The sequence below is a fragment of the Diuraphis noxia genome, unplaced genomic scaffold (assembly GCF_037042655.1).
Source record: "Diuraphis noxia isolate RWA-SAM2 unplaced genomic scaffold, SU_Dnox_SAM2 contig0001, whole genome shotgun sequence".
NCBI lineage: Eukaryota > Metazoa > Arthropoda > Insecta > Hemiptera > Aphididae > Diuraphis > Diuraphis noxia.
The window spans coordinates 78630554-78753281 of record NW_028301711.1 but is presented as its reverse complement, the minus strand read 5'-3'; the positions used below and the strand labels follow the sequence as shown (position 1 = coordinate 78753281).

Below are 122728 nucleotides of genomic sequence, written 5' to 3'. Positions count from 1 at the left end.
AGTATGACTATGTCATCGAACATAGGGCCGGCTCACGGATGCCACGTGTTGATTCCTTGAGTCGGTATCCGGTGTGTATGGCAATTCAGAGCGATTTTTTGGCGCGTTTGAGAGTGGCTCAACTACAGAAGATGGCAGCGGACAACCAGACATTCACTGCAATTGGAAGACTGATATACAAACTTTGCATTGGGCAGAATTGATTGGTGATTCCCTGCAGGATGCAGGGCGAGGTTATACGTGATGCGCACAACGTTGTTCACTTCGAGGCGATGAAGACTGTGACTCTAATACAACATGACTACTCCACAGCGCCGGCGGAAGGGCAGGGCAGAAGGGGCAGCTGCACAGGGCCCCGCGCCTAAAATGGCATGTAATAATTTGTAATACTATAAATTTGTTTTTAATATTAAAAATACAAGTCCCATCTGTAGTGGTGCCTCGTGGGTTTTTAATGAAGTGCATATCAAAAAAAAAATGTAACCAATATATTATATTACGAATAATTTTATGTATATTTAATTATAATTTCGATAGAAATCAGAAATGCGATTGTTGTTTTAAATTTACGATGATGATTGATGAATATTATCAGCTTATATAATAATACGTGTGAGAGTAAAATTAAATTATAAGACTGACTAACAACGGCAACGGCGACGTCTAAAATAATTCGCTGAAAACAATGTAATTTATTATGTGTACATCAATTCCAATAATTCAATTATAACCCGAGTTACGTGTTTTTCTTTCCGAAAATACGTATAGTTTATCGTATTATTATTCATTTATAGTTGAAGAATGACTGTGTACTCCTTATCTTGTTATGGGTGTCCGCATGACCACGAAGACACAATCGGAGTGCACTTTCTGTCGTCATTTAATTTTTTTTTCATTTTAGAGTATTAGACAACTTATATTGGACTGTCTAGTTGTGCGATAACGAATCAATCCTCGACGTACTCTTGTTACGATTATATATGTATTTAACACTGTTTATCGGAAATCGCTCACAACTAGGTTTGTAAAATATATTATTTCTGAATAATTAAAATTATCGGTATCTGTGTTTCATTTCATGGCTGGAATTTGCCACGACGCAACGTGTGTCTATAACTATAAACTAATAGCTATTAATGTGACTTAAGTAGTTAAGTTTATACTGTTTACCAATCAGTCACCAGTCCAGCAACTGTAATTATATTGGTAAGTTTTGAATATTTTTTTATTTTTATAATTAAATATTTTTCTTCTAAACCAAAATGTCCGGCCGTGATCGTGATAAATTTCGAAAATATATTAGTGGAAGTGAAAAAAGAAAAAAGAAACAACAGAGAGAAGAGTTACAGAAAAAAGAACGTGGCACTTTCGATAAATATGTTATTCGATCAAACGAAGTTATTGAAGTAGCAAATGCCGTAATTTCCACATTAGATGATATAAATCATATAAATATAGAAAATAATTTAATTGAAAATGAATTAAACTTTGAATCCGATAATATGGATACAGATAAAATTTTTAATGTTGATAAAAATACGTCTGAAAAATCTATGTATAATACTCATACTGATTTAGAGAAACAAATTACTAAGGACGTTAGCTCCATACTTGACTTTAATGAGCCGGCAACGTGGCCAGAATATATAAATAACGACTTAAGAGCTGATTTTGTAAAACATAGAACTATTAAAATAACCAATTACAACTTTCCGTATAATGATGATAAACCATATCCAAGAAGCTTCACAAAACAATATTATATTCATAGTATGGCGAATGGGGAAGTTGTAGACCGCCAGTGGCTTATGTACTCAAAAATAAAAGATCGAGTGTTCTGTTTTTGTTGCGTACTATTTAGTCAAGGAAATTCAGAAAGTAATTTAGTTAATATCAAGAAAGGTGTAAACGATTGGAAGCATTTGTCGCAAAAGCTTTTACAACATGAACTTTCTAAACCCCACTATTTATCTTTAAAGCAATGGTATGATTTAAAAATAGGTTTAAAGTCATTGGCTACTATAGATCAACAACATTTAGCTCAAATTGAAAAAGAAAAAAACCATTGGAGAGCTATGCTTCAACGAATTTTATGCATAATTCAGTACTTGAGTAAGCACAATGATGGATTTCGTGGGAAATCCGATGTTTTATTTACAAAAAATAATAGTAAATTCTTAGGTTTGGTTGAAATGTTATCCAAATTTGATTCGGTTACAATGGAACATATACGACGCATTAAAAATGTAGAGACGCATACTCACTACTTGGGACATGATATTCAAGATGAGCTAATCAACTTGATGGCAAATGAGGTTAAAAAAAAAATCATAAATGAAATTCAACAATGTAAATATTATTCTATAATAATGGATTGTACTCCTCACACCAGCCGCCAAGAGCAACTATCTATAATGATACGCACAGTAAATATGTACGAAAATGATGAATTTTGTGTACCTAAAATAAAAGAATACTTTTTAGATTTTATAATTGTTGAATCGACTATTGGACTAAGTCTTGCCAATGTTGTTTTGGGAAAACTGAACGAATATGGTATACAAATATCTAACTGTAGAGGTCAAAGTTATGATAATGGGACAAATATGACTGGGCAGTATTAGGGTGTTCAATCACGTATTCTTCAACTTAATTCTAGAGCTTTTTTCATGCCTTGTGCATCACACAATTTAAACTTATTACTTCGCGATATCGCAAAAAGTTCAGCTAAAGCTATTACATTTTTTGGAACAATTGAAAGAATATACACAATTTTTTCCGCATCTACTTCTAGATGGGCTATTTTAAATAAGCATTGTCAAATTATGACTGTGAAGAAATGGTCCGAAACTCGCTGGGAGAGCCGTCTTGAAAGCGTTAAGGTGATTCGATATCAAATGCCTGAAATTTTAAATGCATTTGAAGAAATATCAAATACATCGTCAGACTCTTTAATAAGAAGTGAATGTAAATCTTTAGAAAATGAAATCGGTAGTTACGAGTTTATTTTAAGTATTATTATTTGGTATGATATCTTAGTAGAAGTTAATACAATAAGCAAAAGTCTTCAGAGCCCGAACATGGATTTAGATATTTCAGCTAGTATGTTAAGTGGGCTACTATTGTTTTTAAATAACTATAGAAATACTGGTTTTAAATCTGCAAAAACAACTGCTAAAGATTTGGCAGAGGCTATAGGAGTTTCTACTGATTTAAAAAAAACCCGTATACGAACCAAAAAATATTTTCATATGAAGCTCAAGATGAACCATCTAAAAATGAAGAAACTATTTTTTACCAAGATTATTTTTTAACTATTGTTGATCAAGCTATCGTTTCCATGAATATGAGATTTTCACAGCTTGAATCGTTTAATAATAACTTTGGTTTTTTATATCGGATTAACAAAATAAAATTCATGGAAAAAGATGAGTTAAGAAAATGTTGCCATGATTTACAAAATGTTTTAACTGATGGCGAATTAAAAGATATTGATGGTTATGAACTTTATGAAGAATTACTTATTTTTTCTACTATGATTTCTGAAGAAACTACAGATTTTCAAGCTCTTACAGTACTAAAAAAATGTTGCGGTTCTTTTCCAAATATTTCGATTGCACTCAGAATAATACTATCAATTCCAGTAACATCTGCTGGTGCGGAAAGGAGTTTTTCCAAATTGAAAATAATTAAAAACTACTTAAGGAGTACTTTATCACAGTGTAAACTTACAAGCTTGGCTACTCTATCGATTGAACAAGAAATTTGTGACTATTTATTATTATGTAATTTATATTATTTACAAGATTTGTTATGAAATGTTTATACAAAATGTGTGACTAAGAAACCAGTTAGGTATCAAGAAATCTGCTTAATTAGTCCAGTGCCACAATGACACATTACAGGGCTGATGTACAAATCTTAATTTGTGGCCTTTTTTTTTTTTTTCAAAAAAATTTAGTAACTGGCGCTTATTTTATGGATATAGTTTTGTAAATATATGATTTTAACTGTCTTAAAATGTTTTGTAGACGTCTTACTACTCTTAGATTTTCATATTATTATACAGAAAAGTTGTATACAAAAATATGCCATTTACAGAACTTTAGAATACCTGTAGACAGTTTTACTTTAACAGATTTTTTTAAATCAAATTTTTAGTAAAATAATTTTAAAAGTTGCATAATTTTATTAATTTTATGGATAAAGCACATGAATCATAACTGTCAGTAAGAGATATAGACAAAATAATTATATTGTTGGTACCTAAAATTTTAATTTAGCAACAAAATATAAAAGAATTATTATTTTAATATTTTTTTTTAAATTTTTCTTTATTTGTACAATAAATCATATAAATAAAGAAATATAATATCTACTCCTTTAAGCCTAAGCTTGTGATGGAGTAGAGAGTTAACAGATGTAATAATAATAGTAATTTAAAATACAACTTTAGAATAAAACAAGAATATTTGTATAGGTACATCCTTTCGCAAAAAGAAAAACATTTCTCAATAAGTATATAAAATAAAATAAAATATGAAATAAGAATAAAAATCATTCACATTAGACTAACAAATTAAAGTTTACAATACAATACCGAACAATAATATATAGGAGAAACAAAACGACATCATAAAATATATAAGAATAAGAGAGAAACGTGGCAAGATTCAAATTATTCGTTATTAAAAAACTCTTGGTGAATATTAATACAATAAATAAATGATTGAAACAGATTAAAATAAAATAAAATAAAATCATAATGACTGGAATCACTGAAATGGCGGACTCTTATTTAAGGAGTAATTAATTCTGCAAATAGCCATTTATAGACGACTTTTTTCTCATTAACTCGACCTTCATGAATATTTTTTTTTGTATAGTGTCGGCATCTGATTAAAATAAGTAGAACCTAAATAGTCAACAAAAGATTGACCAAAGGATTTTTTCGTATATTTAACTGGCAAATTATAAGCTATATGTTCTCTTAAGTGTCTGTTATTATTATTGAAATTCATTAATTTTTTAATTGTAAATAAAATTGCAAACTACTTGTATAGGTATCTTATTGGTAGAACACCTAATTTCATGTAATTCACTTTTGTAGAACCTACTAAAGATTTTCTATTTAGTATTATTCTTAGTATATTATTTTGATTTGTTTGAAGAATTTTAACAACATTTTCTTTTACACCTCCTCACACCAAAAGGCCATATTGACAGATGGACGGATAAAACGCAAAATAAATGGTACGTAAAGTTTCTACTGCAGGTAAGATATCTTTTAGTAAAATAAATTTGTGTAATGAGTATCGCAGTTTCCCTACTAAATTATGGATATGGAAGTTCCATCTCAAATTATTGTCGAAGATAATACCCAGATAGCGAATTTTTGAAACTTGATTAATTTGCTTACAATTTTGCATATTGCATATCAATTGATTTTGGCAATTGTGAATTATTAGAGGAAACTCGCCATAGGTAGTCTTATTTATTGATAGCTCCATGTACGTAGTTTTGTCTGAATTCATAGTTAAGCCCAGTTCACTTGTGCATTTGTATGTTAATTGTAGACCTTTCGTTGCTTTGGAGTAAACCCCATCCCAGCATTTATCCGAAAATAATAGACAAGTATCATCTGCGTAGGTTACTATTTTGCCATCAATGTTTAAATCACAAACTGAATTTTTGTATAATATGAACAAGATGGGACCCAAAACACTACCCTGTGGGACACCATATTCTATATAACCTGAGTTGCTTATTACATCATTTAATTTCACAATTTGCTGTCTATTAGAGAGGTAGCTCTTAAACCAGAGGAGACTTTTATTATTTATTCCAAAATTTGGTAGAATTTTTAATAGAATATCATGTTGGATAGTATCGAAGGCTTTTGCTAAGTCAATGGAAACAGCAATTGTTTTTAAACCTTTATCCAGAGAGTCATATAAAAATTGAGTGGCATTATATAAGGCATTTTCAGTGCTTAGGCCTGGTCGAAATCCGTATTGGTTTTTAGATAATAAGTTATTTTTCTCAAGGTAAGAGATCAGCCTTGCTTTAATTATTTTCTCAAATATTTTGGAGAAGTTGGTCAACATTGATATAGGTCTATAATTACCTATGGTTTTACGATCGCCACCCTTGAATAGAGGCTTAATAACTGCAATTTTAAACATATCCGGGAAACTACTATTTTCTATACTCAAATTAAAAATATAGACTAGTGGAGTAATAATTAATTCAGAAATACTTTTAAGAATTTTAACTGTTACCTTATCATAACCAGTAGCAGTGTCATCTTTAAAATTTTGAATAATTATTCTTAATTCTGATACATCAATTTTTTCTAGAAAAATCTTTTCAAAAGAACATAGTATATTATCATTGGATTTATTTAAAACCAGATTTTGAGTTTTTTTGAATTTTTTCGCCAGATTTTTTCCAACGTTTGAAAAATAATTACTAAACATATTAGACACTTCTTTAGGATTATAATCTATATTAAATATTATGTCGTTCGATTGCTACCCGTAATCTCATTGATCAGTTTCCATGTTAATTTCGGATTATACGACACTTTTCTAAATTTTTCTTCATAAAATTTAATTTTGGCAAGCCTCAACAGTTTTGTAAATGTATTTTTATATTTTTTATAGTATGACGCAAGATTGACATTGTTTGGGTTTTTTTTGCACTTCATTGAGATGTATTGTTTGTGACGTACTGAGCATAATAGACCTTTGGACATCCATTCCTTCAATCTTTTATTTTTAGAGTTTATATTCTTAGTTGTTAAGGATTCTTTTATGGCATTCGTAATTATATTTTGAAAATCTGTAGTACATAAATCAACCGAGTTAGATTCGTATATCTTAGTCCATTTTTCATTATACAAAATTTTTTTAAGTTTATCATAGTTTATAACATCGATAGTATTAATAATATTTTTATTTTTCACAGGTATAGGAATTGTAACTACAATTAAACAATGGTCAGTTATATCAGTTAGTAGAACACCCGCATTAATATTACCGTGTGAAATATTATTGTCTTTAATGACACAAAATGAATTTAATATAAATAGCTAAAAAAACACAAAAATTAAATTGTTTTTTAGATTTTGAGCGGAACGATAAATGTATTCATTTGATAATGACGTGTTTTTTATTTAGTATTTTTTTTTCTTAGCTTTTTCGGTCACAAAGTGAATCTATTTAGTGCATTGGGGTGATCAAATTTTGAAATTCTTAGTACTTTTCAAAAGCACCTTTAAAAATAAAAAAATAAAACATGAAAGAAAAACGGGAATTTTTGCGCAAAATTTTCGAGGATATTGATTTTAGATATTAGTATAAATCTAAAACAAATTACCGTAGATACTTGAAATTTTCACTGAATGTTAAACGGCATTGCATATACTTGATATAATTTACGAAATATTTCAAATATTTTTAAGTTAATTATAAACATCTGAAATGTCCAATCTTTTTAGTATTTAAAAAAAAAAATGATAATACATTTTATTTATAAGGTAAAAAAACTTCAACATTTAATCCAAGTCTTCTAATATATTGTCACAATGGTAATTAAATAATATTAAAAATACATTGTCATCATTTTTTCAATAAGTATAGAAAGTTCAAATTTTGACAAATTACGTAAAAATCACGAAAATTTGCAATTTTTTTAAGTTAAAAATTCATAAAAATATTTTTTTTTAAATCTAAGATTTGAAAATTCAATACAAGATTCTTTATGAGTTTCTCTAATTTTATCAAAAAAAAAATTTCTACCGGAAAGTCAAATTAAATTTTCATGAGCATTTGAATATTCACTCAATTTCTCTTGTACCGAAATTCTTATTTTATTGTTATTCAAATACAAATAACTGTAGAAACTTGAAATTTACACAATATTTTTATTTATTTATTTTCAAAATATTTCATCAATTTTAAGTTATTTATAGTCATTTGAAATTTTCCGTTTTATTTAGTTTTTGGTTCTATAAATGTCAATAAAATTTTATTCATTTCGTCAAAAAACTTGAAAATTTAATACAAGTTTCCCCTAAGTTGATATGATAGCATTTGGAAAATATTTAAAATTCATATTTATTTTTTTATAACTGTTCAAAGATAAAATTTTAACCAAATGTATTTAATTGAAAATTTACAAATTATTTAACTGTTAAAAATATATAACGCGTTTAATATTTATAGCTTAAGATTGAAAATTTAAAATAAGGTTCCACGTAAGTAGTTAATTCTGTAACAAAAAAATCTAAAAATATACACAAAGTTTTTTTATAGTTATTTTAACTTTTAAGTTCCAATTTGGATGAAATTACATATTAAATAACCAAGAAGAATAACAATTTTCGCTATATCGTTGTAATTTAAAAATATTATTCGTTGGTACTTGAAATTTCTAGAGTAAACTTTATATTCTAATTTTAATAATTAATGTCATTAATGACTTATATTAATACTTTATAATAAATTGTATATACCTTCTATGAACGACTGAGTGAGTTGTGTACATTATAATGAATCAGAGATTTGATTAACTTGGAATTTATTTTACAGTTATCAACATTTTTTTTTTTTTAATAATAACAATATTATTACTAATATAGTACAACATATTCTAGACTGACAAACCGTTTCCTCTCAGAATCGTTTTTCGTATACAACGATAATATATCATTGAATTCAAATTAATACCATCCATTATAGTAGCCCACTTGTAACCTACTGTACAGCAGTGCGACATCCACTTACCCGCTTTTTTATTCTTCAGCTTACTTCAATTTTCCTCAGCCACATCTTTACCATTAAATTTAACACATCAATTTGGGGGCCGATGTGCAAGCACATCTTACACACCAGGTCGTTATAGCACTGAATTAGTCTCTCTATTTAAATGTTTAAATAGTTATAAAAAATAATTAATAGGTACTATTGTGATATTTAAATATTATGTTACCTATGAAGTTGATATTATTATTTAATTTATATATATATATTTATTTATTTATGCTGGAGTACAACTAATTATTAACTATTATTTTATTTATTCTTATGTAATTTTATATTGTTTGCAAGATTTGTTATAAAATGTTTATACAAAACCATGTTTGATTAATTTAGATGTTTTAAACACTTGCTTAAAACAAAATTATTAAAATATCTCAACTCTGAAAATAACATCTATTAACAAAAATAATGTACACGGGCGATTAGTTTTTGATGTCTACGACAACGCATATGAACATATATTTATATCATTACAACAACAACGACGACAGTAGTTCGGGTTGCGGAATGGTGTCGATGACCGGGAATGGTAATTCATATCTCTTCGCCGGCCTCGCCGTCGCCCTCGGTGGAGTCCATGCCCACCTCCTCGTAATCCTTCTCAAGCGCCGCCAGGTCCTCCCTGGCCTCGGAAAACTCTCCCTCCTCCATGCCCTCGCCAACGTACCAGTGGACGAACGCCCGTTTCGCGTACATGAGATCGAACTTATGGTCGAGCCGGGCCCATGCCTCGGCGATTGCTGTGGTGTTGGATAACATGCAAACGGCCCGCTGGACCTTGGCCAGGTCACCGCCCGGCACCACGGTAGGCGGCTGGTAGTTGATACCCACTTTGAACCCAGTTGGGCACCAGTCGACGAACACGATGGTCCGCTTGGTCTTGATGGTGGCGATCGCGGCATTCACGTCCTTGGGCACCACGTCGCCGCGGTACAGCATGCAACACGCCATGTACTTGCCGTGCCGGGGGTCGCACTTGACCATCTGGTTTGCCGGTTCGAAGCACGCGTTGGTTATCTCGGCCACGGACAGCTGTTCGTGGTATGCCTTCTCGGCCGATATGACCGGCGCGTATGTGGCCAGAGGGAAGTGTATGCGCGGGTACGGTACCAAGTTTGTCTGGAACTCGGTCAGGTCGACGTTCAGCGCGCCGTCGAATCTCAGCGACGCCGTGATAGACGACACGATTTGCCCGATCAGCCGGTTGAGATTCGTGTACGTGGGCCTCTCGATGTCCAAGTTCCGCCGGCATATGTCGTAGATTGCCTCATTGTCCACCATAAACGCACAGTCAGAATGTTCTAGCGTAGTGTGCGTGGTCAGTACCGAGTTGTACGGTTCCACAACGGCCGTCGATACCTATAATATAATATTGTGATATAAAAAAAATATAATATGTGGTCGATATTCGATTCATAAATACAAATTATTCGTCTCTAATAATACTATATTTATACTCGTTGATTTATTGTTGTATCATCGGAGAAAAAATATATAATTATATTTGTTTAAAAACGGCGAGAAAAAAATAATAATACATTTTTTTTTAACCAAAACTTACTTGTGCTACCTATAATAATACGATATTATCGAGGTCTATATTAGTTTGTTAGTGCTCACTTGGGGTGCGGGGTAAATGGCAAATTCCAATTTGCTCTTCTTTCCGTAATCGGTGCTGAGCCGTTCCATGAGCAATGACGCGAAGCCGGAACCGGTGCCGCCGCCGAACGAGTGGAATATCAAAAACCCTTGAAGCCCGGTACACTGATCGGCCAACTTCCTGATCCGGTCCAGCACTAGGTCGACGATCTCTTTGCCGATTGTATAATGGCCGCGGGCATAGTTGTTGGCCGCGTCTTCCTTACCGGTGATCAGTTGCTCCGGGTGGAATAGCTGCCTGTACGTTCCGGTTCTCACTTCGTCTGTGTAAACGTATAATAATATCATACACCACTCGAAAAATCGAAATAACAACTCTAAATAAATTGTTTTTGACACATTGCATTTATTGAATTTATGTTAGTTACCTAGTTAACTAATATTAACTTATCGTTAATTAAATTTGTCGTGATTAATTTTATTGTTGTAAATATTTATTATCAAATTTCGGTTTCCGACTAATATTAATTATTTTAATGCTAACAGTTAAAAAATAATACGAAAAAAACACAACACAATATAATATATAATAATAATGATAATTATAATTATATAATATATTATTTTATAATCTAGTTGTTATAGTAAGAATATTATAATTCCTATCTATTCGTACTATACCTAACGACGAGCTATAAACTATCAAACGTTAACTTGCTTAGAATAGTTAAAAGGTGAAAAAAAAAAAAATAAAAACCAGTCACTAATGCGAAAGTATCCCCCTCCTCTTTTTAAATAAAAATCGTAAACGGAAATAATTTTAGCGAAAAAATATGCACTTACCAACGACGGTCGGTTCGAGATCAATGAACACGGCCCGGGGTACGTGTTTTCCCGCGCCGGTTTCGCTGAAAAAGGTATTAAAGCTATCGTCTCCGCTGCCCACAGACTTGTCGGACGGCATCTGTCCGTCCGGTTGGATACCATGTTCCAGACAGTACAATTCCCAGCACGCGTTGCCGATTTGAACTCCAGCTTGTCCTACGTGTACGGATATACATTCACGCTGAAAAAAAAAATATGAAATTACATTTTTCATGAGCACCTATCATTCATGATACCACGCGATTTGTTTCGTTTTCAATAGTACTCGGGTAAAGTATTAGTGTCGCGAAAACAAAACGAATTTTACGTTGATTATTATTAGTAAGCGATGTAATTATTGTAATAAATAATAATAATATTTTAGCTGATTCCGTAAACCCAGGCAGCCGACAGCTTTGCGTTACAGTCGTCGCGCCGCCGTCTACCTATTACATTTAATAAATGGTACATCTACCAGTTAATACCGATATAAATATATAATATATTACACCTAACTGTTTTACCATTTTACGATGTTATGTACATATTAATTGATTAAATTAAGATGATATTGTGTTGTACTTACCATTATTGAAATAAACTTTATAATAAATTCAATTTAACAACGAAACGACTAAATGAATAATACAGAAACGTTCGCGAGATTAATTAAAACACTTAATACGAAACAAATACGGTTGTCAAGGAAATATACAACGGTTTTTAAAAGCATACTATAGACTGATTATTAACAGCCAATAGCGTTATACGGAGTTAATTTATATTTTTAATAATTTAAAACACATGCCGTTGTATCGAGAGAATATGACATTTTAAATACCTACGACTTGAATGTAAAATTGTTGAATCCTAATGATATAAACATAAATTTAACATACATTTTGACAAATATTGAAGTGTTGAGAAATACTAATAATTAATTTGATTGAAATAAAATACAACAACGTTAATTAATCTTGAAAATATCTTATGACCTTTTAAGATATTTTCAATACAAATTGTTTTTCCGTGAAGCGTAAAAAATAATACACTAAATAATATTTATTATTTAAAATCTTAAGTAAAATAATTAATCGTGATATTTAAAAATAATCTAATTGAAGATTTACTTGATCGATTTATTTAATTTAAATAAAGCACGGAATTTTCTTTAGTATAAACTATTTATAAATGTATCTTAATGATAAAATTGTTTAATGCTTAAACAATGACATTAATTAATGACCTGGTTATAACTTAAATTGAATATTGTGAGAAACTTTATAATTTTAAACACGAGCATTATTTATTATTGCGAAACAAATATTAACTGATATAAATTCAGATTTTGAGTGAAACTATTGATTTATATTTTTATTCTACTTTATAGTAAAATAATTTAAATTATAAGGAGAAAAAAAAATATTTGATATGTTTGAATAATTATTTGTATTAGTTGACCATGCTCATAAAATAAATTTAAGAGAAAATTAAAATTATTTAAACTGATTGTACAATATGTAACAGTGTAAAACCAACTATATTTAAAAAATAAATTTCCAAATTCGATCATACCTTAATTTGTTTCAGATGGAAAACTATTAATTATTGTGATTAACATATTATCGAGAAAAAAAAAATAAAATTGAATGAATTAAAATACATGCTATCTAACAATAAAAATAAAAATTATATAATTGTCTTTTACAAAAATGTATATTAATAAATAGATAATTAAAAACATAGTTATTAAGCTTTTTATTTATTTATTCAATCGGTAAAAATATTAATAGTAGTAGTATAAAAGGGGCTGTATTAGTTAAATATATAAAATTATAAACATAAAATGAAGTCAAGCAGATTTTGTTTCTCCAGAAATGTAAATAATTAATTAATAAATATTATGAGTGAAAGCATTTTTTATTGTACTTAATATTAAACGTGTTATATTCAATTTATTGTGTTATTTGTTATAATGAGTACATTTATTTATTTAATACATTATGAATGTTATATTTAAATTAGTAATTAGATGAAATGAATAGAAGTGTAATTATAAAAACAAATTCACAACTAGGAAACAAAAATTCATAAAAATAATTAGTGACAGTTATAATAACAATTATAATATGGTTTGAATAAAAACGTATTATTATGGTAGAATGAAAAAATTACTCACCATTTTGTTTGATTTTGTAATAAAATAGATACGAAAAGAAAATGTATAATGGAAATCAAAACGTAACAATTAGTACGAAAAAAAATATATAACGAAATTATTAATGTTTAGAATGCGTGTGTTGACGTTACAACGGTCGTAAAAATAATGAATTTAGATCCCAACCATCGGCGGTCGCTAGGTGCCCGTTGTTGCGAGAAAATTCTTTTGTGTTCTATAGCGACACGTCACACTCATCGATGGATACGACAGATTTTAGTATTGCAATATTTTCAAGGAATATATATATTGACTACGTTTGCTCATTGCATTAATATTTAATTCGAACGACCAATAGTTGGTGTTTTCAATTTCCCTGACTGGGCGCGCGTGTTTACGGATGTTACTAGCGTCTGACATAGTTTTGCGTTGGGGGGGGGGGGCTAATAGTTTGCTATATATAGGAGAAACTTAACTAAAATCTCTATCATAACTTAAGTTAAGTACTTATCTATGTATGACGATGTGGTATAAACATTTATTATTTAATTTTTAATTTTTTTTTATAAAACATTTTGGACTTTTGTGCAAATTTCTAACCTAATTGCCTCTACTATTTAGTATATCTACCTATTATCGCCGTCCCAAAACAAATGTCAGTTATAAAAATTATAATCACTTCAATCACACTGTTAAAATTGTTTTTATTTATTTCTATTGAAAAAAGTGCAGTATACTATTTACAGTAATGTAAGAACTATACAATACTGAAATAATTCATTTTGTTAATAAAATACTAACAGTCCGATACTTTTTTGCAATTGTATTCTTTTATTAGTTATTACTTATTGTTATTACCTATAATTTACAAAAATAGTTTATTAAATCACTATCATCTTGTCCTAAGATTGATTATTTCAGTACCTAGCTATATAATATTTATTATTATTACGACGATATTTTTGATGAGTTATTAATTATTAGTTAATACCTGTTAAATATTATTTTGTCATAACTATCAACTTACTATCATTGTTCTACCTATATCATAAATTTAAACTTTGCCTTATTTTAAATAGAAAATGTTTCATAACAAGACTGAAGGTTTTCATTTATACTATACTGTTCAGAGTGATGAATATGTATTTTAATTTTAAATTTATTATACCTATGTCATCTGTACATTTGCTTTAAAAAATTTGGGTAGGTACCTAATATAAAAAATGTTTCAGTCTTGAACATTTAATGCAATTTTATGTAGAGAATCGAATTTAGTTGGTACTATTGAGAGTTAAAATTTTACTAAAAGCAAAAAGCTGTGAAATTAAATACAAGATCCCACGTAAGTTATTTTTTCAAAAATTTTAAAGTGTCTAAAATACCTGCATAAATACACACTATTAACTATATTATAATAATTTAAACTGTCGAATACGTTGTCTGTAACTGTACATTTTAATGGGTTTTTTATCCATTATTATTTTATCTAACACTCCTTTATTACCATCTAAATCACAAAATTTCACGAATATTATTTTGTAATTTATATCTTTATTATATTTTTTAGATAATTTTTGAGCTATCATAGTTACTCTTGAAGCTAATAACAAAAAGAAAGAAAAAAGTACCCAATATTTTTATGGCTATTTCTTGTTCAAATTTTTATGAAATTGAATATTTTGGCACAGTCTTTATACTAAATATGTTATGTCGATACAATTTATATTTTCATTAAAACATTTTCCGAACAGATTAGTATAATACGATCGCGGATCGAGTAAAACAACCCGAGTAGGTAGGTACAGTCAATTCCGATTATTTTACATTACATATTATACGAAGTGTAGATAGGTACCTGCCTATATTATAATCTGAAACTACGATCTTATTTAAATATCATTTAGTACACTGCACGACAATATCACTTTTTTTATACTAATACATTTGTACAATTGTACATATTTAAATCAGTGACCTACCTGGACAATGTATATTCAATACGAGGTGATTATATAATTATGTACTTAGCTATGATAATTTATATATCCGTCATATTATAAATATTGTGTAAATAAGTGTGATACAGCAAAATACGGGTTTTGAATAATGTGAAAAATGTCGCTATTATCGAAATGACAGTTTATAAGTGGACTGTCGCGGTCTCTCTGTTGCAAAATAATGTATATCGATTCAAAATAAAAATTAACATATAATAATCTATTTATAGAAAGATTGAAGAGCAAGTTGAATAAATCAATTATTATGCGGGTAAACGGTAAACAGCTGAACATGGCAAGAGTTAGGCCGGGGCTATATAAACGTATACCGTAATGGCCGTGGCTATTCCGCCGCGTTTCGAACGCGGCGTATTCCGCGGCGTTTTCCGTCGAATTCAAAATGCATTGGTTTATATCGGAGTAGCTATACACGACGGATGTAATACGCCGCGTTTTCATCCGCGGCGGAAAACGCCGGTCGGCTTGCGTTTTGGCGGACGAACGCCGAAGTAATAAAAACGCAAACTCCTAATTTTACATTGTTTTATATTAGGATGGGCTATACTGGTGACGGAAAACGCTGCGTTTACACCATAATTTTATGAATACAATAATTTGACGAGGATATTCAATATTTTATCTATTTAATTTAACTACCTACTCATATATAATAAATAGATTGTATATTTTATATATAGGTAGGTATTATATTATATTAATTTTAATATATGTAAAGAAAAATGTTAAATTATTTCATATTTGATATGTAGTATCAAAATATCTAAGTAAATATTTTAATTAGTTTAATTAGTAATTGATGTTTATAATTTGTGTTGGTTACCTAATTTTAATTTATGGAAGTATTAAGAACAGTTTTGTAAAGAACAATCGTAGAAAAGTTCAATAGGTGGTGTTGTAATTAAAGAAATTATAGAAATAATTATTGGTAGAAATTATTGGTATATCAAAGTGCATTGAAGCTTCCTCCTATTTCCCCCCTGACAATAACTTGAAAATTGAGTGATGCTAGTTGCGAGGACACTAGGAAGAGCATTTGTAACTTAAAACAACTTTGTGTATAAAATGGCCTATGTTAAAAACAAAAAAATACTAATTTACCTATGTAAACCCCAATGAAAGTATGGGACAGTACAATATTGTCCATCATATAAATTATAAGTTATAGGTACTCAAATATAAGCCATAAACATGAAACCAGCTAATAATAAGACAAAATTAAATAATTTCTGTTTTATTTTTAAACTAATATTATATTATATAATATGATGGGATATTAAAACTATTTATATAAATTATTTTAATATATTGTGCATTATTTTTCATACCACCGTGCTGGTTAGCTGTGTGACTCGAGCCGTACTTTCGAGCTGTAGGTAGTCTTGTTTTGAAAATGTATAATAAAATTAAAAGCTACCAAAGTATTTAAATAGAATTATTATTTTAAAATAACTATTGGAAAAATATAAACGTGTGATCATATTATTTTCTTTATTTGAGTGTTCGACACTGTGACGTTGACATCTACGGACTCGTGGTCAACTAATCATTTATTATAATTAATAAGTAGGTATATCACATTTTGTGCACCAGTATTATACCTTTACTAAGGTAAGTAAAATTATTAATTTTTTAATTGTGTTTAAAATAATAAAATGTATTATAAATTATTTGTATACATTATTTAACTTAATTTTCTACATTACAGAAAAATATGTCATTTGATACTGATTTTTTCATTATATCTATTGAACAAAAAATAAGTATTTGGAACACATCATGTATGGAGTACAGAAACCGTGATTTAAAGTTAAAAGATTGGGAAGATATTGGAAAAACTATGAATCTTAATTTTAATGATTTCACTGCGAAACAAAAGGATGACTACAGTGAGTATCTACATTATAATAATAACAATAGTATTTATAACCAAAATTTATTTAATAATACGCATTTGTGTGATCATAATATAACATAATAGAAAAAAATTATTATTATAATGTTCCACCTTAATTTAATCACGTAATGCTACTTATTGTAACATGATAATAGTATTATTATTAAATATTAATGTACCTAATACATAAAAATATATTTATTATTTAGTAAGAAATTATTAAATTTTAAAATACTGCCACTCCAACAAGCCTTCTGGGCTATTAAAATATTTAGCATAATATTCTCTGACGTCTTTAGCGTTTGTACCTGATGATCCTCGAAATACAGTGTCTATTGAATCCAATTCACAACAAAGTGTTTCTTCATAATTAATACCATCACGTCTTCTCACAAAATTATGCAAAACACAAGCACCTTTAACTATTATTTCTGCAAAATCAGGTTCAACTAGTAAAGGGGTATGAAACACCCTCCATTTATTGGATAGTATCCCAAATGCGCATTCCACAAAACGCCTAGCTCTTGACAGTCGCAAATTAAAAACTTTTTTCTGGACATCCAAGTTTTTTTTAGGATACGGCCTCAATAGATTTTGGTGTAGACCAAACGCTTCATCACCAACAATTACGAAGGGTTGTTCTTGACCGTGGTCGTCGTTTGGTAGCTTCTTAACTCCGGGTACATTTAATTTATTGTCGTATAATTGTTGTCCTAGGGGAGATCTTTTAAATATATTACTATCTCCTTCTCGACCATATGCACCTACATCCACTGTCAGAAAACAATAATTAGAATCAACCAACGCCATAAGTACGATAGAAAAGAACTTTTTATAGTTAAAAAAGTCTGTTCCACTATGTTGTGGACTTATTATACGAATATGCTTTCCGTCCACTGCTCCTAAGCAGTTTGGAAAGTTCGCATTCTTATAAAAACCTTCCGCAGTATTCAACCATATTTCATTTGTTGGTACAGGCATCTCTAAGGGTTGTAACTTTGTCCACAGTACCAATAAAGTTTCCTTTATTATCACACGAATAGTGCTTTTTCCAACAAAGAAATCCAAATGTAATTGATTGAAAGTAGCTCCAGTTGATAAGTACCTGGTAAAAATAATAAGATTTACTTAACTTAAAATTTAAAAAAAAAAAGGTGGGCAAGTGGATGTCGCTCTGCTGTACAGTAGGTTACAAGTGGGTCACTGTATAATGGATGGTATTAAATTTGAATTCAATGATATAATATCATTGTATAAGAAAAACGATTCTGAGCGGAGACGGTATGTCAGTCTAGGTTTAAGACATATTATATACTTATCTATGGTATTAAAAAAATAATTCACCTATAATAAATTCCAAATACATCAACAACAAACCGTGACACTATCACAGATATATAATAGTTTACTTTAGAAGTTTCAAGTACCCAAAAATAATATTGTACAATCACAACAAAATAACTAAAAAGAATATTCTAGGTTTTTTAATTTGTAATTCGTCCAAATTTGAACTTAAAATGACTATAAAAATAAACTGTGTTTATGTATTTTTTAGATTTTTTCTTAACATAATTATCTACTTACGTGGAACCTTGTTTTAAATTTTCAATCCTAAGCTATAAAAGTTGAACATTTTATAAATGATTAACTACAAAATAATTATTAAATTTTAAATTTGATAAATGTTGTCCAAATTTGAACTTTAAATGCTTATAAAAAAAAAATTGTGCCTATGTATTTTTAATATTTTTCAACTGCTATTGTAACAATATGTATAGCAGGAGCCTTGCATTAATTTTTCACGCTTTTTTAACCAACAAATAAAATTTTATTGATATTTATAGAAAAAAAAACTAAAAAAATTGAAAACTGACAATGTCCGTAAACAGTTCAAAAAGGGTCGAATTATTTTCAAAATTGTATCGTGTATAGAAACTGCAAATATAAACAACCAGTTAAAATTTCATGCATCTACGATCATTTGTTTCAGAGTTACACCAAAAACCAAAATCGATTTTGATAAAAATCAATTTTGCGTAAAAATTCCCGTTTTTCCTTAATTTTTCTTTTGTTTTTCACGTCGCTTTTGAAAACTACTGAGAAATTTTTACTTTTGACCCCCCAAAGTACCAACTAGATTCACTTTCCTATCAGAAAAGTTACTGTTGAAGAAAATCGAAGCATTTTTACTGTCCTAAAAGGTGATGACAGACACAAAAAAAAATAAAAAAAAACACACATCATTGTAAAATCAATACATTCATCGCTTCGCTCAGAATCTAAAACTCATAAATGCCTAGCCTCGAGTATTAATTTATTAACAAATTTAGGATTCTGAGTGGAGCGATGAATGTATTGATATTACAATAATGTGTTTTTTTATTTTTTTTGTGCCTGTCATTACATTTTAGGACAGTAAAAATGCTTAGATTTTTTTCACCAGTATCTTTTCTGATAGGAAAGTGAATCTAATTGGTACTTAGGGAGGTCAAATATTTCTCATTAGTTTTCAAAAGCGACCGGAAAAACAAAAGAAAAATTAAGGAAAAACGGGAATTTTGACGCAAAATCTGTTTTCGAGAAAATCGATTTTGGTTTTTGGTGCAACTCTTAAACAAATAATCGTAGATGCATGAAATTTTAACTGGTTGTTTATATTTTCAGTTTATATACACGATACAATTTTGAAAATAATTCGACCCTTTTTGAACTGTTTACGGACATTGTCAGTTTTCGATTTTTTTAGTTTTTTTTTCTATAAATATCAATAAAATTTTATTTGTTGGTTAAAAAAGCTTGAAAATTTGATAGAAGGCTCCTAGTATATTGTTTCAAAGGCATATGAAAAAAATTAAAAATCGTTAGTCACAGTTTTTATTTATAAGCATTTAAAGTTCAAATATTGACAAAATACGGAAAAATCACGAAAATTAGCAAATTATTTTGTGTTGAAAATTCGTAAAAATTTTTCTTTTAAAATCTAAGATTTTAAAATGTAATACAAGATTCCTTATAAGATAACTACCTTTATCAAAAAAAAAATGTCCATAAGAAAGTCAAATTAAGTTTTTTTTTATAAGCATTTAAAGTTAAAATATTGACAAATTACGTAAAAATGTCGAATATTTTCAAATTATTTTGAGTAAGAAATGTATAAAAACTTTTATTTTCAAATCTAAGAATATGCTTGCAATTTTAATTGAAATTCATATTTTTTTAGTTAAAGAACTTCAGAAGAAATGGAAGAGTTTACGCGATGCTTTCAGAAAAGAACACACCAAGTATGATAGATCTGGTTCTCAAGCATCAAAAAAACCGAAATATTGTTATTACGATGCTTTGTCATTTTTAACACCGACATTTACAGTTCGACAGTAAGTTTAGCCTACTTTGGTTACAAAATAACAATATATACCTACATTAGCTACTTTTTATATAGAATTAATTTTTAGGCTATATACTATACATACATGATAAAATGTTCTAAATGCTTTGACTTAATTTGAACTTTCTATAGACATGAGAATTTTTCGGAATTTTTTTTAAGTGGTTGAAGTCACAATTTTTACAATTTTCGTCAAAATTCCTAAAATTTGCAAATTATATTTTTTAGTAACAAATTTTTTTTTTTTTTATATATCTAGGAGCTGAAAATTTAATAGTAGAATCTTCATATGACATGCTAAAAACTAAAAATCAAAAAAAAAAAAATGTTTTTTTACAACTTTTTTTATACACATTTGAACTTTAAATTTTTGTAAAAATTAAATATATTATAATATATTTTACCTATAGGTATTTTATAATACACAATGACATTTTCAAAATGTTTAGATTAATTTTAACTTTTAAACTAATGCCCAAATACTATCGATACCACCCAACCTAACCCACTTCCTCAGTCCTCACTTTTTTTATTTCAGAACATCAGGTAATATTTCACTATTTTCACTCGAAAATACTATGAATATGGAAGATGAAAATCCAACAGAAGATTCACCAGACATTGACGCTGATCCTTCTTGTGATTTAACTGCACAAATCGATACACCCACCATGAACACGCCTTTGCCAACATCCATCTACGTTGTATTATTATTTTATTAAAATGTCAAAGCGTAGTGCCGATTTTATGCAACATTTTCTTTAAAAAAAAAAATGTGTCATTGAAGACGACCCAGAATGAAATGGTAGACGACCCAGCTCCCATTTCGTCAAATCAACCAATGAAACATTTAGACATTGATCCAACATTCCAACATCAAATAAAACAAAGGTACTGTAGAAAATATAATTATAGATATTGGGATTGTATTAAGTTCAAAATCAACAATTGATGATTTTACTAAAAGACAGTTACTTGAAAATCATTGGAAACCACCAATATTTTACAATTTTCCTTATTCAAGTCACACAAAAAATGGAATTCTTCGTAAACGATTTTTGAAACAAGAACATGTAAATAAATATTTCTGGCTAGTTTTTTCGCCTTCAGAAGTGGATTATTTTGTATTTATTGTTCTATTTTTCATAATAAAACTGGTCATGGATTTAATAACCTTACTCCATTAGTCATTAATAGTTGAGCCTTTAAAGAAATTCGCTAAGTTATTAGGAAAGGATGGTTACCTCGAAACGCATGATAATAATTTGTACCATAACAGTTGTGCACTGAAAGGAAAACAATTTTTAAAATCGTATAATAAGCCAGAGCTAGAAGTAGTAAACCAAATAAATTCAGAGCGCCTAAAACAAGTTAAAGAAAATAGATCTAGACTAAAACCTATAATTGAAAGTTTGATTTTTCTCGGGCGGCAAAATATTGTTTTACGTAGTCATCACGATGATGGAAGCGTTAAATTGATCTATCTGATAACCCATTAGAGAACGAAGGAAATTTTAGAGAGCTTCTAAAGTTTAATTTATTATCTGGAGATATCGCATTAGAAAACCATTTAAAAAATGCTGAAGCAACAGCTACTTATATAAGTAAAACGACTCAAAATACTCTTATTTCGATAATTGGAAATATAGTTTAAATAAATATATTAAACAAAGTAAATAAACAAAATATTTTAGCATAATTTTCGATAAAACAACTGATATATCTAAAACTTTACAACTGTTTATAGTTTTACGATACGTGTACGACAAAACTATAAATGAAGACTTTATTAGATTTATAGACTGTCATAAAATAACTACGATCAATCTAGTATCAATACTGAAACAAAAATGACCGGAGAAATAATAAGAAAAACTGTAATACATATTCTAGAAAATTTAGCTTTACCTATGAATAATTATGTAGAAATAACTATAGATGGGTGTTCTGTGATGCAATCTAAAAAATGCGGTGCAATTAAATTATTACAATCTCAAATGAAATTTGCTATAAAATGTTCATGTTATAGTCATGCTCTAAATGTATCAATAATGAAAGGTTGTAAACAAACATTTGTTAGAAATGCATTTGGAATTATTAAAGAAGTAGTAAGTTTTTTCAATACTTCAGCAAAAAAAAAATGTTGTTTTAAAAAATATTTTAAATAGTTCATTAAAATCTTTATGTGAAACTAGTTGGCTTGAAAAACATGATTCCATTATGCAGTTTTCTTCGAATTTGGTTTTAATTAATGAAGCATTAGATAAAATATCTGAATGGAACAATCTTGAAACGTCCTCAAAAGTGTCTATTCTAATAAAATCATTGTAAAGTGTGGAATTTATTTTAACATTAAAAGACGCTCTCAATAAGCGATAAACCACTATGCCATAACGAAAATCTAAAACCGTCGTATCTCTCTCTCGTGACGACCGTTGACCATGAATCATTGTTCGCCACTATATTGTTCCGTAATTTCTAATTTACTCAAACAATTCTACTCCGATTTTTATCATTCAAAAATATGTTTCTCGTTAAAAGTGATCTACAACCAAATCAAGCGTAACGTCATCCAACCGAAGCAGTTCCGGCTACTAGCTCTGGTAACTTTAACAAAATTAATTAGGTACCTCTATTTAATTGTAATCGTTATCTACGGCGGACGCACTCGGTCCCGTTAATCGACGTTCGATTGTGCAACGCTCTCAATAAGCGATAAGCCACCATGCCATCACAAAAATCTAAAACCGTCGTCTCACCATTTATACACTAAAGCACCTATACAGAGCTTGCCAAATAGATCGCCTAATCAATCTTCAAATTCTGATCCCAACGATGGCTGGATCACCTCCACTTCAGAAAAACGCACAATTACTTCTCCATCTACCCCAACCTCAAGACCGCAAGCAACAAAAAAAGTATTTGTTACTCAAAATCGATTTTCCTTATTTTCGCATACGATCGACGCATCCGAAAATAATCCAGAACCCAAAAAAATGTAGCAAGAACCTGAGCACTTAGAAAACTATTCCGCACCTTCCAAACCCCCACCACCACCTATTTTTATTCGCGTGGTTACTGATTACAAGGCTGCTGTGACAACATTAAGCAACTTATGAATGGTGAACCTTTCGTATGTAAAAGTTCTATAAATGGCATAAAACTCTCTACAAGCTCACCAGATTCGTATCGTTCTGTCATTCAATTTCTACAATCTAATAAAGCTGCTTTTCACACTTATCAGCTAAAACAAGACAGAGCCTTCAGAATAGTTATTAGAAATCTTCACCACTCTACACCAATTAATGAAATAGAGAAAGAACTCTCAGCTCTCGGACATATGCCTCGTAACGTCACAAATGTTTTACATAGAATCACGAAAAAACCTCTCCTGCTCTTTTTCGTTGATTTGGAGCCTGATATCTGAGAAAGATGTCTTTAAAATTGACCACCTTTACTACACTAAAATAAAAATTGAAGAGCCCTGACCAAACAACCAACCAATCCAATGCCTCCGTTGCCAAGGCTTCGGCCATACAAAATCATACTGCAACCACCCGCCTAATTGTGTATCCTGTGGAGACTCTCACGCGTCAGAAAGCATACACGAACATAGGCGAAGAAAGACTATCTGCGTTAGCAATTATGAATATGGAATCTGATATCACTACATCAATAAACTACGATGATATTATTCAAGAATTTGCACGAGACCGTGCACGACGAAAATGTTAAGTACTTTTTTTTAAATATCGTTTGTTGTAGTATATTATTAATTATTTTAAATATATTTATATTTATTATCTTCAAAATATATTAAATGTATATTTCTTGTGGAGGGGGGCGCTTGTAAAATGTTGCCATGGGCGCTTAACGTCTAAATGCGCCACTGCACTCGATGCTTCTAAAAACAACTCCTCCACCACTCACACAACCAATGTTTTACCATCACACATAACACAACTCATTACAGAAAAGCGTCGAGCCCGCCGTATATGGCAAATAACACACTTGCCGAATGATAAAAGGCATTTCAACACTCTCAATAACTCCTCAAAATATATTCTTCGAAAATACAATTCTGACAAATTTCACAACTACTTGGAATCTATCTATAATACAGACAACTCTCTTTGGAAAGCCACTAAAAATATCCTAAAGGAAAAAAGTAAAATACCTCCCCTACTGTACCCCGACAACTCCCTAGCTTCGTCAAATCTCGACAAAGCAAACTTATTCGCTTCAGATCTTGAAAATAGATTCTCACCACATCCAGACTTACTCACTAGAAGCCACTACTCTAATATTGAAGTCTCACTTCTAAACACTCTTCCAATGTGTCTCCCTACAAAACATACCTCCCTTTCTGAAGTCCTAAATATCATTAAAAACTTAAAAAATAATAAATCCCCAGGCCACGACCTGATAACCAATACTATTGCTAAATACCTGCCTAAGAGAAGCAATCTTACTTCTCACTTATATTTACAATACCATTCTTCGTCTATCCTATATCCCACCCCCCTAAAAACACTCAGTTATCATCCTAATCTACAAGCCATCAATTATTTTTGTCAACATGATTATAATATTTTTGACTTAATATATAAATCTATATTTAAAAATATAGAAATTGTAATAATTTAATATTGTTGGCTTGATAAATATGTAATACGCTTGAAAATGTATGAAAAATAATTAAGTTATTTTAATAAAATGGATCATGGGTTTCCTCCGTTTTAACGATGGCATCGTTAAATTAAGGGGATTGGAAGCGGTGATTTTCTGTCTTTGTCTAACACACGTGGGACATACAATACGCCTGACAAAAATTAAGGTACTGCTAGTTGTTCGATTTAAAATATGTAAAGATGTGTTAATTGATATACAAGTTTACTTTGCATCGGGTCGAAGCACTTTTTCAATTGTAGCAATATTTTGATAAGAATAAATATTTTAAATTTTATAAATTTGTCAATTTTTTTTATTAAATATATCAAAAATATTAAAAATATGCTTCGACCAATGCAAAGTAAACTTGTATACCAATTCAAAAATCTTTACATATTTTAAATGGTTCCATGTCATAATATCTTTGAAATAATATCTTCAGTCAAAATATCTCTGTCAAAATATCTTTTGTAAAAATATCTTATGACAAAAATGTCTTTGATTAAAATATATTTTAACTGATTTTTTTAAAATAAGATAAGATAATATTTATTGGCTAAAAAAACAAAATAGTTAAAATAAATACAAGAATAATTATTAATTACATCACGTCATATTGTATAATATAAATAAATGAATACAAAAAAATACAAATTCACTACTGAGGAGTTTAAATCATTAGGTACATAGGTAATAAATATAATTAAAAGTTAGTTTCTAGATTTATATGTTGGTTATTTGATAAATTTAACTAGAATATAATTTAATAACATTCACAATTTTTTTAAGTTAAAAATGTATGTAGTTATAAAAATCACAAGTAATAATCTACCCATCGTTTGATGTATCATTTAATACGATAATAATATATAATACATTATGTAGAGAGAAAATATAAGTAAATAAAATTTAAACAAAATAAAACATTTTATAAGAATCATGTATCGTAGAAATGTTTATTATTTTGTTAGATTAATGTCTAATATTGAAGATAACGTAATAAGATAAGCCTCTTAAATATTGAATTGTTGGCATTTCAGAGCAATTTCCCACGATTGTTTTTATTTTGAATGTGAATGGCAAGATTCCTTTAGTATTGTGCCTATAAATAATAATATATCATTTATATAAATTAACATACTTCGTAAATTATAGTATTTATATAATACAATAATATTATTTACCTCTTTCATCTTTGGTACTTGTAAAACACGAACTGCATTTATATTTATTATATTCAGTACAGCGTCAAATATATTTGTTTTTACCATTACTGTTCGATATTTAAAGTGGACTGTATACTTTTATTTTAAGTTGGTTAGTGTTTTATTATATTATACACAATAATGATCTTCGGTAGACGGTAGTACAACGTTCGAGAGACTACGAATGACAATTGACAACTGATCGGAAAAAACATTATTGTCGTTACGATCGACAGGCGAATAAATGTTATCGCGGGTCGCGAAAGTCGAGATAGTACAATTTATTACAGTGATATTATAAGTACCTACCTAACAATTACTATAAAAAATATGGAGATATCCATTTTGTAATAATAAGTTATTACCTTTTTGACTTTTAATAAAATAAGATTCATATTGAAGAAAAAAAATCAAAAGCCAAGTACATCAATTGACGAGTAAAACTCTTATGATAAATTTCCAGCTAGTTAAATTATAGGTATCTAATAAACCGATAAGGCCTTTACCATTTTTATCTTAATGGCAATATGGCATAATATGTATACGTATTAAATACCTATATAGTCTATAGTGATGGGGATCACCAGCCAGTTTTTGTGTTATATTATATTATATTATATTGTCATATTATATTTATACAATAAAATATAAAATTTAAACCGGAGATACAATGATATGTAATAAGCTAATAAAAATAAAATAAAAAGATATTTTGTTTGAAAACATTTTTGTTTAAAGATATTTTGACTAAGATATTTTGACCAAAGATATTATTTCGAAGATATTTTGACCGGTCACCTTTTAAATCGAGCAATTAGAAGTACTTTAATTTTTATCAGGCGTATTGTATGTTTCACGTGTGTTAGACAAAGACAGAAATTCATCGCTTCTAATCCCCTTAACAACAATTATTATCAGTGTTATCATGTCTTATAGTAGCAAAAACTGCGATTTTTGATTTAAAAATTAAAATAATTGTTTAGCTGCCCGCTGTATTGAATATCCATACTGTTTTAAGTGCTGTGTTTTATAAGTCGCCTTATAGAGATTTAGTAAATACTTCCATCTTTTGAGGTAAGTGATTAAACATGATTTATTATATTTTTAAGTTGTCGTGAAGGATTATCAATCGTTGGTATTTCATTTTAAAATTATTCACATGCTAAAATTCAATTATGAATGTTGTAAATACTTGTGTTTTCAGTCTTTCCAATCGTTAGCCTCTTTTCAAAGACACGTAGAATGAAAACATACAATATATAACACTCATGTTTATGCCCAACCTTCAGAAATACTAAAATATATAAACATGGTAGCACAATGTACTTAAAATTCTATTGCTAGTGTTAGTTTGATTGAAATTATGAATGACAAGAACTAGGCACAAAATTACAATCTGCAGACACTCCTTTAATTTTAATGATGTAATAAACAATTTTCACAAGTTAACTGCAACATATATTTTAAATTTTTAAAGCAATAATAATTTTAACAAATCTGACATAACAATCATTCAATCGTGAGTAAAAAATAATATCTTGAATCCCATTATATCCATATTTGAACAATGAGTCGAAAAAAATTGTATAAAAACCCATTATATTTTGTATTACGAGTACGCCGTATCATATAAATATTCGTCAAATATAAAAAAAAATAAAATTAGCTAAATATAATAAGAATTTCAATTACAGTAAACGTTTTTAATATCATTTAAAAATTTAAAAAATGTATTTTCAGGATTAACTGATCTCCACCATGCTTCAATCAGATGACGAGCTAAAAGTTCCGATGTAGTGCCATGCATTTTTCGAAGTATTTTCATTTTCAGGTGTGACCAAACGCATTCTATTGTCTGGGTGTTGGCTGCTGTTAGCGGGTCGACAAAGTTTTTAGAACGGTTTACAGTCAAGTGATTATAACCTGTGTTTTGTAAAATTTTATATGGTTTCCATTCATCTGACATTATTGTTGTTCCTGGAAGTATTTCTTTTTCAATAATTGGAACAAGTGTAGCTCTATCTCGACGTTCAACAACAAAAAAACGTTTTTCAAGAAAACCATCATGCCTCCAACACATTCCAAACACCAAGGTCCTTCTACTCGTTTGCCATAATTTCTATCCCTGTTATTAGGAGGAATATTTTCCGAATCAGAATCAGAACTATCGTCGTCCGTCAAATTTGCACCTCTATGATCACCCAGTAGAATTCTGCCTATATTATATTTCCTTTTCCCTCGTAGTAATGACTCGTCAATTTGAACACATTCATTAGGTCCACCCATAGGTTTCCGATTTTAATGAATAGTACAACATACGTCGCGGCATAAATTGTACCAGTCTACTACTGTTTTATTAGAACGTCCTGTAAGCCAACAAACGTTTACAATATTCATGTCTTCTGACCAGTAAAAAACTAACTCTAAAATTTGTCCCAGCGACAATTTAGAATTACATTTATTATTCAAATCCGTATAAGTAAAAAATTTACTGTCTTGACGCAGAGACTGGAATGTTTGGCATCCTTTTTTAACGCATCTTAAACTTTGGTACTCACGCTGTGCACCCGAAGCCAGTCGTTTTTTTCTGATCGCAATTTTTGTTTCAGAATCACATTTTTTATAATTTGGCGTTTCACTGTCATTGGGAAGTAAATTGTGAATTTGTAAAAAATTTACAGTTGATTTTTCATCAACAATTATTTTATAAAATTCATACGCACGCATTATAGACAAACTCCGACCAACGAACAATTTGAAACTAATCTATCCAGCAACATTGCTAATGACTCGTAGTCATATTGCAAATGTCATTAATCGTTATCGCAATACTGTCCCACTGCGGTTTGCAATAATGTGCGTATAATAATAATAGCATAATATAATATAATATAATATAATGATTGTAGATCACCATGTATAGTACGGTAGATCATCTGATACACCTAAAAAGAGGTAGTAGATCACCTGCTACACGAATGCCAAAATCTTATTTGTGTTCTCTTGTTAGTTTTTACGATATTTAAATTTTTAAGTGAATTATGAGCAATTTCAAATATTAATATTTTGCATACCTACTCAATAATCATTACTTATTCATCCAGCCTAGACGTACATCTTGGTATATTATGTATTAATAAGATGGAGACGTCACACGCGAGTATGACGTCATCCCTATGGTGCTAATTTCATCAAACATTAATCTATTATTCATATTTTTTGTCGTAACAAAGTAACATAAATAATAGAAAGTATCATTTTATTATACATTTAAAAATTTTCATTGCATACGTAGAAAAACTAAGCCTGGTATAATTGTTTTCATTTAAAAACTGTATGAAAATCTGCATAACATATCATTTAAGATGTTTCAGATTTCCTATACTAACGATGATCTACTGTTAAGTTTCATTTTCTAATTAGAGAAATGTAAAAGTTATAGGTATTTAAACTTATACTTCCCTTGTTCAGATCTCTGCAGTCTTAAGAAAAACAAAAATTGATAGGTTAAAAAGGTATTTCATACGTTCATACCCTATAAATGTGTGTATACACTCAAAAACGTGTGGTAATGGTCGTGACACCACGTAAAAGGTTAAAGAGAAGATAGGTACGTACGTGTAAACACTTAACACATAAACATAGCTGAGATGGGAAAGATGAAGTTGTGAGAGAGTGTAGAAGTAGATTGAGAGAAAATGAGATAAAGAGATAGTGTGTGCAGAGTGTAAGAGATAGATAGAGGGAAAGATAAGTATAGGAATAAACAGAGGCGGCACTCGTCGTGCAACGACGCATCACGCGATCGATACGAAGATAATTTGACACGAGAGGGTTTTCGGGCCACAAGGGCCACAACCGTTTGCGACGGAAGTTTATTCGTGACAGATTAACCTCGGATAATTGGCAATAAGTCAGCGGCACTTTATTTGTATTCAACGATGATCGTATACACATACATACACGCGCGCGCGTGCGCAGTTAAGGTTTTGTACGAAGGGAGGAAGCGCCCTTTTCGTGCCAGCGGTACTATACTCGTCCGTCGCCCACAAATTGCAGTTTTATATACGTTGTATATTGTGAGTGAGTGTGTGTGTGGACTAGGCAGTTGGTGGAAATACTCTGTGCGAATAGTGTGTATGTGTGTGTATTGTGTGCGCGTATTAGACTTCTCAAGGGAATTACTTGGCCTCCGGTCGGAAATCCCTTTCCACCGCGGCCGTAGCTAATTGAAGGGGCGTCGTCCGTCCGCTCACGCGCACAATTGCAAGGGATGTACTCCACCGCTTAAACGAATCGTCGACACTATTTATATATATATATATATATATATGACGACAACCACGTCACTTGCTCTACACCCTAACTTGCAGCCGACGATACACCAGGACTAGTGTATTGTTATTGATGTTATTATTGTTTACCCCTTATATACATACCCAAAAGTATAGTTAGTACGTGCAACATACGGCTTTCGATCGTTTAGTTATTTATACCATGGCTATGGTAAATAATATTAATTAAAATGTGTATCAAATAACGTATACGCCATAGTAATATATATATTAATATTGTCATAGTAATATTATATTAGTTATATATTATTATATTATATTGTAACAAATAGTTAGACTTAAATAATATTTACACCGGTTTTAAATGTATAATAAATTACCAATATATAAAAATATTAGATATATTATGTGCAACAAAAAGTCGATGGTAAGTACTCAATTACACATCAACTTGTAACTATAATATTTTTATCTGTTATCGTAGAAATTATTACATTCAGTTCAATTGCATGCAAGGTATTACTTTGACAATATCTATCAATTACATATCAATTTATCCAAATTAATCTTAACAGCTTAAAAGTATGCAACAACATAAAACATTATGCCTAGTGTAGTCAAAAATATTTGTGGACATTTAATTTTGACATACAAAAGTAAATGACGAAATAATAAAATTCGACACAAATATAAAAAAAAAAATAGTTAAAGATTTGATTTTTTTGTTCAAAAGTAAGCTGAGTAATGAATATTATTAATATAATTAACGATGCAATCGGCATAATACAACCACGCTCCTAGGTCAGTAGATTTTCCAATAACTAATTTGAGAATAGCTATTGGTACGGAAAAAAGTGTAACCACAGAAAAAAATTATATCCTGACTGCATATGGTTGTTATCATTACTGTACAATCGCATAATGATAAGTAGTGACCGCGTGCTCGTTGCAGTAATAAGCTTAACCAGCGGTGGGTGGCGGCCATTTCCACATAGGAATAATTAAACGTCGTAATCTAATCGGTCGCGTTTGAAAAGATTATTGTAATGTGTGACGAGATGACAATACATTAATTCGGGATGGATATATATTAATATAAAATAATATATTTGTGTAGTGTACGGACGACTGACGAATAAGTTAGCGAGTGGGTAACAGAAAAAAAAATTCCAACCCTCGACCGCAACGGCAACACGACACGAGACCTTCAAATACGCGTACGATATGATTTATGAAGAAAATCGCAGATAATCCGCCGAGGATCAAGAGCGCATCTGATATCGTTTATAAAAGTTTATAATATTCAAAATGATATAGGGTAGTATATATAATAATATCCACCAAGCGCTCGCCGTTTGTTTTGACACGTCCGAGGGGAAGAAACTCGTTGGTGGCGGTGGAGGGGGGTCGAAAACGAAACAAAAACCTAAATGTAAATAAATAAAATATAAATGCGTACACCACGGACCAAACATTCACCCCCGATCCCTTGACAGTAATCGGGGGCATCGTCGAAAACACCCTCGTCAGTGTTTTAATTTTTTTACTCATCTCAAGCGGTGTCTGTGTGATTCGGTGTGTATTTAATTTGTTCGTACAGTGTGCATGCGTTTGCAAATTATGATAATAATATTTTATGTACGCGGCGTGCGGTCCCATCATCGTCCCTGCCGTAGTTAACGGGTTACGCGCCACGGCTCTAGGTATGTGTAGGACGTAGGTTGATGCCGCTGTATAATAATTAATAACACAACAAATTTAATATTATGATAACGTGCCATATTATTGTAGTCTGCACTCTATACCGCGTTCTATTGTCATTGGTGCAATGTTATACGACTTTTAATATATAAACATTTATAATATGATAGACGCTTAATTCTTAAGTTATTGAATTAGTCAATTACTAAGAATAAATGAATACTTTAAAGTCATTTTTTGTTTTGCTTTAAATAGTCATAGGATGTTTTCCCGGTTAGGTTATGTTAACCAAGTAGAATTTTATTTTATGTTTTGTTTTTCCCGGCGCTCTTGAAAACTACTGGGAATTTTCAATTTTTATCTCTTAAATGCCGAAATGCATCAACATAATTCAATTTCTCATCAGAAACTAGAAAGGTTACTGAAGTTTAAAATTAAAGGATTATTTCGACGATTTATCGTGTACAGACAAAACAAAATTAGAAAAAAACACTCCTCGTTGTAAAATCAGTACATTCATTTATTCTAAACTATTACCTATACGTACATTATTACGATATTAATTGTGGTTAGATAAATCTAAAGGTAGAAAACATTTAAAAAAGCAGGTAGATGGAATTTGTAATCAAATTTGAAAAAGTTAAGTGAGTTAAAAATATAAATAAAAAATAAAACAATCTTGTACATTTAAACCAATGTATATAACATACATCAAGAAATAAATTATCCATTATTAGATTTAAAAATTAATGACAAATGGTATAACGGACGGATAGATTTTAATTCTCAAATATTTAACATTTTTACGACCATACATGTAGATTACGATAGTATTAAAGATGGAGAAATCGTTCAAATTTGATTAAAAATATTGTGTTGGGTTGGTCAACTTCTAATTTTTCCATAGTCTTAAACTCGTTGAAGTACAAAGGTTTCCGAAAAACAAAATCAAAAAATTTAATAAATTATTGTATAAACTGTTTTACAGAAAACAAAACCATTCGCATTGAATTGTATCATCTGATTTATGAATTAATCAATTAGCTAAAAATTAGTGTTTTAATAGAACTTTTGAAGATATACAAAAAAATGTAAAAGATATTATGTTCAAGGAAAAGTGGGAAATATTCTATACAATTTAATGACTAAGTTTAAAATTACAATGTATAATTCAGTTTTATAACCATATTATATTGCGATCCGCTCGTCACGAACACATGTTCAAAATAATTCCACTAGCCCTAACTTCCCACATTCTACTTGCATCTAATTACTGTTTTTGTCAGAGCGATTTACAAATTAATAATGTAAAAAAATCATTATTTTTCATTAATAATAATATACATGTAAAGACTGAACATGTCATATGTTTTTTTAAATTAAGTTTAACATTATAACAACCAATGAATAAATTCTATTATTTAAATTAGGAGCCCAATTTAGTCTTTTTTTGTAAAATATATTTGTTAATGAAGAATTGACTCACGAGTTTATTATATCTATTTTTTGAATAAAAAATTAGCTCTTTTGATAGACAATATTTGTGAGTTTAGGTATTTAAATGTTGTCACTAATGATGTTTAAACTATATTTAAAACCAGTAAATACAGAAAACAACTCTGCTACTATTTTTGAATGCACAAAATAAAATAACACTTTTTAGTTATACTAATATATAGGTATATACGAGTATAATATACTAAAGTGCAATTATTATACATGCAATTCTGCCATAAAAAATAATTTAACATTGTATACATAAAAGTAATTTCCTATACTATATTTATAATTTGATGAGTACTAACGAAAAATTAATTTATTAATCATTGATTTGGAAAAACATTGCTTTTTATTGCCACGGCCATTGTATGAGAAAATACACAAAATTTCATTAGCAAATAGCATAGCCATTATTCGTTTAACCATTACTTTTATAGATTTGCCACCGACTGCTGAAAGTCGTTTTAACTAAAAATTAAAGAATAGTTTATAATATATATTATTATCTATAAAAAATTAAAGTTTAAATTAAATATAAACAAGAATAAATACCAAATAAGTATGATATGTTTTATCATTGATTAATTTTATTTCTAACTCGTCCAACATATCAAGCGAATTTATAGGCAAGTCCAAATCAAATTGATAATAATTATTGATTATTATCTAAAATATCTGCATCATTAATCTTGGATATCAAGTTATTATTATTTTCTTCTAAAAGTTGAGTGAGATTGTTTAATTTTTTATCAATCGTAGGAATTTCAAATTTCATAGTAAGCAGCTGGTGGAGTACAGACTTGAAAACCATCATTATCTGTTTAAAAAAAACATATATATATATATAGGATATTATATCAGTAAAGAATATATTTTTATTTTATTTTAGTGTATGAATTAGAATAACATATAGCACCTATATCAACAACATTATTGTATTAATTAAATTGATATTATTATTTTTTTATTATTATTTCTTATAACTATGATATTTATTTAAGAGTAATATAATTTATATAAGTATATTAAAACTATAGTATAAATTATATATTTAAACTATACAAGTCAGAAATTAAAAGATAAATATTTTGTAAAATGAAAACATTTGATTATAATATTGTATTGTTACTTACCATTTTTAGTCTTAATTGAATTTGCATTCTCTTTGTCAACGAATAAACTTTTTTTTGTCCTTTAAAAAATATATATAAAATAATTTAATTTACTACAATGAGATGAATAATTTTATGATTATCATAAGTGTTTGAATTAAAAATTATGCGTACCAAAAAAAAAAAAAAAAATACATAAATGTACTAGCTTCTTCAAATTTTAGATTTGTTAATATTATACACCATGGTATCATAATATGTAATTTAATTATTTTGTTAGGTAAATTATATTATGTTTTATAACATATAACAATAAAGTGCGATAATGGTACAATAGTTCAAAACAATTATTTATAATATATACTAATATACACAGTAGTCACTCGATAATTCGAAATTCAGGAGACCGACTTAAAAATTCGGTTTATAGAGGTTTTCGATTTACCGAGTGTTTGAATAATCGAGGGGAAAAAATTAATTCAAATTAAAGAGAGGTGGAAAATTGTATACAGGGTGATTCATGAGGCGTAAAACACTCATTATTTCTAAAAACTATTTACTTTTTTCAAAATTTTAAATCTACGCTGATCTAAAACTATATAAATTTTTAATATTTTTCACCCTTATATTTATTAGGTAAACCACTATCAACTTTTGATTTTTAAATGGCATCCTATATTAACAATATCATAAATTAATAAAGCTATTTTTATAGTGAATTTTCACGTTTAAATTTTCATTTTTCGTTAATCCGTTGACATTAATAACAAAATGTAATAGAAACACCAGTACACTATGCATACATTCTGTGTAATACCTAATACCTACAATCTACGACATAAATGTTTATTTAATTTTCAAATATTATTAGAAGTCTGTGTCGTCTTTGACCATTTTATATACAATCCATTCTACATTTTAATAAAAATTATTCCTGGAATTAGTTCGTATACCAAAACAAAAACGAAAATGGTAGGGAGCTCTGTCCCCCTGCACCCCCCTCCCACAACACAACAATTCGACCACTGTCTACAAGTCTTATAATAATATATACAGTCGCACATGCATAAGATATTTTTGATTAAACGTTTGATTTTTATCGTCTCTATTCGTTTTCTACATTGTTTTCCACGGCAATTCAGAATACCCATAATTTATAAATTTTTCGAATCTTTGACTATAGTGGTTTAAAATGAATAATTTAAGTAGAACAACTAAAAGGAGGTATGTTGACGAGGAGCTAAATTGCATTAAGTCAAATTTGCAAGAGGAAGATGACCAATCTAATCACGGAGAAGTCCCACAACAAGCTACAATAACCTAACCTTAATACAAATTTCTGCTAATAATGCTAATATTGCCGATATTTCACTTCCTACTAAACCATTTGAAGGTACTTTTATAAAATAAGAACTTTCTTAGCTTTTACTTATTAATTAATACTGTATACCTATTATACTTGTTGTTGGACATTAATTTACCTACCCACCTAAAAATGCGGTGGTTTAAAACCTATTAATGCGGTATGAATTTTTTGAGAAATTTATGGACCACTGTAATTTTCGATTTTTATGAGAATTTTTTTTGAAGTGTCAGTAAAACATTTTAGATGACCAAAAAAACTAGAAAATTTAATACAAATTCCTTATGAGTTGTTTTTATTGTAGCTAAAAAAAATTAAAAATCTTTAGTCACAATTTTTTGTTTATAAGCGTTTATAGTTCAAATTTTTACAAAATCTGTCGAAAACGCGAAAATTTGCAAGTAATTTTGAAGTTGAAAAATCATAAATTTTTTGTGTTTATAACTAAGGATTAAAAATACAACACTAAGTTTTCCTTCGAGTAGCTATAATGAAAACTCGAAGCATCATTATAAGAAAAATGTTTTGACCGTTTGAGTTTTAAATTTTTATGAAATCAGGTGTAAGTATATCTATGATAATATTATAATAAGGTATTATGAATTATGATAACTACATGCAATGTTTTTGGAAAAATTGATTAACCATGCTTTATTTAAAATGCGTCCTAATAATTGAAAAATAATATATTTGTTTCAAAATAGAATTTATGACAATATTTAAATATAATATATCCTAGACTGACAAATCATCTCCGTTCAGAATCGTTTTTCGTATACGATGATACCTATCATTGCATTCAAATCTAACCTACCCTAGTCAGAGGTCCACCCTACCACCTAATGTACAGCAGAGCGATACCCACTTTCCCGCTTTTTTTTTCTGCTCATCAAACAAATCTCCTAGAGACCTAGACCTAGAAGATAACCTAGATTCGAATGTAGCTAACAACTTAATTGAAAAGGTTGGCGACCCCCTGTCTTAGCTGGTGCTTACTGTAAGCAGGTATGTTTTTGATATTTCAAGTGTACAAGAGGAAGAATCTATAGAAGAATTTATATCAACACTATCAACAATTGTAGCACAACTCACATGTTCATCACTACTGTTGCTATCATTGCTACTTGAGTCTTGTAGTTGTTCTTCTTCATAATTACAAGTCACAATGTCACCAACGCTATTGTTGAAATCTTCAACATCTAAAAGTAATAAGTATTAATAAATAAATGTATAAATATTAAATATGTATGTAGATAATATGAAACTATGTAAGTATTATTATAAAGTATAAGTATGCGCAACAGTGCAACTGTAACATTAACCTTTATTTATCTCTTTTATCTCTGTAGAAGTAGATGCTTCACATAATAACTTCTTGCTAATATCATCTTCATTAACTAAAACATGATTATTGGACTTAACATATTATTTATTAAAATTATTTTTTGTTAAGTTATCTAAATTATCCAAGTCTTATATGGTTACATTACATATAATCAGGGTTTGGAACATTCATTCAAAAAATGAATGCATTCACATTCATATTCATAGAGCTTAAAATTGAATGTATTCGCATTCAACATTCAATTTTTCAAAAAGAATGCATTCTTAACCGCATTCATGTAAAAAAAAAATGTTTTATTTTATATGAATAAAACATAATTTATTAATTTATTTTTTTGTTTAACAAAATAACAAGGCGTTTTATATATTTCATGAACAATAACAATAAACGAGGTAGGAGGTATAGCAAATTGAAATAACACACATTTTAAACATTAACTGCAATTTAACAATATTATATATAAATAAATAAATAAATAAGATATTAAAAATAATAATAATTATAATTATAATTTAGAACCATATATATTAACATGTTATATAAATGGCTAATGACTATTGAAATGATGAATGAGAAACATCTTTTGTTTCACAATAAATATTAAATAATATAATAAAGTAGGTATAGAAATACTTGTCTTTAGTCCACATTAACTATACTGTATATATAAATGTATATGTATCATAGTAACATTAACATCAAACATGAATAAAATTTTTTTTTAAATTTTTTGGTATTAAAAATATAATATTTTTTCCATGTGATTAGAAAAAGAATGCATAGTTACATTCAATTTCCATTCATATTCGTTTGTAAAATAAATGCATTCACAATCATAATTCATAATGTAAAAATTGAATGCATTCTTTTCAAACCCTGCATATAATAATAATAATAATAATAATAACAATATAATAAATAGGCAGGTACAAATTAGTATTAATTATCAACTATGTTATGATCAACAAATAAGTAAATCAAAATTTCATGAATAAAATAAAATAAAATAAAAACAATTATTTATGAAAATAATGTATCCACCGAATGGTAACAGGTAAATACAATACTAAATAGTAAATACCATAAGTCCAGAAATATTTAGTACTACCTACCTAAATTATACTTTGTAAAAATAGTGTAAATGTTGAGATTAATAAGAGTGTGCAAAGAGTATAATGCACATAAACACTATAAAATAATAATCATCTTAATGATTAAAAATTAAAATACTACAAATTCAACAATATAATAGAATGAAATGTCTTAAAAATTTAAAAAAACTACGGATTAATAATATGTAGGACGTAGGTACCTATTAATGATAGAATATACAGCTTTAAGAAAATTAGTCTAATAATTAGTAAATATAAAATGTAGGTAAATAAGACTTGGGTAGATAAAATGTACCTGAATTGTGTATAATATTATCGTACATACCTTTCTCAGTTTTTAAGTTTTTTGGATTATTAAAATAACTTATTATACTTCTCTTCATTGTAATACTACTACAACTACTTGTGACTTGGCCTCTGCCTGATTATGAATAATGAATCAATACAAATCGATACACTGTGTATATTATATTGATGAGGTATGTTTATTTGTTATTGACGTTATTGTAGACTGTAGTAAATGGTGATCACTATCACAATGTTACTGGAATAGTGGAATATAAACTATTGTACCTAGTCGTGTTGTCTGTGGTCGACGGTCGTGTTTATCAAATGCACGTTCGAGACCCGTATTTGGAATTTCTAGTTTTCAATCTATTCTTAGACGTGTAATTCACTCTAATCTTATGATTATCACTCTTATCTCAAATTGTCGAGTGACGAATTTTACGGACTAACGCATATACGCCATGTCGCCATATACTAAGAATTAAGATACTTTAGTCCGTGGCGAGTATAATAACGACTAATAAAATAAAATCTTGGAATTTAATTTATGTACCTACCTAATACGATTGTTTGATTCGGCCATTCGGAATAATCAAATGCCATTATATTTGAAAATAAAATTGAGGGGGCCAGTTCGGGGCCACTGACTTTTCTTAGGGGGCCAGGCCCCCTAAGGCCCCCCCCCCTTGGTGACGTGCCTGTGCTTACATTTAACTCTTAATATCATTAATTAGTTCTCAGTTCTCATATATAAATGCCACAAATTACCTAAGTATAAAATGTACAATACCATTAGATAGGGAGAGCGGAGTTAGTTGTTACACGGGTTAGTTGTTACAGTGAAGATATTTTATACTTCTAATTATGGTAACACTGCGGAGACTGGACGAAAAAATTACGTTATCATTAATTACATATGTTTTGTAATAATATCGAGTACATTTTATCTGTGTTTTGAATTGACAACGTTTTTCTGTAATTTGTTATCAAAAGTAACTTTTGTTCCGCGACTTGCGTTTTTTTTTACAACGCACAAATTCAAGGTGAGATTATTTTGTCATTTAATAATTCTTCATTATGTAGTACTACATCATATTCTAACTATAGAATTCAATTTCATTAATCCATTTCGAATAAAAAAATTATAATAGAAAAAAAACGATATGAGGCACGCAGGCACGTTGTTACATTTCGCAAGGGGCATGTTGTTACTTATTAATATAACTTATACAATATAATACTTTATTTTATTATATTATATTATATTAATTATAAATTATAACAATGTTATTTTAACAATTATTTATATTTTGTTTTTAAATAAGGCAGTTACCTATATTTATTTGTATTCAATAGGACTACATCAGTATAAATACTCATAAAAAGGAAAATTGTTTATTTATATTTAGTTATTATAAATATATTATATTATATTATATTATATTATATTATAAAATGTTTATCATTACTGTTACTGTTGATTTCTTATTTATTTTGGGTAATAATATTTCAAAATGTAGAATGTAACAATGTGCCCCTGGACTATAACAATTTACCCCACCCGGGGGTAGGTTGTTACATTTTGACTTAGTGACTTTACCAGGGGTTTTTTAGTATTAAAAATTTATTTTATTTTATTTTACATTCATGAAAACATACCCAAGAAGTTACTTAATAGAATGGTGTCACAAAAATTATGATCATAGTAAAAGAAAAATTATAAAAAATCGATAAATCAAAAGTGTAACAACTAACTCCGCTCTCCCTACAGCTGATATGCTAAATGCTAATACTAACAGTCTTGTGTTACATGAAGGAAAACTCTTTGCTCTATCTTGATAACTAAACAATTACTACTCTTCTACTGTTCCAAGACTGGTTTTCTATCACAGAACTTAAGTTCCCAGTCCTCGGACCACCCACCCCCTTAAAAAGGTGTGGCATATGCCACACCTAATACATAGGTTCGGCGCCACTGACTGAAAAACAATGTTTTTTTATTAATTATTTATTATTATAAGTTTTGTTTTTTATGAAAATCATAATATGATGAGTAGAGTTATATAAAAACACATATTTTATTTTTCACTGTTAGTAAGATTAAAAATCTGTGATGTATATTTTTGTTTAAAAATAAATAATTAATATATTATGTATATGTATATTATAATATAATAATTTATTAATAAGTTTAAATTGGTGTTATATTGTTAGGTAATTATATTGATATATACCCATAATGTATTAGCCTATATTATAATGTACTGTTTTTTCTTTTTAATATCTGGTCACCATAAGTTTATTGTGTGTGTACGGGTATTGCCATCAATTAGGTTCTTAATTAGTCACCGATTAGCGAAAATAGAAGCGAACTGGGACAATATTTCAGGACGGAAATCATTTGCTCTAGAGCCATAAAATTAAGTGACCTGTAGCCCTTTTAAACTTCCTTTACATTATTTTATGCATAAAGCATAACCATGGTTAACAATAATAATAATTAATAAAATAGTAATAAAGTCGGATAAACTAGTAAATTTGTATAATATATATATATATATAATTATAGGTATAATTCACATAATTATCGTAACAATCAACAATAACTTAATCATTTTTGATGGAAATAATTACAAAAAGATTGTAAATTCCTTTTGTTGTCTTTATTTTGACCATAACAAATAAAATAATATATTCTGTATACACCAAATAACTTCATAGATCACATACATATTGTAAATTAAGTGTACATTTTCTTCGATGACCTTCGTGCATTTTGTCTGGATATACTCGGTTTCCGATGATGTATAATAAATGCATTATGCAAGTATCGAGTATACGTATGACGCTTAACTTTTGTAGAGAAAAATATCATGTCTTAAATATAATATTATCGTCTTACAATATTAGTGTACTAATTTGTTTACAGCGCACTATTATAGTGCATATTGTATAGAAGTAGTACTACAACCTTCTTAACCCATAGGTACATCGTACATAACAGAAGCAGCAGCATCAGCACTGTTCTCGAGTATATATGTATAGGTACACATTATTATACTGACGACCACAAGGCGCCATTACCTACTGGTGTTATTATAGCATTGCGCTATTATGTACTGCCATATATTTAAATCTGTAGATCGTCATCAATCATTCGCATAATACATGTTTTTATTTCGTTTCCGATTGTGATGTAGGATGATGGTTAAACGTGACGCACACATTATATACGATTATAAATACGTAATAATTTATGTTATTATATTCGTGTAGATATAGATAATTACGCCTATTTTATAGGTACAGCGTACCGACGTCTTTCATACATCACCACTTGGATCACACTATCGTCTATCGTTGTCCGTTGATCATTAAATTTGTGTTTGATGTAAGTATTATATAAGTGTTCGAATGAATAGTAGGGTTTGTTGCGCGTGCATGATATTAAATCAGTGAATTTAAAATATATGAACATTTATTAAGCTTTATCGCCCGTCGTGGATTACCGAGTGATGTCTTCTAAGATTGTGGTACAAATTTTGTCAAGGCAAATCGGCAATTTTGCACGTTGATAGAAAGTTCTGAGGGACAATCGACTATTGCCAATACACGCGCTTCCTGTGTCTGGCACTTTAATCCACCCAGTTCCCCGCATTTCGGTGGTTTGTGGTAGACAGCTGTCTGATCGACGAAACGGCTTTAAGTGCGTGTCATTTGGACATACATCACGATTAAAGAGTTTTCGATGGTTTTGGCTCGCGTAGAAGCCATTTTTAATTCTCGCCCACTCACATCCTCATGATTTCGACTGTTTAACTCCTGGACACTTTCTAATAGGTCAACCACTTCTGGTTAGGTTAGGTTAGCTTCTTAATTAAAACTTGACATATTGACGTCCAATACGTCACAATTTCCGTCTCAAATATCATCATGCTCATCGCCAACTCCATGACCTTCTTCAACTCTGACACCATCAATGTCATCAACTCAAATATCACAAACTTTTTACTTGACTGATATAAGTCTATACATTGGAAAAACTATTTATGATTATACAAAATGTCAGCTTCTTGAAAATCCTTAGGTGCCACCAAAAGATTATGTATTTCCTTATTCGGAACATGGAAAAGGAGGCTAACCGATACGCCGGTATGTCGGTCATCAAAATTTTTATAAGGGTGGCATACAATTTGTACATGACCCATCTTTCATTAAAGAAAATGAAAAATAACCTAAGTTGGTTAATATTTTTTTTTACTTTTGTTCTAAAAAGGATACGATAACGAGGGATTGCCGAAAAGTAAGGCTTCGGCGCGTTAGTTATGTGGAAAAAGTCAAATAATTTTTTATAAAATATTAGCACGTGGGTGCCAAATTTCTGAATACTTCTCAGTCTTAAATGATAATAACAATTAAAAATTGTTAAATACAAATAAAAAACTTAAAGCCCTGGTGCACATTTCATTGGTATTACTTTTGCTGTACTTTTAGTGCGTTATAAATAAATGACAGTGTATCATATGAATATATATTTATTAATATACAAACACTATATTATTAATGTTATTATTTTTTAAATTAATGAGTCTTACTTCAAAAAATTTATAATTTAGAAAACCATCAAACGATCAAACATTAAACACTTAACTGTTCGCGCCAATCTGTTAGCGCATCGCGTTGTGCGATTACCTGTTCTTATCGTTGTCCATTCGACTCCTCTCTCTTCCTACTGTTCTGTCTAAATTATTATATTATTTGTATTTATTGTCTTTGCTTTATTATCATCTGTTCAATGTTTGTTGTTGTTTTACGGCCAACGTATTATATTATTATTATTATTGTTTTTTTTTTTTGTATTCCCGCTATTGCAGCGTACATTATGTTCATTTTTTTTATTATTAAGTCGCATTGTGCGCAAACATTATTATATTTACTTAAATCGCATTGAGCGATCAGTCAATTATTTTTTTTATTAAGTCGCAGTGAGCGCATCCAGTTTACGGATCTTTGTTATTATATTTATTTCGTGTTTATTAATTCGCATTGTGCGCATCCGGCTTACGGTGATTATTACAATTCTTATACTTGTTAAATCACTGTGCGATAAGTCAACAATAAACTTGCCTCAACAAATCGTGAGTAATTATTATCATATTTCTACATTACCTTCCCGTCAGCTGGCGTACAATCCGACAACTCGGTTGTCGGTGTGAAACTGTACCCAATACACACAGTCCGACCGACGTTGTCGGTTGTCAATATCTTCGCCGGTCACGTCAACCGTCGAAATACTTCAGAGCGTAAGTCCGCCAGCAACAAAACGTTGTGTGAGAGGCCGCCCAGGCCGTCCAGACCAACGTCGTTGCAATCCAACCACATCAAGACCTCATTAATTTTAAGATTATTTTAAGTATTAGTCCCGTTATATGTGAGCTCTGCGGTCATTGCACCAGACGATTCGATCGCAGAGACCTTCCCCATTAACTAACTTGCATGTTCCTGATTCCCGTTTTCTGTACTCCTCATCCTCAGAGTCGTGTTTGTGTGCGTCAGGTTGCATACCCAAACTGGTAACGGGGTACCACGTTAGGTTGCCTGTTTACGCCAAATCGAGGGGCGAGTGATTTGTTTTGAACTTCTTTGGTCTCGACAATCGGTCGAGTGGTCCTTCGGGAAACCCCCCTTTGTTGGGCGCTTACACTTAACAAAGATAAAGGTTTTTACAGTAAAAAGTTTTCTAATAACCAGGCTTACAAATTGGCTATATTGAAATTTTCAAAAAAACATTTAAATCAAATTTATTTTTCTAATGAATGTATTGATTTTACAATGATGTGTGGTTTTTATTATTATTTTTTTTGCACCCGTGTACATGATAAATAGTCAAAATAATGTTTACTTGTCTTATTCAAAATAAATGATTGTAATTTGTAGGTATCATCTTGTTATTAAACATTTAGGCCCATTATTCTCTTTAAAACAATTGGAATGGCACCAAAGACCATCAGTTATAGTTATAAAGTTATTATACCATACACATGTTATTCAAAAATCAAACCACAAATTAAATTACAATGGGTCAAAAATACATTGAAAGGTACACGACAAATTTGGAAATTACAAAAAGGATGGGTTGATTTATTTTTGGATTCCTTCTTCAATCAATATGGATTACCTTGTTCATATGCTATAAAATATCATAATGTTTCATCAGAGTTCTCAAATGGTTCTTACATTTCATTTAAAGGTAGATGTACTGATCATAGTTGTCGTGCAATCATTAATTAGTGATGTAATAAATGCACTGAAACCTAGAGAAGAACTATATGTGTAGATGTTACAGGTCCTTAGTATTTCCGATAGGGACAAAAAATAAAATAGAATCGGCACATATATTTTTATATCAAGTTATTACAGAAGTGGATGGTAAAACTTTATCAATAAGCCAACAATTGTCAGAAAAACAAAATATGTTAACAATATAATATTATTGGATGGCAAATTAGATGAATACAGGAATTACTCTACCAAACGAATGTGTAAAGTGATTAATCGAAAGCACTACTTGGTGCAATTACTAGAACATTCTGTAATCGAAGATCACTTAAAGAATACATAAGCACTTGCTTCATTTATTTAACTGGTGATAAAAATCAACTTCCTGAATGTTACATACGCATCAATGTGGCGCATTAAATAATAATCAACTTTATATTGACCGGTTTGAGTTACTTAAAGAACATACTAAAAAAAATCTACTTGTTGGAAATTTGTCAGGATATGACGCAAGAGCATTTGTTGCTTTGCTCACAGAAAACTGTTTATAAAAACACCAAGTATTCATCAATTTTATACTTGTGACAATTTTAAATGTGGTCAAACTATTAAAAATATTTTGCTTTTTCCAATTTATCAAGAGAAACTGATGACAGGTATAAATAAATTAAACACAATTATTTCCAATTTGAATTAAATTACTAAAACCCGAAATTCTTTTTGGCATTTTTTCTAGGCTCATTTAAAAGATTACAAGATGCAATTAATATAGTTTCTTCGCAACTCGAGCACTACACAAGAAAGTGTTACAGGGATGGATGTGATGGAACCATAACAGTCACCAAAGAACTTGGTCAACATTTATTTATAGAAATAAATATGGATACATTCAATCAGTTAGAAGGTTTAAAATGTATCATTACAGGTATACCTAAAAACATTCAAGTAAACAAAACTGAGTAAGTGAACTAGCATAATTTTATTTGAAATCCATATAAAATAGTAAATACAATTGAAATCCTAATCAATGTCCTTCAATTTTGTATAATTTGATAACCAAGTACTGTTTAAGATTTTATAGGCAATATATTTTAAAGGTTATTGTTTTTTTTTAAACATAACATTACAATCTAAGTAAAATTTGACATTTTTACTCAATTTTTCCGAAGCGATAATTATACTACATTGTCTAAATTTATTTTCTGTAAAATCTCGTATCAATATTATAAACGTCTGATGGCATATAAGTAATGAGCTATAGGACAAAAAAATTTAATAGATTTTAAAATTAAATGTGTTGAGTGCCTAGGCGGCTAGGTAACCTAGATTTAAGTAAATTATTATTACTTAAGCCGCGTCCACATCTGAGCCCGCACAGACCGAGCATGTGTGCTCACGCCGAGTCGACCGTCTCGGCTCGCATTCACTGTGCGTCAAAATCATGCAAATTTGTAGAACGCACAACATGAGCACACGATATGCTCTGTCTGTGTGTGCTCAGGTGTGGACGCGGTTTTATAAATACACTATAGTACCAGGGGCGGACTGGCCCAGGGTGCTATACACCAAGTAGCACCCCGGGCCCCCATTCGTATTTATGATCCGGGCCCCCGATTACCACAGTCGGGCCCTTTTTAATTTTACTCTTATCGCAATGTAGAATATAAAGATAAATTAGAATAGAAATCTACAATATCCGTTGTTATTATATTTATAATATTACATCGTGTCATCGTATCATTAGTGTCTATTATATATCTATAATCTATATAGTCTGTAGATAACCGTACATTAAAGATATTACCACAAAAATATTACTACTCCCGCTTATCTCTATGATTGTAATCATGAAGACTAGAGACCAAGGAGGCCAAACTCCGCTTCTGATAACGGTTTATTTATAGTTTTGTTTTAGTATTTATGGTGATTTTATCTTATCTTATTATGTGTTAGCTATAAATGTTATAATTATATAATATTTTATATTTATAATTTATAAACATTTGTCATTTTTATTATTACATGAATTGATGAATTAACTAAATATGATAATCGATCATTTTTCGCATTCGTATCTTTGAGTGTTTAGCTAGGGTCTAGACTCTAGGAGACGTTAGACGTTTTATATATTAATTATATTATTCTAAAAGTACGAGTACCTATTTGATTTTGAGTCTTGAAATTAAAACTGATGAGTAAAAAATCATTTAATATTACTCTATTATATATTTATATATTATAATAAAATGTATTATAATGCGTATTTCAGTATTTGTGTATTGTGTAAATATATTAAACAATTTTCATATTGGATACCGTCTAATAACATTTAATATTTTTCAATATTACATTATTAAATAAAAATTTGATTTAGTTTAAAGTATAAGTATTGATAACTTAATAGGTATGAACGCAATGGTCCATAAAGGTTACTATTATTAATACATCATCAAAAATAACACTTAAATATTTTGTACTTCTTAAGACTTAAGCTAACATTTTTGACTAACATTTCATTGATATTTTGTCTTTGGATTAATTATTTACAAAATTTAATCATTATTTGAGGTTAGCTAAGATTAAAATTGTTGTGAATTTTATTTTCTAAATTAATATGTCTTGTATTAAAAATTAATATTGTACCTAGTACCTACCTATATTCATAAATTGATTATACATTTTAAAGTTGAAGTATTCTATTAGATATATGGGCTATGGCTATGTATACCAAATCAAAATAATGTTTACCATCTCATAACATTGCAAATTTTTATTCAGAAGAATCCACTCTGTGTCTGTAATTTTTAATATTAGAGTCAAATGACTGAATCAAGTGTAAAGGTAGGAATATTACCAATAGCACCATGTTAACATTTTTTTGAGTTTTTAATTTAAAAAAAAACATAATTTAAGTTATGAATCTTAAAATGCAAAAACAAATTGCAATAAAATGTCCTCTTAATTGTCAACTTACCCACAGGTGAGGTCATTGATTTTATTCAAATTGTACTAGAAGTTAGGTAGTTAATCGGAAAGCAAATGTCCAAATAGATTGCATATATTATATGGACTTTTATACTATACCCTTCATATGGTTTATATACTTTGTAGTTAAAAGTTTGTTATTTAGGTACTTATATAAAGTACAAATTTATAAACATACTGTCTATAAAACGTACCTACTGTCCACCGACCTAGTGTACATACATACTAATAATTATTAATTAATAATTATTACCAATTAATCCAAACAACTTTATTTGTCAGTTTGTTATGTAATATATTTGGTTATTAAACTAAAATTATACAGGTTCATACATAACCAAAATAAAATAAGTATTAATTTCAATTTTTGTCAAAACTAAATTCTTTATTAATATTATCAAAGTTTTAATTTGGTACAGAAATTAATAATTATTAATTATTATTTATTTGCTATAAATTATATATTATAAAGAAAACAAATTCATTATTAATTGGTTAACAACTTGAGGCAAACATAAGAATAGTAAGTTACCTATTTTTGCTTATAACTATTAACTTATATAATAGAAATATCAAATAGGGTAGGTGTATATTTTTTTTATATTTCATAAAGCAGAGCTATAGCAATGGATTTGCTACCTGTTGGTATATATAGATTATAGACACTTATTTTTTAAACAGTGGAAGTCAGTTAATTTAGAATAATTATAATAAATTATTGTTGTTAATATAAAACAATCTAATTAAACAAATGAAATGGAATTTTGATACATAATACAACAATTTAATGGAGTGATGTATTTGCCATTTACATTTTTAATAATTTTGTTGACTTCAACTAATTGATCGTTTTTTGAAACTTACTGATAACTGAATAACTGATATGTTATATGGATACTTAAATACACTACCATATAAATAAAAAAAACTAAAGATAATTTTATGAAATATTAAATAAAATTATTTTTTCTAAAATATGTGATGTATTATTATGACTGCACCGGGTTTTTAAAAATATTTAAAACTTGTGAAAAAAAACTGTTTTATATTGGCCATTATTATACTTAATTTAATTTAATTAACTTAATTTAACTTAACTTAATTTTATTTGAGGTTAGAATAGCCTAAACATAATAACTAATATAATTTTTTTTGATTAGTTTTGTTTCAAATTTGATATGGAAGCCATTGAAGCCAAAAAAAAATCATCATACAAACATAATAGTGGTAGTACAAAAAGAAAAATGCGTGAAAAAATAGAGCTTGAAAAAGTAAAAATAATCCTAAGCAGTGCAAACTGAATTTTAACCTAACAGTAAAAAAACCACACAATGTTTCTACTTCTCCAACTACTAACTTAATTACTTCTGAGTCATCTTCAAATTCACTCCCATGTGCTGAAACAGAACCTTCATCAAAATTATTACCACATACTACATTAGATTTCAATTTAAAAAGTAACTTAACTTCTAATACAGAGTCAAAAATATTAACAGCATCCAGTACTACATCAGTTTCAATTTCAAACTCCTCTCCTTTAAATTCGCCTATGAAGAAACCTTCAACAAATAGTGTAACTCAGGATATATCTTCATTAAAAATAACAAGTTCTACTGTAAACTCTACAAAATTAATTACTCCAGTAAAAATGAACCTACTTTCTTCACCCACACAAGTCAGCATTTTAGATAGTAACCAAAGAGAACCAAATAATGATAAAAATAGTTCATTATCGGCAGATAGTCTTTTTATAGCTCCATCAAATACTAATACTATTCAATATAAACTAGCATTTTTAAGAAATCATCCAATTCAACCATCCACTAATACACATAAACTACCATTTGACGCATTTAGAGTATACAACAGACAATTTCACCATTTTAACCATGATAAAACAGAAATAGAAACAATAAAACGTCATTGGATATCATATAATTTAGCTAGTCAGCATTTTTACTGTTGTATATGCATGGCATTTTCTACGGATCAATCAAGTGCATGGGTCAAAGGAGTATATTGTAGAAATAAAAATTTGTATGAAAAAATAAGTAAACATGAAAATTCAAATGTACATGACATTTCAGTACAAACTTACATACAAGCATCGTCCAAAACTGGTATTCGAGATTTATTAAATACCGAGCGGCGCACAAATGTGGCAAAAAATCGTGAAGTAGTCAAAAGAATAATTGACGTAATTTTATTTTTAGCAAAACAAAGTCTTGCTTTTCGAGGAAAGCGGAATGAAAGTGCGTTAAATTTTAACATGGAACACTTAAAAGATTTTGATATTGAAACAGGAATAAACATTAATAGAGGAAATTTTATTGAACTTGTAAGACTATTATCAAAATACGACTCTGTTTTACAAAATCACCTGGAAAGTGCAGAGCAAAAAAGTCAAAAACAGAAATTAGAAAAAAATTTTAAAACTGGAAGAGGAAGTCGTATAACATTTTTATCAAAAAATACAGTAAACAAATTACTCTTACTAATGAGTTTAAAAGTGAAAGAAACCATTTCGACTCAACTATCTTCAGTGAAACATTTTTCTCTGGAAATTGATTCTACTCAAGATGTAGCAGTGATAGATCAATTATGTATTTGTTTGAGGTATGTATTTAACGGTAAGGCTGAGGAACGTGTACTAGCATTGATACCATTAGAATCAGGAACAGGTGTTCACCAATTCACGAAAATAAAGGAAGTGTTGGTAAATAATAATATTGATATTCAACATTTAATAAGTGTTTCATTTGATGGAGCGGCTAATATGAGCGGCCACTACAATGGCGTCAGAGCATTTATTCAAGAAGAACTCCCACAAACAGTATACACCCATTGTCATGCACATGCTTTAAATTTGGTGATATCAGATGCTTCAAAATGCTGCATCCAAGTACAAGATCTATTTTCCCTTTTAAAACTTACTACTGCATTCATAAGCCGGTCATACAAAGGAACAAATTTATGGAAAGGTTTGTTATTTACTAAAATTGGATCAGAAAGACTTTGGAAATTGCAAAAAGTTGGAGATACCCGTTGGAATAGTAAAGATGCAGCTCTACAAGCAATATTCCATGGTTTTTATGAAGATCATAATAAAAGAGACCGATTCGCCATACTTATTGAAGTTTTACACACATTGGGTTATGATACTTCAACTGACAGTGATACTCGATCAGAAGCCCGGGATTTGCTAGTTAAATGGTGTTCTTTGGAGACTATTATGACAGTTTGGATATTCCTAAATATATTCTGTATTACGACGCCAATTTCCAAATATCTTCAGTCAAAAGGATTAAATTATTTGTCAGCTTGGAATCAAATTGTATCTTTTAAAAAAGAGTTGAAAAATATATCAACAAATGAATATTTTCAGAAAATTTTTACTGAGGTTAAAAAGTTTATCGATATTATGGTTACAAAAACAAACCATTTAGAACACGTGGTGATTGAAGAAGATTTTAAGGTAAAAAGAAAAAGAAAGATTAAAATGATGCCAGGAGAAAAATCAAGGGACGAAAGATCAAATTTTGATAGTAAAGATAAATATCGTATAGAAGTTTTTCGAAATGTTATGGATACAATTTTGATGGCCATAGATTTAAGATATACCGAGAAAAAAAATCAAAATGTTTTAATAGGGCTTTCTCTGATTTGTCCAGGACCTACATATTTTGAAAATATACATAATCGTGTGGAAACATTTGGAAAAAAATTAGAAGTTTTTGCATTAATTGCTAACGTTGAAGTCACTGAAGTTTTAAAAGAACTATTAGCTTTTGCTACATCGTATAAGACCATGATACCTCTTTGCAATTCAAATTACATTATGCCAATTGAAGAAAAACAAGAATTAAGTGAATATGAATCTGGAGATGATGACTGCAGCATGGTTCATGAAGGTAAAGTTCATTATAATAATTAACAAATAACAAAAATTTAATTTTTATGTTATATTTTTATTTCAGGTAATTGTAAAAATAATGGCTGGTGCATTCCATGCGCATTTTCTATCTTACACAAATATTATTACATGGGTTCATCGCCTTCAGCATTCAAGAACCTATATAAAATATATGTAGTTGCTATGACACACAAGTCAACTGCGAGAGGGCCTTCTCTAAATTAAAAATAATTAAAACCCGCTTAAGAGCAGCAATCAACCAAGAGCATCTTGAAGCGTTGATGTTGTTATCCATTGAAAGTGATCTCATTCCAAGTAGTGATGAAACTATTAATTTATTGGGTGAAAGTTCTAACGAATTAAGTAGATTACTTTTATTTTAAAGTATTTAATTTCAATAGGTATTTAAAATATGATTATTATATTTCTATTGTTAACTCATACATTTAAATCTAGGAAATTATATAAAGATACTCGTATATAAGTTATACCTACGTAAGCTATATTGTATTTTTAATATTGTATGGTATATTTTAAATAATAAAGTAAGTATGTTTAAAATTTAACTATGTGAATTGTGAGTGTATCAACAGAAGATATTTGTTCTTATTCATAATATATTATATAGCTACCTACTTGATATGTTGGAATTAAAACTTTATAATTTTAAGGATAATTGAGTATTCAATAAAATACAGGTGTTCCTTTGGGTGAGTTTAAATCGAAAAATCATCTAAAAATGCATTTAGTCTAAGCTACCTACATAAAAAAATTGTTACTATAAGTATCTATATTATGTTCCATGTCTGCATCATACTCCCAAATAAATAGAGATGAGAGTTTGTATTCTACAGTGTTATAAAACTGTATTATACATTTATACAAGGTATTATACACATGGTATAAAAAAAAAATAAGGCTTTATTTTTAGTTATAACCACAATTAAAGATAATTAATTAAGTAGGTATTATCCATTTTGATATGCAAACAATGAAGTAATAAGCATACTGCAATCAAATTATTGGCTTATTGCCATTTAATATTTATATAGTTTTAGTAACTCAAATATTAAATTTTTAGTAGTACTTATAGAATGGATCTTCAATAAAATACATTATAATTATAAAAATTTAAAATATAAACTATAATTTTATTCATATTTATTTAGTATTAAGGTATTAAAAATGACTTAAATCAATTTATTGTAATATAATAATATTGTAAATTTAGGTACATTGAAATAGTATATAAGTATATAACTATATAAGAATTAAGTATAGTTTTCTATTTATTTCTATTTAAAAATTAAACATTTTTGAAAAAAGCAGATACCCTAATACCTATGTTTACTTAAAATTTTTAAAGATTAAATAATTTAGTTAATATAATTTTGTTTACTAAATCTCTTACGTTAAATATAAGTACTTGGTACATGCAAGAAAAAAAAATGTGGAACCAAAAAGTTAGTAAATACCTATATTTATATGCTAGTTGGCAGATAATAAGGTTACTCAAATCCTAATTTATTTTGAAGTTTATTTGATATTTTAAGAATATAATTTATATGAAATGTGAATACTGAATTGTAATTAAAATATTTTAAATTTAAGTCACTATAGGCATATGGACATATGGTACTTACATCATGGTAGTATAACTAAATATTAATTTTGTGAATTAGGTCTAAAATAATTCTTGTATTATGTGTTTTTTAAATGTTTTCTGACCTTCTAGCCATTTTTTCAATTAATCCATTTTCACCTTTGTTAAATTTTCTATAATTTAAGGTACTGCAAGGTTTTATACGGTATAATACGGTATTATACAATACAAAAATAAAATACCATATTTTAACATCTCTGCAAATAAATAACATGTTATTCTTAATTTTTTTTTTTATAGTTACTTATAAAACTAAGGACTCTTTCCTAATTAAGGTAGGTTTGAAAAAAAATTACGGGCCCCTAATTAATTTTGCACCCCGGGCCAAAAATAACCAGTCCGCCCCTGTATAGTACTCGAGTAAAACTAAATAATATGCTATAAACTATAAATGTTAATCAAAATATAGGTATTGCTAAATTTATAAAAAAAAGGAAATGATTATTTTTAATTTTTATTTTTAAAGAAGACATTTCTGAATTGATTGTAACAAATACAAATTTGTACAGTTCTCAAAACTTTGAAAATCCAATTACGACAAATGTTGATGAAATAAGAAACTACATTGGAATAGAGCTACTTATGAGTATTGTGTCCATGCCCGCTTACACTGACTTTTGGTCTACTAATCTAAGATACGAACCAATAGCTAATGTCCTAATGTCATTAAAAAGATATCAACTATTGCGAAGACAACTGCAATTTATACGCGAAATCAATTTTTGAAGAAAAAAAACGATTTTAGATATTCATGTAACTCTAAACCACTTTAACGTAGAAACATGAAATTTTAACTGAATGTTAATAATGGAATTTTCTATACATAATACAATTTTCAAAATATTTCAAATCTTTTTAAGTGATTTATAGACATTTGAAATTTTCAACATTTTTAGTTTTTTTTTTTTTTATAAATTACGATAAAATTTTATTCGTTGATTAAAACAACATCAAAATTTAATACAAGGCTTGAAATAAATTATCACTATAGTAGTTAAAAAATACTAAAAATACATAGTCACAATTTTTATTAAAAAGCATTGAAAGTTCGAATTTTGTCAAAATACGAACATTTCATTCGATAAAAATCTCTATTCTATAATGAATATTTATTTATTAGTTTTAAATTGCATATTTTTACATTTTTATGTAAGACTGTTTTAATTTTTTTTGCATTTTTAAGAGTTCTGAAATTTTAGTCATAACGTTTAAAATAGTCGTATTTTAGAAATGCTGTAAATAATTTAAATTAGAAAAATAACTAAAAATTAACAAGCCTAAAAAATGTAAAGCCAATTTTAACACAACCTGACCACAAACAAATATATATAAAAACTTATTCAGAAGCAAAAAAACGTAAAAAGAAATTGAAACAACCTACTTTAAAAAACGTATAAAAGTATTAAAAACTTTTAAAAATAGTAAATCATTGATAAACGCAAAACAACTATAAAATCGAAAAAATTAGGAGCCTAAATAACGTAAAAAAAAGGTTTTAAATACAAACTGACTAAAATATCAAAAAAACGATATTTAAAAATTTTTTAAAACAACTTAAATATATTAAAAACTTTGACTGAACTTAAAAAAGATTTAGGAACTCAATAAGAAAAACAAAAAAACTTTAACCTTACTTAAAAGAGATGTTTAAAATTAAAATTGAGTAACCCATCACGACAATTATTTTAAACGTTTTGACTAAAATTTCAGAAGCCTTAAAAAAACGTAAAAAATAATTAAAAACTGCCTTAATTAATAAAGTAAAAAAAGTAATTTAAATTAACAAATAAAGATTCATTATAGAATAGAGATTTTTATTGAATGAAGATTGTTTTATCTAATAAAGTTTCTTTATTGAATATAGTCTTTTTATCAAAATTATGTATTTTTAATGAATATGGATTCTTTATCGAATAAATATGTTTTTAATTAAATAAAGATTTTTAAAATTATTTTCAAATAACGATTCATTTTAAATATAATTTTAAATTTTGTATGGAATATAGTTTTTTTTTTATAAAACTCCAGTCCCAAAATATTGGCATAGGTTTGGTGTAAATTTTCCGAAGTCGAGGGGCCAACTTCACAGATATTGTGTACTGCCCTCTTGTTAATAAATCGTATAAATACTTCTAATGCGAATAAAAAAAAGCACTGTTGCATGAAAAATCTTAATTCAACTTTAAATAGGCCAAATTGAATAAAATATCTAATTTTTCCTTTATTAGATTTTTTATTCAAATAGGCTTTTTCTTCAATTTCCATTTTCAATCAATTTATATTTTTTTATTCAAATAAGATTTACTAATCAAATTTACTTATTCATATTTATTAATATTTTTTTAAATTTATTTGCTTAAAAGTATTTTAAGAAGTTGTTTATTTTTCTTTCTTACTTGAATCCAATAAATGTGGATTTAGGGGCACCTAGTCACGAATATTTATTGTTTAAGCTAATGAGTACCATGTTTATAAAAATAAGGAATGTGCCATTACCAGAAAGAATATACTTTGAAAGAAGTATTGAACAAAAACCTTCTATTCCAATGAAAATATCAAAAATAATTTTATTTAACATTCTTTTATAGTTTTTAGATTACCTATTTGGGCTATTTGTGTATATTAAATATATTAACTTATAAGTTAAGTAAAAATGAAAAATATATAATTGAAATGGATTATTTGTTTCAATCAAAACCTTTTTAAAGGATAAATTTAATAATTCTTAAGTATAGATGACACAGTTCTATATAGTATGTATTTATTTTACATTAATTTATTCATTAAATAAATATAACAAAACTAAATAATTAACGAAACAGCCTTAAGATTTAAATTACACACATTTCAAAAGTCAATAGTATGAATTAGCCGTGAAATCGATTCACACCTTCAGACCACACAACATACCGTAAATATATTAAATACCATAATACGTATTGTAATATTATTCGTCACAAGACCATTTCAGTGTATAATTCATCGCAGCGCTGTATCAATTTGGCGATGGGCTCGACGTTATATGGGAAAACGTGATTCTCGTGCAGCCGTAGCATCTTCAATCGGAGTCTGATCAGCAGCCCCATAGTATTGTCCAAACCAGAGCCACAGCTTTCGAAAAAACACCGGGAATCTCGGCAGATAGTCTTCAGCACTCGAAGAACATACTGCAGGAAGTTACTCTCATCGGAAATGAGGTAGTCCAATAGCACATCCGGTTCGTACGATACACACTCTAGCAGCTCAGAGAAGCCGGCGAACGGGTCAAGTAAGGGCCAGGCAGAGGACACAGTATCCGTGAGGTCCAGCGCACATGTCAGACATTCGATGGTTGCGTCGTCCCGATCACACATCAAGCGGACTGTCCATCGGCAGAACCCAACATCAGTGTCGTAAAGCGTGCTGGCTTTGACATACGAGTCCAAACAGTCGACCACGTCTCTAATCCTCGTAGCTGCAGCTGCGTCTCTACCACTGTCGAAATCGGGAAGTTGATTGTTACCACAGACGAATGCATGCAATGACCGCATAGCCAGGAGGACCGTCTCCTGCAACAAAACCCTCGTACGGTTAGTTTCCAAATGAAAACTGCTCGCCATTTTTCCCATGAAGTACAACAGACGCCTACGGGCGAAGCCAATCAGCGCACGCCCGGCCACGGTCTTTCTTTTAGCCGTCCTCCTGTCATCCACCTGCTGATCTACGCACCTCTGAAGACTGGCACTGAACAGCCGGACTGTGTTCAGCCACATCAGTGGTTGTGTGTCCGTCTGGTACAACAGCCACTCCAGACGAGGCAGTTCCGAATAGAACTGATCGTGGTTCCGAAATGCCGAGCTGGCGTACCGGAATGCACGAAACACAGCGGTCCATAGCCCGACGATATCAACCAGATTGTTGTGGTCGGTGACCATCGTTGTTCTGTTTTTGTGCACTGTGGCGTTAACGACGTCCAACCATCGAGCATTCAATCGGTCCAACAATAGCGTCTTAATGTCAGAGTTATTCGTAACAGCGGTTAAACGGCCTACCTCATCACCATTGCGACAACAGAAAGTTCCCACAGTTAAGAACTGGCGGTTGTTGCCACTGAAATCTAGTACGCGCGTTAAAACGTTGACAGCAGCGGTACACGAACATCCTATCGTCGTGGTAATCGTTAGCAACAGCCCATCGATCAAGTGTACCAGAAAATGACCAGTAGAGCCGACACATCCCAGTGCTGCTTCGGTGGCCACGCACGTGGCCACATATCTAACGTAGTTGTCACCTGATGCGAACATGGCCAGCAGTCGGTCAAACCATGTCTTGCTGAACAGTGTCTCTAAACATACGCGCTCTACGGTGGGACAATAGTTCGAGTCCGCATCCGGCTGTAGCTGCCTACGATGGCGGCGCATGGATAACAGCAAACGCAACGCGCTCAAGTGTGCTATCGTGTCGGACGGCAACGTACCAAATTCCGTAGGAAACGCGATCAGCCACCTGTACTCAGCAGTGGTCAACCGACATACACACCCGTGTAACAAGTGCCATACGATCGTTTTTGATGATCTAGAAAAAAAATGGATCATAATTATACTACCAAGTAATACAAATTTATAATTTATAAAAGGGTATTTGTTTCAACCTTAAATTATATACAAATATATAAAAGAGATGCACAAGTATATTTATAACAAGATTTTTAACAAACTTAAACACTATAATTTATTTATTGGTCAATTTATAATTTAGCGCAATTTTGTAACTTAAAGTAAAAACTTAACATACCTACAAAACAATTTTGAAAAATTGAAATAAAGATTTCATTAAATATCGTTAGTTTAACAGAAATATGAATAAAAAATGAAAGGTCTACCTACCCAATTATTATTATTTTCTGATGTCTAGGTAAGTTCTAATATTTTTGGATTTTTTTCGGGACTTATCATACTAATGAATACAAGTACAATAATAAAAAACTAATAAACATTATTGTGATTGGCTTTGTAATTATCTAAAATCAAAATGGTATTTTTTTTTTAAAACCTTGGTTTTAATGTATTTATCTTACCTTACATTTTTGCTGAATTTATACATATTTCATAATTTTTCAATACATTATACAAATCTGAATCCAATCAATAACCATTTATGTTCTTGATAGACGTGTATATTAAGAATATCATTACATATATTTATATAAAAATACAGTAATTCTTAATACTGTATTATCGATAATTTAATAGCCATTATATATGGTTCAATTGAACAATATATAATTTGCACCTTAAGTATAACACACATGATTTGAAAAGTTTTAATATAAATTAGTTTCCTCGATTTAGATAAAACTGTTTGATGCAAAATAAAAAACAAAATGCATAATTAAGGACTACCTACTACTATAATTACCTTAATGCAAAATATATAGGAGAAAATGTATTTTTAAATTTCAAAATGGATTATAAACCGAAAAATAATTACATTTCCAATATAGTAAATAGGTAAGTGGCTACTTATTTCTAAGATAATAAAAGCCAAAAGCATATTTATTTTCTGAATTTTTCAAAAATATGTAATATTTAATTATTGTGTTATTTGTTATTATTTATTATACCAATATTGTAAAAACATAAAAATATATGTTCATCATATAAAAGTAAACATATCTCTATTTAGCAACATAATTCTCTGCCAATCATTAATCTTAATATTTTATGATGTAGTGTATATACTATATATACATTGTTTACAAATAATGTAAATTAGGTACCTACTTGATAATCTTTGTATAATTATAGTTAGTAATTTTTCTTTATTGTTATTTAATGACATATGTTATACATATTGTCATCATCGACATAATGTTTATTTTTTTCGAGAATTCTTTAATAATATTTAAAATAGTTGACATCTATTAAACATAATGAAATCCGCATGGGTTCCAGACTAGGCCACTAGTATTAATAAAAAATGTTAATGAGTAATGACTTTTTATTACTAAATAAAAATCCATAGTTTGTATACAGAAATCGTATTAATTCATTTTACAAAATAAGAAAGTATTGCTTGTGCTTTACTCTATTGACATTATTAAAAATTGATTATCATAAAAATAAAGTAAAACAACATTGTGACAAAATTTAAGAAATTCTTAAATTATGTTAAAATATGAAGGTTATCATGAACATATAACATAGTTTATAATTATAATTCCTAGTAAATTTGTTGAAATTTTTTTTTTGTATATATCAATAATTTAATATTTGTATAGATGAGATTGCAATTTTTATTTCAAATCATATAATAATCTAAAGAAAGATAAATTATTTCATACAAAAAATAGGTTCTTTTTAATTGAAAAATTAAATCACTTCCATCGTTAGTTCTCGATGTATTTCGTCTTGACAATACATTTTTTACCCGTAACTTGATAATTTAAATATGTATCTTGAGTTAACTAGAAAATCTGTAATAAAAAATATAAATTACCAAACTTAAAATTTCAATACACAGAAATTGTTACATACAAATTAAAATTTAATAGTATTTAGTAAAAAGTTTAAAATTTTATTAGGTATGATTTATTGATATCTTATTTATAATGAATTAGTAGTTTCTTTTCACATATAAAATTATTACAAAATTATCTTTTTATAAACGTATAAACATTTTTTTATTTCGATATCCAATCATTGCCAACTATAGTGTTTAATTCTAAATGAAAACAAAAATAATTGAAACAAATTTTTGAAGTCTATAAATGCGGTAAAATTTAGGTTTAATAATATGTACAATAAGGATATGTACAGTAGTATGTATAAGATATTTATTCTAATACAAAATAATTTTTTTTACTAATTATAAACATAACATCATTATGTACCTATACTATGAAAATGTAGTAAGTTGTCAGGTTCAAAATCGTTTATCAAATATCCTTTTAAATTTATAATACAATTATAACATTATTATGTGTTGATATAAGTGATATGAAATAATATTTTCCTAAACCCTATATTATATCCTGTAACCATACGGTATATAACATTATAAGACATAAATTAGAAAATATATATTTAATACTATGTACCATGATTTATTTATTATTCAATAAAAACCTTACCTAAAAAGGGCAGGTTTTTTCTTTGAAACTGGCTAAAAAATAAGCAAAAAAACAGAAATGCTAATAAAGAACTATAAATTAATTGGGAAGATAAGTATCTGGAGCACACCAAGTACCCAAAGTACCTGGGGGTGACGCTGAATAGATCACTAACTTAAAACACTGTAAGAACACCCGAGCCAAAGTCAATACCAGGAACAACATACTACGGAAACTTATCAACTCCAAATGGGGTGCAGATTCAAATACCCTGAGAATTTCTGTAATAGCAATAAGCTACTTAGCTGCCGAATATGCATGCCCAGTTTGGAAATCATCAGCACATGCGAAAATATCGATATAGCTCTCAACGAGTCTTGCTGGATTATAACAGGATGCTTCAGACCAACATAGGTACATAAACTTCATACCCTAAGTGACATAGCTACTCCAGACATACGTAGAACAACGATAACTGAAACTGAAAGATACAAATGTAATCAAGACCCAAAGCACTCCTTACACGGTTATGCAGCTTCGGCAAAACGACTCAAATCAAGACAGAGTTTCATGCACAATAGAAAAGGAGATTTCCTAATTACGCAACAAGAAAGACAAAATATGTGGAAAGAAAGAAACATAACAAGATTCAACGAACCTATTTGGTCACGTGCGATAGAAAGCCTACCACCAGGACAAAATCTAAAATACGAGACATGGAAAACACTCAACCGGCTGAGAGCAGGGGTAGCCAGAACCAAGAAAAACCTAGCAAAATGGAAAAAAGAAGATAGTGGCCTCTGTGAATGTGGTAGTATACAGGACGAAAAACATGTATTGGAATGCCCAATGATGGAGACCCAATGTAAGTGGATGGACCTTTTTTCTAAACTAAATTACGTGTTCATAAAAGTGATCAATTACTAGACAGGAAGAGGAATTTAAGCTGACTGACACGAGACAAACAAACAATAAATGTAGGATAATGTAAGGATAATGTAGCATAATATAAATAGCATAAATTAATATGTATGTAGTTAATAAAATTATTTGGTTAATTAGGACAGTCGGATAATAGGAACAAATATGTCACCACCCATTGTACCCCAATTTAGTGGATTTTACTGTATATTTTAGATACATATCCCTCCCACAAAAGATCAAAATAATTATGCCACAATATGGTCGTCGTCATTCTTGGGTTTAATCACAATAACAAGCAATATCCAAACAATTTAGTTTTTCTCTTTGAAATTTAAGATACATCTTAATGTATCAAATTTCACAGATCTACCTATTCCATACTCCCTTACGCTTAGAGAAATGTATCTTATCTTTAGTATTAGAAAAATAAAATTTTATATAAAATAAATATTTTTAATTAAACATAGTAAAAGTAGGTAAATTATAATTAAGTTAAAATAGAACATGGTGCATACAAATCTTAAATTTAAACATGGCATGTTGCCTCAGACTAATCATATTATTATTATAAATACTATATAGATATTTATAAACAAGTTTAAATAAATTAATATATTACTTTTTTGTTGTGGTAAACTGACTCTTGAAAAATTATTTATCATCAAACAGTTTTATGCAAATATTTATTTAATAAAATAATTTACTACATGGAATTTTAATTATAGGTACCTTATAAAAGGTGTCAATCTTTTTTATAATACTTAAACACATAAATTATTGACTTTAAATGTATTGTACTATTAAATTCTGAATGGTTTTTGTAAACATTAATATAACTATGCAATTTTTATTATTTTAATGAGTCCTTATCATTTTTAAATGGCTCACAAACAATATTCAACATCGTTTTTCAAGTATGATGAATTATGATTCACAAAATACAAATGCATTATTATACTCGTACATTATATTTACCCTGCGATCTATCTGTTCAACCACTCACTATAGCGTCATAGCTCACTTTAGTTTTTGATCCAAAGTTAAATTATACGAAAACTAAATAAAATTTTGCCAATTAGATGTAATAGCTCTTAGACATAATCTTTGCAACAATATTGTTATATACATACTCATGTTACAGGCACGGGTATCTTGATTTAACATGACAATAATTATTGTCAATTGACAACAAAATTACAATTTTAATTTATTTATGTATTACAATTGAAAAGTTATCTGTGATAGAATTAAAATAATTAGAAGCTAGCAAGAAGGCATTTGTCAGTCTCAATTAAACAAAATGCGCAATTTCTTCCAGTGTCATTCTCAATTTAAAATATGATAATTCACAAAAATAAAAATAAATGTCTCTTATTTTTAGCGTAACTGGACGATGAGGCAAAAAGTGGTTTTCTGCTAGGGGCGCTATTGGTTCTTGCTACGACCCTGGTTAGTTGCGTGTCCAGTGTAAAATTAAAATATGATGAAATTAAAGGAACACTTATCTTTCTTTATATTTATATAAAAGCATTTATTACAAAAAGTGAAAAATAATTAATACATTTATCTTTTAAGCGCTTTTAAACTACCATTTAAAATACTTTTATTTAGTATCCATTTAATAGACTGTATTTAATTAAGACTTACGTTTCTTCATCACTATCATTATTGCTGACTTGATTATTTTGTAAGACAGCTGGATCTGCAATATCATTACATTCTTCAGAATGGTCAGGAGTACTTTTCACCAATTCTTTAAGAAAATCAAGACGGCTATCAGAATGAATACATTGTTTTCTAAAACAAAATATATATAATATAAAATACAGCTGATAAGTAAACAACGACATTTAGAATACTTACAAATGGGCTAGAGTAAGAGTCCTTGCACTTTTTTGTATTGTGACATCACCAGCTTTCACTAAAAGAGATGAAACAAACAGTTCCAATGCCCGAGGTGTACTTATCATTAAGGAGTTTTATGATTTAATTTATAAACATAATGTAACAACATAGTTTTGACAAACAATATATCTAACTCTTAAGGTTCAAAGAAAATAAGGATAAAAATATAAATTCAACTCAGTTACAAAAAGTTGATTATTTTTTTCAACCATCAACTGGATCATACTTAAACATGTAGTAATTGTGCAACTTTAAATTTATAATATAATGACACGTAGCCAGATTTTATGTACATACAATATACATCTTATTTGATGTTTTATTATTATTTTTTTTTAAATACACACCAGTATATTTTTGTCCAATTTGTGTCAGCTAAATGAGGAGTGTAGAACCATATTGATCCAACCAACAAAAAAATCAATTGTGTCTTATTTGAAAATATGTTACAGAATTATACTTAATTATTGTGTCAAACTGAAAAATTATTCACAAGAAACCAGCACATTATTAATTTTTTCATGGACATTTTAATGATTCACTTTGGGGCAAAAATGGCCCAACCCAATGAGAAATGATTAGGCCATTCTGTTTTCTAAATTTAACTCAGAGGTTGTGGAATAGATTATTAGATTTTCTGATAGTGCTGGCTGATTATAATATTGCTATTAATAAAGTTGTTTTATACATTAAGACTTAAATAATAAAAATAAAAATAACAGTTTTAATCTTGTATAAAAGATTTCTACAATTATATATTTATTATAATATTTTATATATGTTATTATAATATTAATGATCACCACTATAAACCAATAATAAATTAACGGTTAGGTTTGTTAGGTTCTTTAAGAAATTCCCTAGCTACAGATCAAATTATTTTAGAATGAAAAATTTAAATAGTAAATATTTAGGCATTGGGAAAGCGTGTGATCTACCAGGTCTGCCGTGATCTACTATTAATTAAGAAAATATTAAGAAAAATGCATAAGACTAATGAAAATCTACTACCATGCCATTTAATTAAATGTTGGTATCGCTCAAAAAAAGAATCGAAATTATTTATTCATACATTTTTTGGAAGATGCAAAAAAGTTTATGTTTCATAAAATGTTGACTAATACTAATTGTATCATTTGTTTTGTAGACACAAAAAAACATTAATGTATTAAGTAGCTATTTTTTTAATTGAATTACATTATTTTTACATAATATTACATATTTATTCATAATTTTTTAGGTATTTAACGAGTTATTTACTGCTTTCTCGGTAGATCACACACTAAACCTTAAAATGCACAGTAGATCATACGCTTTACCAATGCCAATATTTATCCCTAAATTTAAATTTGAAATCATTTATAGATGATATAAATATTATGTATATAATGGCATATACATATATATTTATTATACATTTTCATGTCCCAATATTAAATAGTAGCAAAAAGTGTGATTTTTTTTATATGAAACTTAAATTTTTGACTTATAAATGATGATGATGATGAAAAATTGAATTGAAATGAAATTCTTTGAAAATAAAAAACAGTAACATCAAAACTAAACAATTACATTACATGTATGCATTTGATTTAATGAAGATGTTAGCAACTCCTATTATTTCTACTGAAATGTTGTTATTAAGAAAGACAGTTAAGGGCTAATTTTCTTAGATTTCATGATCTAATAATGCAACTATGTATGTTTGGGACAAATAATTAAATTCCAGAAGTCCTTGACGCTATGACGGACGTCGTATCTCATGTTTTGACTCCATCTTATACACGAACAACATAATAAATTTCCGTGTGCTAGTTTCAATAGGGTGCTATCAGTGTTGATTTTAGTATGAATTGATCTAGTATATAACTTTTAGGTAAGAAATATATCTGGTTGTCTCAAACTGTTTTTTACGATATTTTAATTTTTAAATAAGTTATGAGTATGTATAATAATGTCCTCTTAATTATAATAGTTTTCTATGAAAGAAGGTAATAACTATTCTTTATGAGATAATATGTACTAGTTATGATGTACGGGTGATACCCTTTACGTATGTTTTAGTAATAAATAAATGTTAAAATTAATAAAATGTTGACCCATAGTCTAGTCTGATTGTTTGATTGAATATTATGTAGATATTTTGGGATTATTTATCGTTGATCGAAATCGAGGAAAAAATCTAAAATAATCTCTAAACCAAAATCCAATAACATCAGTCATCCACCATGTCAACAATTGTAATTTGTCACTGGACCAAGACATGATGTGATGACACACTAATATGAAAATGACGAAATTTGATATAACTGATATAAAACCAGATGGTGCACTCCCTATTCGGCCCATGTAATTCTCAAAAATGCGAAAAATCAAAACCTACCTCAAATCAGTGTCATCATGGATAGGGAAAATAGGGCTTTATAAGAAATTATTGTTTATTAACTACGCATCACTGACTTTTTTGACACTGTTCAGCCGTTGTACGATATTTCGTACTTCGTACCGAATTACTATTATTGTTTTGCTGGTCATTACTCAACGTACGCGGTACTTCGGGCTTCTTACGGAATCTGATTTTAATCTTCTCTACCTATAATTTTTTTTATTTATTTATCTTTTTAGTATTTAATTTGTGAAGAACATTATAATAAATGAGCACAAAAGCATAAATGAAACACTCCTGCCACATACCAAAATTTGTTTTTAATTTTAAAATAATGTATTTCCTCCTTGTCTTTGTGATGTCACACAGTAAAATATTTTTAAATTGTGTAACAGTCACTATTTCCTGAAGTGTAAATAATAATATCTAAAAAGAGAAAATAAATTTAATATTCTGGAATAATATACACAAAAAAGTATTTTAAATATTTAAAAAACACTTCTCAAAAAATGTTTGTGTGCTTAACATGATTATCTGTTAAAAATTCAAAAAAGATACAAGTAGGTTTGATAAACATAAGCTCGAAGATTACAACAGACTAATCCATATATTGGATTAAACCTACACAAAATTTTAGATGAATTTTGGAATTCCATTAGCATTGAGCCATTGACGCTCAAAGTACACATATTATGTATTAAATATTATTTGATACAATAATTAAAAATTATGGTAAAAGTTGTTGTACATTTTTAACAATTTGTGCAATTTAATTATCTTATGTGGCTCTACTGATTTGAGGTAGGTTCGTGTTATCAGTAAATCGAAGAAGTGCACCATCTGGTTTTATATAATCTGTGATAGAAGCGGCACGTCTCTGCTTGGTGGTCGATCTATGGTGGTTTAGTGTTGAAGTTGTAAATGATTACTTGGAGGTTTAGGAGTGTTGTTATGAACGATTTTTTTTTTACAATAAACGGTTTGTTGTTTGTTTGTTTACGTTTTTATCCTATAAGTTATAACATTATAACCTAACCTTCACTGCTTGCGGCTATCTAACGACAACTATGAATTAACAACTGCTTTGCATTACACGTGCAATAATTATTTTAATTTTAATTATTGTTAGTTATCCTAATTATAAATTATAATCTAATTTATTATCATTTCTATGATATCATAATGGTATCAAGCAAGGTGGATATATATATATCCACCTTGGTATCAAGTATCAGTTATTGAAATATATGATATGAGCCATCAGCTGATACTCAAAAATAACAAAATGGCAGTGCCCGAGAGTTCAAGGCCATGTCCCCACTTTTTTCAAATAGCATTAGGAATTGTGAGTGTCATACATAGATAATACATAATGGATAAGGAGCGTCTAAACACAGAACTGAACCGTGACCTTTTTGCGCATGCGCGAGTACCATATCAAGAATTGGAATCTCTTATCATTTTATCAATATCATAGAATTAATATTCATTAAAACTTTAAAACTTAATTACTTTTTTAATATGAATTATGAATATGTTTACGAATAAATTTAATCATTATAAAAACTTTTTTGATAAGAAAGTACAAGTTAATAATTACATTATTGAGTGCCAGATAAACAATACTTATGGATATGTAATATGATGTAGTTTTTATATTATTTTATTTTGTATTCATAATAATATGATAAATGATTAAAGTAAACAAAAGTAAATAATTGATGTTTAGATAATGGAACTAATTTTTGATTTAATTTTTTTTTTAATCATTATATATTTTTAGTTTAATTACATACAAAATTGTTTTTAATGCAGTAGTAAAATGTTTAAAGTAAAGAACATAATAAAATATTATATTTATTAACTTACTTTGTATTTTTTTAACCTTTCATTTCCTTTCTAGATATCTATAAAAATAATTAGCCATTATAGAAATTGTGGAAATTGATATTGTAAATTAATATTGCTTGTTTTCAATTCTCATAACATCATGGTAATCCTAAACATATTATTGCATGCAATATTTTTATTGGATCTTGTATTTATTTTATATTATGTACAATAATAAAATTTTCCTAATAAAAGTTGTAAAAATAGCTCTTCATAATTACGCGAAAGATACAATCACAATGGTAGGCAAATTTGATAAAGTGTACAAAAAACGAGTTTCCACTAATTTTAACTTTAATTTCAAAATGTCAATTATTTGTGATATATGCAAAGTAGAATTTGCAACTAAGTCTCCATTGACAAGACATCTTTTAAATAAACTCAATGTTAGTAGTGAAGCTAAAAAAAAATGCTATCTAAATGTATCACCTGTAATGACAAAACTTTAAAAAAAAAAATAACGATCCACCTAATAAAAAATAACCACACAAAAAACTTTTTTTCGACAAAATTGAAACAAAAAAAACCCATTTTAAATAAAAAATTTAAAATCTTACAGGAGAAAGATGTAGAACATTCATATTTAAAAAAAACAATAGTTAAAATTATTTTATACCTACTTTCCAAAAATTACTTTTATATATTTTAATTGATGAAGTTTAAAGACTGATTACTGTTATTTAATTATTTTTTTGTGAATTACACTATTTTAATGATAATGTTTTTATTAATTTTCATTATATACTATTTGACTATTTATATTAACTTTATTATATAATATTTTATTGTACGTACCATGAAAATGTATGATTTACTTTTCAGTTTACAGTTTTTTTGTAAACATAATTATTCATATTATGCATGAATGCATTATATAATAATTAATAATATTATATTATATTTATGCTCATTTCTCTTAAATAAGTTATTAATAAAATTAAACATATTCATAATTCATATTAAAAAAGTAATTAAGTTTTAAAAGGTTTAATGAATATTAATTCTATGATATTGATAAAATGATAAGAGATTCCAATTCTTGATATGGTACTTGCGCATGCGCAGAAAGGCCACGGTTAAGTTCTGTGCACGATTTAAGATATACTGGTTACACATCGAAATGTGATAAGGAGACGGTCAAACTGAGTCTCAAAATCAGCTGTGGAATTGCTAACAGGCGCCATCTAACGATTAAATGTGTTAAATCTTTATGAGCCACTGATTATTTATATAATCTCATGTCTGAATATCACCGATCTATTCTATTTGCATAAATTCACTGTAGTGTAATTATTAAGTTTGATTCGATTTAAGTAATTCAACATGCGGTGTTGTGTACCAAATTGTAATTCATCAATTGGTAGTACTTTTTGTGTACCAAAAAATGCTATTCATTTGTGGCAAAATGCTCTTGTTATAGAGCTGAAATCTAATTATAGTCTGTGAATTACATTTTAAAACTGATGACATAATTAGAACATGGGTGTCGGGACAAAGTCAATTTTCGGTTAGTGAATATTAATCTAATACTTGATAATTTAGATAGGATCAACAATAGTTCAATATTGATCTATGGGTTCACTTTAAGGATTTTAGTAATTTTAAATATTATTAAATATAGCAAAACGTTTAGTCAATCATACAAAATGTGATATGTGTATAAAAGGATTGAAAACTCTTAACACTCCAGAAAACATAATTGGTAAAGAAGCAGATTTAATTTAAATGAAGACTAAAGGTTTTCTTACTTACCCCAATTGCAATTTATATATTATAATTAAACACATTGAAGAATGTTTTGCCATACATTGCAATTCAAATGATGTTTTTGAAAAAACATTTGAGGAATTTTTCAAAAAGAATATAAATTTAAAATTCCCATGTACCATTCGTCAACATCAAACAGATATGCTGACAAATATCTTTTCCTACTACATAACAATGCGCATGCGGCAATACAGTTATATGCAGAACCAAGCAAATAAAAAACTAATTAAAACAAAAAAAAAAATGTCAAAACTGGTTAAAACATAATAATTTAATGTTAAACATTAATAAAACTGTTAATAGTTAAGGTAATACTAAATAAATAAAGTATTTTTACCTGAAGTAGTTCTCATTTCTTGCTACAGAATATAAAATACGAGTATTAACACCTACTTGTATGAAATTCTTAAATTATAATTTAGTAAACCAAGCAAGGTGGTATTATTTAACATTACCTATACATATTATATAACTAGAATAAGTGAGTAAATGCTACATTATGATTTACGAGTTTACTAATTACTAATAAATTACTATACGACCTTTCGCGTTACTACTTCATACGTGCAATATTACGTGCTATAATAATAATAATAATAAATTATTTATTATTATTAATATTTTAAATAGTACGTTTTGGTTTGTTGAGTTTCCACCTAAATGCCGCTAGATGGTGCCAGTCAGTAGTTCCATAGCTGATTTAGAGACTCATTTATACGGCATAAAATTATACATTATATCATACGCTGATGTTTAACCTGTATATCTTAAATCGTGGTTCTGTGTTTAGACGCTCCGAATGGATAGGCCATAATGGTTATCAGACGTTCTTCGATTTTCTGTCTCACTCAGCAAAATAGTTTACACTCCATGATATTTCGAAAATATCCTTCCATGAAAATTCATAATTTTTTTATAACAGAAGTGAATATGTCGTAGGCATATAGTCAAAACGGGCATTTTATTAAATGCCAGGGCATATAGCCAAAGAATTTAATGCCTAGTAATTTAATAAAATGACTAGGCATTTAACTAAATCCCTATTTAAAGTCAGGCAAATAATAAAAAAGAAACATTCTGTATTATTTTAATGTTTTTAAACATTTAACTGTATTTTCTATTAATTATTTATTGCTATTTTATGTATATAAAAAAATCTATGTATTATTTATTAAAATGTAAAACTCATAGGTATATGAAATATATTTAAGTCCGTGCACATTGATACAATTCTTTTAAAAATTAAATCATAAATATATATTAGGTAATTACTAATTATTAACTAAAATACTATTAAATCGGTGGACTGGTTATTAACGAAAGTTAAACTTCAATAATTAACACTTTAAGTAACAAAAGAAAACGTATAACAATTAGACTTAACTACTTAAGTCAACGTTAAACGCAAGATTCAAATCACACAATGCAAGTGATATAGAATATCCGTTATCACTTATCAGTGTTCTGTGCTATAACACGCATGGCAAAACACACAAACCATGGAAGAAAAGATAACTTTTTTTGCTGAGTAGGATAGAAGATACGTTTTATATATTGCTGTCTCTCTTCTTTATTCGGGAACGCTGCCCGCTATGTAACTAGCAAGGTTGGGATTTTATAGAATTTGCATATTTCTTATGAGATGCTTAAAAAGTAGCAGAGTAAGCTAAAAATTGGTTTTGTGATACAGAGAACTCAAATTAAAAATTTTACGTTGCTCTTTTTTCATATTTCCGATTTTTAGTTTTTAGTCCTTTTTTTGTACTTTTTGAAACTTTTTTGCATTTTTACATGTTTTTGAATCAAAAACGGTCATATTTTATGAAATTATATTTTAGTAAACGTGTTTCAATCGAATTATTACGATAATTTCGTAGTAGGTATTTGGTTCTAATTTTTGTTATTTGCTGATTTTGTTGGGTTTTTTTTTGCCGATTACTATCTACTGCGATTGTTAATCGCCGATGATCAACGAACAAGCGTTGAATACGTTGTATAGTTAATTAATTTTAAATTTTTTAAATTATTGAATATGAATAATTTGTAAGTGATGAAAACATTCTTCTTCTTCTTTCTTCTTTCTGGGCTTTTACAGGCCCTTAAGGCCCATCGCCGCAACAACATATTGTTTCCATTCTTCTCTAACATTTGCACATTCTTCTGCGTTTCTTACGTTCAGGAGTTTCAAGTCTACCTTTACTCTATCCACCCATCTTTGTCTGGGGCGTCCTCGAGGCCTCTTAGTGTCGGGTTTCCATTTAGTTATTGATCCAATCATTCCCTCTGACCTCCATACATGTCCTGCCCAACTTATCCTCGTACTCTTCAGGGACCCAACAATTGTAGGTTCCTTGTATAGATCATACAATTCCCTGTTGCCTCTCACCTCATATTCTCCATCGTTATTTCTCTTTGGACCGAAGATTTTCCTTAATATCTTTCTTTCGAAAACTCCTAACTTTCCTTCGTCCGATTTTGTCGTGGCCCATGTACTATATGCATACAGGGCAACCGGTTTGACTATGACTTTGTATAACGTTATTTTAGAATTTATTGATAGTAATCTTGATTTGAAAAGTGGCATTAGACTATAGTAGCATTTATTTGCTGCTGTAATTCGTTTTTTAACTTCTTCGTGGCTATTAGCACTTTCATTGATCTCTGTGCCCAGATATTTGAAGCTCTGTACCCTTTCAAATTTGTAATCATCAACTTTTAAATAGCTAATATTGTGATTTCTTCTCGATAGTATCATATACTTTGTTTTTGACTCATTTATCTTTAAACCAATCTCTTTACCTTCATTGATGAAAACATTATTAATTAATAAATTCCTTTTTTTGTGCATATTTTGTTGTTTTTATTGCATATTTAGCATATAATGTTATATTATAGCGCATATATATGCAATTTTAAGTGCTATAAAATCCCAACCCTGGTAACTAGTATACACAGGGCCTATCCATTATGTATTATCTATGGCAGCGGTTCTCAAACTTGTTTTTTCGCGTACCACTTAAGTATATTATCAATCAGTCGCGTATGATTAAAAATATCGACAATATCAACGATTATACCTATACGATATCTTATTTATTGACGTATTTTCCGTGAAATCTAACCTTTATTATCTGAATATTAAAAAAAACACAAGACATTGTAAAGTCATTGCTACGCCAAGAATCTAATATTTGTTTTTAATTTTCCATCCTAACATCATGCAGCCTTTCGCGTACCACCACGGAGTCTTTCGCGTACCACTATAGTGGTACGCATACCACAGTTTGAAAACCGCTGATCTATGGTGTCATACCCCTGGTATTATTATTATTATAGTTGTTGTTGTTGACTTGTTGTGGTTGTTCTTCAAATTGTGTGGGTCAATACCACAGAATAACCAGAAGTATCACTTTATGAGAACTCAAAAATCAGTATAAAATGTTTGAGATATCAGTGTAGCCACGATTAGAAAATAATTAAAAATTCTCTTATGCTGCTGAAACTGATTCTACGCATTTTTTTATGTTATCATTGTTGTAATCGTATACAATTACAATTTACAATACAATATGGTTTTTGCTTTTTCCCTTATGCACTTGTTATTTGTAACTTACATCAGATATTGCTCTTTTTGTTTTTATACTGTCACTGAGTAAATCATTTTTTATTTTTTTATCGTAATTGTTTTACAATAATGTATTCAGGTGGCCATACATGTTGTTTGTTGACTTGCAGTAGTATTTTCTTTGGGAAAAAATAAATTGAAACCAAATTTCATAGATTTTCTAATGATTTCTCTTAGCTTTCTTTAAATCTTATTCTACAAATGACTTTTCCAATTTTGGTAAACTATTAATGCCTCATGATGAATTCTATATTTACGTTATTAAATCAGAAGATATTTTTGTTGAAAACTTTCCTTCTATTGCAACTAATGATAACATCGGGCCTACAATTAAATATTTACTCTGTAATGTACGTTTTAGTCATCTTTGTGTATTATTTGACAATCAATTTTTAATAGATTTATTTATACGTTTTAGAAGTTTTACTGCAATTAGATTTTTAAATAGGTCTATGTTGTCTGAAACGAAACGGAAAAATAGAAAACAAGCTATTTTAAAACATTTGTAAATAATTTTTAAAAAGATATTGTATTTTTAGTATTATGTATTATAAAAAAATTGAAATCAACATTCTGAAGCAATGACAGATAAATAAATAAATAATTTAATTATGTTTTACCATAAAATATAGTAAAATTGTGTACCATATAATAATGTCAATAGTTTTATCACGATACCACAGAATATTCTGTGGTTGTACAATTAATTTTTTCTTTATACGAGCTACAGCTGACTTCAAATAATAGAGGTAATTTTTTAGAATTAGTTGAGCTTCTTAGTCATCATAATGCTGTTGTAAAAATATACTTGGATAAATTTTAAAAAAAGAAACTAAATTGTCTTAGTTTTTTATCTCAAATAAGTCAAAATAAAATTCTTAAAATATTGGGAGAATTGGTAAGATTTTCAATTTTAACCAAAATTAAAAAAGCTGGATTATTATCAGTCATTATCGACACAACCACTGATATTGCTAATATTGAGCAGTTCTTATTTATTAATAAGATTTGTCAATATGCATGGTGATATTGAAAAAAGGCTTGTAGCATTAGAGGCTGCTGCTGATGGGACTGGATAAGGATTATTCAAAAAGTTTTGTGAAATAACTGAAAAGCATAACATTGATTGGAAGAAAAACTTATGTGCACAGGACATTTATTCAACATGAAAACTCAAAGACAATTTATGTATGGTTGCTTTTATTAAATATAGTTGTGGTTGATACGTGTGACTCTTGTACTGATACAAAAACTTGTTTTGGTCACTTACAATCAGTTATTGAATTTATGAGAGTTAGGAAAAAGACTACTGTATTTATTGAATGTCAGTCAAATTTATATCCAAAAGAAAGGATTTGTTATATAAAAGTTTTTCAAATACGAGATAGACATCTCATGATTGGGTAATTAATGTTGTATACGAACGATATAATACATTATTAAAATCTCTAATTATTTTGGAATCTTTCAATGATAGAGTAATGTCTTCAAATGCAAGTATTATTAAAAGTATTTGCTCGACATTTACTTTTGTAGTGACATTATATTTTTATGAAAATTGTCTTTTTAATCACCACATCACTCTCCAATTATTTGCAGTCAAAATTACTAGACTATTTATGGAGGCATTAAGACTTATGAATAATGCTAAAGAAAATGTATTTTCTATGAGCTTTGATATCAAATATAAAAAAAAATTATAGTTGAAGCCAAACAATTCTGTGAAACACATAATCTACATAATCTACCTGAAAAAGATTTCAAAACTATAAAATTAAAAATCCGGAAGAGGTAAATTGATGAAAATAGTGAAGAAGTAAATTTAAATTCACCATTTGAAAACTATAAATACATATTTTATGGTTTTAGATAAAATCATAAGATCTATTACTTCAAGATTCAGTGGTGCTCAAAATATTTTATAAGACTTATATTTATTTTCACCTGAGTGTTTATTTGTGTTTTGATAAAATACTGAGCAAGAATTACCTAAAAACTGCTTTAACTATGTTACAGAATGGATTGACGGTGTGTATTTGGAAAATTTAAAAAATGAATACAAAGTTTTTAGTACAAGTGTAACATCTTTGCATGATGGAAATAAATTACCAGACAATATTCATAAGGAAATCAGTGAATCTGAAAATGAACATAATCAAACTAAATTATTATGTTACAAAAATACTATGACTGTATCCAGTATTTTACATGTATTAACAAGTTTTAATTTAGTATCTGTGTTCCCAAATTTATATCTAGTTTACAAAGCATTGGGAATATTGCCAGCATCTTTGCGTCAGCAAACGAAGCTTTTCTAGGTTTATTATTAATTTTTAAATATTTTATAACAGTAATGTAAAAATGTTTATTTTAATTACTAAAAATTACCAATAATGATTATTTATAATTAATAACTTACCATTTAATTTATTCTAAGGTAAAATTAGTGAAGATAAGACTATGCTCAACAATGGGTGAAAAACGACTAGAAAGTCTTATTCACATGAGTTGTAAAAATGATAAAGACATTAATATTGTAGAGGCTATAAATAAGTTTGGTTGTTCTTCAGATTTACTAAACTCACACCTTATGTTTAGATAAAAATAAATAGTAATTTTTACAATAGATTTAGTTATTTACTTTCATTTTATAAGAAATCTAATTGTATCTCATTAAGATTAATAGAAAAATGCTCAGAATCTAAAATAAAATAAATATTCTTTTTAGTTAAATTTTTAAATAAATACAATTTTCTGATAATTTTTATTTTGGTCTGATTTTACAAATAATTAAAATTAAGTGAACATTACCAAGTTAACTTTTTTATTTCATGAGAATAATGATAGTTTAACATATTCACAATACCTAATTTTATGATATTTACTCAATTTTTAAAATTTGCATTAAATAGTTTGTGTAATTATGACCAGAAAATTAATTAATTTGAAATTTTTATTAAAGTTTACAGTTGAAAAAAATCACAATTTATTTATTTGTCATAAGAATAGTAAACTTGGTATAGAGGTAATTCAGGGCTTCTATGATTTATTTTGGATACCAATTAAATACCTATTATTAATTAATCACTAAAAACTTATGAATATACTATTGAGCCCTAATTTAAGGGTGGGTGGTGTAAAAGTATTAAACATGATTCGAGGGAAAAAAAGTTCAAGCCGTCACTGGTACAGTAAATTATATGCCATAGAGTATTATAAAATATAAGAAATATCTAAATTAATATTAAAAATAGATACAATTTTTTACCTTGTATATTATTTTTGAAATAAGTATTACAAAAAGGATATAAATCATAACTGGAACTGGTAATGCAACTTTACCAATTTCATCATCAATTCTCATAATTTTTTTGATCCTTCCCTAAGTAAAAAAAAGGTATTTAAATAATAAAATTATTAAAATATAAACAGTTTGAATAAAAAAATCTAAATATTTCATTATTTAGTAAAAGTTGGAGTAGTTAAGTTTTTTCAGGATGAAAATATATTTTTTTAACAGTTAGTGGTAGAGAACCAACCATAATTTAAAGGTATTTGAATAGCTCTCAGTAAAAAAATTATAACTTATCAACAAACGATAGTTAATCTCAAAGAAAGAATTTTTACTTACGGCTGGAAATCTAGCGTTGTACTTCCTCTTTTTGCTAGGCATTTTATTGTATTGAGGAATTTGTTTGTTGTTCTTGACTTTGCTAATAAAAATATTGCATATGTTATTAGAAAGCTCTGTTTATAAAATGTATACAAAAAAAGATTAGATACCAGTGGCGCCAAACCTATAACCCAAGAGGGGCGACCGCTACACTTTCTTTGGTGGGTGGGGTCGTAGGGGTCTGTGGGTACCCCAACAAACTATTTATGAATTATGTTAACTAACTCCTAACTCCTAAGCTATTAATATATATGGACATATGGTATTTGTATACATATGCAGCACTGTAGCAGGCCGTAAGGAATAGCGAATAGGATCATAAGGATAAACAACTAGCCTGAGTTAGTGAGTAAAGTTGGCTGACAATTTATTAATATGAAATAACTCATGAATAACATACACACTACCTGCATTGGTATTTGGTACTAATAAATAATAATCAAATTATTTAAGTTAAGTAATAAGTAAAAAGTATTTCAGGTATGTAGCCATGTAGATACGTATAAAATATGTTATACTTGTTTTGGCTGTTTAAAAAAAACTTGGTAAATTATAAATTAATACATTTGACTTTATATTTGTAATTATATTTACATTTATATTTTAAATCATGAAACTAGTTGTGAACACTCATTAGGAATTATAAAATGAAAATGAAAATAGAGTAAAAATAAGCCTCCCCAAAATATTTGAGCTAGTTACACTTGTGCTACTAAATATTGCAGTTAAAAAATTGTATAAAGTTGTTTGAACTATGAACAGTGCTTACTATGTGTGATTGTGGTTGAAAAAGTGGTATCATGAATAATTTAAAAGTATTAGTCTACAAAGTGACTTTAGATTGTTGAATACTTGCATGGGGGGTGTGAGAGGCTAAGCCCCCGCGTTTTATTTTAAAAACAGGGGTGGTGGTCCATATAACATTTTACTTGCCCCCCTTTTAAAATATAGTTCAGCGCCACTGTTAGATACTATTAAATATAAGACTGTTTTTATAGTGGAAATAAAAAAGATTGTTTGTAAATGAATTGCAAAATGTAATTAATTTTTAGAATAGTAAACAGGAATGTAGGACAGAACAATTATATATATATATATATTTATGTAATCTATCAATTTAATATATTGAGTAGTCCTCAATCCCAAGGATAGGTTCAACCATAACAATATTGATAACGAACCAATCGATATTATCACATGGTTTGTCTTAAATAGTAAATTTTAGTTTTAAGTCAACAGATCAGTGGCACAATCTTTGGGTATATTGGGTATGCAATTCACAAGGGCCCCCGACTTTGGGTGGCCCTGACTATCGATATCTCTTAGATGGTCTTCAGTAACAACCTAATTAGATACAAACAAAATTATAAATGACCACTATTGTACAAACAAGAAGAATTAACTTATACTATATTAGTTCTTAAGAAATAATTTATATAAGTAATAATTACTATAAAATAAGAGGAAACAAAATCTTTAAAGTTATAATAATCGACTGTTTTTCATTTTTAATAGAGTCAGGAATTTTTCAGATGGGCCCCTTATTATCAAGTTGCACCACTGTAATATAAGTTTTAAAGAAACAATACCTGTATTCAATGAATAGACACACGCATCAATAAATGTTGACTACTACTTGAAGTAGTTGATACTTAATAGTGTATTTTATAGTGCTTTCCACATGTTGAAAATCTGAAATTAAAAAAAATAAAATCATGAGGATGGTAACGAAACGCAAAATCACAATACAAGCGTGTGAAACGAGACATTTAACAATAAATAAAAAAAATGCGTCAGTGCATTAATATTTAAGTAAATTCACTCATACCCAATACAATTGCAATTTGTCACAATATGAAAACACGACCATTTAATCAAAAAAAAACTATATCGTAATATTATCACAAAAAATTGAGAAATGCCGTCATCAGCTGCTGCTGCTATATCATAACGAATTCGGATGATAATGATTCATGATAATTGCTCATGGTGATAAAGATATTACTATCATGAATATAATCCACAACCTTAAACTAAGATAATATACTTATTTTGTATTAGTTCACGTCTTCACGATCTAACATAAATAAAATTTACCATCACGATTTAAGATAATATCTTAAATTGTGTTTACCATTATAGGTAATTTCAAATGTTGTCATATTGAAAATCGCGGTTAAATTATTATTATCGATGGTGGTAATAACTAATGAAGTGCTAATAGTTTTATCCAAAATATTTTGTTTTTTAATTTTGGAAATGTAGATTTACTCATTCATATGCATTTCATGAATAATTTCGTTCTGTGATTATCATGCACATTAATTGTACCAGTTGGTCGTGATTTTCCATTGTCGACAGTTTGGTCGTAATCTTAACTATTCCAATTCCATTATAATCGGGTAAGTTTTTTTGATTTCTGACTTCCATCATAATATTGGTTGAATGCTAATTATATAAAATATTGGTATGAAATCTTGATTGAAACCATTCAATAATTTATAGTGTCCAATTATTAATATAAATAAATTTTGTCTTTTTAATTTATTACAATGTTTATGTTAGGATATTGTGATTGTGATCATGATAAAGCATTGAAATTAACTAAGTTACCCACTGTAGACTGAGCAATATTTGGATTGGCTTTGATTTAGCCAAAAATATTTTAATACCATGAACACTGAATATGAATACTTAATAATCAACAGGCATTCATGGTTAAAACAATTACATAATTAAAATATATGTTTTGCTTGCTTATTAATATAACTAAGTACATTAAAATATAAACTTCTATTAAATGCATATGCAGTTGTAGATGACAAAATTGATGATATTCAGTTGATTAAATAGGTAAGTACTGTGCAGTGTGCAGTTATCATAAAATAACAACCATTCCTAATTTGATTTGTTCTAAAGATGAAAAAAAATACATATTGTAATAATTTATATGAAAACAAATAAAAATATTTTAAATAATACATTTTAAAGTAAAATATTTGCTCTTCAACATTGAGGTTAGCTTTTAGTAGGTCGCAAATATCATGACAACTATTGGAAGGGATAGTTTAATGTGTGCTAAAAAAAGTATGCTTATAAAAATAACCTGTGCACATTGTTCATGTATATTTTCAAAAAAAGAATATAATACAATAAGAAGTGAGTATGTGGATGTAGGGGTGGATTTCACTCTGATATACAGTAGTTTACAGTTTAGAGTTTAGTAGTTTAGAGTTACTGTAAACGAATAGTATGAAATTTGAATTCAATGATATAATATCATTTTATTGATAAACCATTCTGTGTTCAGACGGTTTGTCAGTCTAGGATGTTTAACAGTTTTGTACTATATTAATTATATTTATATTATTTCAAAAAATATGTAGGTACCTATACAATAAATTCCATATTAATCAAATCGGTACTTTCCTGTTATGCGAGACTACCTTATTTTTTGACGACATCACAATTCTGTTATCTAAGACTACCAAAATGGTAGTTTCCTGTTATACGAGACTATGGCTATTTTCGCAACTACCACCCAAGACTACCTCTGTTATTGCGACTATCACAATTAGCTGAATGATATCCATAGGCTGCGTTTTAGCGTCACAAATACATTATATAAATATAAAATAATGAGTTTTTTTTATTGAAAATTATTAATTTAATAATTCGATTTATTAATTTGTATGTGTGTCCATCATTCTTCACTATTTTATTTGTGGATTTATTATTTAATATTATATAATATCATTTTACCATTTTTGATCGTGTTAGGTGACAACATTAATATTATTTCTTTTTTTTTATTTATATTACATAATTTGAATATATGGCCATAATTTTTAATTATTTTATTTTTGTATTTACAATTTTTACATTTACGCCAAGTCTGACTAGTCTGGCTATAGCACCTCTGGTGTGCGCCGTGAAAAATATATTACAAATGATTTCGATATTTTCTTTTTCTTTATATATATATAAATACAATTCGAATGTGGCCATCTCCGCAATACCTAAAGATTAAAAAAAAAATTAATTAAGATCGCCCCCGCATGTAGGACATTCTCTTAATAAAAATAAAAATAAGATAGTCTTAGATAACAGGATTGTGATGTTTCGCAAAAAAACAGTGGTAGTCGCGATAACGGAGGTAGTCTTGGGTGGTTAGTCGCGATAATAGCCGTAGTCTGGTATAACAGGAAAGTACCATAAAATCTAATTCATTATGTACTTGATTCACACAATCATTCGTAGTATATAAAATATGATATTAAGTATAAAATATTAATATAAGTCATTAATAAAATCAACTATTACAATTAAAATTTAAATTATACTCTAGAATTTCAAGTATTCTCGAATAATATTTTTTAAATACAATATAACTAAAAATTTTATTCTTGGTTATTTACTGTGTAATTTTATCCAAATTAACACTTAAAATAACTATAAAAAAGCTGTGTTTGTATAGTTTTTGAATTTTTTTGTTGCAAAATTAATTGCTCAATTTGAACCTTGTTTTAAATTTTCTTTTCTTAGCTATAAAGGTTAAACGTTTTATAAATTTTTAACAACTAAAGAATTTGTAAATTTTCAATCAAACAAATTTTGTCAAAATCTTAACTTTAAATGGTTACAAAAAAAAAATGTCCCTATGTATTTTTAAAATTTCCCAACTGCTATTAAACCAACTTATGGGGAACCTTGTATTAAATTTCAAATTTTTGACCCAAGCATCATTTCGATAACTTATTGTACACAAACACACACAGCATTGTAAAATCCATTCATCGCTCCGCTCAGAATCTAAAATGAAAATATCAATTTCCTTTTGAAAAAAGTTCATTTACTTTTTCAGTACTGACTACAGTTTTAAAATTTACTGAGGTGTTATACCTTTCTTATCTAGTTCTATTTGTGATAAATAATTAAAAAAAAAAAATTAAATCACATAGGTTAGAAAATAATTAGTATGTTGAGCCTACTATATTATACATATCATTATGAAAAGTAAAACTTAAAAAAAATATAGTTATCAATTTAATGTGTAGTTAAGAATATTGGTGGATGTGCACTGTGCAGAACAGTATACTAAAAAAAGTTTTCATTTTCAATTCTCAGGCACCTAAAATTTAGTTACACCAAGTATTAGACTAAAGGTCTTTCCATGTCAAACTGTAGCAACATTTGTACATTTAAATTAATCTTGAGGATCAATTAAAGTCATTATTTTTCAAGATGAGTGGTGCTTACTGTATAGCATGTAAAAACATGTACAACACACATTTCATTTTTAATCGAATTCCAAAGGATGTTGAAAGGTATCTATTTCTTATAATTAATTAGTTAAGTCTATTTTAAGTCTTATGTTTTATTCAATGTTAAAATATTTATTAATTTAATTTTAGGTGCAAAAAAAGTGCTCAACTGTCAGTGTCCAAACTTATATATGGAATAAGAAGTATGTTATTGTATTTGCAGATTGTGCTCTATTCACTTAAATTCAACACAATACACGGGGAAACGCCTCATCAACAGGTTTAAGGTATCAATATCTAATTAGTCCAATTCAAGTAAAATTGATACCAGAAGCAATTTGGTTTTTGAACTTGAAGAAATCAAAAGATTTTCTAGTCAGATTAAAGGTGAACAATTTTATCTAATAAAAATCAAATTAGCATAATATATTGTGTATATAAATATTTAAAAATATCTAAATGTGAAAAATACTTGCTGATTAATCTGGAAAAAAATATTATGAAATTCACCTAAAATTTGGTTTAGCTATTTTACCCCGCCCCCCCCTCTTCCTACAAAAAAGGATTCAGACTTTGAAAATAAGTCAAATTCTATAAATTAGTTTTGAAATATTGGCTTAAGTTTGATAATGACGAAAATAAATAGGAGGAGGGCTGCTTGTAAGTCCAACAAGGGTTAAAACACCTTCTTATGGTGGAAATAAGAGTTTTTAAATTTTCAAATCTAAATTTCAAATATTTTCTATAGATAAGTGATTATTAGATTATATTAGGGAAGCAACTTCACACACTTCAAGTTCTCATTATTTTGAAATTATTATCAAAATCTCAACTATAAGATTAAAAATAAATTACATAACTTTCTCTTTCTGTATAATAAAACTTTTTTTCTTATTGTGTAATAACAATATAAGTTAAATTTTTCTTGTTCATTTATAGATTACAACACAAACATAATGAATAATCCAAAGAGATTTATGAAAATTGAAGAGAATAATAGACATAATAGTTTCATCACTGAGGTAAATTTGGAACTTGTTATAAATGTTGTTATCAACCAAACATAACACTATTATGGGATTTGTTCCTCGTTTCCGGCTATATATATATTTACACTGACTATATATATTTTACTATTATGACTAGAAAAACTAAAGTTCATTAAAATAAAACATATTTATCTTCATTTCTCGGCAAATCAAGTCTTTAACAATTAAAGTTTCCCTTAACTTATTTATTATAATAGCATATGATATAGGTAATAGTACAAACTACCCACCACTCATATTAATGTACTATTTTATTAGTACAGTAAAACCTCGATAAGACGGAATCGTACGGGGCCATGAAATTTTTTCTTGTTAACAGGGTTTCCGTCTTGACGGGGTTAAAAAAATTAAATTAAATTAAATTAAAGATTACGAATGACACAAACGTAACAATATAAGATTTTCTACTGAACCAAGCAACTCAGATAATAATGTTGTATAGTATATACTGTATACATATCGAGTTTATTAGTTTTTAATATCATCGTACGCGCTCGTATATTGATTATCTATGGGTATCGACAATACCAAAATAAATTTATTACATGAAAATCATGTTATATTTTCGTCTTAGTGAGGGTTTTCGTCAACTTGCATAACAAAAATGTGTCCGTTTCCGGCTTGGCGAGGTTTCCGTCTTAGCGGGATAAAATTATATTATGTAATTTGAAACAGGACCAAAAAAATTTTCCGTAATACTGGGGTTTCTGTCGTACCGAAGGTCCGTCTTATCGAGATTTTATTGTATTAATTATTTGGATCAAAACTTAATTTGTGTTAAAATTTATTAATTTTGAAAATGTAATGTACAAAATGTACATTATAAAGTACAACAAAACTCGGAAAACTCATCGGTGGTACTCAAAGAAAATATATTTTTATATAAGAATCGGGTAATTGGATGTCCCTTAGTTATACGGTAGGTTACAAGTGGGTTACTGTAATGGATAATATTAAATTTAAACGCAATGATATAATATCATTTTATAAGAAAAAAAATTCTTGAGGTTTGTCAATCTAATATATTTTATACTTTGTTAATTATATTGTTATTATTTCAAAAAAGAAATGTAGGGATCTTTAAAATAAATTTCAAATTAATCAAATTAAATTCATTAACCATTACATTTAGAGTATAAAGTATACTCTAGAAATTTCAAGTTCCCATTAATAATAATTGTAAATTAAAACAATATAATTAAAATTTGTACTCTTGGTTGAATTATCTACACATGTGGAACCCTGTTTTAAATTTTCAATATTTAGTTATAAAAGTTAAAAGTTTTATACATTTTTAACAACTGAATAATTTTGAAATTTTAAAATTAAAAACTTTTGTCAAAATATTAATATTAATATTAATAAAAATATTGTCTCAGTATTTTATTTTTTTCCAACTGCTATTATATAAACATATGGAGAACCTTGTATTCAATGATCAAGCTTTTTTACCCAATGAATTACATTTTATTGGTATTTATAGAATAAAGAACTAAACAAATTTAAAATTTAAAATGTTTAATAACTTTAAAAATGTTGAAATATTTTGAACATTTTATCATGTTTGAAAATTAATAAAATAAACATATGGGGTAAATTTCAAGTTTCTACAGTAATTCGTTTTTGAATAACTACAAAATAACACAAGGTATAAGAGAAATTGAATTATAAAATCATAGATTTAAAAAGATAATTTTTTATTAATTTCTATCTCAAAATAATGTATGCATTTTCTTAATTTTTCCGTATTTTGTCAAAATTCAAATTTTAAATGCTTATAAAAAAGTTGTATTTATGTATTTTTAACATGTTTTAACTTTTATTGTAACAGTATATTAGTAGCCATGTATTAAATTTTTAAGTTTGTTTACTCAACAAATAAAATTGTATTGTCATTTACAGAGAAAAAATTGACAATTGTATCAAGTATAGGAAATACCAATATAGACATTCAGTATAAATTTCATGTATCTACAATAAATTGTTTTAGATTTACACCAATATCCAAAATCGATTTCGCCGTAAAAATTCCACATTTTTATTTTGTTATTCCCTTCACTTTTGAAATCTACTAGGAATTTTAAATGTTAATCTCTCCAATGTACCAACTAGATTGCACCCACCGGAAAAGCTACTGAACTTGAAAATCAAAGCATTATTATGACAACTTATCATGTACACAAAAGCAAAAAAAAATAACATCATTATAAAATAAATACATTCATTGCTCTGCTCAGAATATAAAATGGAATGAATATTTATTTACATTAAATATTATTTATTTTGTTTGATATTAACAATAACTTTGTGTTTCATTTACTATGCATTAAATGATTTAAATGCTTATATTTTTATATTATACAAATAAATTAGCAATACATTTTAAATTTTTAATTATTTAGTCAAGTGGCACATGAAAATTTTCAAAAACTGTGTTGGTAGTATTTGTACATGAAAAGGTTAAGATCCATTGTCTTTGTGTATGTTCTATCCCGACAGTGTTGTAAATTATTGTTAATAAACATTGCGATTCTTGTCTCTTTGTGCCAATGATAAACTGCTTGTTATACTAGTCCATTATATCTTAGTAGTGCTTATAGTAGAGGTTCTATAACCTGTATAAATACCACAAAACATTTTATTTTCTATACTAAATACTTAGTATTTATATACTTAGTATAGATATACATCTCCTATAGTATTAATTAATACTCACTAGCCTCTTACAATTACTTGTTATAAAATAAAAATATTTGTAATAATTGTCATGCAACCATGTGTAACAAGCATTTAGTTTCATTCATAGATATACCTAATGCTCCTATGTTTGAATTAATATATTGTAAGTTTTACTTAATTTACATTTCTACACAGGTGTTTTTTAAATAAAAATTTGCTTTTCTGTTATAGCCTAATACTTTTTATAATAATCAACAACTATTATTTAAGCAGTTTTTTTTTTTTAACTGAAATGGAAAACATAAATTATGTTGATATTAAAGTGGAGAACAGTTGTATACATTTAATTGATCATGACTACTATGTTCAACCTGGTATGTATGAATGTATGAGTACATTATATTTTTAACTCTATTAAAAAGATTTTTGTTTTCAGTTATAGATACCGTTAATATTTATGGTAAAAGTAGGATTAATGGACATTTGTTTGAGCACAATTATTTTTCACAAAGTATATTTTAAATACAATTTTAATTTTTCATTATATAGTATTTATTTGTATATTAGTTTCAGATATAAATATTCATTGGGATAAGAAGAGGAATAATCAACATTTGTCAGAACACAACTATTTTTTACCAAGTAAATGACACATTATAAATGTTGAAACTTGAGCTAATTAATATCATTATTTTATATATTTCTAGTGATAAACTTCAAAATAAATAGGGATATTTTACATTTAGATGATACCAATAAAGAAAAAGAATTTGATGGTAATATAATTTTATATATTTTTTATAATATGACACACATTTTGCATGTGTTGTCTCTTTGTCTTACACTCGTTTGACATACCATATTTCTGTTCACTAGTTTCAATAAGGTGTTGTCAGTTTTTTTAAAATATTAGAGTGAATTGACCTATTATAAAACTTTTTGTTAAGAAAATTATCTACGTTCTCTTGTTCTGATTTTAACTTTTTTTAATTTTTAAGTGAGTTAAGAATGAGTTAGGAATTTTTAAATTTATTACAATCAAAATATTTCAGCATATAGTGCATACTATTCCAAGTTTCAGATTACAATTTAATCAAGGTTAGTTAATGATTTTCGGTTTTTATACAAATAGAATATAGTATGGGAATTATAGATAATTTTAATGAGATTTGTGGATAAGAAATTTAATGTTAGAATTAATAACTGTTATGGGTATATGGTTGTGAGTTTGCTTAAAATAACGGTTATTCGAGAGATTAATGGATTTAATTATGTTTTGAGTTAATTTAAAATGTTTGACATTGAATCTGTAGTACTGGATATTGGTTGGGCAGCTGTTATAGCGGCGTATGATGGGTGAATATGTTGCATGACTATGTGTGATGCCTTGTTGTATTTAATGTTTTACCTTTTTTGGTTTGTTTGTGGATTTTGTCTGTTTTTTGTGTATGATGCTATATGTGCACCAGAGCATAGTTCACATTTAGCTGAAAGGCTATTATCTTTAGTGCACATATCAGTTGAGAGATCTTTGCCGCATTTAACGCATCTGAGGCTCAGATTCTGAGCTGCTGACTACAGTAGTTTTGCGTATGACCGTAAGCTTGGCATATGTAGGATTGAGACAGGTTGTTGCGTTTTGTATGTGGTTTTTCAATCAATACTCCGGAGTAGAGTGATTTTTAAAATATTTTAAAATGCTCATAACTCACTTAAAAATGTAAATGTTAGTTAATGTTTTTACCTGAAAATTTTATAGTAGGTCTAATATCAATACTGACAGTACCCTATTTATAATAGCAAATGGAAATGTGGTATGTTGTATGTATTTAAGACGAAGAAAACATGGATTTAAATTTTTAAGTCTTGTTGCCAAAAACTAAAATAATAATGAAAATTAAGCTTGTGTAAATAATTCATAATATTCAAAATTGTATCATATTGTTTATAAATATAATTCTGAAAATCTAATTTTAATTCACCTATTAAGAAAATTTCTTTAATCATATTATGATTTTAACTGACTTAAATTTTGTTTTAATTGTTCAAACATACAAAGTACCTGTTACATATTCAATATTGCCTGGTGTCCGACTGAATTCACAAGTTTACATGGACAATTTACACCACAGATATTATAAACATTCAAGTCGGAACTATATAATGTAAGTATATCAATTTAAAATTATTTATATTAAATCTATATTTTATTTGTTAGATAATTTTTTTTATTATTATTAATTTAGATATTTAGTATGTGAAAATCAAAAGAATAAAACAGAGTTCTGCCCAGTAATGGCATCTATAAGTGTAGATTTGAATAACAATAGAATAAAAACAACTGGGAAACATAATCACCTTCCTCGGCAAGTGGATATTTCCATGGTCAATTTAAGAAGAGCAATTGGTCTACAAGCAACAAGATCTGAATCACTATCTATTCCAATCAAACAGTTATACAACCAAGAAAAAACCATGTAAATAATAAGAATAACTGGAAACATAAAACTTAGAAAAAATACTGCAGAACATTTATGGCTTAGAAATAAAATAATAAATAATGGTTCATAACTATTTTAACTGTTAATTATTAATAAATAATGGTTCATAACTATTTTAACTGTTAATTATTATTTTTTTATCGTTTTAGAAATCCAGAAGGTGCAAAAAATTATTCTTTATCACAGTCACAATTGTGTGTGAGAAGAATGCGTCAACGTCGTAAAGTGTCCCCAATTTTTTAAGACGCATCAGGTTCCTTGAATTAGATATTAAGCCTTTACTATCAACATTTACCTATAGATAAATATTAAATTAGATTTAAATTTGCTGTATAATAAACATACTTAATTAAACGACTTAGCTGAAAATATGCTTAAAACCTACCCCCTTTTTTTTTGCTTTTGTCAAAATCAATTGATTGTTCTCCTTTATTTTTGTATTTTAAAAATGACAATGTATAATTTAATGTAAATATATTTTTGTTGTATTTTTAATTTTTAACTTACCTATTTTTAAATGTATGTTATTAAGTTAGAAGATGTCAATGTCATTATTGATGCTCTTTTATTTTTTTAACACACTGTTACATACACTTTATGATATTCAAAAAAACTTAACATTATACATCACTATATAGCTTATATTACAGTTATAATATAACAAACATTCAAATTGACACTAATTTAATGTGGGACATTAATATTTTTAGGAGAACACTATGTAACTACTAATTTATGATATTTTAGTATTGTAATAGCGTCTATATACCGAGTGATCCATTTAAGTGGGTACACTAATTATGGTAATCAGTCAAAATATCCAAATGTATCCGTTTTTACGTAAATTAGTAAATTACACATTATAAAAACATAAATATAAAAATATAATATAATATATAAATTACGTTAGTAGTAATAATATCACCAAATATACTGCACACACATTAGTCAAATAGTCAAATAATATAAAATAAAATGTAAAACAATTTGTTTTTGTGAATACAGTATACACATAATAAAACATTAAATAATTTGCTGAAAAAATGACTACCTACACTATTTTAGAAAAATTTAGAAAAAAAAAACTCATACATCATTGTAAAATCAATACATTCATCGCTCCGCTCAGAATTTAAAATTTTCTAAAAAAATTAGCTCGTAAAATTTGTTAAACCTGTATATCTACACTACATCACTAATAGTAAAATTTAAAAATTTAAAAATGTGAAAATGTAAAATAATTTGTTTTTATGAACACACAATAAAATAATACCTACACTATTTTCTAAAAATTTAGAAAAACGTTTTAAAAAAAAAAAAAGCGGGTAAGTCGTGGATGTCGTTCTGCTGTACAGTAGGTTACTGTAATGAATGGGATTAAATTTGAATGCAATGATAGGTATCATTGTATACGAAAAACGATTCTGAACGAAGATAATTTGTCAGTCTAGGATATATTATATTTAAATATTGTCATTATATTCTATTTTGAAACAAATATTTTATTTTTCAATTAAGACGCATTTTGCATAAGGCATGGTTAATCAATTGGGGGTTTCCGTTTTCCGCCAAAAGGACCCTAGCCCGTTATCACCATGGCCGTTTTCCGCCAAAGGTTGTATTTCTGATTTCCGCCAAAAAAAATTAATAAATTATTATTGAGAACCCCTGAACTGAATCCAGATACCATGTAAGCTCCTCACCTTGTATCATACATGCGCCAGCTCACCTCACACAGATATTGATCATAAACTATATTATCTAATTCTTATCTTACGACTATTATAAAGTATTATTATTCGACTATTTAGGTATACCCAGCGTATTTTCTAAAGCATAGTCTACTACTATACTATATACGAATTGTTATGAATGTTATGATTATAAACATCACTCACTATTATAAAAATTAAAATTATATAAAAGTACTCATTCAATATTAACCATACGAAAACGATAATTTTTATAATTATCACATGTCTGTTGTACAAATAATACATTATTATACAAATTTAAAGCATTATACGTAAAAACACTAAACAGTTTAAGTACCTATACATTTGTATGATGATAAGCATCACTCATTATTATAAAAATTAAAATTATATAAAAGTACACATTAAATATCACATGTTTGTTTTCCAAATAATACATTATTATACAAATTATTTACTATACGAAAAAGAGATTTTTTGACAAACTCAGTAAATGTACTGAGTACATCGTAATCATTACTGGTTGATGGATTCAGTTCAGGGGTTCTCAATAATTATTTATTATTTCTTTTGGTGGAAATCGGAAATATAACCTTTGGCGGAAAACGGCCATGGTGATAACGAGCTATGGTCAATTTGGCGGAAAACGGTTACGCCCAATCAATTAGTGTAGTTATCATAGTTCATAATACCTTATATTATCATAGATATACGAATACCTGGTTTGAGGATAAATCGTTATCATTACGCGATTTCATAAAAATTTAAAACTCAAACACTCAAAATATTTTTCGTATAATGACGCTTCAAATTTTCTCTATAGCTATTTGAAGCAAAACTTATGGAAAACTTAGTGTTGAATTTTATAACCTTAGATATAAATACAAACAATACTATGAATTTTGAACTACAAAATAATTTGCAAATATTCATGGTTTTGACAAATTTTTGTCAATATTTGAAATTCAAATGCTAATAAAAATTTAATTTGAATTTCCGGTGGACATTTTTTTTTGTGATAAAGATTGACAAATTTGTAAGAAATCTTGTATTAAATTTTCAAAGCTTAGATTTAAAAAGAACATTTTTTATGAATTTCTAGCTTATAATAATTTGCGAATTTTCGTAATTTTTACGTATTTAGACAAAATTTGAAATTTAAATGCTTATAAAAAAAAATGTGACTATACATTTCTTGATTTTTCAACTGCTAATGTAAAAGTATTTTGGAAGCCTTGTATTAAATGTTCAAATCTTAGGTTGACGCGGGGCATGTTCGTTTTTCGTTACTCGTCGTTGGTTGTATACAAGTAGCACAGAGGCAACCGAAACGGACGCTCTGATAATGGCGGTGCAAACCGCTCACCAGAGCACCGGAAACGCGGTTCAGAACCAGTTGCCCCGCTACAGTACACAACCAACGACGAGTAACGAAAAACGAACATGCCCCGACAAAATTCCGACCCCCGCGGTCGAGCTCAAATTTAGGTCAGGCTTCGTAACAGCGCTACTCGATTCACAAGCACAAAAGTCATATGTAAGCCTGAACATTGCACACACATTTGGTACACCACACCACGGACAACCCACACACGTACGAATGGCGGACGGACACACCACAATGACAAGTGGTACCGCCACATTCGTAGCCAGGATCGGAGATCTAACGGTCACTTTCACCGCAGCCATTCTGGACAACCTATACTGCGATATGCTCCTAGGACACGACTTCCTCGTACACAACGAAGTCACCTGGGACTACACAACGAGCACGATCCACTTAGGTACACTTAGGAGAATAACGGCATGCTGGAAGGGTTGGAAAAGCCACCCCCACCCTACACCAGACATCGATAATTTGGTAATACATGGTGACATACACACGCGCGCGAAAATAACCGAAGTAATTCGCAACTACCTGGACGTTTTCAGCGGCAACGTGGGTCGCACCAGATTCATCGAACACGACATACTCCTGAAGAACCAAACACCGATAACGCTCAAACCATATCCCTACCCGCAGGCAAAACAGACCACAATCGATACCATGGTACAGGATATGGAACAACAGGGACTTGTGGAGCAAAGCACATCACCATGGGCAGCACCCGTCGTCTTACCAAAAAAGAAAGACGGATCGCCCCGACTGTGCATCGACTACAGACGACTCAATGACGTCACTGAGTCCGACGCTTACCCAATGCCGGACCTCAATACGTTGATACGTCAAATGCGAGGCGCAAAAATATTTAGCATTTTGGACCTTAAGTCGGGATACTGGCAAGTACCACTTAACCAAAACGCTCGAAAATACAGGGCATTCTGGACGCGTCGGGGTCTGTATCAGTTCCAAGTCCTCCCCTTTGACCTTAAGAACAGCCCCATGACCTTTGTACGTTTAATGAACGAAGTATTGAGGGGGTACCTGGATGAGATCGTCCGCGTATATCTTGATGATATAGTGGTGTTTTCAAACACTACGGACGAACACCAGTGCCACTTGGACAAAGTTCTGGAGCGTCTACACATGCAACACCGAAAAATGCAGTTTCGGATCTACCGAAATATCGTTTCTCGGACACCTAGTCACCTCCGACGGCATAGACAAACAACCGGAGAAACTAGAAGGCATCATGCGGTTCCCCACACCAACCAAAGTTAGGGACCTACGGAAGTTCCTGGGCGTCTGCAACTGGTACAGCCAGTTTGTCGACAACTACGCGGACACCATAGCGCTACTAACAGACCGGCTCAAACGGGTACCAAATGGTCATGGACCGAGACCGAACAGGCGGCATTCAATACAATAAAACGCGCCTTGTACGACTCGCCAAAACTGTCGACACCAGATTACGGAAAACCGTTCTGCCTACAAACGGATGCTAGCGAAATAGGAGCAGGTGCCGTCCTTTTCCAACGGGGTGACAGACCGGACGAAAGACGGATAATCGCCTACGCAAGCAGGAAGTTTAGTGACACACAGAAACGGTACGCCGCGGTTGAACGCGAGTGTCTCGCGATAATTTGGGCAATCTACAAATTCAGACCATATTTGGAAGCCCACCGTTTTGAACTTTACACGGACAATGCAGCCCTAACGTGGCTCCACCGAGCCAAAAACACAAACTCAAAGTTAACCACAACAACTGGCTAACCTGGACTACCAGACCACGCATGTGCCCGGCGTACAGAACGAGGCGCCGGATATGTTATCACGGAATCCGGCACCCGGGCCACCGGTAGACGAGGAACACCTCGAGGAGCGACTAGTAGGGGTACCCACATCACCACACAACATGTCAACACACAACACCACTACTAGCGCACCGGCCGACAATCTGTTCGCCACTACGGACCCGGACAAACCAAACAACGACCACACCATCACACACACTATGCTCGCGACTTAGCAGGCCAATGACCCCAAAACACGAGACATAGTGGACAACGGGACACCGGACAACACCAGAAACGCCACGGGAAAGAGTAGCCAATACATTTTTACCGACGGCCTTCTGCGGAAAAAGTTGGGCGAACACACACCCGTAGTCGTACCAAACGACAAAGCACAGAATGTGATTTGGATATACCACGACCACGTCCTCGCAAACCACCCAGGTTGGAAAGAAACATACAGGGTGGTAAGACAGCGTATTTTTTGGAACGGCCAAAAAAACGACGTTCGACTGTATGTCAAGTCGTGCCACATTTGCGCGTGTACAAAACCACTGAACGCGCGCGCAGATGACCCGATCTCCGCCAGAACACCGCGACACCCCTGGGAGGTAATCAGCATAGATCTCATGGGCCCCTACCCGCGTACGAGTAGGGGAAAACAATATTTACTGGTTGCCACGGATTTGTTTAGTAGATGGACCGAAGCATACCCGCTCAGAACAGCCACTACAAAGACAAAAACCGAAACGCTTGAAAGAGAATTCTTTTCACGTTTCGGATACCCCCGTGTGTATTTAAGCGACAACGGCCCGCAGTTCGTATCGAATGACATGTGCAAAGCAATCGAACGATGGGGGGCCGAGGGCTGGACAACTCCGGTATATCATCCGAGGGCCAACCCAGTCGAGCGCCGCAACCAGGAAATAAAAAAAGGTCTACGCGCGCTACTCGTCGACGGGAACCACAAAACCTGGGACACCAAGTTAGCCCCCATACTGTTCTCTATCAGGAATAGACGCAACGACCAGACAAGATACCCACCGTCGGTACTTGTCCTCGGCAGAGAGGGCAAGCGACCCGGGGACTGGGCACTGACTCGGACAGCGGACAACCAGATAGAGCACACGGATAGGGACAGGGCGAAACGGGAAAGTGCCGTACTGGACGTACCACCTGTAACAGGGGGCCAGACTGACACAAAATACCGAACAGGTGACATGGTGTACTATAAAGCGCACCACCTGTCGAGCGCGCACAAAAAATTTCACGCCGGCTTCGCACCAAAATGGTGATTGGTGGGGACCGGTGAAGCTACACAGACGCGTGGGCAAAGGCGTGTTCCTCACGGACCAACAGCCCGCACGCAAAATCCACGTGTCCTGCTTCAAACGGGCGATGACCACAACACAACCCCGCTCTACACCACCCCACCCACCAACAAGCCCATAACTAAATTTAACAAATTTTAGTCGGAACAACATCCATACCATGGACCAACAACGGCCGACCACACCGCCAACCGCCATACAACAAGCGGCAGAGTTGCTGGAACGTAGCCAGCAACTACTGAGGGCGGCCAGTCTGGAGGAGGCCACCAACACCACCACGGCGGTACGTGTACGCCAGATGACGACGGCACAGCTACAGCGGGACCCGGTATTATGGGCCGCGTACACACGGGGGTGGGAGGACCGAACTGAGGTCTTTAGAAAGGCGACGAGCGGCGCCCCCACGACTTTGGTACGCACAAACCGGTCGCGTAGTCCCCGGCGAGCGGCAGTACCGGCGTCGACAAGGCGACCAGCAGCCACACCACGACCGGCGACCACAGTGCAACCGATCCGGCCGCTGTTTCAGTACCCGGTAACCGCACCACGGCAACAACCAACACTCATCACAGTCGGCCGTCCTACACCACCCACACAGACGCCAACAGCCGCTACCTCCACGCGCACACCCGTACCAGCCGTGCCGAACGCCCGTCAACGCCGGAACCAGCAGCGCCTGCGGGACCACCGGGCGAAAAAACAAAACGAGTCCCAGCAGCACCGCCTGGAAAAACCGGCACCAACCACGGCCCCCCCACAACCCTAACCCGGTCCACACCGCGGCCACGGTACCGGAGGTAGTATAATACCTGCCGGAACAGCCGGGACCACGGAGCAAACCTAACCGCCTTTTCGCAATCCGTTGATATTGAAATATCAGTTGAAGACCTGCCGGGAGTAACCTAACCTAACCTTGGTGACGAGGGTGACATGGAGACCGTGTTCGATAACACGTTCCATAGTCTCCCGGCGTCTCCTCGACGGCAGTAGACACTCCGGGGCTACGTCTGCTGTCACCAGCCGGAAACACGTGCCGGAACCCCGGAAGAGTGCCCACAGCCGGCGTCGACAACCACACCCAGACACCGCCGGGTCACGTCCGCTGTAACCAGCAGGAAAACGTGCCCGCGGATAAGGTGTCTACCACAACCGCACCACCGATACTGGCTGGCACACCGCCATCGTTGGCGGTTTGGGGGGGGGGGGGGAGTATGACGCGGTCCCGCGTAATAGTCGTTTAAATTCAAACGGCCTTTGCGCGGAAACCCGCGCCGTCTATTCTCTCTGTCAACCGCCAATCGACGACGGCCGACACCGACACGCGATAAGCGCGCCTGGAAATGTCGACCGCCGATACCGCGAACCGGCTTGTAGTAAGTCAGTTCCACGACCGCGTTTTGAGTGACAACTATCGCACTACCACCGTCCTCGCGCGTACTGTCTCTCGACCCTAGTGTGTTCACTTTGTTTTTTTTGTTTCAACATACATTATATTGTTTCGTCTTATTGTTCTGTGACTTGTTTGCTGCCCGACAATAAACCATACACCACCGCACTTCTGCGACTTAACAAAGTGTTTTTTTATGTGTCTAAACTCTCCACCACACGCATTTTTGTGGTATCCGTCCAGGACCGCCACAAGGTTTAAAAGGAAAATTTTTTATGAAATTCTGGAATAAAAAAATTTACGAATTTTAGTGATTTTTACGTATGTTGTCAAAATTAAAATTTGAATGCATGTAAAAAAAAAATGTGACTGTATATTTCTTTTATTTTTCAACTGCTATTGCAAAACTATATTATGAGCCTTGTATTAAATTCTCAAAACTTAGAATTAAAAAGAAAAACTTTTATGAATTTCGATCTAAGATAATTTGAACATTGCTGTAATTTTTACGTATTAAGTCAATATATGAAATTCAAATCCTAATAAAAAAAATCGTGCCTATGTATTTTTATAATTTTTTAATCACTATAAGAATAACTTATGAGGAACTTTGCATTAAATTCTCAAGTATTTTGATAGGGCCAAAAAACTTTTATCGACACTTTCAAAAAAATGTTTTCAGACAAATTGAAAATTTCAGTCGTCTAAAAATATCTAAAAAAAAGTCAAAATATTTTGAAAATTAAATCATGTAAAGAAAATGCCAATCTACATAACTGATAAAATTTTCAAGTATCTACGACTTATACTTTTTGAATAATAACAAATATTTAAAATCGTTTCAGGATAAATCGTCATCGTTACGCTATTTCGTAAAAATTTAAAATTCAAACGCACTTAAAATTTTTCCTATAATGATGCTTCGAGTTTTCTCTATAGCTACTTGAAGGAAAACTTATGGAAAATTTAGTTTTGTATTTTTAATCCTTAGTTATAAACGCAAAAAATTTTATGATATTTCAACTTAAAACTAATTTGCAAATATTCATGGTTTTGACGAACTTTTGCCAATATTTGAACTTCAAATACTAATAAAATTTTATGATTTTTCAACTTGCAAATTACTTGCAAATTTTCGCGTTTTCGACAGATTTCGTAAAATTTTGAACTGTAAACGCTTATTAAAAAAATTGTGACTTACCATTTTTAATTTTTTTTAGCTACAATAAGAACAACTCATAAGGAACCGTGAATTAATTTTTCAAGGTTTTTTGGTCGTCCAACATTTTTTTACCGACACTTCAAAAAAAAATTCTCAAAAAAATCGAAAATTTCAGTGGTCTATAATAACTCAAAAAAAGTCGAAAATTTTTGAAAATTAAACTGTATATAGAAATCACTAAAATTAACATTTGGTGAAAGTTTCAGGTATTTACAGTAATTAGTTTTTGAATTACAACCATATAAAAATATCGATTTGGTCGAAAACTGGTTTTGCGTAAAAATTCCCGTTTTTCTGTCATTTTTTTTTTTTGTTTTTCTCGATTTTTTTGAAAACTGTTAGAAAATGTTTACTTTTGACCTCTATAATGCACCAAGGACCTTCACTTTTACATCGGAAGCCACCCCCAAAGTTTGAAATCGAAGCATTATTTCGACTAGTTATGCTATACACAGACACAAAAACAAGAAAAAAAAAAACACATCATTGTAAAATCAATACATTCATCACTTCGTTCAGAATCTAAAATGGAACATTTTATTTTAATTTCTAATATAATTAGCAATAGCATTTAAAAAATTTGGAATGTCCCTACTTCCATCATTGTACTCTTCGCAAAGATTTTTTAACATATATTTTCTTTTTTTTTTCAATGGTGGTTCAATAGTACTCAGTTGACGCTGCGCGACTTCGGTTTCGTCTGCTGCATTTTCATGCCGCATCTTAGTAATCAATGTCCAAATTGTTGGATGTTTGTGATTGATCTTAATTAATATTAAACAAATTATATTGAATATTTTAATTGAATAAATAAATAATTGAAATAATAAATAAGTACTTACTAAGTTTGAAAACCGATTATTCCATCCCTCACATACATTGTTAGTCCGATCTCCGTTGTTTAATGTTGCGTTTCTTACATTCCAGACAGGTCCATGTCCCCAGCACCCCCCATTTCGAATTTCTGGTCCAAACCCGGGGCGATCGTTTGTGCTTCATTAGTGCTCGTTTGTGCACTTTATCCCGTCGTCAGTGCTATATCCCTTCCAAAGTTATCCCTATTTCTTACAGAGGGGTGCTGGGGACATGCCAGCACCCCCATTTCGAATTTCGGGTCCAAACAAATTTTATTCGTTTGTGCTTCGTTAGTGCTCGTTAGTGCACTTTATCCCGTCGTTAGTGCTTTATCCCTTCCAAAGTTATATATATTTCTTATAGAGGGGTGCTGGGGACATGCCAGCACCCCCCATTTCGAATTTCGGGTCCAAACAAATGTTATTCGTTTGTGCTTCGTTAGTGCTCGTTAGTGCACTTTATCCCGTCGTTAGTGCTTTATCCCTTCCAAAGTTATACATATTTTTTACAGGGGGTACCGGGGATGTACTAATCCGAGTCCAGCCCCCAGACCTTTGTCTGAATCTTTTCAATACACTGAGGTAAAAATGATCCCTGGATGATTTTCAGTTAAAACTTGAATTTTTTCAATTAAATACTTAAATCCTAGTTTTATGTTTTTGCAATTATCACGTAAAAAAAATGTTTTATTACAATTTTAGATTCATGCTAATTTTCGCCAATCTTCTTGTTTTCACTTGTACGCGTCACCTTATTAAATACCTAAGGTTACATTATTTAATATTTCCATTGTTCCTATCCACTAAATTGAATGATCTTGAAATAAATTACCATTAATTGTTTTTTTTATATATATATATATATTATATTTATAAACTGTATTTATGAATCATTATTATAAATAATTTTTATTAATTATTCAAATACATTATAATAATTCATTATTGTTAGAAATCATATTTGTTTAGAACTTTTGAGAAAAATAACTCAAAAAAATTATTTGTAATAAAAAACTAACACTTATTATACTAACCTGTGAATCATTATCGTATCTCGAACCGTTGATCGGTGAAAATAATAATTTTAGTAAATATTAAACAACTTAAATTATAACTCGATTTCCTCAGATCAATTCGAACTATTTCATTACTATGTAATTAGTTATTTTAACTAGGTAGGTAGTTGCAAATTCAATTTATAAGTAGTATTTATTATAACTCCAATAAGACTTGTTTTCCCATCATACGCCATCACCTATGAAGGATTATTTATACAATACAATATATATATATATATGATAATATTCTTCTTTGTGCATTTGTGAAATTAATTCTTTATAGTTTATAAGCTATAACTTAGATCAAGTATCTAAAGGTTATGTATTTTTCTGTAAAGTATTTCAAATATTAGGTAGGTACACAATTACTTTTCAAAAACTTGTTGGGTGTTAATAAAATATTTACAGACACAACTATTTAAACAACGACTTTGTATATTTATCTGTTTCTGTTGAGTTTTAATATTGATAAAATAAACATATTCTTTTTTGGCAAACTAATAGATGTTTAAATAAATTACATTAAAACTGTTTGGAAATGTATAATATAACTGTAAAAAAATAAAAAATGTAACATAATAATATCAATTGCCATTCATGAACTAAATAAAAAATAAATTTAACAAATAAACAAAATAAAGATATAAATTTAAATACATTTTATAAAAGTTGTTTTTTAATAAAAATTAGACTTAGGTATAAGGAAAAACTGTGTATCTAACTTCTAACTGCTGTGTTGTAAAGTAGGATTATTAATACAATAATTAATGTATAATCTTTAGAAACATAATTATAGTAAAAAAAATAAATAATAAAAAATAAATAAATATAATTTCCTGTTGGTTAATAATTTAAGGGTAGGTATCGTAGTTGGTTACTACAGTATATATAGAAGACATATAGTTTTTAAGGGGGGTTCACAGCGGGGGTAACGTATGTCCAACATTTTGTTATCTTAGAATTAAATATTAGTTAACGACAAATCACGTTGAGTTGTTAACACTTAAATCATCGTGTTTGTAACCATGGTTTATCGTATAATCCACGATTAAAGATAGTGTGGTTGCGTGACGACGACCAAAAAAGCGTCGATGAAAGTGCTTACGTCTTAACTGGCTACCTAATGCTGCCATCTAGTGGTTGTATGTAGAAAATACGAGTTCTTACATACAACCACTAGATGTGTAAATTACCATAGTTATTACTTATTAGCATTTTGAGTTTTTTTGATAAGTATTAACATTGCAAAAAATAATTTAAAAAGTCAACACATTTTACAGGTAAATACTATTCTTTATTTTTTATTATGAAGAAACTAATTTTGACAGTTTATTTTTATTTTTAATTTTTTTTATTTTTTTCATTTCCTGGTTTTTAGTATATGCGTATTGCCTCATACGCATTGTTATATAATGTACATAAATATCAGTCATAACTTTACTCTTGTGCTCTACACATCCCCATTGTAATTTAAAATTAATATTTTGTAGAAATTCATCAATTGTATCATCAAATGCATCAATAGAATCTGCATGTTTCTTAAAACAAGATTCTAACTCCTTAATATATAAAAATATCGGGCGATTAGGGTGTGTTAAAAATCCTCTAGTTTTCATATTTATTAAATCTGCTTCTGGGTCTGATAGTATTCCATATTTTGCTTCTAAACATTTTATATATAAGTCGCACTTAAAACTGTTTTTCAAACGTTTTACTATGTAACTGTGAACAGTGAACGTATTATATAATTAATTTAGTAAGATAAACCTTCAAGATAGTACCCAGATATTTACCCAGTCAGAAAGTACACAATGCATTCAAAAACAAAAAAGGTACTCCTGCATGTTGTAATTTGAAGTTGAAAACAATGATAGGTCAGTACAAGTTAATAATGATGGTATTGCACCTTTTTTTAACTGCTTCCTTTTATAACATACCTGTAAACATTTTATTTTGACAAACATTTGTTCATTTGTTATTCAGGTATAAATAGGTATATTTGCAGATTTACTTTACATTGTTATTAATGTTCTTAGACTCTTAGTAACTTTTGAATACCTACTTACCGAATAATTATTCAAACCAGAATTCCAACAGCTTATTATGTCGCATTCATTAAAATGAGAAGCACATACACGATGGCTTTTTTTTAATCTCATGCTTAAAGCCTCCTCCCATTTATTTTTTTCTAACTCATTCTTTGGTACTCCAAAAGTGGTGTTTGCTACAGAATGTGGTGAGCGAATACAACAAAACATTTTTGGGGTAGTACTGGTAGTAGTCATTAATATAAATAATATATCACAATTTTGTATATTAGAACGAGATATTATGTCAATAATGTGTAAAATGTTGTAGTTAATCACAGGTGGTATAAAAAACAAATTCCCGAATCCCGATCCTTATTACTTTACTATAGCTAAAGAAATATATAATAATATATTTATACACAATAACATTGTGGTCTACCGCCATGCTATCTATGATCGAAATCAAAAACATATAAATTAGTTCTTGTGAAAAAGTCAGATTGACTGTAAGCATATTTGTGGCTGCTTCTTGCTTATACATTATCATACATCGTCACGCAACCATACTATCTTTAATCGTGGTATAATCACAAGAAGCATGATAAGTGTTGAGTGCAACCAGTGTAGCCACGCAACAAATTTCACTGTTATGTTGTATACGGCCATCCTGAGTTACAATTTTTTTTAAACTTTTTTCGTTATCTTGACTCTTGTAAACAAACCAATTAATAATTAATATTTGTTTGTATGGTAATAATTGTGAACACATTAGTACATTAACACAGTTATTATGTTTATGGTTGTGTAATTGTTAGCGTAGTAGGTTCTCGTTAACCGTTACCCGTTTCAGATTTTACATTCTTTATTCACAATTCACCTTTGACGCTTAGGCGTTTTCCGTTTGTAAGTTGCATTTGTCACAACAGTGACTAGTGCACACAGTCGGAATATCAATAAACAGACTTTTAGGACGTATTCACAACAATCCATAAGTAAGAATGCACTATAACTTTCTCAACTTATTTTCGCCAAAATATAATTTGTTTCAAATATTACCTACGCATTTATCAGGCCATGTTAGTTTAACAAATGTGTGGTTTTGAACTGCTTTTTCTTTATTATTGGTCCGATGCATCTAAAAAACACTTTTAATACACCTCAGAATGTTCTGATATTTTTATATTCCACAGATATTTCTGTTGGATTGGTATTTTGATGTGTAATATTATAACAAGGTTATTTATGCCAACAGTAACCGTTATTGTATACTTCGTTATACCTTTTTCAAATATTATATCCAACTTTAATCAGATTGATTTTTAATGAATTTCATAATACTCCTATGGATTCCTCGATAGTTTTGTATCTCTATGAGATGTATTTGATGTTGGTGTTATCGGACCAGACTATTAATTCCCAGGCGGAAAATTTGTTGAGCTGATCTCAATTGTGCTTATGGATGAACAATAAAAAAAGTTCAAGCAGACTTTGAGCTGTAAATGTTGTGATACTTGTCTAGTATGATATGATGTGAATAATAAATAAGTACCCTTACCAATTATTTTTTACTCCATTTTTAACCACGCTGATGTCATAGCAGTTAAAATGTATTTTATATGTAGGTACCTAAATTTTTAACTTTTAAATTATTTGGATATGCATTTTTCTTAAAAAAAATCAAGATAATAATATTATGTTTTAAAAATTTCAGATATTTAACAATAATGTTAATCTAAATGTCTATAAGTGTCTATTGGTAAATTACTACAATATTTAAAAATAAACGAGTTAAAAGTTACATCTTAATTTGTTTCTGCTAAATTATTACTTACAATCATAATAATAATATTAAACTGCATTTTAATTATAATTATTGATTTGCTCAAATAAACCTCCAGAAGTATTTTCAGAAATACTGAAGATAATTTCAATTATTGGCACTCTTCCAGTCAGTTAGGTCAGGTTATTACTATGTAGTGATCACGTCGCCTACAGGTATCAGTAGTCAAGGATGATGTTTGGAAGGTGACTCTTGAGATAATTACACAACGTAGAATTCTTCTTAATTAGATTAATTGTTTATTTATTGTGGTAAAACATATATTTATTTGTAACATGAAAGCTGAATGTAAGTTAAGTATTCTGAATGATTAGACTAAATTTGGTTTGACTCGAATATTTTCTAAGTTCAAAATATTGTTTATAAGAAATTTTCTAAGTCCAATAAATTAAATTAAACAACAGACTGGCGTGAAGGTGCTCTGGCTAGTCTGGTCAAGTCGCGTCTGAATACAGGCCGTTTCGGGGTTTCTTATATAGTGCTACCCCATTGACATAATATAAATGGACTGCGCTTGATGTGTTAATTGTGGAGTCATTATTTGCCCTGATCTGGTAGTCAAAATCAATGGAAAAAAAAATATAATTTATCATATTTCCATGACAATATTTCTTATTATCATTGTGTTGAATATATTAAGATAATAATAATATTCACATTATCATCTGTGCCCTGTGGTAAATATGATTGAAATTTTACAGTTGCAACTTTCTGAATTTCATAGTGATTTTAAGTTTTTTAGAAGTGTAATTTTTAAAATGGTTATTGTTTGTGGTATTGCATCTTTCAGAAATCGGAGTACTAAAGAAAATGATGTCATGTTGCATAGGTATGTGCAATTTTTGTAATTTATAATAATATAATTGAGAATATAATGTACAAATATTACTCTTATGCTCATATGAATAAATTAGTTATTAAATAATTATTTTTGACAGATTTCCTGCTGATAAAATTCGTGCCGAATTGTGGTTGAAAGTTATACAAAGCCATCAACCATCATTCAACATTTCGAATCAAACAAGAATCTGTAACTCACATTTTGTTGAAACAGATTACACTAAAAAAAAATTAAATAAAGAGGCAATTCCAAGCATTTTTAGACCAAGTATAGTATATATAAAAAAAATAAATATTATATTTAAATATTATAATTTGTTAATTATTATTTTAGCTCCACGTCGATCATTGGTTCGAATTTTTGATTTACCAACTGATGAACAAATTCGAATGATTTCTCAGTATACTGGAAATGAATCATTATTATCAAATATTTCTTCAGAGTCTGGTAAATAATTACTTATAAGTCTTATAAATTTATTTATATACATTCAATTTTTGATTATTTAGAAATTCCAGAAAATGATATTTCTCAATATACTGACGATCCATCTTTTAATCAGCCTTCAGAGTCATACATGGAACATATTCCTTCGGAGTCTAGTAAATAACTCATATTATACATAATTTTTATGTCTATAAAATAACTTCATATAAATGTATTAAAAAATATTTTTAAATATATTTAATATAATATTTTTGAATATCTAGGTAGTCCAGAAACAAATCTGGCTGTTATACCTGAAACTCCTGAAGTACTTAACATATGTTCTGTTGTTAGAAAGAAGTAATTAAAATAATATGATATGATTTACCTATTATAATAAAATTATGTATTATATTAATACAATTTTTATAAATTACAGGCGGTATATGGGTGACTTCAGTCAGGAAGATTTAAATAGTCCAACTAAAAGGCGCAAATATTGGTATATTACACAGAAAAATAGTCAAAATTATGTCAAAAAAATTAAAAATTTAAAAAAAAGGAATCAACGCCTTCTCAAGAAAGTTAAAACGATGGCTAATTTAATTGATCATTTAAAGGAAGAAAATAAAATTTCAGGAACATGTCATACATGTATTAAAGGTAAACTAAATCAAAATTTAAAAAAAACATGGTACTGGTTTAGTTGACGCCCACTAGCCCACGTATTCTCCCGTCACTCAGATTTAGTTGACATCAGCCACTAATAGTAATATCTCTCGTATTTTCGATGTGCTAATCATCTTTTATACAAATTTTCCATTCTACTGTAGATAAAAAAAGTATGAAAATCTGTGCTATTAAAAATAATAATAATAACAACACAATAAATACATAAGTATGATAAATTGGTATATATTGTATATTTTGTATTTATTGTGTTATTATTATTTTTAATTACAATAGTATCAAAAATATAAGAGAAATACAAGTGGCGGGCATCAACTAAACATGAGTGGTGGGAGAATATGGGGACTAGCGGAAGTCAACTAAACCAGTACCAAAAACATAACAAAAACTGTTTTGCGCGAGAAAGAACTGAAAAGGCTACAGTCATAATTAAAAAATGAAATTTTCACCAAATAAAAAGGAGACTTTTGGCTGTTATGACTGTACCTTCTCTGTTCTGTCCCACGCAAAATAGTTTTTCATTTGTAATACGGAGACAGCCAGTTCCTATTTTTGTGTGCAGTAGCAAATGACAAATAGACAAAAGAATGTTTATGTTTACTAGTTACAACTCTTAAAAGATGTTTGTCTAGATATGGTAAATAATAAAAAAACAAATGGTTAGTGAGTAATGTAATGTAAGTAGTAGCAAAATTTCCAAAAAATAAACAAATAAACAAATTATAGTTTTTATCATATTATATTATGTTTTTGGTTTTTATAAAAAAAAAGTATAAGAAAAAAAAATTAAAATAAAGATTTCTTTATAAGCGTTTAATATTTTTGTATATTGTACCTAATGTACCTACATATTATAAAAATAAAATAAAAACTGAAAAAAAGTTTATGTTGTTTATTTTTATTGTATTTTTCCCATTGACTTTGATTTTTCCTGATCTTATTATCCTATTAATTATATATATATCCTATTAATTTATATATGTATATGTAATAATAAATTTTTTTTTTCAATAGGAATCATTACCAACTTTTGAAAGTGACTTAATTTTAAAACAGTTAAATAAAAAAACAGGAAAAAAGATTTCCCCTGAACTTAGGACTTTTGCATTGACACTACAATTCTACTCACCTGCTGCTTATAAGTATGTTAGAAGCAAATTTTCTAAATGCTTACCACATCCAAGTACCATAAGAAAATGGTATGCTACAATAGATGGTTCACCTGGATTCACTAATGAATCATTAAATGCCATAAAAATAAAAGTTGATGAAATGAAAATAAAAAATAAAAAACTATACTGTGGTTTAATCATGGATGAGATTTGCATAAGAGAAAATGTAAATTTGGTTGGAAAACGGTTACATGGATATATCAATTACGGTACAGGCATAGAAGGAAGTGATGGACTACCAACAGCTAAAGAAGCCCTGGTGATTATGCTAGTTGCTTTAAACTCCTGTTGGAAAGTTCCCATAGCTTATTTTTTAGTCAATGGAATGTCATCCCAAGAAAAATGTAATGTCGTTAATTTGAGCTTAAAAATGTTACATGAAACTGGAGTAATAGTAAAAACCTTAACATTTGATGGAGCTGCTTCCAATATAGCAATGGCCAAATGTCTGGGAGCAAATCTCATGTCACAAATTGATCAAGTAATATATTCTTTACAAATGAGTCATACAATTGCAAAAGGTCATATTATGTCAATACAAATATGACATATTATTGATTTTAGCAAGATTGAACATACAACCTTTTGAAATTGAATGACTCAATTACAGTTATGAATATGATAACTTTACCTTTTCCTATAAAATTGTAGGTTACATTTTTCCAACATCCAGAAACAAATGATAGGGTACACATATTCCTTGATCCTTGTCATATGATTAAATTGTGCCGAAACACCTTGGGTGATTGGAAAATTTTGAAAGATCCTGAAGGTAATATAATTGAGTGGAATTATTTCAAAAAATTGGTAAGTTTACAGGAAACAAACGAGTTACACGCTGGGACAAAAATTTGGCAACGCCACTTGAACTATTATAAAGAAAAAATGAAGGTTCGCCTTGCTACACAACTGTTTAGTACAAGTGTTGCTGATGCCATAAAATATTGTAGAGAAAAATTAAAGTTAAATGATTTCTGTAACAGCCTATCTACTGAACATTTAGCTAGGAAATTAAATGACATATTTGATTTCCTAAATACTAGAAATTTTTTAAGTAAAAGTATTTACAACAAACCTTTGAAGTTGGACAATGAACAACAAATAAAATTATTCATTGCTGAATCAATAAAATATTTAGAAGAATTACAGGATCAAAACAATGAAATGTTAATAACTTCAAAGAGAAAAACAGGATTTATTGGCTTAATAGTATGTTTGAAAAGTGTAGAAAATTTGTTTGATGATTTATTAAAAACAGGAGAACTTAATTTCATTCTAACTTATAAAATTTCACAAGATCATTTAGAGATGTTCTTTTCAGCCATCAGAGCAAAAGGCGGTTTTAACAACAATCCTACTGCAATGCAATTTGAGGCGGCATATAAAAAATTACTAATTCATACTGAATTAAAAACTTCCGAAGGGGCTAACTGTACAGCATTAGACAACACTACAAAATTATCTGTTTCAAGCTTAGCAAAACGTAGTGAAGAAAACTATTTGGATTTACTCTGTGCTAATGAGTCTGATGAAGACATGATTGAAGACGACCTCACAGAATATTCAATTGATGTGCTTGAATATATATCTGGTTTTATTGTCAAAAAAGTTTTGTCAAAAATCAAATGTAGCATATGTTCAGATGCTATTCAAGATGGTAATCGAATATCTATTAATCTTTTAGATATAAAAAACAGAGGTGGACTTAAAAAACCATCAAAAGATGTAATTTCGTTATGCAAAATTGGTGAACTGGTTTTTAAAATACACAAAGACAAACTTCCAGCAAATAGTCCTATTGAATTTTTAATAATAAAAGCATCATCTAAAATAAATATCAACAATTACTTTACCAGTCTCAATATCCATATTTTAGAACAGTCTCCTTTAAATAACCACCTTCTTCAGTTGATAAAAATGATTTTTAAAATTTTCTTTACTACACGATTAAACTATCACCTGAAAAATCTTAGTCAGCCGCAACACAGAATACGAAGCCATTTAACTAAAGTCATACATTTCAAAAACCAATAATAGAACATAGAAAATACAATATATTTAAATTTATAAAAAAAAAAAAAACTGATGAATTTTAAAACAATGTGTATATATAATTTGTTTTTATGTACTTTCAAACATTAATATTTAATAAATAGGTACTTAATTAATCTTTTAATAATTTAACACAAAATCTACTATGTTTATTGTTAGTATTTTATACATGGGTAATATCAAATACCTACTCTATATGAATAAAGACTACTAGACTAGTAAGTAGTATTAACTATTAAGTAATATCTAGTAAAGAATTATACGTAATATTATTTTTTTTAATTATCTATGATTTTATTATTATTTAGATTTCATTATGATAACACTCCTGGAAAACACGACAATTTGTTTCTCTCTTCCATGATAATTTACTACCAAGTTGAGGGTGAATGACCTGAATGATGGCCCCAATGTATTGCACGTTAAGGTATAGGGAATGCGCAGTCCATTTATATTATGTCAATGGTGCTACCCTCTACTCCCCATAGTCTACTTGCTCTTGTCGCTGTTCTCACGGATGTGGTATAGTTATCTAGACTGACAGAAATGCCACTCGCCCACGTACGAGCTAAATGCGCATCCCATGCAGATTATAGCATTAGTTCTTGGAACTTTTGTATTGATGCATAACCCCACATCCTGTGCACACCTATCAACGATCTTTTATGGTCGTCTAACCACATGATTTCGTGTTGCCCTAACGTTAATGATTTCCACGAAATGCTTTCTCTCTTATAATTACAAAGTTGGTCGCACCCTATCCTATCTTGGTTCGGCTGATACCTAGTTGACCGTGAACTAGACAATGCGGGACGCTAGTCCATAGCAACTACATACACCATCGAATGATTTTTTTGAAACCTTAAAAAAGTCAAAACTTAACCTTTCAGCAGGCGCGTATGCGCATTTTGTACGACAATTATAGGTTTATTGGCATAACTTTTATCTACGTATCCCGATTAATACTGGAGTTTTTCCTATTCCACAATGACGTATATGTTATAAACACTTATAATTGTTATCTAATCTTACGTATTTTTCAAATTATTATTGATGTATATTTCAGTCAACTCCGTCCGTCAGTGGATCCAATATATACCCAGCAAACCAGCAAAATATGGTATCAAAATGTATGCTTTATAAGACGCAAAATATTTTTACACGTCAAATTTAGAAGTTTATTGTGGCAAACAGCCAGAAGGGCCGTATGATAATTCAAATGCACCAATGGAAATTGTAAAAAGGTTGATAACGGATATCGAAAAGTCCAATAGGAATCTTACCACTGATAATTACTATACAAGCATTCCTTTAGCCATGAACTAAGATATACAGGACTGGACACTGTTGGGTGGGCGGGTATGAGGGGTACGGTCAGTAAATGTTACGCCGCTCCTTTAAGTGGATCTGGCGCAATCTATGAGAATAACTTTGCAATCTAATTAAAACACAATTTGCATGCTATAAATACATATTTCAAAAATAAAACATAAATATGGTTATTTTAACACATTATAATATCATTCTATACTGTACATGCTTTAAGCATACTGTTTTAAATTGTGTATATCGTTATTACCTCCGTAAAAAATTTAAAAATGGTTAACAACTGTTCTGTGTTACTGTGTAAAAGTCGAAAGCACATTAAAAAGTACTCGATATTTCAAGCTCCGAAAAATAAAGATACTTCTGAAATATGGTCCAAAATTGTATCAAAAGTAAACCACAAACATAAACTACTGTGAAATATTTGTGTGAACTCCACTTTACTAATGACAATATTATAAGGAATTATTTTGGTAGTTATAATAGGTATGCCAGTATTAAACAGAAGTAACTGTACCGTGTTACTGTCTGGTATTATATTATTTGAATAATTATAATAATTATTAATCCCAACCATTGTTTATTCTAATTTGTTTGGTAATTAAATAATATTAAATACATTTTTTTTCTTTTAGTTCAAGTTCTACAGATAATAATGTTTCATTTTCTTCATCTGATATAGTGATTCCACTGTCTGCTACTAAACCTAGGCTAAAAGAAAATGCTATTCCTTCAATTTTTGAAATCAATGGTAAGTGTAATGATTTAATTATATGGATATATGTAATATCATGTATGTTATATAAAAAAAATCTATTCAATTCATCTTATTTTTAGATCAACATGTTATTGTTACTAGTAATTCTCTAAGTGTTGAAGACGTTGAAGTTTATAACAAACCTTCAACATCAAATAGTAACTATTATTGTTCTGATATGCTACAATCTTCTATGTATGAGGTAAATTAAATAATAATTAAAATATTTAACTATTTAACCTTACAAACCTAAACTAAGGTATGATAATGTATTAAGTATTTCTAATCTAAGATTTTTTTTTAGTCTTTACCACTTCAACCATCTTGTAGAAAACAACTAAAGTGGTCTCCAATAAATGAAATTTTGCCAGAACTGTTAACATATCCACAAAATGATGAAGTAATATTAAATATAAATAAAATAGTTCCCCTCCCCTAAAAAAAAGAACCCAAAAATACTAAATAAAATTTAATTATCTGTTTTTACTTTTTTTATTAGTCTCCAATATCTGACATGGTTAATTCCTATAATGATTTTGTGAAAAATTACAAACATATAGTTTTACCTATTGGTTGGAATAGTGTATGTGAAGATGATACAATTGTGTTTTATTTTGTGCGTACAAATGGTTACAATAAAATGGCTGTTGTTGAAAAACAATTAGTATTTACTAAAGATGAAAATGTTGAGTGCTATGTATTAAATATCCCTGTACAGTTGGATGATTTTGAAATGACAAAAATTTATTTTCCCTTTTCTTCACAATTAATTGAAGAAACTTTGTGTTGTTTAAATGAAATTCAAACATGTAAAGGTGGTCCTAGTCCAGTTAATTTTAAAGGTACTAAGAAATGAACTACATTTTCAATGAGGATATATTTTCAAGTTTTTCATCACATTTAGGAGTTATTGTGAATCATACAAATTTGGATATAACTAATGTTTGGCGTCATGTTCAATGTCCTATGTTAATTTCTGGTAAACCAAAGGCTGGTTATTACATCCTAACCATAATTTATTTGAATTTATTAGATATATAGAAGATTTATTTACCCAGTACTGTAAATATGTTGATGTTTTTGAATTAACTGTCAACCACATAACTGAAAATAATAAACAGTTTTTGTTTCCATGCTCCCTGCATAAAACCGATGTTATGTCTGATACAATAACATATTACATTACAATGCGCATGCGGCAGTATTCAGTATTTCAAAATAGAGAGCAAAACAAATTAAGTTCAAAAAAAAAAAAATTGTCAAAACTAGTCAACACTTAATTGTAATTTTATTACTATATTTTTAGTTTAAATGTATAATATATAAATACAGAATGATAAATATTTTAAATAATTTTCGCACCTTTTTTTATTTGGAGTTTATATATTTTATAACCAACTAACAAATGGTTAAAATTTAAAAGTTGAAACATCTATAACACTAGATCATAGTATTCATGGTAAATTAAGGAATAATATTATTCTTTATACAATGCACTAGATGTTAATGATGTTCGTCGTTACTCGTTACTTAGTATTACTAAGTAATAACATTAATAAACCAATTCGTCACCAGATAGCGTAAGTTCCACTTAAAGGAGTAATGCGTAACATTGTCTGACCGGCTGATAAGGCTCTGTGTCCAGTCCTGTATATCTTAGTTCATGCCTTTAGCCGAGTATTTGATGCAAAAACAAATAACTCTTGTTGGTACACTGAAAAAAAACAAGAGAGAGATTCCTCCTGAGTTTTTTCCCCATAAGAACAAAGCTGTTTCCTCCAGTATATTTGGTTTCCAAAAAGATAAAATGCTCACTTCTTACGTTCCTTGTAAAAATAAAACTGTTATATTACTTTCTACGATGCATGATAAGGGAAGCCTTGATAATTTTACTAAAAAGCCAGAAATAATCATGGATTATAATAGTACAAAAGGTGGTGTAGATACTGTCGATAAAATATGTGCTACTTATACTGTGTCTAGAATTACGAAACGTTGGCCTTGTGTGATTTTTTTATAGTCTAATGAACATTGCCGGAATAAACGCACAAGTTTTATATGCATTTTCAAAGCCCAATGATGCACCGAATCTGTGTAGAATTTTTCTAAAAAATTTGTCTATGAGTCTAATGAAAGAACACCTTATTTCAAGATCGAAAATTAAAACATTACCAATGGATGTATCAGTTTTTAAAAAAAAATATCAAATGGAAAACGTTGTCGAAGATGTACAGGAGCCTCCTAAGAAGCGCGGAGTTTGTCGTTTATGTACGATCGAAAAAAAGAGATCATCTGCTACAATGATATGCTATAAATGCAAGTTGTACACATGTAAGAAGCATTCTAGCAGACATGAAATAATTTGTCAGACATGTAATGACGAAAGTTTATCAGACTAGAATTAGATTATTTATTTATTTTATAATGTATTATGTTATACTGTGTTACTTTTATTTAGTAAGAAATAGAAAAAAAATTGTGTTTTATTAACAATTATATTGAAATTATCATAAAAAATTATAAAAAAAATATGTATAAATTCATAAAATATTATATAAATAAGAATAAAATGTTACAAAAAAATATTTCTATTAAAAATTATTTATTTATCCTTCATTTTAATTAAATATATATGAAAAGCATTCTGTCGTATAAAGTACGACACGCGCCTGCTCATGTAATACACAGTAGCGCGCCTGCCAAAAGGTTAACTCAGATCCCTCAATAGATGAATTCAATGAACACATAAGTTCCTATCGTTCGTACATTTTTATGTAGAAGATGTTTCTAAAATTGACTCACAAAACAGCAAATCAATTTTTTTAAATGAAAATTAGAAAAGCATGCCAAGGTACTTTGATATTTTCCTTCTAGGTAATAATAATAATTTTCCATGTAAAATTTTAATATTTATTATAAAAAATTATGCTCTATCGGCTAATTGTAAGGTTCTATGGCCCATACAACATCAAGTATTATTTTAATCATTATACTTAACATTGTTATTTTATATTGTATAACCATAAAAAAATGTTATAATTTAAAGCTCATGTTTATTATTACCCAAACAACATTCCATTCGAATATAAAATACAATCAGTGTTAATTAATAACAATAAAATTGCCTTATGACTTATGAGTTACCTAAAGATAATAAATATGGACAGTAAGTATTCAACTTACTTATAATTATTTGTAATAGTTATAAACATGATAAGTTTTATTTATTTATACCTGTTCTGTATTCATATAACAATAGTTATGCATAACTACTAAAAAATATTTAACATAGGTAATAATATAATCTCTACTATAATGCTATATGACAAAGGCAAACAACATAAACATTTAAAATACTTTTTATTGTTAGGTACCTATGTCCTATAATATATTAATTTGATAATGTTTAAAAAAGTTGTATCTAATAAACTTTTAAAAGTTTTAACCCATACATGTACCGCTGAATAAAATACATGCATTTAAAATGACGAATAAAAACTTTCCATTTACTGAATCAAAGGACTTTGAATTTTTGGTAGTCTTAACACTTAACAAATGTCGAGTACCTATTTTATTAAAATTTTTATATTTTATCCTATTTACAATTTTCATCTAAATTAGATTTTATGCTTTTTTAATTCTATTTACATTTTTATCCAAATTAGATCTATCATCAGCTGTAGAGGCTTTGAAAATATCTCTCACAATATTTGACTTTTTAAGGATCTTCTTTTTTCTATCGTTCTTCTCCTCTTCGGCTGTTCTTTTTTTTATCTTTTTCTTCATAATATAATGCTTGCCATTTTTGAGATAATATCACAAAAGGCACTCTTTCAGTAATTCTTGTGCCCTTACGCTCTGGTGTTAGTGGCCATACAAGAACAGATTCAATCGGTGATATACTTAACTTTTTTAATTCAACTAGATTTTCTGTAATTTTTCTAAGTTATAAATTATTGATTGGCGTAGGGTCATTCTTAGATTTTTCTTGTGGTTGAATCTGGTCGGAAGTAGTGCTAATGATTTCATTAGATGGTAGCATGCTATTATCAGAAAATAATTGCTCAGCATCATTACTAACTTGATGTATAGTGCCCTCATTATTTTTTAACTTTTCATGTAATCGATACAAAACAAAAAACTCTTCAGGTAAATTCTCATTTGTTATTATTGTCAATTGTTTCAGTGCCAACAATATCTGAAAATTGCTTGTAATCTAGCATACCAGTATCAGTTTCATTATTAACTACTGCAGTTATTTCAGTATTTGGATTTTTTCCCAAACACTTTTTAAAGTCAATATTGTTTACGTTCCAAGGGAAAAGTCCTCAAGCTCTAAAACCATTTATTAAAACTTCAGCTCTTACTGTATTTTTCAAAACTTTATCCAAAATTGGAGAAAAATCATTCTTAGTTACTGCACTACCTGGATGTTCATCGCGCCAATCAAAAACACCTTTTTTCCAGCCAGCTTTAATTGATCTGAATGCTGCAACATCTGCTGGCCGCAAATTATGATATAAAGCAATTAAAATTATGTTTAATTACAAACATAATTTACTTAAATGATATGTTAAATGACTTGTGTGCCCATCAACAAAAAGGATTACAGGAAATTGAATACCTCTGTTGTAAGCTCAGTTGAACCTGTGCTTACAAAGTTCGTGGTTTGCCGTTTGTCGAGGTTTAGCCAACTAGTAATTCCGAACTGAGGCGTTAGTACACAATCGGTTAGGTTTACCTTAAATAAATTATACTCAACTCTTGGTATATAACTACTGGTTTTTTATTGAACACATTATAATATTAAAATCGGAATAATGACACACTCGTAGCTCTAAATATTACAGACTGACGATCGTGTGAACAACTCGCACGTCCGCTCACATATACTATGCTGAGTGAGCATAACCGTGCGGCGCGTGCAGGGGTTCACAACACCCCCGGGGCTAAACGAAAGCCCTATTGTCCTATGTGCTTCTTATTTTTTCTTAAATTATTTCGGGCAATAGGGTTTTCGCCCTTGCGCCTGTCGTTGTGCAAGGTATAGGGTTTGCCTCTGTATGGTGCTCACTGTTGAAGATAATACATTAGGACTTTCGGTGCCCCCGGGTTTCCATTTATTTTTTAAGATAGGTACTTAATTTTCTATACAATAAATATATTATAACTAATATAATTAGAGTTATTATTATTACAATTATAGTCACCGATGTCGTGGTGTAAGTGTGTCTTTGTTGATTATTATTACTAATTAGCTCGGCATTTATCTGTTCCTGTAAGGATTTCAAATCTTCCGCGTCTCTAGCTAAATTCTTAAAATTATACTGAATGTCCTTATTATGTGAGATACGTCGTCTACCAACGGGGATCCGGTATTATTAAAATTAATTGAAATTACATTTGGAGGAATATTAGGAAAAAAGTCAATGAAGACTTTTGATTTGAATTTTCGCGTGAGAATCAGTATGGTATTTTTGTGTATATTTTACATTTGGGGTTGATACTTATTTTCCCAATGTTGTTTAGCGTTACCTTATAGGCTGTATTTCATTTTCACATGGTATTGTAATGGTTTCGTTTTGGACTACGAACAGCCATGTATTCTCACCAGCTAGTCTGTGCCAGACTGTTGGTTTGGAAAGGAGAATTTTTTTGTTTATTATTCGTTGAAGAGTTTGACGTCATTGATTTGCGTCTTCACTTCCCGACGGCCCTTCTTTATTATTATGTTTTCGGTATTAATACGTCCGATTACCTCGAATGGGCCTTGCCAGTTGGCGCTGAGTTTGCCCTTCTTCGCATGCCATTTTGTTAACACCTTGTCCCCAACATGCACTGTAATTGGTTTTGCATTCCGGTCGTGTAGTGCCTTGGATTTCTCCTTCTTCTTCATGATAGTGTCACGTGCGGTGTCGTGTGCTCGTTGCAGGCGTTGTTTCAGTTCGTAACAGTAATCGTCGTAGTTGTGCCGTACTTCTTCTGTGCGTGAAAGAGAATTCGGCATTTCGGCTGGCTTGCTGTAAAGAAGTTCATATGGTTGTCTTTCCGTTGTCGAATGTGGTGTAGTGTTATAAACAAACATCGCGAAAGGAATGTACTCGTCCCAATCCTGAAGGTTCTTGTCCACATAGTGACGTAGGTATTCCGCAAGCGTCCTATGACTGCGTTTCAGCGCCCCATCTGCTTGTGGTTGATATGCTGAGGTGTGAAACTTTTCTATCTTTAATAGTTTACAACATGACGTAAACACTTTGCTAAGAAAGTCGGAGCCTTCGTCGCTTACGATGGATTTTGGCGCTCCGTGGAAACATACGAATTTTTCGACAAACTCTTTAGCTATTGTATTTGCGTCGTGTCTAGGTATCGGTAAAGCAAGTGAATATTTGGTGAGGTCGTCTTGTATTGTGAGGATGTAAGAGTTGTTCTTATAGGACGTGGTAATTGGTCCAACTATGTCCATGAATATTTTCTCAAATGGAACTCTGGCTGTAGTTGTGATGACCATAGGTTGTTTCACTGTGTGATTACTGGCTTTGTTGACTTCGGGACTTCGGGACTATATCTCTGGTGACTGTAAATTACTATTTTTATTCGTGACCCTTTAAATACGTATTTTATCATGGCCTTGACTTTGTCCCAATTGAGTTGGTCCAGCCCACATCCAACACGTGGCATCGCGATGTGTGAGATCAGTTCTTGTTCTGCCTTGCTTCTCAGGGTTTGGAGAGTTTTGTATAGATTTTCATACGTCGGCTTTTGGAAATGTTTCTCCTTTGTTATCAGATATAACAATTTTTGGCCTTCGTGTTCCAATTGTGCTATTTCTGTTACTCTTTTTTGTTGTCCCTTGAGAACGTCGGTATGTCCGAAACGGCGATCGAACTCCAGGGCTAATCCACGGGACATGTCTAAATCTTTGGATACACAATGGGCTAGTGCATAGTCTTGCGTCGCTTCGAATAGGTCTCCTTCCAGCTCGATAACTCGGTGGTTAACTACCGGAGAATCGTTGCGTACAAAGTTTTCGTAAGTATTTTCCCGATAATTGAAATATTGTATGTGCGGTATCCTACTCAAAGCTTCTGCGTTGGTATTGAGAACTCCCGGTTTATAAATTATTTCGTAGTCATGTTCCTCTAGCCTGAGCCTCCAGCGGATGAGTCTCGCGCCCGGATCGGCCACTGAAAATAACCAAGTTAATGGTCGGTGATCAGTGACAATATAGAACTTGTGCCCAAATACGTAATGTCTGAATTATTTTACAGCCCACACAATGGCCAACAATACCTATTCTGTCGTATTATAATTTGCCTCCGCTTTGTTGAGTGTTCTTGATATATAGGATATTGGTAAATCCGATACCACTCGTCCTTGCGATAACACGGCCCCAATCGCCGAATTTGACGCATCTGTTGTAATCAGAAATGGTTGAGAGAAATCCGGGTGTTGTAGTAGTGGTTCGGTAGTAAGGACCCCCTTAAGCGTCTCGAAGGAGTGTTGGCACATGTCCGTCCACTCGAACCTCGCTTCTTTCTTGAGAAGCAAGGTGAGTGGTTTGGATATTTGGCTGAAATCTTTGAAAAACTTTCGATAGTAACCTGCTAGTCCGAGGAAGGATTTAACCTCCTAAACTCCTGACTAAAGTTAGTCAAACACGATGTTTTGTTGGGATCTGGTTTTAAGCCCTCTTCAGATATAATGTGACCTAGGTAATTTACTTCCCGTCGCATAAATTCGCATTTGCTCGGCTGCAACTTGAGATTATATTGCCTCAGGCGGTCAAATTTCTCCCTGAGCCGCTCTTCGTGTTCTTGGATCGATGAAGCTATCACTATCACGTCATCCAGATATACGAAGGCGCGGACACCATATATACTCATTGGTACTCTGTTGTCCAGACATTGAAACGTTGAAGGTGCTCCTTTTATTCCAAAAGACATTCTTTGAAACTGAAAATGTCCTTGGTTGGTACTAAAGGCAGTCTTCTCTTGATCCTTAGGGTGTAGGGGTACCTGGTGGTAGCCGCTAGCCATGTCTAGGCAGCTGAAATACTTAGCTCTGCCTAGTTGATCCAATATTTCATTGATGTTGGGCATTGGGAACGCGTCGCCGATGGTGATGCTGTTGAGCTTTCTATAGTCCACGACCAACCGGTACTTTTGCTCTCTCAAAGCGTTGACCTTTTTTGGCACGATCAAGAGAGGTGCGTTCCAAGGACTGTCACTCGTGGTGATTACTCCGCCTTGTAGGAGTTCATTTACTTGCTTATTTATCTCTGACTGCTGTGAGTAGGGAAGACGATAAGGTCTTTGGTGAATCGGCTGTGCGCCCTGTGGTATTTTGATCTCATGTGTTCCGTGCACGAGATGATGTTACCTTCATGATGAAGAATGTCCGCATACTCGTTACAGATGTTTTCTACAGACTTCCTTTTTTCCTTATTGGTGTGGTCTAATCGTAGTGTTTTTTGTAACAGATCAATTCTGTTTTGTCAGTTATCGGCTCTTCGTATGCTAAATATAGTTTTAGCTGGTGCCTCATTGATCAGCTGGTGTGATAGCTCGTTTAAGTGAGGTGGTTCCATTTGTATCGGCACCTCCCTTGAGTTAGCTATGCATATCAGCACCTGTCCGTTTTGTACGGTGTTCAACACATTACCACAAAATAAGTCCTCTGCGAGCTGTTGGGAATGAATCAGAACGTCTCGGTTGTCTCCGACGGCGTTCGTGGTACAGAATGGTATTACTACCTGGCTGCGCGGTGGTACAGTTATCTCGTTGGTGGGATTCCCCCACGTCAATGTTCCCTGATTGCAGTCAATTACTGCCTTTAGTTGTTCCAGAAGTGGTCGTCCCATAATCCCGTCCTGCGGTATCGGGAAACCCATTGGTATTACTTGGAATTCGGTAGGCTGTGTGGAGTTTCCAATGTGGATGTCCAGCAGGACGGATCCCATCGTGGTGACCGGTGTTTTATGAATACCTTGCAGGCTATAGGTCAGGTCAGTATTTACCTTTACATTGTCAGACAAAGTGTCCAGTTTTATTAGGTTTAGGTCAGCCCCCGTGTCTAATAGTAAGTTTGCTGACCCTTGGTGGCATTGGGGAATATTTATTTTGACGTGGTTGTCTACAAGTCCGATTGATATGACGTAGACTCCTTTGCCACTGCCGTGAGCTTGAGGTTGCGCACCATCTGTTCACCCTTCACAGTCGAGCGCCCATCGTTTCCCGACGTGCCCGTCGATGTACTTTGTCCCTCTTGCCTTTTCTTTTTGCGACATTCTATTATGTCATGACCCGGAATCCTGCAGAAGTTGTAATAGAATTTTTTTTCTTTCTCCCTTTCCCAAGGGTGATGCCTTTTCGGCCTTCATTTGTGTATTGGTTGAGTGGTGGTATTTTCCCGTCTGAGTGCCTTTAATAAAACGACAATTTTCTGTTTGATGCGTGTTGGTTTTACATCGGCTACAGTATCGGGTCTTCCCTCCTGGTTTGGGGTTGTTGAAAAAACGTTGGGACTCCTTGTTGGATTTATAAACTCGTTCTTCTTCCAAACTCTCTTTTATCGCCAATTCCAATGATGCTAGTTTACCCGCTTTGATTATTGTTTTCATGGGTTGTCTTAGTCCTTCGATGAATATGGCTAACGTTTGTCCCTTAATGTGCTCTCGGATAATTATGGCTTCGGCAACCATTTTCCCGGCTACACTTGCGTTGCAGAGTTCGTGGAACAATGTTTGTATACGGGTTGAGTAACTGCTGACCGTATCTCCTTCCCGCTGCCGCGTCGCATTTAATTCTAGTTGAACACAGAATTCTTCCTCTAGTAAGGTTTTAAGCGATTCCCATTGCTCAACGTCCCGGTACTGCGTGATTGCATATGCGTTCCCGCGTAATTTGGTTTTTATGGCTTTTAACAAGATCGGTCTGCATCCGTCGGAGACACTTGTCAGGGCGATTTCGCATGCGCCAACAAAAGGGAAAATATCCGTTGGTACTGTGCTGTCGAAGCACGGGATTAAACGAAGAGCTTCCCCCAGTGCTAAAGCTATTCGATTGAATTCAATCTAATAAGATAAGTGAAATATTTGTATACCTACTGTAACATATTATTCATTATTCTGGTGCCCTTGTGTTTGCTAGTAAGGATTCTTAATCTGTTCTATTAGAATAGCTCAGAAACTTTTGCCATTTGTTTTTCTAACTAGCAAATCAAAAATATGTTTTTGTTGTTCTGAGTTACTGACGGTTATTTTATGTAAAATGGTTAGCTCCAACTTACCTTCAATAGAGCAAAACTATGTTCAACAAACATTACTTTAAAACCTATTAGATATTTTGTAGATTCATAGGTAGGTACTCGTATTAATTAAAATCTTAGTTTTGGCAAATAAATAATAGCGAGAATAATATTTAGTTATCATATTATGATTAATAGGCTGATAGGTACCTACCTAATAATAATAAAATAAAACCTAGATAGATACCCTAACCTACTTATATTTAAAATCTTTTTATTATACATTCAAGTACTAGGTGGTGAGGTAGGTACCTACCTACTCATAATAATGATTTGTTTTGTTTGTAAACACAGTGGTTTTACTTTTGCAGCACTATTGGCTCATTATAAAATAATTTATTTACTGAAACCTTTCAATTCGTATGAATGTTGTGAATATGATTGTACTCAAACATTTTCTAATTTAAATAGTTATAAAAGACACATTGTTAGAAAACACACAACTAAACCTATTAATTCACCAACTCCAATACCAGTAATAAACAATTTAAGTAATAATAATGCTGAAAATGAATGTATTTATACAACTCAAATGATTCAATAGAAATCAATGATACTATATCCATCGTTTCCGACAACAGTTGTCCAGTAACTTTTGAAAATGATGATATTCTTAATTTAGATGATTTAAATAACTCATATCATACATCTGCAGTTAAATTTACCTTGTCATTGATTGATAACAACAACTTTAGTAGAAAAGATGTTTTTGAAATCCAAAGAAAAATTGAAAAATATATAATTGAACCCGTTGAAAATTGAATTACTAGTTTCACTCAGAAGGCGGTAAAAGAACCAATTTTACTATCATCTTTTCAAACAATTAAAACAGCATTTACTAATACATTTAATTTTTGCAATTCTGAGTTTTCTTTAAATAATTGGTTGATTAGAAACAATTTATTTCAAAATGTTCAAGAATTTACTATAAATGAAGAAATCAACTTAGTATCTGATTCTGGTGAAATAACTTATGGTGACAAAACTTCTAAAGGTATATTATTACCGTTACATTTCCAATTCAAAAAAACTTTTGAACAAAATGAGAATTTAGCTAATAGTTTATCACTTTATGAACAATTGATAAACAACTCTAGTGACCAAACACAAATAAAACATTTTGTTCAAGGAGAGTTATGGAAAAAAAAATTTTGCCTTATCAAAATAAAATTGTTATCCCCTACTTTATGTATATAGATGATTTTGAGATTAACAATCCATTGGGTTCCCATGCTTCGGTTCATTCGATTTCAGCAATTTTTATAGTTTTCCTCTGACTGATCAATCAAAACTTGTAAATATATATTTGGCAGCTTTAATAAAAGCTGTAGACATTAAAGATTTTGGCAATGATTTGTGTTTGAATAAGTTAATATACCAAATAAATGATTTAGAAGTAAATGGTATTGTTATTGACACTCCACGTGGTCCAAAAACGTATATTTTATACTGGGATTATTTCTTGGTGACAACTTGGGATTAAATAGTATTTGTGAATTTAGTAAGTCATTTTCAGCAAATTACTTTTGTAGGTTTTGCAAAGCTGATAAATCTTTAACACGATATCTATTCAAAGAAAATAGTTTATTACTCCGCAATTCTATAAATTATGCAGAAGAT

General features: G+C 29.8%; 5 protein-coding genes and 5 pseudogenes across 7 annotated transcripts; 6 read left to right on the top strand and 4 right to left on the bottom strand.

The window, feature by feature from the left end:
* Positions 1–9277: 9277 nt before the first annotated feature.
* LOC107167561 (tubulin alpha-1 chain-like) lies at positions 9278–13594 on the bottom strand. Of its 2 annotated transcripts, XM_089215110.1 has the most exons (4): positions 13468–13594; positions 11268–11490; positions 10446–10747; positions 9278–10184 (listed from the first exon to the last, which is right to left on the bottom strand). In XM_089215110.1, exons 1-4 carry the CDS (start codon positions 13468–13470, stop codon positions 9360–9362), a joined length of 1353 nt encoding a protein of 450 aa, XP_089071236.1. In that variant the 5' UTR covers positions 13471–13594; the 3' UTR covers positions 9278–9359. The 2 variants fall into 2 exon arrangements, with proteins under 2 accessions (XP_089071236.1, XP_015372163.2); XM_015516677.2 differs by lacking the exon at positions 13468–13594 and having other exon boundaries at positions 11268–11578.
* Positions 13595–17032: 3438 nt separating this feature from the next.
* On the top strand, positions 17033–21465 carry LOC149061923 (uncharacterized). Its single transcript, XM_089215140.1, has 3 exons — positions 17033–17350; positions 20579–20732; positions 21282–21465. Exons 1-3 carry the CDS (start codon positions 17176–17178, stop codon positions 21463–21465), a joined length of 513 nt encoding a protein of 170 aa, XP_089071266.1. The 5' UTR covers positions 17033–17175.
* A 1-nt stretch (position 21466) lies between these two features.
* On the top strand, positions 21467–54901 carry LOC149061920 (zinc finger MYM-type protein 1-like; annotated as a pseudogene).
* Positions 28304–29346, bottom strand: LOC149061922 (uncharacterized; annotated as a pseudogene).
* Positions 34768–40010, bottom strand: LOC149061921 (uncharacterized). The gene is made up of 4 exons (XM_089221355.1): positions 39373–40010; positions 37913–37987; positions 37587–37789; positions 34768–34932 (listed from the first exon to the last, which is right to left on the bottom strand). Exons 1-4 carry the CDS (start codon positions 39428–39430, stop codon positions 34768–34770), a joined length of 501 nt encoding a protein of 166 aa, XP_089077481.1. The 5' UTR covers positions 39431–40010.
* A 2017-nt stretch (positions 54902–56918) lies between the features above and the next one.
* Positions 56919–79413, bottom strand: NC2alpha (negative cofactor 2 alpha). The gene is made up of 7 exons (XM_015516678.2): positions 79264–79413; positions 79025–79127; positions 77394–77475; positions 77072–77144; positions 64053–64146; positions 63837–63986; positions 56919–58729 (listed from the first exon to the last, which is right to left on the bottom strand). Exons 3-7 carry the CDS (start codon positions 77433–77435, stop codon positions 57130–57132), a joined length of 1959 nt encoding a protein of 652 aa, XP_015372164.2. The 5' UTR covers positions 77436–77475; positions 79025–79127; positions 79264–79413; the 3' UTR covers positions 56919–57129.
* LOC149061919 (uncharacterized) lies at positions 75430–76080 on the top strand (annotated as a pseudogene).
* A 51-nt stretch (positions 79414–79464) lies between the features above and the next one.
* LOC107168475 (uncharacterized) lies at positions 79465–89832 on the top strand (annotated as a pseudogene). Its single transcript, XR_016189956.1, has 12 exons — positions 79465–79837; positions 80001–80288; positions 82563–82762; positions 82850–83086; positions 83639–83721; positions 86659–86801; positions 86864–86938; positions 86995–87069; positions 87135–87203; positions 88487–88592; positions 88674–88904; positions 89078–89832. The product of XR_016189956.1 is annotated as an uncharacterized LOC107168475 (transcript).
* Positions 89833–94847: 5015 nt separating this feature from the next.
* On the top strand, positions 94848–96707 carry LOC149061918 (uncharacterized; annotated as a pseudogene).
* Positions 96708–110559: 13852 nt separating this feature from the next.
* LOC149061917 (uncharacterized) lies at positions 110560–111743 on the top strand. The gene is made up of 4 exons (XM_089217556.1): positions 110560–110797; positions 110884–111005; positions 111108–111203; positions 111303–111743. The coding sequence occupies exons 2-4, from the start codon at positions 110982–110984 to the stop codon at positions 111657–111659; spliced, it is 477 nt and encodes a 158-aa protein (XP_089073682.1). The 5' UTR covers positions 110560–110797; positions 110884–110981; the 3' UTR covers positions 111660–111743.
* The last annotated feature ends 10985 nt before the right edge of the window (positions 111744–122728 follow it).

Bases quoted from the DNA above. Each gene is read 5' to 3' on its own strand.
- NC2alpha (XM_015516678.2), bottom strand. From the start codon at position 77,435: ATGCCTAGCAAAAAGAGGAAGTACAACGCTAGATTTCCAGCC. The intron at 64,147-77,071 runs ATATCCTTTTTG...TGATAAGTACAC, and splicing joins ACCAGTTCCAGTTATGATTT to CTCGGGCATTGGAACTGTTT. The intron at 63,987-64,052 runs GTAAGTATTCTA...ATTTTGTTTTAG, and splicing joins ACTCTTACTCTAGCCCATTT to AAAACAATGTATTCATTCTG.
- LOC149061923 (XM_089215140.1), top strand. From the start codon at position 17,176: ATGTCATTTGATACTGATTTTTTCATTATATCTATTGAACAAAAAATA. The intron at 17,351-20,578 runs GTGAGTATCTAC...ATATTTTTTTAG, and splicing joins GAAACAAAAGGATGACTACA to TTAAAGAACTTCAGAAGAAA. The intron at 20,733-21,281 runs GTAAGTTTAGCC...TTTTTATTTCAG, and splicing joins CCGACATTTACAGTTCGACA to AACATCAGGTAATATTTCAC.
- LOC149061921 (XM_089221355.1), bottom strand. From the start codon at position 39,430: ATGAAGAGAAGTATAATAAGTTATTTTAATAATCCAAAAAACTTAAAA. The intron at 37,790-37,912 runs GTTAATGTTACA...TATTACTTTTAG, and splicing joins GATAAAAGAGATAAATAAAG to ATGTTGAAGATTTCAACAAT. The intron at 34,933-37,586 runs GTAAGCACCAGC...TTTTTTAAACAG, and splicing joins CAAAAACATACCTGCTTACA to ATAATGATGGTTTTCAAGTC.
- LOC107167561 (XM_015516677.2), bottom strand. From the start codon at position 11,523: ATGAAAAATGTAATTTCATATTTTTTTTTTCAGCGTGAATGTATATCC. The intron at 10,748-11,267 runs GTAAGTGCATAT...ACGTTTACACAG, and splicing joins TCTCGAACCGACCGTCGTTG to ACGAAGTGAGAACCGGAACG. The intron at 10,185-10,445 runs GTGAGCACTAAC...ATTATATTATAG, and splicing joins CCATTTACCCCGCACCCCAA to GTATCGACGGCCGTTGTGGA.
- LOC149061917 (XM_089217556.1), top strand. From the start codon at position 110,982: ATGCTACAATCTTCTATGTATGAG. The intron at 111,006-111,107 runs GTAAATTAAATA...ATTTTTTTTTAG, and splicing joins TACAATCTTCTATGTATGAG to TCTTTACCACTTCAACCATC. The intron at 111,204-111,302 runs GTAATATTAAAT...TTTTTTTATTAG, and splicing joins CATATCCACAAAATGATGAA to TCTCCAATATCTGACATGGT.